Genomic DNA, 144,179 nt, shown 5'->3' on the forward strand with positions numbered 1-144,179 from the left:
AGGTACCGAGGTCAGCCTCTACACACCCACAGCCAGAACAATAGTCCAATCTTAATAACTGAAAAACGGGAGCAAAACAATACAGAAAGTTTAAGTCAATAATGAGAAAATAAATATGGTACAGTAATTTTTTTGTCATGTTTACTTACTGATTAATTAGTCAATCTTAGAATGCTCGTTGACCACAAAAGACCTTAAAGACCCTGAGGAAAGTTTCCTCTAGTCTGGTTATAAGGAGGACAGAACCACATCTTTAGTTAATAAAGAATGCTAATTATGCTTGTTGCGCTCTACTCAGTCCTGTGTATATTTGACTCCCTCCCTTTTTATAGGACTTGCTCTCTAATTTACCATTAGAGGCCATCATAGTACTTTGTCAGTGGGCTTTAGGAAGTGTTACTAACCATTGCTATTTTGATGTGCAGTTACAGATTTCTATGGTTGTGCTTTTTGTAAATGCATGGGTTTCAAGGACAGGAGTATTTTTATAAAATATATATATATTAGGGGTGTAACGGTTCACAAAATTCACGGTTCGGTTCGGTTCGATACAATACACTAGTGTCACGGTTCGGTTCGGTACGTTTTAGATACAGCAAAAAGAAAATATTGGCAGATAAATTTTCTTGATTTAAAATTTTTTTTTATTATTTATTAAAACTAACAAAGTATGTTTTTTTTTTTTTTTTTACATTGAACAATGATGGAGCTATTCTTTACCCATCTTCTATGGTGTTTTCTTAGCAGCATACTGTATAAAACAAAAACAGCCCCTTATAAAAAAAAATGAAATGTTATATTAGTTATGAACAAATACAAAGATGTTACTTTTTATATGGAACTCTATAACTCTTTATATTGAGTGTGTTTTTACTCAATTGGTTCTCTATAGGGCTTATGTTTTTTGGAACAAAGCAGGAATTACGGTCTGTCTGAAATGGGCTCGTGAAGGAATATTGTAACGGGGCTCAATTACATTAAGCATGTTCTTAAAACCTAGGCGCTCGCTCACTCAGTACGTGCTGAAGGCTCGTTGCAAAATGGCTAATGCGTTTAACAGACCAGAAATAGAAGATCCTCCAATAACCAACAGGTCTGGTGTTTGGGTGCACTTTGGATTCCCTGTAAGCTATAATGGTGATGATAGAATCAATGGTAAATAGTAAGGTCTCATATCCGCGGCTATAACGTAAATGTAGCCTCAATCGCCGTGGTGATGTCTTTTGCCCTGTTTGAATCCGTTGGAAATGTCTGTCTAAATGCTGCGGGCATAGTTTGTTGCGTGTATTTTTCTCCTTTTTTTCGTCTTTTCCCAGATACTGACACACTAAGGTGATGTCGGCGTAAATGAGTTGACATGTTTCAAGTATTCCCGCTGGTGTTTTTTTTTTTTTTTTTTTTATTCCCGCTGGTGTACCCTAGATGTGACATATCGTTGTTTTTTTATTCACCACTCTCTTGCCATCACCATTATAGCTTACAGTTAATCCAAAGTGCACCCAAACACCAGACCTGTTGGTTATTGGAGGATCTTCTATTTCTGGTCTGTTAAACGCATTGGCCATTTTGCAACGAGCCTTCAGCACGTACTGAGTGAGCGAGCGCCTGACTGAGTAGCCTAACATAAACATATAAGTTGGTGTTTTTTTCTTCTTCGGGGGTGTCAGGGGCGTTGCCTGTTACGTCGTTTGGGTTATTGGGTTACCTTGTTGAACGCATATCATTATATTTCACAATTTTTTTTATTTTCCAAATATAATTAATTAGTCCAACGAACCGTTCGGTCCATAATGCGTACCGCGTACCGAACCGAAAGCCTCGTACCGAAGGGTTCAATACGAATACGCGTATCGTTACACCCCTAATATATATATATATATATATATATATATATATATAAAAATAAAAATAAATGCTGCCACTTAACGGCGCGCAGTCACCTCACATTTATGCTGTGAAGAGAGCTAGAGAGAGTTGTGGTGACACTGTGCAAACATTCATATTTATTTCCTTTCCCTTTTCTGAACGTTTCACCGTCAAAATATGGACATTAACGGGTCTCTGCCTTGGGTTTGACCACGCCAGGAGCTGGTGAGTGTTCATGTAAACTGTTGGCCGAACAACAAAGCTTTCGTGGATTTAGTTTAAAGTCAGTCGTTTTTTTCCCGCTATTATCGCTTGCCGTTAACTGATTACCCCATATAAATGCACGTCATGCATGTAGTGCTAGAGTAAAACCAGCAATGTTCGTGTCGTGTGCAAACACTGGCGTCTCTGTGGAGACATTATATGCATTTGTTAATCATGCAAAGGGCATAAAAAAACACGGCGAACTTCAGATTTTCGTGTGCAGTTCCTGAATGCCCATGCACTTTCCAAAGCCTCTCCGCCATTCTGTTTCACATTTAACGTTACCGCAAACACAGATATCTAAAGATAAGGAAACTAAACAACCAAGAGAAAAATATGTCTACTTCAAATGTAACATTTGTTCTGTACATCAGCTTCGGGAGAATAACATTAAAATCTCGTTCGCGAAAATGCGCCGCAAATGGCACTTAACGCAATGGAAATGTTTTCAGGGGGACCCCAATAAGTGACGAACCCGGCTGTGTACAGCCAATGCACGATCAACGGCTGTCCGAATTCACTCACTCGTTTTAATTCACAGCTTCAAGTGAACTGTATTAGTGGACTAATGTAGAAATGAGCTAATGAGTGTTTAGGGGGCGATTTCGGATTTAGCCATCGTAATTTCCTCATTATTTTAACCTGGAATGTTCTCGTGACAAAGCAGCATGGTGTCTATCAGCTGAATAGCTGTTCTTAGTACATAAATGTCTTATTATTGCTGTTAACATAACTGTTGCAAATAAATACATTTTATACAAAAAAAGTTTTCGTAATATGCTTTATTTATCTGTGTGTGTCTCAACTTTAAAAATTACTGTTTCATCTTTGGACCCTACATTACCTTACATTTCTTACCTATGAAACTTATTTAAACATAACATTACCATTTTTTTTTACAATGTTACTAATGTATAGATTAATATCTTACCCTCATGTTCTTTTCACATTTTGTATATTGTATACAAAGTTGTATGTCAAAACATGTAATCTCTGTTTTGCAAGAAAAAAAAGTAGACATTGAGCACTAAACATGCCCCATCCGGGTTCGTCACTTATTGGGTGCCCTGGAAATATTTCCGTTGTGTTCTGTGCCATTTGCAGTGCATTTCTGTATTTGGTTGTGTTGTGAGTATTTGGTTTTTTTGTTAGACATTTTTCACATCAAATGATCTAACTTTTTTTTTCTGTTATGTAAAGGTTAAATGTTAACCCTGACAACAGCAAGTGGTCCTCAAAGTTCCAGGTCATCAAAAGAAGTGGGAAGATAGTGCAAAGGAAGAACTCTGGCCTGAACCCTCATGTATCCTCCTTTAGACGCGAACAGTTTAAAACAATTCAGTTCGATTTGGTGAACTGGTTCAAGAAGATCCGGTTACATCGAGTGATTCATTCGCGAACAGGATATCACAAACTGCTTTGTTTTGAACTCTCTCACAACAGACACGGAAGAGAAGACAATGCTGAATAAAGTCGTAGTTTTTGCTATTTTTAGACCAAAATGTATTTTCGATGCTTCAAAATATTCTAACTGATCCTGATGTCACATGGACTACTTTGATTATGTTTTTCTTACCTTTCTGGACATGGACAGTATACCATTCACACAGCTTCAATGGAGGGACTGAGAGCTCTCGAACTAAATCTAAAATATCTTAAACTGTGTCCCGAAGATGAACGGAGGTCTCACGGGTTTGGAACGACATGAGGGTGAGTCATTAATAACATAATTTTGATTTTTGGGTGAACTATCCCTTTAAGGAGTTTCTGGATTTCAGCTGACAAAACTATTAAGCTACTAAGAGCAAATACATTCTACACAGCAGTTTTCTGAATTTGTAAATTTTTAAGATTGTTCTTATGACTGGATCTGTTCATGTCTGTTTTTTTTTAAATGCTCTTAATATGAAACTTGTATATATAAATGAAATGTTTTCAAGAAAACTTAAAGTACAATCTGCAAGAATATTAAAATGTTATTTCAAGTATTACAATTTAACAATTAAACCAATAAAAGAAGTTAAACAGTCTTTTGTTTCTTTTTATAGTTTTTACTACTGAGACCTGAGACCTGTTGAAATACAATAATTTGTACAGTTTAACAATACATAATAAAGGTGGACAACAAATTACAGTAAATTTCACAGTGTAAAGTAATATTTTATTGTATTAAAATATATAAAAGGAGAAAAAACATAACTGTGTTTTACAGTAAAAAAAATATTATTGTAAATAAATTTACAGCAAGTTAAATGGTACTGTAAATATGAATACAGTATTTTTACTGTAAATTTAATTTACAGTAAGTTACTGGCAAACTGCTGCCAGTAAGTTACTGTAATTTCTACAGGAAATTTTTTACAGTGTATATAATTATTTATACAACTTGTAGTAACTCTTAATCTGTCTCCTTTGAATAAAAATGTACTGTAGATTTCAACAACCCCCTTTACAGATAAGTCTGCACTCTCGGACCAGCTCATTACAAGCTGAGCAAACTGCCAGGGAGAAATGGAAAGTAATGAAAAGCAGATAGACATGGAGACAAAGAAAGTATGAAAGAAACAGACTTATTCAACTAATCTCAGAGAGCAGAGTGGCAGAGAAATGATAGAAGCTTTGAAATGACATTCCTCTTCTCTTCTCTCCCTCTCTTTTTTTTCTTTGTCTCTTTTTGCCCATCCTCTGGTTGATGGGAGGCCAGTCAAGCAGAAAAAGAGAATCTATCAAAGCAACAAAAAGAATTAGCTACAACAACCGAGTACACTTCAATTTGTCACAGGACACAAACCTCACACCAGGGGTAGAGTGTGGATATTTTTTAAGTTATATACACATTTGTAGGTGCTAATTTTTCATCTTTAATACAAAAAAAAAAGTCATATACTGTATGTAACTTTATCTAAATTAATACTTCATTCAGCAATTAAATTGATAAAAGACATTTATAATGTTAGAAAGAATTTGTATGTCAAATAAATGTTCTTTTGAATTTTCTAAACATTAATGAATCCTTAAAGAGAAAAAAAAAAATGCATCACAGTTTCTACAAAAATATTAACAATAGAATTCCCCAGACAGTTTCCTCAGAAGTGTTAACCCTCACGTTACGAGGAAATTAGTGGACCGCAGTCATGCCCTCCATTTGTCTGATTGAGCTCATTCATAACCCATATTTACTCTTTCCTACACCTCTTTTCTCCTTCCTCTTTATTGTACCTCAGAACAGTCCCAGCATCCGCACCCCAGATGAAGAGAGAAGCATCTCTTTAGAGCACATTAGCCTTGCTCTTAGGGCATTAGGAACACAGCAGGAAAGCAATGCTGCACTGCATTTACCTACGCATCCATCGTGGCAGCACTGGGTTCCAATGTCTTATTTTCTCTCTTTGTCTCTCTCTTTTAGCTCCACATTTGTGTTGTGGTTCTTCAAACACTCCCTAGGATATCTGAACATATTCAGAGCTTTAGTTACCTACTCATCCATCATAACAGGAATGGTTCCTGATCTCTTATTTTCAGTCTTTCTCTGTCTTGTATTCTGGATGCCTGATGTCTTCCTCCTTATTTTTATTCATCTGCTTCATGCTCCTGGCTAGGGATTGTACACCAGAAACACCTTGAGAGATGCATGTGTATCTGATTTGAGCCTGGCTAAATGCTTTTTTGCAAATTGGATGAGCTGAGAAACTCTAGGGGTCTGTGGCAATCAGAAAATGTGTGCAGTGCGAATTGGGCTTGCATGATTTTGCCTGTAGCATGATTTTGCCTGCGTGTTGGATGAGTGTAACACGTTGACAGCAATAATGCTACTGCATGTCAAAAATAATTTATCCTGTGTTAAGTTGTATGTAACTGAAGCGCAATGCTGTGTAAAAGTCTAGTATATTTGCATAATAATGCTGCAATATGTATTATAATAAAATGTAATAATAATAATAACAACACTTTTTATAAATAGTGCGCAATACCACTTTTATATTTTGGATAATACATTTTTTTCTTTTTTTTGTTTACAGGTATGTTTTATTCACATACCATTATTTTTACAACTTTTGGGTGGTTTCTGTGTACAATAAAAATACAATAAAGATACAATAAAAACAGATGATAGATAGATGGATGGATGGATGGATGGATGGATGGATGGACAGACGGACGGACAGACAGACTGTCATAACCCGACTCGAAGGCCATGACAAATGCAAAGAGGACACGAAGAATTGCCAAAAATAAACATTTATTATAACAACTTAAACAATAAATTAACAATTAACAATATAGAGTGTGTTAGTCAGTAGCATCAGTGGTGTAAATGTGGATGAATGGCTAGAGTAACGTTTTGGTGTTGAGAAGCGGTAACAAAACAAAATATAACAAAACAAAACTGTGGTGCTGCTGCTAGCAGGAGTGGAACCGAATCAGAGCCCGCACGAAATCCAAAGAGCCGGAGTATTTATCCTTCCCACAGAGTCTAGCGCAGGTGTTCCCTTTCTGTCTATAGCGCAGGTGCTGCCAATCTGGATTACGGGCACTGATACCTTCAAAGACAAAAAGGAGACTGTAAACTGTCCAACACCACACAGTTAAAGACCTAACCCTGCCTGACCGTCACCCCCCCCCCCCCCCCCCCCACCTAAAGTCGGTGTTCCCAAGGACCACCGCCCCAGCAATAACACGTAACAAAACTACTCGATGTATCTAAATAACCTAATTACATCAATATGACACAAAGAAGATACATAACCTCCGTCTCAGCCACGTCACCTGGAAACTTCCTCACTTATCCTCAGTAACCCCGACACCTGAAAACCAGATTAAGAGAAATGCATACAGAAGAAACATATTTAGGACAGTACAAGAGACATCAACTTTGGAGCTCATACTAATCCCCATCAATGCAGAGGAGCACGAGAAAGCGCATCTGCAATAATATTCTCTGACCCCTTTATGTATCTAATATCCAGGTTATAAGCCTGGAGAAACAATGACCAACGAGTCAATCTCTGGTTAGGACATCTGAGTGACCGCAAAAAAGTTAGCGGATTGTGGTCAGTATAAACCACAATTGGCTCTCCTGCTGCTACATAGACCTCAAAATGTTGTAAGGCCCAAATAAGTGACAACGCCTCCTTCTCAATTACAGAATAGTTACTTTGGTAACTGTTAAACTTTTTAGAAAAAAAACTGACTGGCCTCACCAAACCCTGATCATCCCGCTGGAGCAAAACGGCACCTGCTCCCACCTGACTGGCATCCACTTGAAGCATAAAAGCTCGATCAAAACAAGGAGCTGCTAGGACGGGAGCAGAACACAACAACATTTTCACATTATTAAAGGCTTGTTGACAACAAGCCGACCATTCAAATTTCATCTTGGTCTTGAGCAGTTCGGTGAGGGGAAAAACCACAGTGGAGAAGTTTTCGCAAAAACCTCTATAATAACCCACTAAACCCAGGAACCTCTGAAGTTCCTTTTTTGTGGTGGGTTGTGGATATTCTGCTATTGCCACGACTTTGGCCTGGAGCCACACGGCCCTGACCTACCACAAACAAACAAAACAAAAAACGAATGTGCCAAAGATGCGAGTACCAGGTGTCACTATAAATGACCACATCATCTAGATAAACAGAACAGCCTGTCAAACCAGATACTACATGATTCATCAACCGCTGAAATGTTGGGGGGGCATTCTTTAACCCAAATGGCATCACCTTGTATGAATACAAACCCGAAGGTGTAGTAAACGCAGAAACTTCCTGTGCACGCTTTGACAAAGGCACCTGCCAATAACCTTTAAGCAAATCAAATTTGCTAAAGAATTTGGCAGATCCCACCTGATCTATGCAATCATCCATGCATGGAATCGGAAAAGAGTCTGATTTTGTGACAGCGTTTACTTTCCTAAAATCAGAACAAAATCTCGGTGAACCATCATGTTTTGGCACCAAAATACAAGGGGAGGCCCAACTGGATGCAGAAGGAACAGCAATATTATTTTGGAGCATGTAATTCACCTCAGCATCCAAATAACTCCGTTTAACTTGTGCCACACAATAAAAATGCTGTTTAATCGGCTGAGCATCTCCAACATCTATGTCATGTTCAATCAAACTAGTACGTGAAGGGACGTCACCAAACAAACATGAAAACTTGTGTACCAACTCAGCCAATTCGCTACGTTTAGACTCGGGCAGATGAGCTTACAACTTATCCAAATTACCAAGAGACTCCGAGTTCTTTAGTCTCCCACAGAGCAGACTTTCGTCTGGCTCTGGCACCCCATCTGACTCCTGCGTCAAAACGTCTGAAGATACCAAAAGCGCTGGGCACACAAAATTCTTCACATCTTGACCTGAATCAATCTCCCCTACGCGCTTGTAGTAAGGTTTAAGGAGATTAACATGATACAGTCGTCGAGTTTTCTTACGTCCTGGCGTCTCCACAATATAATTCAACTCTGACCTCTTCTCACTCACAGTATATGAACCAATATATTTAGCTTGAAATGGTGAGCCCATAATAGGCATCAGGGCAAGGACCTGGTCACCCGGACTGAACTCCTGTCTCTCGGTACGTCTGTCATAAAGCTTTTTCATTTTACTTTGAGATACACCCAATTTCTCTTGTGCCATACACCCAGCTTTAAACAAACGGTGTCTGAACCTATTCACAAAGTCAATCAGATTCTTCAGTGGCTCAGTATCAATACAGCCACTTTTTAAGACAGCTAAAGGACCCCCCACTGTATGCCCAAAAACCAGCTCATTCGGGCTAAAGCCTGTACTTTCCTGCACAGCCTCTCGCGCAGCCAACATTAGCCACAGGAGTCCATCTTCCCAGTCTCTATCTAACTCCGTACAATATGCCCGCAAAAGAGACTTAAGTGTCTGATGGAACCTCTCCAAAGCACCTTGGCTCTGCGCATGATATGCTGAAGAGTTATTTTGTTTAATGCGCAACAGCTTCAACACTTGACCAAACATGTGAGATGTAAAATTTGAACCCTGGTCGCTCTGGATCACCTTAGGAATGCCAAAAATGGAAATGAACTGTGTTAAGGCCCTAACCACTGACTTAGTTGTAATGGACCTCAAAGGGTAAGCAGCTGGATACCTCGTGCTCTGACACATAACGGTAAGTAAATATTTGCAACAAGATTTAGCACAAGGCAATGGACTGACACAGTCAACAATAAGGTGTGTAAAAGGTTCACTCACCACTGGAATAGGCTGCAACGGCTCAGGTTTAATACTCTGATTTGGCTTACCTGTAAGTTGGCAAACATGACAGGTCTTAATATATGTAGACACATCCTTTCTCAGAGTAGGCCAAAATAAATGTTTTAGGATATTAAGATATGTTTTACGGACCCCAAAGTGCCCACACTCATCATGTGCCATTTTCAAAACAAGGGGACGAAACGTCGCTGGTACAACTACCTGGAAAACATCACCTTTCACACCATCCTCACTCACTGGAACCCATTTTCTGAACAACAATTCCTTATGCAAAAAGTAGCCAGATGCCACATTACCAATTTCCAAGGCAGGTAAAACACATCGGAATATTTCCTTCAAAGACACGTCATTGCGCTGCTCCTGAACAACCTCACCACGAGACAGTGACAAGGGCAGCTCAGCTAGAGACGGAAACTCCAAAAGCCCATTAACATTGTTAGATTCAGATAACCCATTGAGTTGTAATTTGTGCATAGCGCGTGTAACCACACAGGCTGGAGAAACATCCGGCAATGCACCAGAACTCTTATTCGACACAAACTCAGATGGACATAATGTGACTATTGGTGAAGGCGGAGCACCCGCCCAAACTCTACTACCAGCCAAACCATTCCCCAAAATCAGGTGTATACCTTCAATAGGCAATGCCAATAATACACCCACATCAACCTCACCCTGAACCAGCTCACAGTCTAGAACCATCCTGTGCAAAGGTGCTGGAAACACACTCAATCCCATTCCACGACTGAGAACAGAGTTACCAGTATCTGTGTCCCCTGAAAAAGGCAACACAGAGCTCACAATGTAGGAGTTATAGGCCCCCGTATCCCTCAAGATCTTTAATGGGACTTTCACATCACTGCCTACCAGTGATACAGACCCCTCTCGAATGAAAGGAGCATAAGCTGCCAAAACATTCACTTCACAAATGGGTGCTGAACACACCTCATCAACAAAGTCAGTTTTTACAGTTGCCGCAAATGCTACAGGTCTAATATTAGTTTTCATTCCCTTTGTCTTAGCCTTTAATACAGCAGAATCCGCCTTCCAATGACCCTGTTCATGACAATAGTTACAAACATCATTATCATCAAATATACGACTTGTTTTACCATCAGGTTTCATATGACCGATTTTCCTTGAACGCACCATATCAGAAGGCGCATCAAAACCACCACGTCGTGCACCAAAATCAGAAGCTCCATAACGCTCCCTGAAACTGCTCTTATGAAGTAAGATATACTCATCAGCTGCAACAGCCGCGTCCCCAGCGGTAACAATTTTTCGTTCCGAAAATCTATTTTTGCTTTCTCTATGCTCTGACGAATTCTCTCCACTTCCAGCTGCTTTTTCACATCCAATTCATGTTTTACTTCCTCATAGTCCAACTGCAACAGCAACATCTCTTTCTGCTGCTCAAAAGTTAAACCATGTGTTGTTGGGCTCTGAGAAAAATCTGCTTTAGGTTCCAACATAATTCCAGCTACCAGTAACTTAGATTTAATAGTGGATTTAATTGTTTCTTTGACACGTTTGTCTCCAACAATCTCAACTGAATAATGCTCAACAATCTGAAGCAACTGCTCTTTTGTGCACTTATCCAGGGATTCCTGAGATGGAGCAGTAATAAATGCTTCGACTTCAGACATGTTAAATAGCCTATGCAAAAAAAAAAAAAAAAACACCTCACTTCGAGACCAGATAGACACTCGACGTTCAACTGTGTGCCCAAGAGGACTAATTCCAAACGTGGCTCGGAGTTCCCCCGCTATCTAAAACCAACATAATTAACTAAGCTCCCCCCTAATCTTCATGTGGTTAGTTTTGGTGGGTATTTATGCACTAGAGACCGCTGGATCAGTAAAGCGACTGGTGAACCAGCAACTCCCCTGAAACCACGGACATGCTCCCAAGCAAAGCTTTTGCCACGTTCACCACAACACTACCCCCAAACAGCTCAACGAACCCAAAGGGGAACGTTGCTACAACCTACCAGGGAAAGCTCCGCACCACCCCACAAAATTACACACAAGCAAAATGGAAAACGTCAACTGAATCAGCTGATCACCGTACGAACCACCGGCAAACAACAAGTGCGTATTAAAGCCAAACTTCAGGTAAGAGACAGTACACACATCTAGCATGTAGCTTACCTACAAAGTTATCTTCAAGTGCGTGTCCTTCCTGTTAATCCAAACAAAAGTTTACAAGTCCCGCACCAAATAATCGCGGTACCAACGGAGTAAATTTTAAAAAATAAAATAAAATAAAAATTCACGTACGGACGGGCCCCCAATTTGTCATAACCCGACTCGAAGGCCATGACAAATGCAAAGAGGACACGAAGAATTGCCAAAAATAAACATTTATTATAACAACTTAAACAAGAAACTAACAATTAACAATATAGAGTGTGTTAGTCAGTAGCATCAGTGGTGTAAATGTGGATGAATGGCTAGAGTAACGTTTTGGTGTTGAGAAGCGGTAACAAAACAAAATATAACAAAACAAAAGTGTGGTGCCGCTGCTAGCAGGAGTGGAATCGAATCAGAGCCCGCACGAAATCCAAAGCGCAGGTGTTCCCATTCTGGCTCTAGCGCAGGTGCTGCCAATCTGGATTACGGGCACTGATACCTTCAAAGACAAAAAAGAGACTGTAAACTGCCCAACACCACACAGTTAAAGACCTAACCATGCCTGACCATCACACAGACAGACAGATAGATAGAAACTTTTTTTATTCTACAAACCCTGAACTAGGTACCTCAGATTTTTGCAGTTAATGCATTTTCTTGGTAAATTCTCTCATGCAGATGTCAAGGACTATCTCCTTTATACAATGATTTTACCCTTGAACATCAAACTTCTGACTCATTCAACCAAGTGAGGTGGGCAGCTGAAGTTTATTAGTCTCTAAAGAAGAGCAGGCCGGATCAATAGGTAGAATTTTACTTCACAAGAACAGCAAATTTATTTAAAATTTATTCAAAGACTGCAAGGCTCTAAAGCTCTCTTCTCTGCTATTTACTTGAGTCTCAGTCTATGTAGTCAAGAGAAAAGAAGGTAATATGACACACAGAGAGAGAGAGAGAGAGAGAAGGAGAGAGAGAGCTGAAGAGACAGAATGAAGCCTTGGCAGTTGTCAAGGCTTAGAGTCCCAGGAGAGCCTCATCCATAATGTTATTCTGAACTGGAACTGAAAACAAAGTGGATCAGTCTGGTTAAGTAAACTTCAGAGTCTTATACATTAATGACAGTCAGGTATTGTGGGTACAAGCACAAGTGATGCAGAAACATTAAATTAATGTTTTGTTTAAATAATTGTTGCATTTCTGAATATTCACAGAACAAACCGATGATAACTACTCTTTCTGCAAGTTACATTTTTTCAACTGTAGTTGGTGGCAAGTGGCTGTGTTTGAACAAGTCAGTGACTCACTCAATACAAGCAATTAATTCAACAATGCTGATTCATTCATGAAATAAACAATGAACTATGAGTCATTGGCTTATTCAAGCAACAGATTTATTTAAAAACCCATTGATCCAACCAGGAACTAAACACCTATACTGTGTTGTTTCTGTGACTATACTGAAACACTTTGCACTGGCAAAGTAAGTCAAAAGATTAATTTGCTTATGAATCAGACTAAACTGATACTGTTCACTGGCCAAAGCCCTAGAGATCAATTCAAGTCTTAATTTGCCATTATTTCACAATACACTGCCATTTTATGGCATTATATTCAATACTGATTTTTTAAATTGTATATTATGATTATATACCATAATGTAATATGCATTTTTAAGCCTTACGGGATACTGTTTTAGAATTATGAAAAATGTTAATTGCAAGTTTAAAAAAGGTAATTTCGATTATGAGAAATAAAGTTGCAAATGTAAAATAAAGTTATTTTGTGAGATACACAGTATAGTTGTAATTGGAAAAATAATATAAGAAATAAAGTCACAGTTCAAAGATATAAAGTTGCATTTTATCATATAGAGAGAGAAATTAAATCATAATTGAGAGAAGTAAAGGAAGTTTTGAAAGCCAGATACAAAGTAAAAACTTTGTTTATATTTTATTTACTCTAAAGCGGAAATGGACTTCAATAATAATAATAATAATAATCTCTTATTAGGAATAATTAATCATTAATAAAATCTGGAGTGATTTACTTATTAAAACAGGGAAGCCACGTGTTTAAGAGCAACTTTTTAGTGAAAATTGTTTTAAAGTATAATCCTGCACTTTTTTTACCCCCCATTGTAAGTTACTATTAAGTGTTTTATGCTGGCTGCTTTCAGATGTTAAAGATGCGCCTGTTCATTTTTCATTTAGAAAGCTACATGACACTGAGAAACGCTCTGTGATTAAACTTTCTTTGAATACTGAAATGCATTTCTGTGCTGTTTTGAGCTGCTGTATGTCCTCAGGTTACATCTCCACTATTTCACCTACTCTTTCACACTTTTCTGAATTCTCTTAGTATTTGTCAGTGGCATTGACATTCAAAAGGTCAGTGTAAGCCCACCGGAAGAATTTCTTGCATTGATGTGTGTAAGCAAATAGCTTATTGAGCGATTTAAAAAGAGTCTGATTCAGTACTTATTAATGAAGCAGCAGAGGTCCCTGTCAAATTCTCTAGTTCTTCTAAATATCACCAGCACTGGCACTAGAGCAATATCTGCCTTTGTTTTACTCTGATTGTGCAGATTTTCTAAAAAGCACAATACAATGGGATGATTGAGTGTAGGAGAGCAGCAGAGGGACTATGAGGGACTTCATCGAGCCAGTTTACAGCACCTCCGGTTCGGCAATGACATTTTAGAGTGATGTTGCAGTAATTGTTTGTTCCACCTGAAAGCACATGTTTTATTGATTATGGTGTCCAAACTGTCCCTTGAACTCTAAGCATATACACACTTGGGCAATATTACACAACAGGTTTGGAGAGATGACTAATGTCTGTTGAGCATTAGGATTATGTTAAAAGACTAGTACACCTAAAATGAAAATTTTCTAAAAAGTTTATTACCCTCAGGCCATCCAAGATGTAGATGAATTTGTTTCTTCATCTGAACAGATTTAGAAAAAATAAGCATTACATCACTTGCTTGCCAATGGAGTCTTGCAGTGTATGGGTGCCATCAGAATAAGAGTTCAAATAGCTGATAAAATAACGCTGCTTCCATCCCTTGTTGTCCTTTCACATAAAATTTCGCCAGCATATTTGCTTAGAAAAGATCTGAACTGTTTTCATTTGTAAGCAGTGCTTTATCTATGCATATTTCTCTCCTGATTCAGACAAGATACCTCTTCACTGGAGAAAGATGTTAATGGACTGAAGTCCTGTGGATTATAGTGATGCTTTTATTAGCTGTTTGGACTCTCATTCTGATGGCACCCATTAAAAAGTTTGGGGCCTGTAAGAGTTTTAAATGTCTTTGAAAGAAGTATCTTATGCCGGCGAGCGTGATTTCACCAAGTACAACATGTTCCTGGATCAACATCCTTGTTGATCCTGGAACAACATTCTAATCAACCAATCAGAATTAAGATATAACTTTTCAGAAATATTACAATCAGAGTTAGGTGCTACTAAACCCTTTTTAATCAGCTATTATTTCTCACTGATTTTTGGAATAAATTATGGGTAAGGTTAGGTTTAGGGATAGGGATTGGGTTAAGTCTATATTTTTAGACAAAAATGTTGATCCAGGATCATCAGATTATGTTGATCCAGGAACATGTCTTACTTGGCCAAATCACAGTGACCATCTTATGCCCACCAAGGCTGCATTTATTAAAAAAAAAAAAAAACAACGTAAAAATAGTAATATTGTGAAATATTATTACAATTTAATATATATTGAAATGTAATTTATTCCCAATAAATTTTCAGCCATTACTCCAGTCTTTGGTGTCACCCACATCCCCAGGTCCTTCCACTCCCACCTTCCACTAACAAACTGTGACCTGCACCAGATACTTTGTGCATCATTGGTCTGCTCACTACCTCATTTAACTACCTCTTCAGTCAGTTTAAATAAAGAACAGCTCTTTGAGCTTTTTGTCACTTTAATCAGACTGTATAAACTCTTTTGCACTACAATCATTTTATCTGCACTGTTTGTTTACTTCACTGGCTTGTGTCTAGGATGTGCCTTGTGATGCTTTATTTATTTATTTTTTTACACACCCTTATTTGTATAGTTGTATTTATATTTAATCTGTATCTATCTGTATTTTTACTCTACTGTTAGTGTTATCTGTATTCACCAAGGGTCTGAGAGTAACGCAATTTAAATTCTCTGTATGTATGTGCTGTACATGTGGAAGAACTGACAATAAAGCTGACTTGACTTGACTTGAAAAAGAACAGCATTTATTTGAAATAGAAATCTTTTGAAACTTTATAAATATTACTGACCCTGATTAATTTGAAAGTTCAAACGTATATTTCAGAGCACATATAGCTATGCATACTTGCATAATTGTCTTGATGGCAACTTTGCTGAAATAACTAAATATCTCACTTTCCCCATAAAGACTTGGAATGGAAATTGAAAGCACTCTGGCAGTAAAATGTGGAGGGCCTGCATCATCTCTTTGATCAGGCACTCTCATTGAAGCTGTTGCCCTCAGGATTACATTCTGTTTTATGCTTTTGTAGTTTATTTGATCCATTAGTTCTTGTGTACTCCAATCATAACTGCAGTAGGTATTTTTTTTTTTTTTATCTCTGCCCGTTTTACGTTTTGCGTGTGTCTGTGTGTGTGTTTACTGTTTATTCGTATTAAGCTCTTTCTGACAAGACAGTTATTGATGGCCACAGAGCAAACTGTACAGCTGTAGGCAACAACTATTGCAGCAAATGCCTCCAGAGTGTTTTTAAACGTTTCCTATCTGGTACGCCACTCCATGATGATAAATGCAGAGTGCAGTTTGAGGGATTCATTCATAAGACTGAAGTGAACAACTGGTTTTTGTAATATAAGGGTACTTTCTGACATCCATGGACGTCTTTTTTTCAGTTTGAGAGTGAAAAATAAAGGTAACTGTGACTTTCTTGAAATTGTGACTTTAAATTTCACAATTCTGGCTTTAGTTCTCATAATTGCAACTTTACATCAGAATTGTAACTGAGTCTCTTCAGTGAGTGCTTAACAGCAACCTGCTGAAATTGTTTTTTTTACATTCCTTATTCCTTTCTCTGTTCTAGCTTGTACTATTCTGAACAAGGTCTGACACTTTGTTTTACTAGCACTTCTCATGTTTATTGCATTGTTAGGATGACTTGATTGTTGTATTCTTCATTTGTTTGCTAAATGAATAAATGCAAATGTATATACACTATATACTGCAAATGCACATGCAATTTAATGTACTGCACACATAACTGCAATTGCATATCTCACATTGTGACATTATTTCTTGTTTATTTCTTTATTTCTTTCTAAACTTTTCACATTTACCCGTTTTGTTTTTCCACTAAATGTGTGGAAATGCATTTGAGTGCAAAATGAATCACCAAAGTTAAATGTATGTACTGTATGTGCTAAAAGTTGCATTTGTGCTAATCAGCATGGATAATTAAACACTTTGTGTCACTCTCAACTACTAACTTGCAAAACTTTTCAAATACTATTTGATAAAGCATTGGATGTATCCCCAGTTTCTCTCAGTTAGACACTAAACAACCTCAGGCTTTGTTTAAAGCTCTGGCCTTCATTCAGATATAACTATTCCCCACATTTTCTCCAATTGGGTCAATCAGGCTTATATAGTTATTTGTCATTTCATTGTTAGTGCCAGTAGGTTTTTTTTTTTTTTTTTTTTTGGTGCCCTAAAGCAATATTCACCATGTCTAATCAGCTCACTTTTAATTTTCTTGGAAGGTGTGTGTTAATCATGACTTGGGTATTTGCTGAGCCTGCTTAACTGGTTTGTATTAAATACTTTTATAAAACCTATTTGATGTTTAGTCAATATGTTGTTATATAGTGAACCAGAGACAAATTATCACCATTTATTCTTTCTCCTCATGCTCATCAGTATTAAAGGGATAGTTCGCCGGTGACGTCGTTTCTTCAGTAGAACACAAACAAAGATTTTGAACACAAACAAGGATTTTAAACAAAAATCATTGCAGTCTGTCAATCGTATAATGTAAATGGATTGAATCATGGCTTTGAGAGTAAAAAAAAAACATACACAAACAAAATCATATTAAACCCCTCGGCTCATGAGTATACATTGATGTGTACGCGCTCAGGTTGCGCTCAGGACAGTTCGGACATTGGAGGGAAAATCTGAGGTAAAAAAAAAAAAACTATATAAATACTGTTCAGTTTCTTGCACGGACTGATCGCTTTGTGCTTTACACATCAATGTATCGTCACAAGCCACAGGGTTTAATTTGGTTTTGTTTGTTTATGTTTTTTGGACTCAAAGCTGTGTTTCCCATCCACTTAAATTACATGACTGACAGACTGCAAATGTTGGAGTTAAAAATCTTTGTTTGTGCTCTACTGAAGAAACAAAGTCAGCTACATCTTGGATGCCCTGGGGATAAGCAGATAACAATCTAATTTTCATTTAGGGGTGAACTATCTCTTCAATGAAGGGGTCAGTTTAAAAGGTTAGTTTATGGCGTTATTTTAATGACAAATGTCGAGAGTGCATTATTGTACCACGAAAGCACATTAATATAATACGCAAAGCTCGAATCTCTCGACTCACGTGTGGATTTCCTTTGATCTTGCACAAAACTGGACACTTAAAACGTGTCTCTCCTCTCGCTCAAACTGTGTCCTGTGCACTCTCAGATACCTCTGTGCTCATGCACTATAGATTTTAATTATTTTTGCAACTGAAGTAAACGTTTTCAAAGGTTATCATTACGCACTTTTAAAAAGGAGTCACAAAACAGATTTGCGCAGGTCTTTTCCTTGATTTTATTTTTGTTTTAACATAAACTGGTTAATGTAGCTACTTTGTTTTACTATATCTTTTTTATGTTTGTATTTTGATCTTTTCTGCAAATGCACATAAGCATCTCTCTGTAAAATAGGCTACTTTGTAAACACTGTTTTAAAAGGTACCATTGGTCTCAAACTCAATTCCTGGAGGGCCACAGCTCTACGCAGTTTAGCTCCAACCCTAATCATGCACACCTGATCCAGCTAATCAAGGTTTTCAGTATTATTAAAAACTTCCCAGCAATTGTGAGTTGGAGCTGGTTGGAGCTAAACTGTGCAGAGCTGTGGCTACTCTAGCACTGGAGATTTACAGAATTAAGAGAAGAAATTGCTTACAAACAGAGTTATTTGTGTACCTATATGGCCACAATCGCTTGAAAGTTATATGGCCACTTCAGCTGAAGTCGGTGTCAGCTGAAAATAGCATTTCACTTTAAGGAATATTACTGCTCAATAATGATGCTGGACAGATCACAAGATTAAGATTTTTATCATGAGCCATATTTGTTTTTATAGAGTCACCGGGATTTTTTTCTTTCTCCTCTATGGCTACACCAGAAATTGCATTAGGTTAAGAGCTTTCAGGGAAACACAGATGTTCCATTAGTCGTTGTTCAGATTTTCCATTAGTCTAAATCAAGTGATGCTATTTACCCCATTGAGTGATACAAGTGAAGGCTTAGGTTGTACTGTGGCACATCCTGGTCCGGAAATGGTCTTGAAAACATTTGAACATCCTAGTATAATTTACACAATATTTTACATGGAAAGCTTCAAAATGCACAAAATGTTTTGAAAATGAAAATGCTGTCATCATGTACTCACACTCATGTTAATCCAAACTTGTATGATTTGTATAAATCTCTTCTGTGACATTTTCTTCTTTAGTTTCATTGGGGTCTAATACAGTCAACAGTAGATGATGAATGTCCACAGTATATAAACAAATTTAAAAGAGCATAATTTAGATCAGTTAAAAATACAGCTGTTATGTAATTGACAGCACTATTAAGATGGATGTGTAAAAGTGTTTTCTGAGTTGTGGTCTTATGAGATGGCGGATACAAGAGGAATATTCTAGGAGATATCTCAGTAGACCCTCCTTGACGCTCAAAGAGCTTGCACCACTTTGTACAGCAACTGAAGATGAGCAAGTCCCAAAACACAGTTCCATTAAAACATTCTTTGGCTGCTGACAAGACTCCTGAAAAAAAGTGCATGACAACTGCCTTCATCTGGGACTAAGAAAGATTTAAGCCCTGTCACCTCCGTCTCCTCTCCAAAGCATTTTTCAAATGTCTGTGTCATTCTAAGGGAATATTATATAGAATCTTTCGATATACTTTGGAGAATCTGACATAAGCATAACATGCTGTTAACAAAAAAAAAACAAAAAAAAAAAACAGAACAGTGTCTGGCTGTTCTGTTCTAAACAATGAGGACTAAAAACACTTGACATATTTCACAGATTTAAGTACATTTAAGCATTTATTGGGAGGAAATGCTGTCATTATTCAAAAACAACCAAGATTTTATTTTAACATAACTTTTTTTTTCTTAATTAGCTTATGTTTTAGCATACTAGATTTGCACAGGCCTGCTGTTAGCCACTTAGCATGCTAGCCTTTACAAAATATATATTTAGGTGTGTTTCTTTTTTAACAGCTCTGCAAAGTATTCTGCCATCTTAAGTAAAATTTCAAGCCAAAGGGAACAATGTTCATTCTGAAGGGCATTGCACATTGCACATTAGAAATCAGACTACATTGTTAGCCTATTACTTCACAGGAAGTACAGAGGGAAATTTACCCACCAGTCACTGACTGCACATCACTCCTCTAAAGATGTTTGAATAAAATAAAGGCGGGAAAATGGAGATGAGGCTCTTTGTTATTAATAAGTTTACTTAATAATAATAGTAACAATAATTCATTACATTTATATAGCGCTTTTCTAGGCACTCAAATCGCTTACATTGTCAGGGGGTCTCTCCTCATCCACCACCAGTGTGCAGCATCCACCTGGATGATGCGACAGCAGCCATAGTGCACCAGAACACCCACGACACACCAGCTTACTGGTGGAGAGGAGACAGAGTGATGAAGCCAATCAGCGGATATGGGGATTGTTAGGAGGCCATGACGGTCAGAGGCCAATGGGCAAATTTAGCCAGGATGCCAAGGTCACACCTCTACTCTTTTCGAAAGACTTCCTGGGATTTTTACTGACCAAAGAGAGTCAGGACCTCGGTTTAACGTCTCATCCAAAGGACGGTGCTTGTTGACAGTATAGTGTCCCCATCACTACACTGGGGCACTAGGACCCACACAGACCACAGGGTGAGCACCCCCTACTGGCCTCACTAGCACCTCTTCCAGCAGCAACCTAGTTTTCTCAGGAGGTCTCCCATCCATGTACTGACCAGGCTCAGCCCTGCTTAGCTTCAGTGGGAAACCGGTCTTGGGCTCCAGGGTGATATGGCTGCCGGCATGTACTTAATGTTAAGAAAGGTAAACTATACATTTAATATAACATAATTTTATTTATTTATATAAAAATGTATTTAAAATAAACAAATAAATAAAAATCCAATTAAACTACTTGAATATAAAACAAAATACATTTATCATTTTGTAAGATCTCTGGCAGCCAGAATGGATTTTTCTTTTTCTGTTTCAACTGTTTTTTTGTTTGTTTTTTGCCCACTGACTTTTATTGTATGTACAAAACAGTTTTCAAAATATGAGTGATTTGACTGGTGGACTGAACTGAACTGCTTGTGACACCAGGATACTGTGTGTATGATCAATTTAGATTTAGCCAACCCCTAAACATTTATGGCGATAGAAAGTCTGACTATGTGAGACTAACCATTGCTAAATTGAGGAACAAAACCTACTAGCAATGTTCCTAGTCTTTCAAAGGTCAATGTAAAATGTCTTGCATTGACTAACTGCAGATTAAGGTGCTTTTCTCATGCCTGAAGGAAAGGAAATGTCTGAAAAGTTCATTTGACAGCCCATTCCTGTAGTACAGATGTCTTAGCATGTCCGTTTCAGTCTCATTAAGTGCTCGTGATGAGAAATGACTTTCAATGGCCATATAAGTGACTCAAGTCATAACATTATGAGTATGATTAAGAAGTGAACTCCTGGGTACACATCACACAGTAATGAAAATCAAGGGAAAATCGCTTGAAACAAATCGGCCAATACATCATGCAGGCTAGGTTAATTAGATGCTATTATGTAAACTAGCCATGTGCAAAAGAAATCATTATACATCAGTAAGACGGCCCCCTTTATCTAAATTTCGTAGGCACTGTTCTTACTTTGTTAGGATGTCAGGACAAACATTAGTCGAATCTGATAAAAGTGTCCTTCAGGGATCTCAAAACTTGTGCTGAAGAAAGTAAGCAAATTGGAGATTTGAAAGTATATCTTAGTTTAGTTAGTGAACAAATACACTTTGCAAACTGTTTGAATTCATTTTAGATGTTTCTTCAAACGCATTAGATCATGTCATGGCACTGCAGGGTTCCACTAGCCCATTTTGCTCTGTCTGTCCTCGACTGAACCGAGACATCACACAGAGAAATTAGTTTCACAGCCCTGAGACAGATTGCACCCCTCCCTCACACAACAAACAACTGTTGTATTATGTATGTACAGTATTATAGTCTAGAAGCAATATTAGCTTGTTGACAGTCTTCTAACTGGGGTACTGATCCTACACTCATAATCCAAAGATGCATACACTTTCTCATTTTTTCTTAGATTTATCAAGTTACAGCGTCAAGATAAAACTATTGAAAAGTTGTATTATTTATTTATTTTTTGTAATGCACACTTTGACTGCTATTACAGGCTGTATAAATGAACTAACTGGTCCTGACTGGCTTAAAAAATCCATGACGACTCAATGCACTGACTGTGTGAAAGCACTTATTTAAGTCATGGAGGATAAATAGGCTTCTTGGGTTTAGTCTCTTGGCCAAGTACAATGAGCACATTATCTGAAGGCCTTGTGAATGGCATAAAACTAAGGGTACATAAAACCTTTAGCACTTACTAGAATCCACCCAACATTAATCCTTGTGTGACTTTGGCCATGTCCAATTTAATTACTTCCAATCCTGGACAATTAATTTTCTGTGCACTTTTGTCTCCTCCATTTATTGAGAATGATTTCTTTTGGGTTTTCCCCATTATTTACATCCAATTATGTCCTTCTCTTATTTCAAATCCATGTTAATACCGGAAAGTACAGTGTCTTGCTAATTTGCATTACATGGAAGTCAAGGAAGGACTTGCACACACAATGTATTTTTTTCTTTTCTTTCTTTCTTCTTCTTTTTCCCCTTAAACTTAAACTTGTGACTTAAATAAACAACATTGTTATTTTTCCAAAAAAAAAAACGGCTGCAAGGGAAAGATTTTTTCACACTCTCCTCTTTTACATCTATCTATGAGTCATTAATCTGCTAGTCCTTTTTTTTGCTGAGGGTTCTTACAGAGAAATGTGAGTTACTTTGTCAGAGCAAACTCACTAATGAGGTAGTCTCTTGGAAGGGTTCAAAACCTCTGACTGCCTCTGAATCTAACCTTCAGTGCATGGCCATGTGAAACAGAACCTCTCAATCTGTGATGTCTTATGTTTGGTTCATTTGTGATGTTGAAGGTCCAAGGCGCAGTTTCTAAATTACACTTCACACAGATAGAAATCCTGTACGAACTGATGATCTTCTCTTGTGAAGGTCAGTCTGAAAATATGCCAAGCAGAAAGTAAATTTATCAAATTAATGTAAGAGACAAGTGCATTAAGATAAAAATGGATGGATTTTTCTTGTGACATTAAATGTTCCCTAACTGAGTACAGTGTTCAATGTGCCCTAAATACAAGTTTCAAACTCCAGATCAGTGTCAAAAAGGAAAGAGCTAATACCAACTTTCATTCTCAGTGTTCCTAGCCGTTAACCAACTTGGTCTTGCTGTTCATGCATGGTGGAGAGGCGAAAATTGCTAGGACTTGCAGAAACTAACTGCTGCTTGGGGTGTCCAATCTTGCTCCTGGAGGTCTTGCAGTTTTGCTCAAATCCCAATTAAAAATGCTTGTTCCATCTAATTAAGGTCTTAGATTACTAGAAACTCCCAGGCAGATGTTTTGGGGAAGGTTGAATCAAAACTATGCAGGACATTGGGATTGGACACCCTTGTGCTAAAGTAATAATAATTTATATGAAATGATGAAATACTACTTGAGCCAGGTTGCAATCTATAATACATTGCAATTTCACCATCTACAAAGTGTCAGTACTGTTTTGGCTTAGAACAAATGCAACATGAATCCCGGTACTGATTTGGTGCTGGTCTTGTTGGTGACATGCTTATATATATATATATATATATATATATATATATATATATATATTGTTATTTATTATTTTCTGCTATAATTCTAAGAGGTCCCCTGATATGGATCTGCTAAAACTCTTGAGGGGCCACTTCAAACTGAGGCTGGAGCTGTAGGGAGAGTATTGCTATCCACTCTCAGTCTGAGCATCCATCTCCTCCTATCAACTGGTTTTAGAGACAAGAGCTCAGGATCCCTGAGGTCCCCATTCACTCAAGACTATCTTTCATGACCACAGGTAACTGAAAAATCTGCCTGCTTTTTTGCTCTTGTAGAATATCTGTCATATCATCTGATAAGGTTGCACAGGTGTTGGTTTGTATTGCAGAGGAAGGGCCCATGACAGATTTAGACGGGAGCATCGCCGATGATAAGAAGCAATATTCTCTTGAAAGGCAGATTATAAACATCTGCTGAAGTTGTCCTGCAGGGGCCATTGAATTTTATGTCCTCTGATTTTTTTTCTGTGTCATTTTGAAAGGTGTGAGAGAGTAAGGAATGGATATTATGAGCACTGCTTTCTCACACTGATACTGAGTGGCACACTTATCACTGATTCTCTTCTCTTTTTTGTCCACTTTGAGAACCTGTGCCTTTAAAATGCCATGCCATGAGATTAAAAGGATGTCCGACACCTCATGTATTTAGATGTGTATTCACACTCTCTTGATAGTGAGTTCACTTTCTCTTGTAACAATTTTCAGAAATTTCAAGCATTATAAACGGCTGTGCTACTCAGGTAGGTTTTTAGAGGTCTATAAGAAACACAGATTGTGGGAATTGCAACATATTTAACTCCACCCATTCCCAGCAGGGCTCGAACCAGTGGAGGTCAGAATGTGTTGCAGGCCCACCAGTTGTGGACGAAGTACACAAAACAAAGTACTTGAGTAAAAGCACAGATATGTATAATAAAATATTACTCCAGTACTCCTTTTTCAATTTTACAAAAGTACAAAGTACACAATTCTTTATGTACTTAAGTAAAAAAGTACTGATAGATTTATTTTGCAATTTTATATAGGCTACTTAATTTAATTTTATATTAGCCTATTTTTTTTTTAATCATATTCCTCAAAATACCTGGGATTTTCCCATAATAACCACTATATGGAGTCAAGATATATTTTTGTTGTTGATATGGACTACATTGAAGAGAGTGAAGTAGTAATGTTCACTGTGAAGCTTACATTGCGATGTACCTGAGAGAACACAGATTTGATATATATAAATAAAAGATGTCACATAGGGCTACATGCATAGCATTTTAATAAAACTGTTAATGTTATGGCAGCGGGGAAACGCACATGAGTTATTTTATTTAATCTGTGTTATTTTTTTTAATTTTATTTATGTTTATTTTTTTCCTCCTGCTGTAACGAAACCATAACGAACCATGACACCAAAACCAAAGTATGTACCGAACCGTCATGTTTGCGAACCGTTACACCCTTTATATTGTATGTACTGTATATAATTGTATGTATAGGTTTATTTAGGGAGAGTTTTGTCATTGAGTCAGGGTTGCACTTGAGGATCTAAAAAATTATGAAATGCTTAAAGGACATTTCTATTCGGATTCACATTATGTGTGTCCCTTGATATTATGGCTCGAGTAATTCTTGCTCAGTGGACTATGACGTAATCAGTAATGCAGTTGCTGTCAGAGACAGTAATTAGTAAAGTAAACCAACTGCAATTAAGAAAATGTAGGCAGCAGTGTTGAAATAATTTTATTTATTACACAGCACTCTGGAATATGTGATTTACTCATATATACTCATCTATCTATATATCTATCTATCTAGCTAGCTAGCTATCTATTCATCAGTCTGTCTATCTGTCAATCCATCTTTTACATTTTGCCTTTCTGAAGGATATTGAATCCAAATTGATGTCACTGGAAGATTCATCAATGCTCTAGATTCAAAGGTCCCCGTGACTTTGCACATGTTCCTGGATAAACATCTTTTGATGATCCTGAATCAACATTGTTGTCCAAAAATATAGACTTAGCCCAATATTGTAAGCCTTACAGATATTTATTCTGTTTCAGATATATATTTGATCAGAAACAGATATTTCCTGAAAAATTACACTCACCTAAAGGATTATTAGGAACACCATACTAATACTGTGTTTGAGCCCCTTTTGCCTTCAGAACTGCCTTAATTCTATGTGGCATTGATTCAACAAAGTGCTGAAAGCTTTCCTTAGAAATGTTGGCCCATATTGATAGGATAGCATCTTGCAGTTTATGGAGATTTGTGGGATGCACATCCAGGGCACGAAGCTCCCGTTCAACCAAATCCCAAAAGATGCTCTATTGGGTTGAGATCTGGTGACTGTGGGGGCCATTTTAGTACAGTGAATTCATTGTCATGTTCAAGAAACCAATTTGAAATGATTTGAGCTTTGTGACATGGTGCATTATCAGCCTCAAGGTTGTGCGTGTTGTGGCTTCACAAATGCTTTGCTGCATACCTCGGTTGTAACGAGTAGTTATTTCAGTCAAAGTTGCTCATCTATCAGCTTGAGCTTGAGTTGGCCCATTCTCCTCTGACCTCTAGCATCAACAAGGCTTTTTCGCCTACATTTTCACACCATTCTTTGTAAACCCTAGAAATGGTTGTGCGTGAAAATCCCAGTAACTGAGCAGATTGTGAAATACTCAGACTGGCCCGTCTGGCACCAACAACCATGCCACGCTCAAAATTGCTTAAATCACCTTTCTTTCCCATTCTGACATTCAGTTTGGAGTTCAGGAGATTGTCTTGACCAGGACCACACCCCTACATGCATTGAAGCAACTGCCATGTGATTGGTTGATTAGACAATTGCATTAATGAGAAATTGAACTGGTGTTCCTAATAATCCTTTAGGTGAGTGTATATCTCAGTTCTTATTGGTTGATTGGAATGTTGTCCCATTATCAACAAATATTATGATCCAGGAACATGTTGTACTTGGTGAAATCACGCTCACCAGATTCAAAACAAGGATGGAGTCCAGTTTAAAATATAAAGCCGGCATTTCTTTCTCTTGCTCTGCTCTGCTCTGCTCTCTTTCTCTCTCTCTCTCTCTCTCTCTCGCTCTCTCTCCTTCTCTCTCTCTCTTTCTCATATCCCCTGTTCCATCTCCTTTCCTCCTTTTTTGGCTCTAAGCCCCAGATGATTGAAAACTCTCTTTTTATCTTGTATCTGAAGTGATGGACAAGCTCAATGTTAATGCTTCCCTGAATGTCCAGACGTTTGGCCTAGCAAAACCCTGCCATGTCATGTCTTATTAATATCCCCTTTTTTTTGTCATGGCCTTTGTACACAGATTAGAGAGTAATTAACCTTTAAAGTCAGCTGCTGGGCCAATATTAACTATTTACAGGCTTGTGGGTCTTACAAGCTGTAGCTCTCTCTCACAGTCATTTCTTCCTGTCCTCTCTGCTTTCTGCTTCTAAGCACTTTCCCTTTGTTCCTCTATTCACTTTTTCAGGTGAAGGACCACTGGAAAAGTAAAATGCAGAGCTCCTAGTACTCCAAATCTGGGAAAAACTACCATGCACTCTTAAACCATTACCTATAATATGATGTACAGTAGTGTAAAAGTGCCAAATATTAAGTCATACCTTTGCTTACTCACATTATCAACTCCTCTCTTCGCTCTGGAACATTTCCCTCAGCATTCAAGCAAGCTCGGGTAAGCCCACTGCTCAAGAAACCATCTCTAAATCCAGCGCTTCTTGAAAACTACAGACCAGTATCCCTTCTTCCATTCATTGCAAAGACACTTGAGCGAGCTGTGTTCAACCAGCTTTCTATGTTCCTTGTACAGAACAACCTCCTGGACAGCAACCAATCTGGCTTCAAAATTGGCCACTCAACTGAGACTGCTCTCCTCTCGGTTACTGAAGCCCTGCAACTAGCAAGAGCAGCTTCAAAATCCTCAGTACTCATCTTACTGGACCTGTCTGCTGCTTTTGACACCGTTAATCACCAGATTCTCCTGTCCACCCTCAGAAAGATGGGCATCTCTGGAACTGCACTCCTGTGGGTTAAGTCCTACCTCTCTGACAGATCCTTCAGTGTGTCTTAGAGGGGTGATGTTTCTAAGTCACAACACCTTACTACTGGGGTTCCTCAAGGCTCAGTACTTGGACCACTTCTCTTCTCCATCTACATGACGTCATTAGGATCTGTCATTCAGAAGCATGGCTTTTCTTACCACTGCTACGCTGATGACACCCAACTCTACTTCTCATTCCAACCAGATGACCCGACGGTAGCTGCTCACATTTCAGCCTGTCTGAGTGACATTTCTAGCTGGATGAATGACCATCACCTTCAGCTTAACCTTATGAAGAGAGAACTCCTGGTGATTCCAGCTAACCCATTGCTTCATCACAACTTCTCTATACAGCTGGGTTCGTCAACCATTACTCCTTCGAGGACAGCCATAAACCTAGGAGTTGTGATGGATCATCAGTTAAGCTTCACAGACCACATTGCTACAACGACCCGGTCCTGCAGGTTTGCCTTATACAACATTAGGAAGATTAGACCCTTCCTGTCAGAGCAAGCCACCCAACCTCTTGTCCAAGCTCTTGTTCTCTCCAGACTGGACTATTGTAATGCTCTCCTGGTGGGCCTTCCTGCATGTACTGTCAAGCCTCTGCAATTGATCCAGAATGCAGCAGCAAGGGTTGTCTTCAATGAGCCAAAAAAAGCTCACGTTACTCCTCTCCACATCAGCTTACACAGGCTACCAGTAGCCGCTCGCATCAAAATCAAGGTACTGATGCTAGCCTACAAGACGACCACTGGCACGGCACCAACATATCTAAACTCACTGGTTAAATCTTATGTGCCCTCCAGAAGTTTGCTCTCTGCAAGTGAACGACGCCTTGTGGTGCCATACCAAAGAAGTTCAAAATCACTCTCACTGACCTTTTTCTGGACTGTACCAAGCTGGTGGAATGACCTCCCAATCTCAATTCGTACAGCTGAATCTTTATTCATTTTCAAGAAACATCTAAAGACTCATCTTTTTCGACAGCACTTAACCAACTAATACTAGCACTTTTCCTTTTCTTGTCTTTTCATTTATAAAAAAAAAAAAAAAAAAAAAAAAAAACCTGGCTATGCATTCTATATTAGACTAACTGAGACTTGTCATGGCACTTGTATACTGTTGTTGTTCTCTTGTTGACCTGACTGCTTCTATTGTTCTCATTTGTAAGTCGCTATGGATAAAAGCGTCTGCTAAATGATTAAATGTAAATGTAAATATCTAGAAATGTCTGACATTAAACAATACAATTGTTCCACCCTTATTTTTATCTTATTCCAGTGCTCTGGAGGTCTCTAGGGACAGGATTTTATGGGACAGAAGGCCTCCAGGGCGGTACCCATTCTGGGACCCATGGCAGATCAGGCACTTCGGGGGCCATGGTGGAGCTGGCATTTCAGGAGGCCATGGTTGGAACAGGCAGTTAGGTCTCCATCCATTATGGTCGGAGACATATAGCTCCCCCCTTCACCCAATTTTCTTGGGGAAAGAAGCCCTATCTAGGTCGGACTCAGGAACTGGGGTCCTCCCTGGGCCCAATGTGGAAATGACAGCCCTCTCTGGCCTATACTCAGGATCTGAGGTCCTCTTTGGGCCTGACGTGGAATCAACAGCCTTCTCTGGACTGGATATGGAATCAACAGCTTTCTCTGGGCTAGACTTGGGAACAGAACCCCTCTCTGCGCAAGATTTGGGAACAGGAGTCCTCTCTGGGGCCGAATGTGGGAACAACAGCCCTCTCTGGGCTTGGAACACACTCTGAATTAGTTTGGGCTGTATTGGATTCAGGACAGAACTTCAAGAAAGGAGAGGACTCAGGGGCTGGAGCCAAAACTAGAGCAGACTTAGGGGTTTGAGCCGATACTGTAGTGGACTCAAGGGCTGGAGCTGACACTAGAGTGGATTCAGGAACTGGACCTAACACTGGAGCGGACTCAGGAGCTGGAGCCGACACTGTAGCGGACTCAAGGGCTGGAGCTGACACTAGAGTGGATTCAGGAACTGGACCTAACACTGGAGCGGACTCAGGGGCTGGAGTTGACACTGGAGCGGACTCAGGGGCTGGACCTGACACTGGAGCGGACTCTGGGGCTGGAGCCGACACTGGAGTGGACTCTCCTAACACTCCTACTTTGGTTTGATATTAAAGGGAATAAATAGAGGACAAGATTTATCAGCTCGATCAAGGGAAAATCACACATGGGGAGATCACAGTGGATCGTATCTTCATCTAGTCCCGACTGAAAACAGCTCACCCGGTTGGAGAGCTCAAGGAAATCCTCCACATACACCACAGCTGATCCTCAGACTCTGTTATCTTTGTATTCAGTCCGGTGTTCTGTCACGGTAGCTACTACGTAGGAACACAGGACTCACGGGCAGGAACACAAATGTAGCACAGGGTGTTGCTGTTTACCACTGGACAAGGAAACACAGGGCAGACAACTATTTAAGTACAAAACTAAATGAGGGGTAACAGATGAGACACACCCGAATCAAATAAGCCCAATCAGAATATGGGAGAAACTGGGTCACATGGAGCACATTGGGAACAAAACACAATACAAGAACACATGGACATTCCATCGGCATGACACAAAACTTGAGAGTTCATTAATTAAATGAGTCGATTATTTCAACTTTTCTATTTTGTGATAATTATAGTGATTTTATTTAATTATGTGTACTCTTTTAAAACCAAGAGATCAATTCATAAATCATTTATTTATTTATTTATTTATTTATATAATTGTATTTCATTTATTTCATTTTTTTATAGGTAAACCTGCATCCACACAGGCCAAGTTTTTTGATGAATTACATGGTACCTCGCATCATAAAGATGACCTTTCAGCACACCAGGAAAAATCTTCTTTCCCCTTCACACCCAAGTGCTACAGAGAAGCATGTTATTATCACTTTTACGACATTTGTAATGGACATGTAGATCACTGTCCAACACACTTACACCTGCATTGCATTTATAGACACCAGACATCCAGGAACATTCTGCTCAGATGAGTTATGCTTTTCATGGCAAAACTAATCCCATCCTGACCTCATGGTAACATGGAGCATGATAAGAGAACATCAGTATGGAAATAAGCAGAACGCACTTTGGTGCATCCTGCAATAAGTGTCGATGCAGGCACTGTACTACCAAGCACATCTGGTCTTCTGTGTGCCTGTGAGTCCATCATGTTTCATTTATAGCCTAATGAGATCCCCTTACAACACAGAAATAATACTCTGGGAGAGGGTTATTTAGAGAGATAAGAAGGAGAAATATGCAGTGTAAAAACAGCATTACATGGATAGACAACATATATGCTGTCCCACTATAACTGACCAGATATCTTAATAAACATGATGTTAAACACTGAACTCAGTCATGCATTGTCCTCCGACCTTTATATACTGTTCCTTATATTATTATTTATTTTTTTGCTCTTGATGACCATTTATTTATTTATTTGTTTGTTTGATTCTTGTTTTGCCTGTTTGCCTGTCAATTTAGCTATAATCATTACATTTAGTAAATTTTACTTCATTTATACACCTTTCAGTAAATTTTGAATCTCATTCACACTTCTGATGAAAATGTAATTAAAATTTAATGAAGTCTGTTTTGTCAAGTCATAGGCATTAATTTGAGACTTTTTACTCTGATTAGAATTAATCATAATCATGATTTCATGTAATCAATTAAATTTAGGTTCCTCTTCAGGAACTCAAGCTGCATCGAGAATGTTTGGGGAATGCCTCCAGCATGACATCTCCGAATAACGTGTGTAATCAGTCCAATGGATGGGCGAGACATCATAGGCGGGTCACGTCAGAGACCAGGAAGCATAAAAGCACGAGCGGCAAAGCGGATCTGTGTTCAGCAAGCGCTCTCTGTGTGTGTGAGTCGCTATCTGTTTGTGAGTCTTATTTAGTGTTGTTTGTCCACTGATAAACTCCATTTGTCAAAGCTTCAATCAACAGAAGTTTTGAGTGAGAGCAGGCAGCGTTCAGGCTGTGTGTTTTCCCTGCCAGCAAAAAAAACAAAATTAATAAGGGTAGGGACACACGCAGCTCATGTGTTGTCTGCTTGAGAGTGAAGCATGCAGTGTCAGCTTTCGAGAGAGTTGACGGCTGCGATGCGAACATTTTGCTTCACTCTCAGAAGGCTCTCTTTGAGGAGGAAGCCTTCACTGGCATTTCTCGTGGTGCCAGCCCCACTTTCGCCAAAGCAGAGCAGTGGTTGTGCTCGCGGGTTTCGCTTTCTGATCCACTGGAAGGAATGTAGACAGGCAAGTCCCTATCTTCTTCCTTAACCACCAGATCTGATGCCCGTGTTTGCGGTACTTTCTCCCCGGTGAGAGGGCGTGACGCGCTGCCTGTCTTTCTCTGAGGAGATTGATGTGGAATGCATCGATGAGCTCGCCAGTTGCACAAGCATCAGTTGCACAAGCACCAGTTACACAAGCATATTATGCCTAATATTATAATCATTATTAATGCATTAATATGAAGTGGAGCTCGCACAGTCAGCTCTCAGGGGGCAGACTGTGCTTTCTCGCTGTTAAGCGCTCTGCTCTCGCCGGACACGCTCTGAGGAGTGTGTCCGTGCATGCGATCTTGCGGTTGCAGTCACGCTGCTGCTGAGGCATGGTGGAGACCGCGATAGTGGGAATAGCACATGATCTGGCGAACGGGTTGGAGACGGCTCTTCCTATCTCCACCCGTGTTCACTAGATCTAGAGCTCGTTCTCGAGGCTTGGAAGCCTGCACTGCGGTTTCTTCGCCCTCTGAGGCAGAGCTTGCTGCAGCATTCATCTTTCTCTGAGTATTCAGAGAATTTCTCTGGTTAATGTTGTTTGTGTGACTGAGTGGCAAAAGAAAAGACAACAAAAGGCAACTCGTGTATTACATTGTTTCGTTTTGATGTGAGTTTTTCTACACCAGACTGTGTTGACTCGTCTGGTTGTTGACTACATTTAATTCTGAGTAATAAAATGACAGTTATCTGACTATGTGAATTTAGATATACAGGTGCTCTTGGGATATAATTTCTTGTGTGAGAACACGTGTTTACCTCTCTTCCTCTGAGGCGGTTAGGGGCTGCTGGGCGAAGCAGTCCCAACTGTGTTCCAGCCCCTCATGCTGGGGGTGTCACTTTTGTACTCCACACACGCTAGAGTCAGAGTGGCGCTCCCAGGCCGAAGGCTTCTAGTGGAAAGCGGTTCTGCGACCGTCGTTTTCACTGGATAGCCTTTGTCATGACGTCCTGATGCCTAAGGCCTAGGCCTTTTTGAGGGCCAGCTCCCTCTAGGGAAGAGTGGTGTACACCACATTACATTGTGCCCATCTCTCCTCAGTGCCCTCAGGAGATCGTTCTGCCAACCCTGCCGGTGTTCCAGGGTGCAGCGGTCTCCGGCAGGCACTTCTCTCAGTTACCACCCTGAAACGTAGCAGTGCTAAGAGGATCACTACCTCTACAGAGGTCTCTAGAGCAGCTAGTACAGTCGTCCCCTGCCGGTCCGCCGCTTCAGGGCACCGAGCAAGTGGCTCTAGGCGCACCAGAGGCCAGTCTCATGAAACTGGTTCCCTTAGGAGGTCACATGGCGGTGTGGGAGCCCCTGCCAAGTGTTCTAAATGGGGTCCGGCCCCGAGCAGGCTCTGGTATAGTCTTCCTAGCAGACAACGTGGGTCTGAGGACCGTCGTTTTTAGGAGACTTCAGCTACGAGAGTCCTGATGCTGTGGCTCATCAGGACTCTCTGATGAGCCCTGATGAGCTAGTTCGGCCGTCTCCAGCCGGTGTGCCGCTTTCAGGGCACCGAGCTAACTGCTCTGATGACACCAGAGATCAGTCTTGAAAGGCTGATTCCCTTAGTAAACTATTTTGCAGCATAAAAACTACTGCCAAATGTGTCTCAGTGGATCCTGCACACTGTAGTAAGAGGCCACAGAATCCAGTTCTGGTGGGCCCCAAGCCGGCTCTGTTAATGGAACAGAAGTTAGACTCTCTCTGAGGATGGAGGCCATTGAGGTAGTCCCTCCTCGGGTTGCAGAGTCCGGGTCCTACAGCCGGTACTTCACTGTTCCGAGGAAGGATGAGGTGTTGTGTCCTTTTTTAGATCCGCGCTTTTTGAACCCCTCAGTCAGGGGACTGAAGTTCAGCATGCTTGCACAGGCCAAGTCCAAGAACTGGTGTGTCACGATCTATCAAGAAGATGTACGTATCTCCATCCTTCTTCATCGGAAGTTCCTGAGGTTTGCTTTTGGGGGCAAAAGCCTACCAATACGGATCTTCCTCTGGCCTTGCACTCTCACCCGACACTTTCATGACTCAACCACATTGACTATTGGTTGATATTAGCTCAATCAGAGCAGCTGACGGTTCGGCATTGAGGTGTCATTCTCACTCACATGAAAGATCGGAGGTTAAGCACTACTTTACTTTCTCCCAGACCTAAGAGGTCACCATGTGTTGCTGCGCACCAACAACACAGCAGTGGTCTCTTACATCAACCACCAAGGAGTTGCGTTCACACCGTTTATACGAACTAGCATACCATATCCTTGTGTGGTCCCAGGTTGAACTCCTCTCGCTGAGAGCAGTCCACATTCCTGGGCATCTTAATATGGGAGCAGACATAATGTTGAGGCAGGGGCCGAGGCCCAGGGAATGGCAAAATTTACACCGAGGTGATGAAGCAGAGTTGGAGAGGTTGGCCAGACTCAGGTGGATCTGTTTGCGACTCGAGACTCATCGCACTGTCCCTTCTGGCTTCCTCTGACTCATGGTACAGATGTGGCCGAGGCTTCATCTGTATGTTTTTCCCCCGATTGCTCTGCTCCCGGGAGTTCTGGAGAGAGTGCGCTGGGACTGAGTCCGGCTGCTGTTAGTAGCCCCGTTCTGGCCGGGCCGGGTATGGTTCCTGGGCCTGATTTCTATTTTTGATGGCACTCCATGGGAGGTTCCCGTCAGGAGAGATCTCCTCTCACAGGCAGAGAGTGCACCCCCGCTGGAGCTTAGAGGCTGTAGGTGTGGTAGGTGAGGCACAACTCTTAGCTTCCGGCCTCTCAACCAAGGTTGTTGAGACCGTTCTCCAGTCCAGAGCTCCCTCAATGAGGAAACTGTATGCCTTGAAGTGGAAGCTTTCACTTCTTGGTGCAGAGACCGCCAGCTCGACCCAGTTAACTGCCCGGTTGGTACACTGCTGGAGATCCTGCAGGCTTTCTGCAGGGTTGACCCACTCCACCCTGAAGGTCTACATGGCGGCCATGGCGGCCTACCGCGCCCCTCTCAGTGGCCAGTCAGTGGGCAGAAACTCTCTGGTTACATGTTTCCTCCATGGTGCACTGAGGCTGAGGCCTCCGGCCAGAAGAAGCTTATGCTAAGCGGTGATCAGGATGCTATCCTAAGCCTTGAGTCCTCTGATCTCCCATCTCTTGGGGGTCAAAACTCACTCCTTCTGAAGTAGGCCATTGGACGAGTTGGCCCCAATTACTGTCAGGCTCCTGTCTCCTTCTCTTGCTTTAGCTGTACTCTTCCATACTAGACAGAGATTTGAAAGTCTGGCGGCGTGGACATTCTCATTCCCCAAACGTTCTCGACGCAGCTCGTGTTCCTGAAGAGGAACGTCTAAGGTTACATATGCAACCCTGGTTCCTCGAAGGAATGAGACGCTGCGTCGCAGTGCCACACTTCCGGCATTTGCTTCATCCTTTGAGGCTTGCTGCCGGCTTCGCCTCTCATGCTTTTATGCTTCCTGGTCTCTGACGTCACCCGCCTATGACGTCTCGACCATCCATTGGACTGATTACACACGTTATTCAGAGACGTCTCGCTGGAGGCGTTCACCAAACGTTCTCAACGCAGCGTCTCATTCCTTTGAGGAACCAGGGTTACATACATAACCTTAGATATTTTCATTTTTCATCAACACAAATGAAACTAAGCCATGTTTAATAATAATAATAATAAACTTAATTTATAAACTCTGAATTTTCTTTCTTTTTTTTACATTGTAGTTACAAAACTCATTCACATACATACATAAATATAAATGAACAAACTTCTTTTGTGCTTCGCAGAAAAAATAAAGAAATATAAAGCAGGACTCAAGGAAATCTCAGCCAAAGACTAAGCGAGAGTTCAAAACTCTCCTGTGAATTTCTCCCCTCTCCCTGGCCAGCATCACTACAAATAACCTGCAGTCTGACCTTCAACATGCAATCTATTAATTACACACTCGCTTAGTGATGTTCATCAGCTTCACTTTGCACAGAGACTTATTTCTTAATTAGAATAATAATGTAATTAATAACAACACTGGTAAGGTCACCACCTCTCATCATGAGATGGTCATTGAATGAGTAGGAAGTCAACATAAAATGACTACAAGAGATAATTTGTATCTCATTTCTGACCTGCGCTCTCTAACATCAGCACCCCTCACACCACCGGTCCTGAATGACATAATGTCCTTGCCGGGTAATTACATCAGGTTCAGTGGTGTGGGGTCATAAAACTTAAAGTAGTCTAATACCTGGAAATTGGCTTTCAGTTGCGCCGTGCATCTTGCTGTCATGTCTGACAGCATTCTAGCGGAGGCTCTCTCGGCCACGGCCTCATAAATACCGCTATCATGCAAAACAAATAGAAGCGGAAAACAAATAGCACTAAATCATTGGCCTTACTAATATGACAGGATGTTATTTACTGGGCTGTGTGGTCAGACTGATAATGCTGCCTTTATTGTCGCTATAAAACCCTTCCTCTCACCTATGCGTACTGTTCAGAGTGTCATCAGAGGAGTGGAGACAAAATAAAGGCAATCCTTTGCATAGTTTCAGGGTAAAATCAATAAGCATCCAAATGATCTCTGTGCTCTAAGCAGGCATTCACAGCAGAGCCCCTCCCTCCATTCTACATCAATCCACTCACTCCCATGTAATCAATGACCCGTCTCGCCCTTTTCAGTCTGGTGTGATGCTTGAATTATGAGTGGATGGATTAATTAATTTCTATACATAAGCGTGGTGCTTTCACAGAGGACGGAACCGATATTAACAAGATGTATGGATGAGGGGGAAGTCGAGGCGTCGCACTTCATTATGGCTGTTAAACTTCTTGTAAAGTTTTCCATTATGTGCCAAAACCAGTGGAGATTAAAGGCTATTAAAATGTTATCGCATGACACCATAATCCCTCTGGCAGTGTTTCTGCTTATCCAGTATTTTTTTTTTTCTTTTTTCTTGTCAAGTGATGGTTATACTTCACTGCATATGTCTGTTTTCAGCTTATTAAAGAGTTGCTTGTTTTTATCCATCGGAACTGATTGATATTGTTTGGTGAGACATTTCATTCCAATGACAGTCAAGTGGTTTGCATGCAATTAGTTACATTTGAAAGTAGGCTAATAGACACCACAGATTGCATGCTGTAAAATAATTTGTAACATAATATTAGATTACACTATGTAAGTGGCATACTGTTATTTACTTTTGGAATCTTTTGCAATATTGTTTTAAATGTTAAGTGGAGAAATTATATATATATACATTTATTGTGAAACATGATCTGATATGGATTTACCTTAATCAGAAAATATTCACTACCATTCAAAGATAAGATTTTGTTAAGTTTTTGAGACATCTTACTGTTTATTTGATCATAAAAACAGATATATTCTGAAACAATATTAGGTTTTCAGTCTGATTATACTTTACATTGTAGTTTATTACTGTGATGGCAACCATTATCCCAGTCTTCAGCGCCACATTATCCTTCAGAAATCTGTTTAATGTATACAGACTTTCTTATCATTGATGTTGAAAACAGTGCTACTTAATACTGTATCTGTGGAAACTGATTTTTTTTCTTTTCTCGGGGTTCTTTGATGAATAGAAAGTTCAAAAGAAGACCATTTATGTGAAACAGAAATGTTTTGTTACATTATAAATGTCTTCACTGTTAACTTCACTTTTGATCAGTTCAGTGCATCCTTTGAACGGTATAGTGCAATAATATATAAAACATAATTTGCAAAACTGTTTAACTTTTAATGAGTTATATTATTTATGCTGCTCAGTTTACTTAAAAAAAATACAAAAAAACACTGAGTATATAAACAGCTTCTTTTAGAAGCTAGATTATTTTCATTTATTATTCTTTTTTTTAATTCTCGTTTGTTTATATATGAGGCTGAAGACTAAAGCAATTCTTATGTAAATATATTTTAGGACTTGTAAAACAGGTGTTGTAAAACACCTGACACAACTTGTAGAACATATTGCCATGCCTCTGGACTGTCTGGATGTGTTTTTCTCTCCATGTACTCACTTTTTCCCAGTTTCTCCCTTGTTTGATTGCATTCATTTGGTTCAGGTGTGTCCTGTCAATTACCCTCTTTTAGGCTTGTATATAAGTGTTGTCTGTTCCTGGTTTCTTTAGTCTGGTGTTCCGTCAACCTTCGTGTGTCTCCTGCCTGCCGTGTGTTGCTCTTGTTTTGGACTATTAAAAATTGTTATCCTGAATTCTCTTATGTCTCTGTGCTCCTTGCCTCCTCACAGTAACACTTATGTTGTCGTAATCTTGAAACTGTTTCTAATCATTTTCTCTTAATAAAGTGCATCACTAAAAACATGCTATGACTCATCTTTTTTTAAACTTTTTCGTCATTTCACTCATAACAGTGCCCTGTAAGAATGTAGCTCAAAGCTTTTCTCTGCTTTTCAAATTGAACCTTTGATACATTTTTCATATGACAATAAAATCAAGTACTTGTTTACTGCTTAATGTTGCATGTATTCCGTCAGTCCCTGGCCCTGTTGTCAATCAAGAATGATAATAGAACTGGAGGTGTGTGGAAACAGACAGGAAGTAGTTTGCCTTTCTCGTTTCTGCTTGATAGACTGTCTGACTCATGGAGAGGTTTGTTAATCTTGAGATCCGGTCTGACTCGTCTTTCCGGCCATTCGGTACAACAGTGAGGCAAATTGAGTTAACAGAATCAATAGAGCACTTCGAAAAAAGGTACATCTGATGCAGTTATGGTGTCTGGTTCAGATGCAAATAGAGTTTGAGATTTGTTGGGGGCATCAGCGAGAAGTGGGTATCTTTCCAACTTATATTGGTGGGTAACAGGCTCAAAGTAAGAGGGCAAAAAGTAGCACTCCTTTCCCTTTTGTTCCAGTTTTCATGCTCTCTCTTAATGCCCTCAGGCTCTGTCTCTCAGGGTTGAGTGAGGATGGAGCAGTGGGGCATTTTTCCCTCTCTATTATTTCTTTACTTCTCCTAGGCACCGGTTCATGGGAACAGCCTGCAATTATAGTGACACCCTCTGCCACCAGCAAACTCAAAGCTTTTCTAGTATTAGTTCTTAGCTTGAGTTATCGATAGTGTTATTTGTGTGCTTTTCTCCAGCATACACACACATACACATACACAGGAGACACAGGTAACACTCAATGTCAAGGTTGCTGCTTTCAAGTTCTCTACTTCACAGGCTGTTGAGCTGATGATGCACAGGGCATTATATGAAATCTTGTCACACAGCATTGCTTGGAGTGAGGGAGCGAGTAGAGAAAAACAGACACAGAGGTTGTATTTTTTTCTGCATTGATTTTTGTGCAAGTTGTCCATTGTACACTGTAAACAAATGTAAAAATACAACAACAAAGAAATGTTAATACAATAAATAAAATGAATGCATTGCAATGTATATAATGTACATTCTACTACTAAAAGTAAAATGAAATAGAAATTAAAATAACTTATGAACCTTTACAATGTGGTAGCATTTTTTTTAATGCAAGGTTTATTTATTTACTTTTTTACAGAAACAATTTTTAGGCTGAAGTTGCAGTGTACATTTGAATTTTCACCTATGTTTAATATTTCACTGTTTAATATTCACTCATCTCTGTGGTGTCTACTGGGAGACAGGTGTCATGTTGAAGGTGTTAGCTAGAGCAGAATGTAAAATGTTCCTGTCCTATATGTAATTTTAATGCTGCAAATCACTTCTGATTTTCTCCAGCTTCCAGAGACATTCCCGGAAAGCCTCAGTGTATCATTCTTATGTGGAAATCTTTTTATAGTGCATAACGTTCAATTTACGTAACGTCAGTTTTTTTTAAGTATAATTTCTAATGAAGCAGTGAACATTTGCTGATATTTTTGGTATAAGTATTGTCATGCGAATATGATTGTTCACTTTATTTAAGAAATAATCATAATACATATATTTGTAATTTGTAATATTCTTGAATTTTTCCTGACATTTCATTTCTATTAAAGGGGTAGTTCACTTTCAAATTAAAATTTGGTATGTTTTAGCTTACCTCAAGGGCATCCAAGATGTAGGTGTCTTTGTTTCCGCATTAGTTTCCATTTTGATATTTTTAGGTCAAACTGTTCTTGTCTGTGACTCACATAATGCGGGTCTATTGTCACCACCTCAAAGAGCATGCACAGAGAAGTCCAAATTAAACAATTTCCCATCATAAGTACACACTTATGGTCTAAGACATGAAACGAGCGGTTTGTGTGAAGAAACGAACAGTATTTATATTGTTTTTACCTCTTGAACACAACCACGTCCAACTGATCTGAGGCAGCGCGTGCTTCATGGTGTGTGACGTGTGCGCGTATTCTTGCTTAGCCTGCGCAAGCCAGAAAGCACTGGAAGTGATCTCTCGCGCGTGTACATCACTCATTGTTTTCTGTTTACCACACGATATGCCACAAATCTACACGGTCTGAAATATAATGCAGTAATTGTAATGAATTAATTGGTTTATAATGCACCCTATAATCGTTGCGATAATATTACAAATACAACACATTACTCACTCTATTGACAGCGTGCCATTGGGTCCCTCTGCATTGGGCGTCGCCTCCAGTTTATACGTGGCAAACTAAACACAACGTGCAAAACGCTGCGGCTCAACAGCGGAGTAAACTCAGGATCTTTAGTCAGGCAGGTGTGCGATGCGATACTGTCAGTGTCCTCATCGTCGTCTTATAGTTGTGGCATTTCTATGTTCCATTCGTGACAACATATGCTCTCCACTTCTGTTGGCATCTCACAACACTTGGTACTAAAAAAACACAAATTTTGAAGAGATTTCTGTCTCTCTGAGGCCTGAAGATGGGCTGCTGCAGGGGATGCTTCCTCCATCGCTCCGAGTACTTGATCTGTGTATTCTGGTTCAAATAAATATGGTTGTGAAAAAAATTTACATTGTCTGTTAATATATCGAAATCATCTTCCATTGTGATTTCCTGTATGTCTAAATATGTTTAGATCTTCACAGAAAAAGGTAAAACTTCCGAAATCTGTGTAAACAATGAGTGACGTACATGCGCGAGAGATCACTTCCGGCACTTGCGCAGACTAAACCATAATGCACGCACACGTCACACACAGGGAAGCGCGCGCCCTCAGATCACTTGGACGTGGTTGTGTACAAGAGGTAAAAACGATATAAATACTGTTCGTTTTCTCACACAAACCGCTTGTTTCCTGTCTTAGGTCATCAATGTGTACTTACGATGGGGAATTGTTTAATTTGGACTTCTCTGTGCATGCTCTCTGAGGTGGTGACCATAGACCTGCATTATGTGAGTCGCAGACAAGAAAGGTTTGAACTAAAAATATCAAAATGGAAACTACTGCGGAAACAAAGACACCTACATCTTGGATGCCCTTGAGGTAAGCTAAAACATACCAAAATTTTCTTTGAAAGTGAACCATCCCTTTAATAACATTTCCAACTTACTAATTTATGATGAGTTAAATTTATACAAAAGTTAGATGTCTTCAGATAATTTAACAGATTAGACAATGATAATAACTAGAGGGCCTGTCCCAAATGGCACCTTACTGAAACCCTTGCGGTCTTCCTCTGAGTCCTCATTTTTGTAACGTAATGCTGCTTTGACTGTCGGATAGAAGTCTGTTGCGGACCGAGGGCACATAACAGTCACAGGGGGCACTCATGAGCACACTTCTGAATGCTAAAATGTCAAATGGGACACCCTACGTCTTGTGGACTTATCAGACATGCGCACATGGAGGCTATTGTAAGTCCCTAAGACCGCAAGTGCATATGACTTGTTCCATGTGGGAAAGGGCTTGAGTGTCTTAAATAAATCACTGAATTATTCACTCCACTGATTTGTTTCACAACCCTAATTCATTCAGGAATTAAACAACTGCGGTGTGTTGCTCAGCTGTCTATGCTTTTGGGAAAACAATTTCTTTGAGGCAGCAAACATTAACAAAGCAACTTGCAATATTACACCAATAAATGTTTTCGTTTAATGAACTGTTATACAGTATAAAAGCAGTATCACACACAATAGTGCCGTTGTAGCTTGAATTCAGAACAACAACATTCTTGACCATGTGATACTGCTTAATTATAGCTAATCGTAATTATAGCTAGGCTTTGTTTGAAAACCTTGCTATAAGGAATAGTAAACAAGTGGGAGATTCTGACCTTGTACATGGCTAAATCTAGTAGCACTGCAGTAACACAATCTGTCGACATGTTTCACGCTGATGTTGCATATGAGGACTCATAAACTCCATATCATCCCTCAGTGATTTGATCAGTTGTCTCACATTACGTTGAATGATCACTCACCACTCAGCCCCTGGGACATTTGTCTCCTCCAATATGAGTTCATTATATTCAGCTGCCATCTACGTGGTCAAATTGCCTTCTTATCCACGCTACACCAACCTCACCCCAAGGTCAAGTGTTGCACTGTCAGGCCGATTAAAGACTGTTACACAGGAATTATTAGCCTCATCTTAAAAGCTGCATCCAGCTCCTGAGAAACAAATAGAGTGAAATTGCATTAAGGGCTTGAATTATGGGCCAATGGCTATCATAGGTGTAAGGAACCTTCATGGATAATGATGTGCACACTATGAAATCAGAAAACGAGAGGTAGTGCTGTAAAGTCTTTACAGTCAGGCTCAAAGTCTGTTTATTTAGCTCTCTAAGAGTATCTCAGCATTGTTTATGGGGCAGCTGTGGCCTAATGGTTAGAGAGTCTGACTTGTAACCCAAAGGTTGCAGGTTTGAGTCTCAGGTCTGGCAGGGATTGTAGATTGGGGGAACGAATAACCGGTGCTCTCTTCCAATGCCACAGCTGAGGTTAGACCCTTAAGCAAGGCACCAAAACCCACAGTGCTCCCATGGGCTCTGCAGCATTGACTGCCTACTGCTCTGGCTGTACAGTATGTGTTTGTTCACTTCTCACTGCTATGTGTGTGCACTTGGATGAGTGAAATGCAGAGCACAAATTCTAAGTATGGGTCACCATACTTGGCCACACATCACATCCTTTCCTTGTTCTGTGAGTGCATTAGATTCTGATGGCTGTCTCATTCAACTTGCTCACCAGCTGTGTAGTCACCTTTTTATTATTATTATTTTTATTTTGTGTGGTGGAGTGGTTGTTTTGCTTTAAAAGCATATTTGAATAGCTCTTTAAACACAGCCTTTGATGGGCACAGTGCAACACCAGATAACTCTTTATCGCCAGTTGAATGGCAAATGCCCTTTCTTACTCTTTCCTCTGTAATAAGCAAAACGCAGTCACAATGAAACCATTTGGATATGGGAAAAGAAGATTTGTGTGCAGAGAGTTGTGGTGTATAATGGCAAACGTTTATGCAGTGAAGACAGTGAATTTGCAGAATGGCTTTATGCTGCGAAAAATGATAAGAACTGTAGAGTTTCGAATTTGTACAGTTACAGTTGTATCCAGGATACAATTATCAGCCATTCTATTAATATGCATGCTGGGTATTGCATTGCCACAGAGCCGTTTGATTTTAATGTGTTCAGATCTTCATTATATGCTTCAGTACATATGTTTATGCCATAACACATTTTAAAATATCAGAAAACATTTGATTAAAACACCATTTAACTTCTGTGATTTCTTTGGATTTAACTGAATTTATCAATGAAAATGAAACAAGAAGAAAGTCATTAGCTGACATAATCATCCAATACACTTTCATAATAAAATTCAAGATCAAAGAATTGGTTCCATTTCAATTCATAAGTGTGAAAATGAATTGTCCATCCATCCATCCTTCTATCTATGAACAGAAATGAGGAAAATTATTTATTATATCAAATTATTTTCGTTCTGCGTTCAATTTTGAATTGCAATGATGTATTCTGTTTGCTCCTTTCATTCAAATTCATTTCAGTTCACCTGTTTGGAATTTAAAAAAAAATCTAATTTAGTTCTGAAGGACACACAGCCCAGACAGCTGGTACTAATTCATAAATAATAGGAAAATCATCTCAGAATCTTTTATAATCATATGAGTGGAGTTTGTACGAAAATGTACAACTTTTTTATAGTTTTATGTAGAATTCAAAGTTAAGCCAAAGGCAGGTTCTAACTGCTCTTTGGTCCATTAGCCAAAGCAAACCAGAACATTAAGCAAACCTGATATGTGCCCCTCTGTATTTAATAGCTTGGACTTAAAGGGATACTCCACCCCAAAATTAATATGTCATCATTAATCACTTACCCCAATGTTGTTCCAAACCTGTAAAAGCTTTTTTTCATTCTCGGAACACAAATTAAGATAGTTTGGATGAAAACAGGGAGGCTTATGATTGTCCCATAGACTGGCAAGTAAAATACACCTGTCAAGGTCCGGAAAAGTATGAAAGACATAGTCAGAATAGTCCATCTGCATTCAGCGGTTCAACTGTAACATTATAAAGGTAGATTGACTATTCTGATGATGTCTTTCATAGGGTGGAGTATCCCTTAAAGTCAGTTGTACACAGATTCATTAATGCTGTTCTGTAATGTTCAGTCCTTTTAAAACACCTAGTTATAAGTGTTGAAAATGCAAAGGCATGTTGCAGTAGATCCTTCTCAAACTACTGGCAAGAATCTTGTCTCTTCGACTGAATGGGCAGCTTCCTGTTGCCCATTTCAATCACAGTCTGCTGGGTTTTTTATTTCATTATTGTTGTTCAGCTTTTGACAGATTTATGACTGAATATCTTAAATTGAAATGCAGAGTCTGAGTCAAGCAATGACTCGATTTACTGTCCCAGGGACATCCCAAGCACCTGACATCCCAGTCAGGCAGTTCGCCAGACTCTATTTCAGAGCTGAGAATGAATGGTGGGCAGAGATGAGTGTACCAGTGTATGTAGTAGCGCTGGACATTTGCCTTTATTTTCCACTCCAGCAAAGCGAACTCCTCGTAACCCTTTGTAATGAGGATGTGGGTCATCATTTTGGCCCGTGAGTCATAAAAAAACTTGACACTTATGCTAGGCCTCACCTCATGTCTATCAGTGGCCACCAGGTGATGACAGAAATGCTGGTCCTGCAGCTTTTTTTTTTATAACTTCACTTTCTCTATTACCCATTATCCGCCTTATGCCAGGCTGGAATTTTTATCACAACAGTTGTTTAGCTATTGTTATTCCACAGATGCAGGTCATCATTTTTAGCAACTATGGGTAGAGTTGCTCTCATTTAGCATAGCTTTAGATGGAAACAGGTCTATCTGACCTGAATGGATAGAGGAATTACCTGCAAATTTTCTTTCTATAATCAGAAAGTCTTGGCCAACAACCTCACATTTAACACATTTAAACCAGCTAGACAATTCATCTTTTTCTTTTCTCTTTATTTGACTTTTTTATTCTAGTGGGTGGCTTTTGCATGCATTGACGTAAATGGTTAATTAATCTTTGCAAATTAGGTAGATAATTACAATGTAAATATATTAAGGCACAAACACTTACAACCCCTCATGAGTCCTGGGTATTCGTTAGCACCATTATGTTGAATCAACTTCGTCTTATGCAATATTTGCAGGACATTAGAAAAGCATCCCTTACATATTTTATTTCTTTTTTCTTTTTATTATTTTTTTTTGTAAAAAAAATGATTAAAATAAATATGTGAGTGAGGCTATTATAAAAGGCCTACAATTTAACTTTAGTAAGAACATGACTCATATAGCAACATACAGTATAGAAGTGATTGTTACCTAGGAAGCTATTTTTACCTGATCTGAAGTTAAGTTTTGTTGGTGTAACTGAACTACTGTATATATATATATATATATATATATATATATATATATATATATATATATATTATTAACAGTTTAAAATCAAACCAAAATTATTTCAAATATTTTAAAAATTAGATAATATAAAAGTTATCGCTGACCCTAAACCGCAACTTACTACTTTATTAACTTTCTAAAGTGTGAAATTAAGTGGAAAAACGAGTCCAAAATGCTTATAATAGACTGGGTCTTGTGCTGTCGCTCACAACTCTCTGAAGACTCATTCACCTCAGAAGCGTCTCGCAGCGATTATTTTCATACCACGGATGCTAAACATTTTGAATTATACAAGCAGACATACATATGAGGAGTTTAGCAGCAAATCAGTCAATCAGAGAACAAATGTTATTTTTGAACATGAAAAATTTACACAGGTTCGGACCTCAGTGACCTCATAGCTGGCTATGGCCATGAGTCTACTCTATACTCTAACGTTTGATATGTTCAATCCTCAAACAAAACTAAACATTCTTACTGACACCTAACTTTTTCATAAGTGTAAATATAAACTGTATTGCTATGTTTTCAAAACTGTTAATTTCAGATTTTTTTAATCACTGATACTTAAATGCTGAACATTTCATGTATGCAATTTTAATTCCATCATAATGGCATGTTTGTGATTTGCATATTTTGTAGTATGCATTAAGATTGCTTGCTTTGTTTATTGATTTCTTCACAGTGTGTGTGCAAATACTTCCTCTGGACTGTTTACACAGGTGCACCAACCTATTTATGATTCATCTATGTGGAACACAAGTGCTTGCAGACATGCATACAGAGCAGAAACACCAGTCAAACCAGAATCATATAACATCATTACTTACTCAGAAAGGACCAATTATGTGCTTATGTTCTGTGGTCAGATAATCTTTTTAGACAATTGCCCAAATGAGTTGAATCTCCTCCAGCAAATGAGAATGAAGCAATCAGTGTGTCTGCATGCTACCAGATTCTTCCCAGAACACATTGCAGGTGTCCATTTCGGTTAGAAGGCAACATTGTTTGTTTACTACACTCTGTGAAAAGTGTAGAACAGTGTTCTTGAGGGTGCAATGTGTCCAAATCTGCAGATTTACAACTGTTAACTTTGGAGAGTGAAATGCATGATAGTGTTTGAAGTTGTAATTTCAGACATAATAGTGTGTACTCTCTAAATGTAATTGGTCTGAAGTGGGCACACTCAGACAAACAACAAAGGAACATTTTAATATTTCATTAGAACAGATGAACGGAAAATTGTTTAACGTTTATGATGACTCCATTTGACCATGACATGTATTATTAACAATATGAATATTTCTGATTACAGTTACAGTGCTTAAACCAGCTACCAAAGTAATTTAGTACACTGTTCAAACTCTTTTCCCTTGCTTTAGTAATATGGATATATAACCATCATTTTGTCTAGTTATTGCATTGTGAACTATTTATTGGAGAATAGAAGAGTTTGCCTTTAGCATGCAGCATTACACCTCAATCCATTTTAAGCATATAAAGGCAAGATTCTTCCAGCCACGCTATCCATTTTTAAACACGCGTAGATGTCATTTGTGATCAAGGAGGGACAAAATGCTATGTGAGTCAGTGATGAAAAGAGCAGATCTGGGCCTCTAATGCAAGATAAACAGGATGAGAAAGAAAGACATTGCAGCAGATTACTTTTGTTTTCCCAATCATCCTTTCATGGCAAACAGTATTGATTCAGATTCTATGGCCCTCTCTGTCTTTCTAACCCTCCATCTCTCTGGCTCGCTTTTCTTCTGCCCACCTGGCCCCAAGAGAAATGACTCCTCAGCGCTCTGTCTTGGTCTTAAAGAACCGCTGACAGGGAATCATTCTTCCTGATCTCTGAGTTTAGCCTTTAATTTTGTACAAAACCTATTAATCATGGCAGTGAGGGCAGAATAGTCTCAGTAATATTTCCAAGCTGCGATTAAAAGATATCACCTTACGACATACATCAATCTTCAGAATGTCATTCGTTGTCCTCCTCACACTGTAGAGTGCTGGCCTATTAAAGCAATAAGCCACAAGAGGCCATGCAAAAATCATTTTAATAATCTTTTTTCTTTTTTCTTTTCCTGTAGAAATATCTAGAGTACAGAGCCCCGCACATGACATGCAAGAAAAAAATAAATAAATTGTGCGCACGATTTACTAATTCGTTCCCTCAATTTACTAAAACGCTTGATTTACTATTGCGTTAGCTCGATTTGCTAAATCGTGCGCATGATTTGCCAAATCGAGGGAACGAATTAGTAAATCGTGCGCACACTTTATAAATCAAGTGAACGCAATAGTAAATCGAGGGAATGCTATAGTAATCGTGTGCATGTTTTAGTACATTGAGGCAATGAATTAGTAAATTGTGCACACGATTTATGAGGGAATGAATTAGTAAATCGTGCACACGATTTAGCCATATATTTTTTCCTGCATGTCATGTGCGGGGCTCCATAAAAGAGCCTTAAATCAAGTTAAATAAAACTTGATTTAAATATTTACGTATGATTTACGTATAATCTATAATTAATTTCATTAAAAAAACATTTTTAAATGATGTTGGAATTAAACAGAATATATTGTGAGTTATGATGAATTCTGTAAAGCATTATTTATAAAATAATAGTCGGAAAAGTGTGCATGCATGTGTGTGTGTGCATATATAATGTAGAAGATTACTAAATATCTAAATAAAAAAGGCTTTTATTTGCTATAAAAAAGTACAACAGTTGTGTACAGAAGACATCAGTTGTTCCAGCAAATATTTCATTACAATGGAAAAAAGCTTTGGTTAGAGTGGTGACCAAGAAGCTGCTGGTCACTCTCATTGAGCTCCATGATCATATGTAGAGATAGGAGAAACCTACAGAAGGACAAACATCACTGCAACACTCCACCAATCTGGGCTTTATGCTGATGTGGCCTGACTCAACCATTTCGTCAGTGAAGACATGAAAACACACTTGGAATTTGCGAAAATGCACCTAAAAGACCCTCAGACTTATTATTCATCAAACCAGATTATCTGGTTTGATGAACCTCAATTCCAAGCATCATGCTTGAAGAAGCAGAGTACCATCCCAAAAGTAAAGTGTGCTGGTAGTATCCTCATGCTGTGGGGCTGTTTTCAGCGGCGGGGACTGAGAGACTCAGGGTAGAAGAAAAGCTTAATGCACCAAAATATTGCGATAGCCTCAATAAAAACCCAGTTTAAGAGGTGAGGTGAAGAGTAGCAGATAATTGCCAGATGATGATGATCAAAGCTTGTCGCATCATACCCAAAACTACTTGAGGCTGTAAAGGTATATTATTATTATTATTATTATTATTATTATTATTATTATTATTATTATTATTATTATTATTATTATTATTATTTTACAAATGGTAACAAGTGTGTCACCCTTTATTTACCCAGGTAATATCAATTATAGAAAAAAAATTACATTTAAACTTATATTTATTCATAATAATAATTAAAGAGATATTTTGAACTCCACAAAGCTGTTCAGTAGTCTAACTGTTGTCTGTTTACAGTAACACATTTTGTCAGAATTTACAATATTGGGCTTATCCAGTCAGAAATTATTCTCACTATGCGTTTTATAATTCTTCTGATTGTAAATATGTATTGCTATTTGCTTGATGTGACGCCTGCATTGCTTTACAGCAAATTCATGCTGTAAAAGTGATATTTAAACATTAATGGCTCCTTAAAGTTTTATTAAGCTGAGCTTAACCTTGTTGCACTGTGTTACAAGTGGTACTAAGTCAAGCCGTCACTCCTTTGTTTGGTGTTGAACGAATCTCTACATATAATGACTGCAAACTAGCAGAATTCTCTCCTGTGGCATGCAGCAATGAAACTTACTTAAATACATACATGATGCATAACATAGCATGCATGGAGGTCAAATGTCCTCTGATAAACTTACAGGGAAAATGATGAGATCACTGCACTGCGCTCAAGCCTGGGCCCTTATGGATTCCCACTCTTTATCCCAGCTGCATGTTAACACACTGACCACGTACTGCCAATGTTTTACGTGTAGTGGGCACAGTGCCATAGAATCATGATGGATGATTAAAGCGGCACAAAAAGCTACTAAAGTGTTATAAGTATAGAAGATCTCAACCAGTGTCACTCAGCATGATTTCTGCTACTGAATACACAACAGACCCCTTTGTTTATACTTTCCATAGTGTATTAGACACCTTATTAGACATATTTGAATTTTAGTTAAGAGGAAATTAAATGCACAGCAGGGCAGAATTAAGGACTCACCAGCAGGTGAAGGGGAGGATGAGAATACTGATGGCTGTCCGCAGCTGCCCCCTTCCTTACTGGACCACTGCAGCTACAGAAACAACTAAACAACTCTACTGTATGTATGTGTGTGTGTGTGTGTGTGTGTGTGTGTGTGTGTGTGTGTGTGTATAGAACTAGTTATGACTGTCTGATTATAAGGTCAAACAAGGTTTTAAAGTAACTATGTAACAGTATGTTCTAACTTGCACTGAATACATGCTGCAACTCAACGCAGTGTAGATGCAGTGATAATAAACCCTAGAAATCCACTTGTTATGTTCTCTGCCTGAGAGGCTATTTGAAGGCACACTGTTGAGCTTGTGGATTTAGCTGCGACTTGTGCTATTCTGTTTTTAATGGGTAAAATTTTTGCAGCTTTGTTGTATTTGTTTCAGTACAAAAAGGTTGGAAATTTTAGCCCATAAGCCACAGTTGTAGAATAATGTAGATTTTCCACTATAATCAATCAGTGAATCAGTCATTCATTCATTTGTTCTCTATTAACTATTGTTATTAATTACTTGATATGCTGATTAACTAATCACTAATCTAAATATATGTGTGTGTTTAATTAAATGCAATTACTTATTAAATGAATTAAATAATAATGTTATAATTAATTACTTGATATGCTGATTAACTAATCATTAATCTAAATGTGTGTGTGTGTGTGTTTAATTAAAAGCATTTAATTATTCAATTAATTAAGTAATACTGGTAATTACGTATAATCTATAATTAATTTCATTAAATTATTTTGTTGTTTTGTTTTTGTTGGTATAATTTGTTCATTGCAATCATGCTGGAACATGTGAAATCTGGTACATTTTTGTGATGGACATCATTCCTCATGTTTGTATGTTCCTATTTAAAAATCAAATAAAATAATAAAGAAGTTAATAAAATCCATACATACATAAATGTGACCATATTGCATTTTTTGTGTACATGCTAATCTATCCTAATGGATCCTGGACAGCAATGTAAAAAAAAAAAAAAAAAAAAACTATTTATAGAGCAGTAGGTGATTGACAGTTTAGTAGGTATTCTGACAGTTATTCAGAGTTTTTGAAATAACCATATTTAAAAATGTATTTTAAAAAATATATATTTTAGAAATAGGCCTACTGTAAAGCATATCTACAGTTAGTTTAATGCATGTGTACCATTAACTGAAAATGCATAGGTTTTCTGCTTATTTTAAAATTAAAGTAATATATTATTATAAAGTAAAATATTTTGTGCATTTAATTGATTTTTTGCACTTGCTGTAACAGTGACATTGTGAGTGATATAGGCTACTGCATGCAATCATGAAATAATATCACAACCGTACTTTCTTGTGTAACACAGAAAGAGCCAGTGTAAAGAAACCCTTCAGTTTATCTGTGAGGAAGTGAAGTCTTGGGGGAGTGGAGTTGTTTGCCTGAGACGCTGTTGTGCCAGCTGCATTGTCTTATAAAGCACCAGTGGATCATAATATTGAGGTTTGACACTGTTTACTCATAAAGCTTTGATTATTTGCCTGATAGCTCTGGGATCTGCTGCTGTACCCTGAATTTCTTCTTCTAAAACATAAGGATTACATCAGAATTTTTTCTCATAGTGCAGCATTAGATGTGCCATGAAGAATTACATGTATATTGTAAAAGGTGACGCAGCAGGACCATATCACATTTCAGATTAATTGTGGATGTACTATGAAACCGTCAACAATTTTATAAAGCCGGTTAAACTGATTCATGTGCTAATAATGACATTCAAGAGAGGCCATTTTATTGATCATACAAAGAACAATTTAAGTAAGTGTTGGCTATTTGAATAGCAAGTAGCATTAAGAAGTTTAAGCTCAGCTCTGGCAATAAACACAATAGCCAAAGTGCCCCTCTCTGAATAGACGCCTACAGTCCACGAGAAGAATTTCACAACCTTTCATATAATTAATGAAGGTTTTCATCAATTGACAGAATCTTGCAGCTTTTGGCTCCCTCCAGCCAAGCCATTATTCCCACATCCATCAGGAATAGTGAATCCTTTTTCATCCATTTGGAAACCTCTCATACCGCTTTTCTGTCTTTCATCTGGGGACAGGGAGGAGAGTGGATGAGGAACAGTAGCATACTTTTACACTCTCTCACTCCTTTCTTTCTTTGGGACACTTAAATATGCCAATGGTTGTTGGCTCTCTTTTATTATTTCAGATTGGTGAAGCAGGTGATGGAGAAAGCAGCAGAGCAGAGAGGTACAATAAGGAAATTGGCTTGAGTCAAATAGCTTCAGATTAAGAACATGACTGAAACTGTGTCTTTTCTGCTGTTGTCAGCCCTAAACGAGGAACGGGAAATGAGGTTAGATGTGCAGAGAGCTTTTTAGGCGTTTATGCTGAGTTTGTCTTTAACCGGTGACAAAAAGAAAGCAACAATAAACAAGGTTCCCTTTCAAGGGAACTTCGAACTGCGTCCTCTGAGGGGACACTATGGGGAACACCTCGTCGTGACCCGTGTCTGAAGCATACTTTGAAAAACGCCAACGTGTTGGCCGGCGACAGCCTCTGACGTCACTACCAGCGCGACTATAAATACGCGCCCGTAGGACCCGTCACTATCTTCTTCGTCTTCAGTTGACTGTTTTGTTTGAAGCGTGCATCTGAGAAACGACCAAAACGGTAAGAGCGATCTATTACTGTTTTCATCATGGCTTCCACTAGCAAGGCGTTTAGACAGTGTGTGCATCCGTGTCAGCGTTATCTGACGCCCGATGACACGCACACTCTTTGCGTCTCTTGTTTGGGCGAAGAGCACGCGCGCGATGTCCTTGAGGGGGCGGTCTGCGTGCACTGCGAGCGTTTCTCTCTGAGAAAGCTCCACTCTCGTTTGTCTCTCTTTTCGAGGAAAGAGGGACAGCCATCTGGATCCCACGGCTCAGGTCCCGCCGTTGCCGAGGCACGGAGGAGAATGAGCTCGTGGGGATCACAAATGGATCTCGCTGAGGAGTGTAGAGAGGGACCTTCCTTTTCACACTCTCTGGCGGCAAACGAGAGCGAACTTCGGGAGGCAGATGTGGTATCATTAACCCATTCTGACACTGAAGTTAGTGCTCTGCTGGGTTCTACCCAGGAAGAGCAGGAGATGTCTGAGAGTGGTGAAGAAGCTGAGGCTGAGCCTTCTCAATCCTCCTGTCCCGCGTATGAGGAGCTGTTAGAAAAATTAGATTTGCCATGGAAGCGTGCCAGCAAGGTGGCGCCACGAGGTCGCCTCGCTGAGCGGTACTTGTCTGACCATAGCCCTCCAGCCCAGGTGAGCCTTCCATTCTTGCCTGACTTACATGCAGAAGTCGAAAAGGAATGGAAGAGGCAGTTTTCCTCTCGCATCCACCGGTTTCAGCATACGAGCTATGCTAATATCGAGGGCTTGCATGAGAACGGCTATGAGAGGATGCCCCCTGTAGAAGAGACGCTGGCTTGCTATCTCTCTGTGGGGCAAACATCCTCTCTTAAATCTCCCGCTTTGCCATCTAAGCCCCTCCAAGATACATCCCGCTTAAATGGCAGGTCATACGCGGCAGCCGGTCAGGCTGTGGCTTCACTGCACACGATGGCGGTGCTCCAGGCCTACCAGGCTGACCTGCTGAAGGACCTGGATACAGGTGAGGGCCTTTCACCTGACCAGGTAGCCGAGCTGCGCCGCACCACAGATCTCTCTCTCCGAGCTACCAAGCAGGCCGACTCCGCCATGGGCAGGTCTATGGCGGCCATGGTGGTGACGGAGAGACATCTGTGGGTGAACCTGGCTGACATCGGGAAGGAAGAAAGGGGGTTTCTTCTCGATGCTCCGGTCTCGCCTTCTGAGCTTTTTGGTACCTCCGTCGAGATGGTGGTCGGGAAGTTCAGGGAGGCAAGGGCGCGCTCAGCGGCCTTTAAATCCTTCATTCCACGAAGGTCCAGGTCCGAGCCCGAGTAACTCAGGGGTCCTGGCCCATCTCGATCTGAGGGTCGTAGAGGGGCGCAGAAGGCTAGTGTTGCGGCTCGCGCTCCTCCCCCACCTAAGGGCAGGGGCAAGAGGAACCGCGGGTCACGGAGCGGTAAGCAGGGTCTGAGGGACGTGATTCGGACGAGGCAGCGTCCTCGCCCGGGTCAGAGCGGTAGGATGACCTAGTAGCTCCGGATGTTTTTAACCTCTGTTTTTAACCTCCGTTTTTTGTCCCCCCCTGCCTAATTCCCCTGTAGCCACCAGCTTTCCACCTGATCGAGGTTAGGTGGACGGTCTCTCACATAACAGTCTCCTTTCTGGACCTATGATGTTTTGGTTGGTTCTATGTTCATAGCAACCGCCTTACTGACGGTCTGGACCAGAAGGGGGCGCCCCGCAGCGGGACTCCAGTACAGGAGGGTGGGTGAGTAGGTAACCCTTGCTCTACCTGTTTATGGACGTTATGTTGCTGGTGGTTATATGTCTACTAACAATCTCTGTGAGTTTCCTTTACAGTAGCTAGGTGGCCAAAGAATTGGCACAGCACTGCAGGGAATTCCATAGATGTCCGGCCAGGTCACCCTGAGGGGCCGCCTGGCGCATCCGGGGAGGTGGTGGTTACGGCAAGAAGCTCTGTATTTACTGCCTCAGGTGATGCTCCCCTCGCCTAGAAAAGAGGGTTGGAGCTCACCGCTCCCGTGCGATCCAGCGCCTCTGCGATGCTTGGGAACCTCTCTGTACACACGCTTGCCTGTGTACTTTCTCAAAGCCACATAGTGGTCAGTGTGCACGTTAACGCTTTGCGCACTGTCTGAAATCCACGTAAAGTGGTAAGTGTGCACGCAAGACTCTGCGCACTTTCTGAAATCCACATAAAGTGGTAAGTGTGCACGCAAGACTCTGCGCACTTTCTAAAATCCTGTATGGTAAGGGTTACGCGCTCCGCTTCGTTCCCTTTCTTGGGATGATTCGCCCCCGGTGTTCCTTGGGCTTCATCCAACCAGTGTGTATTTGTTATGCACCTCAAGCATCGCTTCCCTCAACATGAGGGGCTGGGTGGTCTCCCACATATTGTGGTTATCAGGTGGTCGGCTTAATCAGGCCTCCCTGATGGTGAGCTCCCATATACGGTGGTTGCCAGGTAGTAGGCCTCACCAGGCCTCCCTGGAGATTTAGCTCCCACATACTATGCGTTTCCACGGAATAGCATGTTGTGGCTTTTTCAGATAGTAGGCTTCACCAGGTCTCTCTCAAGGTGAGCTCCTACGTTCGGTGGTTGCCAGGTAGTAGGCCTCACCAGGCCTCCCTGGAGATTTAGCTCCCACATACTATGCGTTTCCACGGAATAGCATATTGTGGCTTTTTCAGATAGTAGGCTTCACCAGGTCTCTCTGAAGACGAGCTCCCACATACTGTGGTTGCCAGGTAGTAGGCCTCACCAGGCCTCCCTGGAGATTTAGCTCCCACATACTATGCGTTTCTACGGAATAGCACATTGTGGTTTTCAGATAGTAGGCTTCATCAGGTCTCTCTGAAGACGAGCTCCCACATACTGTGGTTGCCAGGTAGTAGGCCTCACCAGGCCTCCCTGGAGATTTAGCTCCCACATATTGTGCGTTCCACTAAATAGCACATTGTGGTTTTCAGATAGTAGGCTTCATCAGGTCTCTCTGAAGACGAGCTCCCACATACTGTGGTTGCCAGGTAGTAGGCCTCACCAGGCCTCCCTGGAGATTTAGCTCCCACATACTGTGCGTTTCCTAAAAAACGAGCTCCCGCGATTTGTGGTTGTCAGGTAGTAGGCCTCACCAGGCCTCCCTGGAGTTGAGTTCCATATTGCTTTCAGTTTCCACTGAGGTGGTTATCTGGTAACAGATAGTAGGCCTCTCTAGGCCTCTCTGTAGGTGAACTCCCACATATTGTGGTTATCAGGTAGCAGGCTTCACAGGCCTCTCTGAATGTGAGCTCCCACATACTGTGGTTGTCAGGTAACCTTTCAGTACACACGCTTGCCTGTGTACTTTCTCAAATCCACATGGTGGTCAGTGTGCACGTTAACGCTTTTTGCACTGTCTGAAACCCACGTAAAGTGGTAAGTGTGCACGCAAGACTCTGCGCACTTTCTGAAATCCACGTAAAGTGGTAAGTGTGCACGCAAGACTCTGCGCACTTTCTAAAATCCTGTATGGTAAGGGTTACGCGCTCCGCTTCGTTCCCTTTCTTGGGATGATTCGCCCCGGTGTTCCTTGGGCTTCATCCAACCAGTGTGTATTTGTTATACACCTCAAGCATCGCTTCCCTTATCATGAGGGGCTGGGTGGACTACCCACATATTGTGGTTGTCAGGTGGTAGGTTTCATCAGGCCTCCCTGATGGTGAGCTCCCACATACTGTGGTTGCCAGGTAGTAGGCCTCACCAGGCCTCCCTGGAGATTTAGCTCCCACACACTGTGCGTTTCCTAAAAAGCGAGCTCCCGCGATTTGTGGTTGTCAGGTAGTAGGCCTCACCAGGCCTCCCTGGAGTCGAGTTCCATATTGCTTTCAGTTTCCACTGAGGTGGTTATCTGGTAACAGATAGTAGGCCTCTCTAGGCCTCTCTGTAGGTGAACTCCCACATTTTGTGGTTATCAGGTAGCAGGCTTCACAGGCCTCTCTGAATGTGAGCTCCCACATACTGTGGTTGTCAGGTAACCTTTCAGTACACACGCTTGCCTGTGTACTTTCTCAAATCCACATGGTGGTCAGTGTGCACGTTAACGCTTTGCGCACTGTCTGAAATCCACGTAAAGTGGTAAGTGTGCACGCAAGACTCTGCGCACTTTCTGAAATCCACGTAAAGTGGTAAGTGTGCACGCAAGACTCTGCGCACTTTCTAAAATCCTGTATGGTAAGGGTTACGCGCTCCGCTTCGTTCCCTTTCTCGGATGATTCGCCCCGGTGTTCATCTTGGGCACCACTCCACCTAGGTATCCTCGGATACCTATCTAGAACAGGGCGCCGCTACTAGAGTGCTGTGGGGACAGCCCTTTCGGCAGGTTTTCGCGAAAGCTAGCAGTAGCCCCTGTGTGACAGGCAAAGACTTGGTAGAGGAAAGTGCCAGGCTCTTAGCCGTATCCCTTTAAAGGAATCTCTGTGATTCCAAGCCTTTAGCTCTACCCCGGGCCAGGGCCCTACAGGATAAGTTGGGTATGTAGCTTAGGCCTTTGGCCGTAAGGGATAATGTCATAAGGCAGCCGTCAGACCGTCCCAGGGGCGACTCCCGGTGAAGAGAAAAGCGGTAGAGTTGGTACTTAGTGTTTGCCATGATTCTGGTCTGCACTCCCCTCAGCATGGCGGCGTGGGTATACTGTTCCCCATAGTGTCCCCTCAGAGGACGCAGTTCGAAGTTCCCTTGAAAGGGAACGTCTCAGGTTACGAATGTAACCATGGTTCCCTGAGAGGGAACGAGACACTGCGTCCTCTAGCTCCCTGCCATGCTTCGGACGCAAGCTTCACGAAGAAGATAGTGACGGGTCCTACGGGCGCGTATTTATAGTCGCGCTGGTAGTGATGTCAGAGGCTGTCGCCGGCCAACACGTTGGCGTTTTTCAAAGTATGCTTCAGACACGGGTCACGACGAGGTGTTCCCCATAGTGTCCCCTCAGAGGACGCAGTGTCTCGTTCCCTCTCAGGGAACCATGGTTACATTCGTAACCTGAGACGTTCTCATATACATACCCACTGAGCAAGCGACGTCTGTGGACGTACAAAACAGGTTGATATCACGTCCGTCCGTCCAGGCCATGATTTGAACGTCCATTGACAGCCAGAATTAGTCGATTCATGACACTGTGAATTTATGTCCAATCTGGCCATAATTTAAACGTCCACTGACAGCCAGAAGTAGTTCAGAAAAGACGTTCATACTGACTATAATCTGGACGTCCGTTGACATCCAGAAACAGTCCATAAATGACGCAAATAAAGATGTCCAATCCGGCCATAATCTAAACGTCCACAGACAGCCAGAACTAGTTCAGAAAAGACGTTCATTCTGACTATAATCTGGACGTCCGTTGACATCCAGAAACAGTCCATAAATGACGCAAATAAAGATGTCCAATCCGGCCATAATCTAAACGTCCACTGACAGCCAGAACTAGTTCAGAAAAGACGTTCATTCTGACTATAATCTGGACGTCCGTTGACATCCAGAAACAGTCCATAAATGACGCAAATAAAGATGTCCAATCCGGCCATAATCTAAACGTCCACTGACAGCCAGAACTAGTTCAGAAAAGACGTTCATTCTGACTATAATCTGGACGTCCGTTGACATCCAGAAACAGTCCATAAATGACGCAAATAAAGATGTCCAATCCGGCCATAATCTAAACGTCCACTGACAGCCAGAACTAGTTCAGAAAAGACGTTCATTCTGACTATAATCTGGACGTCCGTTGACATCCAGAAACAGTCCATAAATGACGCAAATAAAGATGTCCAATCTGGCCATAATCTAAACGTCCACTGACAGCCAGAACTAGTTCAGAAAAGACGTTCATACTGGCTATAATCTGGACGTCCGTTGACATCCAGAAACAGTCCATAAATGACGTGAATAAAGATGTCCAATCCGGCCATAATCTAAACGTCCACTGAACAGACGTTCATAGGCTATAATCTGGACGTCCGTTGACAATGTTGAAGATTTTATTATTTAGAAAATAAGCAATTTACTTATAGGCCTACATTTGTACACTATTATTTATTCCCTTTGTGTGTATGACTTTGGTTGACTTTGGTAGCAAAGGCCTGAAAACCAAGGCCTGAGAATGTTATTTCAGTAAAGACACCTGGTACAAAGTCTCACCCAAAAATAATCTAAAGGAGGTGACCATATTTGGAAGGGATGTGGGTATATTATCTGTGAAACCCCACAGAACTGGAGTGTCCTTTCTGCAGGAGGCGCTCGGCTTTGTTTGTTCAAATAAAGTCTAATTGTTTCTGGCATCAAAGATCTCTGAAGTCATTTTGCCTGAAAGATTGATTGAAAGACTGAAACTACAACAAAATCCAGAAACGGTCCATAAATGTGAATAAAGATGTTCAATCTGGCCATAATCTAAACGTCCACTGACAGCCAGAACTAGTTGAGGAAATACGTTCATATGGTTATAATCTGTACGTTGACATCCAGAATTATTCGACAAATTATGTGAATAAAGATATCCAATTTTGCCACAATCTAAACATTCGTAAACATCCAGATTTAATGATTGAAAATATGTTAAAGGCCGGCCACTGTGGCCTGCCCACTATAATCAAAAGGCTGTTAAAAAAAACAACCATCATCATTGTTATAACATTTCCAGAGTCCCTCAGTCCAATTTCCTAAAGTCTTTCATTCCAGATTAAGGTCCTTAAACACTGCGCAGCCTGTATGGCTTTTAAGTTTTTCTTATAGAACTCAATACTCAAAATATATTTTCATTTCATGTTTAAATCTTTAAAAAAAAGGGCTGCATAAAATTTACATTTGTGAATACATTTAGCTAACAGAATTTTTTCAGATTTAAAAATTATCAATTTTCTTTTTACATTCATGAAAACATTTAAATTCAAAGTTAGGATTCACATAATATTTTATAAAAATTTACAAAATGTACCACCAAAATATCCACGTGAAAGACAGTTCCAAAATAAACAAGCTTCTCCTTTGGTGTGCACCTCCAAAAATGAGTAACCCTAATTCGTGTCAAGGTGACGGAGGCCAAGAACATGGTCAACTGGTCCTGTGTTGATCAGCTGTGTGGAGTAGTCACTGAATTTGCAAAAAAACACTACAATATGCAGTAACATTTTGAAATTAGATCTTCAAAATCAGACTTATCATATATCACTCCGAAACGGTCACAACACTGTAGGAGCGACGCCATAGTTGACGCTAGTTCCTTGTCAATATCACAATTGTATTGCATTCAACCCTCTACATAATTTTATTATTTTGGTCACCTTGCTCTTTTAAACTTAGGCAGGTCAGTCACAATGGGGAAAGCAGTGGCAGGATGACTAATGATTTTTTATGATCTGATCATCTCTGAGAGGTAGGCCTATAGGATACAGGCAGGTTGGCACAAATTGACAGATCTGGTCCCTCAAATTCAAGGCGAGGAATAAACCAAACAATAACTGATAATGTGAGTTATAACCACATGATTTTTGGGAAGTGGGAATGGTAGACGTTGACACAAATACTTCCAGTCCGACTATTATTCTAAAGTTTTTAAATTATTTATTCTAGAAAAAGTTATTTATTTATTGTATTTTTTCCATTTGTCATTGTCTTTGTTTGAGGGTGATGGGTAAATTTCCACATATTTGGCCTTAAGTTATTTTTAAAGGCCTGGGGTTCCAAAAGAGCGCTGTTCTGACCACCTTGACCCCTTCAGCAACATGGGCAAGCCCAAATATAAAATAAATTTCACCCATACTCCTACAAATGTCAATTTATTTTATAGTTTATTGTTTTGGTGTTTTTTTATGACGTGTATGCTAATTAGTAAAATTATAAATTTTTAAAAGTGATAAGCATAGATGTTTTTCGGATAAGAGTGTTTTTTTTTTCCTTTCGTTTTTGTTCTTAAAAGTGTGGTGGAAAAGGCGGTTTTATTGGGTACACCTTCCGGTTTCAAGAAGATTCCCTAGATCCCATGTGAAAAATAGTTCTACCTTTATAGTGATAATAAAAAATACAAACTGTGTCAATTACTTTGATTTTTTTTTTTTACTTTTATAACATGATTTATATAATGATCAAACATGCTCGGAATACAAGTTTATCAGTTCTGTGGCGGACGGATATATGTGACTGCAGTCCGCGCAGCATGCTCCGCCGCATTCTGCACCAAGGCTTTTAGCTGTATCGTGTTACACTTGACGTCCCCATCAAGAACTTTGTAAGTATGTTATACTATTGATAATACTAATAGTGAGCGATTCCCGAAATGTTATTATAATGTTTTTATTTCGTTAGTCCCAGTTGGTTCAGCTAAGTAATTCAAGTGTTTTTTTTCCCTCTAAATGGACGAACGTTTAAGAGCGCTTAACGTTAGTCTCCGTGCCGCTGTCTCACTGTGTTGCACTTGAGTCGACGTCCCCATCAAGGAATTTGTAAGTAACATTATGTTATAATATGGTAATACTAATAGTGAGTGTTTTTCGAAATGTTATCAAAGTTTTTTTTCGTTAGTCCCGGTTCAGCTAACGTTAAGTAATTCAATTTGTTTTCCCTATAAATGGACGCGCTAGCTACTTAAGCTAGCTCCTCGTGTCGCTGTCTCACAGTGTTGCACTTGAGTCTACGTCCCCATCAAGGACTTTGTAAGTATGTTAAAATATTGGTTATACTAATAGTGAGTGATTCCAGAAATGATATCATAAAGTTTTTTTCGTTAGTCCAAGTTGGTTCAGCTAAGTAATTCAAATGTTTTTTTCCCTCTAAAAGGACGTGCTAGCTACTTAAGCTAGCTTAGTTGCCAAGGAAGGCTCCTCGTGTCGCTGTTTGACGGTGTTGCACTTGAGTCAACGTCCCATCAAGGACTTTGTAAGTATAACATTGTTATAATAGGGTAATACCAATAGTGAGTGTTTTTCAAAATATCATAAAGTTTTTTTGGTTACACTTTATTTTGATAGTCCACTTTAGACAGTCTACTAACTAGTAACTTTTCAACTAGCAGCTACATGTCAACTAAGTTAAAGGAGAACTCCGGTCAATTCTAACATTGAGCTCATTTTTTTGTACATTTGGAGTGCTGTCAATACAGAGAACAATGACAAAAATCGGTGCTGCCTACACCAAGTTATTCTATTTTTAAAATTTGCACCCTGTTGACTTCAATGGGGCAAGTACTAAACCTGCTTTTAGCCTCTTAACATCCTTGATGTGTCATTACAAGTAGGGATGTCCCGATCAGGTTTTTTTGCCCTCGAGTCCGAGTCCGAGTCATTTGATTTTGAGTATCTGCCGATACCGAGTCCCGATCCGATACTTATTACATAAAAAAAGAATAAAGAAGAGCGAAAAAACAGATCCAGGATGTTCCTTATTTTTTATTTAATTCATTTGTCGATTGCCGAGTTCACACGCGTGATCATAGGTAACTAAAACTATGCGCGTGAACTCGGCAATCGACTACTTTGGACTTCAACCGAAAAACAGGATGTAAACACAGGTATTTGCGCTGGCTTAACATAATTTTTATACATATCTTTCACATCTACTGCAGTCAGATTCACTCGTGTTCACTCAGAAGGAATCACTCACATTTTCTGTGCACTTGTAATGACACATCAAGGATGTTAAGAGGCTAAAAGCAGGTTTAGTACTTGCCCCATTGAAGTCAACAGGGTGCAAATTTTAAAAATAGAATAACTCGGTGTAGGCAACACCGATTTTTGTCGTTGTTCTCTGTACTGACAGCACTCCAAATGTACAAAAAAATTAGCTCAATGTTAAAATTGACCGGAGTTCTCCTTTAACTCTCAGAGTATTAGTAAGCTGTAGTAGACCGGACGTTTTTTAATTCGATGATCGAGATTGTGATTTAATTTCGATCAATTTCGATTAAAAATCAAAATCGTGACACCCTTAATGTGTATGCATATGGTAGACATACACCCCTGTAGAAGAATAAAATAGAATAGCAGACATTTAGGCCAAAGTGGCAAAGATAAAAATCTTTGTTAGTGAGATTTTCTCTTGTGTTTTGTTGTTTTATTAACATTAAAGGGATAGTTCCCCCAAAAATTTTAATTGTCATAATTTACTCTCTCACGTTGTTTTAAACCCAAAAGTTATTTTTTTTTTGTCTGTTGAAAAAAAAAAAAAAAACGCCAAAGAGAGCCCGCAATCCAATACTATCTAACTTATTTGTAACTGAACACGTGATCCGTATTTATATATAAAAACCGGACAAGGCATCATCTCCAGTGTGTGTGTGTATGCACACGCAAAATATTTAATTTTACTGAATTTTGTTTTGACACTTTCAACTTAAGGGTTAAAGATGGCTTATTTAAGAATGTGGAGGAAACGTAGAGCAGACATCAATGAACTTCTCCAATCTGACGATGACACTGCGGTGACAATTGATGACGCAGTAACCACAAATGACAGAGAGGAAACAACCAATGATGATGGTGGAAGCAATACTGATGACCACAGCATCAGTGTGACCACTGATGGTTCAGACTTTGACACTGACATCGGAATGTGTGACTCAGATGTGGAGATTTTGAACCCCGAACCAGAGGTCCAAGTTAGAAACATCGGCGATGACTTGCGAGAGTGGAGTACAAGACATCAAATTACTAATAGGTCCCTAAATGAATTGTTGCAGATTCTAAGGGATCATGGACATGTACTCCCCAAAGATGCACGCACATTACTAGCCACTCCTCAAGTCATTGACAGCCATTCTAAATGCAATGGACAGTATATTTACTATGGCTTGGAGGGGGGCATTTCCCGTGTACTGTCTCAAAATGATGCTTTTAGACAACAACACAGTACAGTCAGTTTGGATGTGAACATTGATGGACTACCAATCTTCAAAAGTAGTAAAGTCCAGTTCTGGCCAATACTGGTTACATTTAGCAATTTCAGTCCATTTATTGTGGCATTATACTGTGGGGAAAGCAAGCCTGAGCCCCTTGATGCGTATCTCCATGACTTTTTGGAGGAGTTCAATAATCTCCAACAGAATGGCCTGGTGTTTCGTGAGAAAAAGTATGCCGTAAATGTTCGTACCTTTATCTGTGATGCACCGGCAAGAGCATATTTAAAATGCATTAAAGGTCATACTGCATATGACAGCTGTGAGAGGTGCCAAGTGAAAGGTCAGTATGTTGAAAGAAGAGTTGTCTTCAATCAGCTGACATCCACCTTGCGCACAGATGAAGGATTTAGTCAGTTAGAGTATTCCCGTCATCAAAATGGGTCTAGCCCTTTAATAGCTGCTGGGATTCCCTGTGTCAGTGCCTTTGTGTTGGATTATATGCATACGGTTTGCTTGGGTGTTGTTAGGCGGCTGTTGGTGTATCTGACTAGAGGCCCAAAACTGTGTAGGCTTTCTGTGAGACAGAAAAATGAAATCTCACAAAAACTAAACCTGCTACGAGGCCAGATGCCCAGTGAGTTTGCGCGACAGCCCCGTGGCCTTCAGGAGTTGGACAGGTGGAAAGCCACAGAGTTCCGTCAGTTTCTTCTGTACACGGGACCCATAGTACTCAAAAATACAGTCTCCTCACAGCTGTATGCTCATTTTGTGACATTGACCGTGGCAGTATCCATCATGCTGGACTCAGATGAGAGGAAAAGAGCTGCCTATTTGGATTTTTCTGCTGAACTGATGAGGCACTTTGTGTCTAGCTGCCCTGCACTCTATGGAAAAACATTTACGGTGTACAATGTGCATGCCCTGTTACACATCCATGAAGATGTCTCTCGTTTCAGGTGCTCTTTAAATGACATATGTTGTTTTCCATATGAGAACTATTTGCAGCAGATTAAAAGATTGGTCAGGACTGGCCAAAATCCCTTAACGCAGGTGTCCAAACGCCTGGTCGAAATTGAACATGCCCAGGGGAATTCCACTGCACAGCCTAAAGCAAAGCCCCAAATGTACATTTCATCAAAAAGGAGAGACAGCTGTTTCCTTCTGGAAGATGAGAGCTTTGCTTTTGTTCAAGAGAGGAGGGGAGATGGTACAGTTGTTTGCGATGTGGTAAAACAGAGACACACTGTCGACCTGTTTGACAAACCATGTCCGTCAAACCTCTTGAACATTGCCTACATAGGGAATGGCCGAAGACTTAGAAGAAAAGAAGTCAAGGAAAAAGACCTTGGTCGAAAAGTAGCCTGCCTTCCTTTCAACAATGGCTCTGTCATGATTCCTCTGCTGCATGGCATTGAACATTCATGATGAAGATTGGCAAGACATAAAGTACGTTGGGTATACTATGTATATGGGTGCATGATTTGCATGAAATGTGTATTGCTCAACTCAAATCTCGAAACAAGCAAAAACTAAATGCACTGTGCTTTCTAAAATAAAATATAATTAAACTAAATATTGACATATTAGCAATACTGCAAACTTGTTGTTTGTCTCAATAGTACAACAGTAAAGATGTCATATTTACCTATGCCCTTACTGTCTAACTGGTAGGCCTTGGACATATACCGAAATTTAATTATCAAACAACCTGCACTGCGTAAAATATGAATAAAAAATATAGACTTATCCTTATTAAAGCTTCAAAAGTTCTTTAGTCAAGAGCAGTGAGTAAATATACATATATTTAATAGTTCATTTATTTATTATATTCATTTTTGTTGCAGGTTATGCTTTTCGTCAGAGCCGTCTGGAACGAGAATGGGAAGGAAATGGAGGGGACCATCCCTGATGCCTGGGTTAATGTTGCCGAGAAAACCCTTCGATGGCCAAAAACAAGGGCAAAATATTGTTTCGACAATCATGTGGCTCCTAAGGAGGACTGGGAAACTTTCCCATTGCTGAAAGTTAAATTTACCTCAGGTAACCTCTTATATTTTGATACAATGGTAAAAAAAATTGGAGAAGTTATGTGGACTATACATTGATATAAGCTTTGATGACATGCATGCTGTCTTTGCAGAAAGTTTCCATGAGTGTGAAGACTACGATCAAACCAGCCATGCTGAACTATGTGAAGAAGATGAAGACGAAGAGGTTGTTGTTAAAAAGAGGATAAAAAAAACAAAAAATTTTGACGATTTTGTTGAAGGTATGTCCCCATCATTTGTTAAATAGTGAAAACATGCTAACTCATGTTACAATTGAACGTGTTTTAATATTAAAAGGATCTGACCTGTCTGAGGCGACTGCTGAGGAGGATGATAAAGAAAAGAGGAAAGGAGGTACCGAAATGTTTATTGTGGCATTCATTTAATGTGTATTGAAACGTTGCCTGTTCTCAGTACAAAATCAAGTAAACTGTATGTTAATTTTGCTATACCCCTTATTTGCTGTTAAGATTCCAGTCCAATAATTCCAGTATTTCCCACCCCACCAATCAAGTTAAAGAATGGTGAGTTGTTACTAAGATGACCATGTGCATTTTAACCAGATTCAAATTTTAAGTTAAGTATTTGTATTAAACCATGTCTATCTTTGTTGTCAGTGGGCCTCGACAGATCAAATAGTGGTGAGTAGAGCTGTCAATCTTCCCATTTAATACTATTCAAATTTCATTTTTCTTTTAATATTCAAATATTGAATGCTCAAATGAAGCCTGTACTTCACTATTATGCATTATCAACACTGTAATGAAACATTAGAATAATTTGAAACAAACATAATTAGCCGTCTAATGATAATGATAACATAAGCATTTTGGCTTGGTGGATGACAATTTTAAACTTAATGTTAAATCTATTACCCATCCTTCCGAATCCCAGCTGCAGCCTGTCACTAACATTACATGATACATAACATTAGCTCAGTAATCTAAAAACCTCACATTGCCTTGTGTTTCGCACTCTCGCTAACTTGAATTTACTTGAATTGGCTTTATGCACAGTTGAACGACTTCCTGAGCTTCAGCCTGCTCTTTTGTTTCCTGTCTGACATTATTCAGGGATGCAAACAGCGCGCATCCCTGATTATTAATGTGCAGCCCTACTACTTATCATGACTGACTGACATTTTCGATTTGGTTTGTTTAGGTTCACCCAGTTCTGCGTACCGTGACAGGTCAACTGGTCGTGAGTATAACTTTTCATTTTTAAATTATTGAATCAGCATGCAGGTTACTAACACTTGATAATGACTGACTGATGTTTCTGTTCTGCATTGCTTAGGTTCACCCAGGTCTGCGGGCCGTGACAGGTCAACTAGTCGTGAGTATAGCCTTTCATTGCTGAATATTGCAGGCTGGTCACTAGGACTAATGATAATGAATCACTGATGTTTCTGCTCTGCATTGCTTAGGTACAGCCAGGTCTACAGGCCGTGACAGGTCAACTAGTCGTGAGTATAACTTTTCATTTTTAAATTATCGAAGCAGCATGCAGGTAACTAACAATGTTGATCATGACTGACTGATGTTTCTGTTCTGCATTGCTTAGGTTCACCCAGGTCTGTGGGCCGTGACAGGACAACTAGTCGTGAGTATAGCCTTTTTTTATTGCTGAATATTGCAGGCTGGTCACTTGGACTGTTGATAAAGAATCACTGATGTTTGTTTCTGCTCTGCATTGCTTAGGTACAGCCAGGTCTACAGGCCGTGACAGGTCAACTAGTCGTGAGTATAACTTTTCATTTTTAAATTATTGAATCAGCATGCAGGTTACTAACACTTGATATTGACTGACTGATGTTTCTGTTCTGCATTGCTTAGGTTCACCCAGGTCTGTGGGCCGTGACAGGTCAACTAGTCGTGAGTATAGCCTTTCATTGCTGAATATTGCAGGCTGGTCACTAGGACTAATGATAATGAATCACTGATGTTTCTGCTCTGCATTGCTTAGGCACACCCAGGTCTTTGGACTGCGACAGGTCAACTAGTGGTGAGTTAAACTTTTCATTTTTAAATTTTCAAATCAGCATGCAGGTTACTAACAATGTTGATCATGACTGACTGATGTTTCTGTTCTGCATTGCTTAGGTACAGCCAGGTCTGCGGGCCGTGACAGGACAACTAGTCGTGAGTATAGCCTTTCATTGCTGAATATTGCAGGCTGGTCACTTGGACTGTTGATAAAGAATCACTAATGTTTGTTTCTGCTCTGCATTGCTTAGGTACAGCCAGGTCTACAGGCCGTGACAGGTCAACTAGTCGTGAGTATAACTTTTCATTTTTAAATTATCGAAGCAGCATGCAGGTAACTAACAATGTTGATCATGACTGACTGATGTTTCTGTTCTGCATTGCTTAGGTTCACCCAGGTCTGTGGGCCGTGACAGGACAACTAGTCGTGAGTATAGCCTTTCATTGCTGAATATTGCAGGCTGGTCACTAGGACTAATGATAATGAATCACTGATGTTTCTGCTCTGCATTGCTTAGGCACACCCAGGTCTTTGGACTTCGACAGGTCAACTAGTGGTGAGTTAAACTTTTCATTTTTAAATTTTCAAATCAGCATGCAGGTTACTAATTGGTCATGACAAAATGATGTTTCAGTTTTGGGTTCCACAGATTCGTCCAGATCCAGGTCCAGGTCTGTGGGCCGGGACAGTTCAATTAGTTGTAAGTATAGCCAGGCACAGTTGTGTTTTATTGAATATTAAATTAGCATGGGTAATTTGCACTATTGATAATGGCTACATTTGGGTTGCACAGGTTCATCCAGGTCTGTGGGCCGGGACAATTCAAGCAGTCGTGAGTATTGCCAGTTACATTTGGCTTGTCTTATTGAATATCAAATTAGCATGAATAATACTATTCATACTGAATAACTAATGTTGGTGGTTTGGGTTTCTCAGGTGTACCCAGGTCCCAGGCTGTGGAAAGTAGGTCCATAGATGGTGAATGTCATTGGTTGTATCACTTAATGAGGCACATTGTACAAGTGTTCTAAATATATTGATCGCTTCACACACTTTTTTCTTTCCTGCTTAGGTCTTTCACATGAAAAGTCCAGTTATAATAGGGATGTGCCAACCACATTCCCCCTGTCAGAAGCGAGTAAGTACAAGAATATTTTCATGTAACACCCAGACTAATTACTTATGTATTAACATTACATTCTCTTTGTAACTGGTGAATCAGACTTCAGGTTTTCATCTTATTGCTTTGGCATTTATGACATTTAGTCTAGAACCATCTCTTAATAAAATTGTTATTTAATACAACTGATTTGTCAAATACAGGGTTAAAGTTTACCTGTTAAATAGTGTTATGTAACAAATTGAATAGTTATTCATTTTTCTAGGATTGCTAGAGAGCACACTTTTACTGAAATGCCTTGCTGTTACCAGAGAACCATGATTATAGTGAGTAATTATTATTATTTTTCTTAATTTCTCATTATTGCCAGAATTCCAAAAAATAGTGCTGACAAAGCTGGTGACTCTCACTGATGAGGTCAAAAAACTCCAGAGGAGCATGCCTAAATCTAGCATTGAGATCAGAAAGATTAACACCTTGGAAGAGTTCGAGAGGGAGGAGGCTTCTCTTCTGGATAAAAACAAATTTGAAACCTTGGTAAGAAGTTTTCAACCTCTAATGAGCTTACAATCCTATTGATTATCCTTAATAAACATAGACATTATCACATTGTGTTTTTCCACTAGAAATAAACCTTGTTACATTATTACCTTTAATTTGGTACTGTGAAGCTGCTTTGGGGCAATACGTATTGTGAAAAGCGCTATATAAATAAACCTGACTTGACTTGACTTAGTGCTGGGCGGTAAACCAGTTCATACCGAAAGCCGCTGTATATTTTCGTTACGATGTTAATTTTTAATAAACCGCCAAACTGATGTATTCAAGTACACAACGTTCGGAAGTCGGAACGTTGCACTGCGCCACACGACACTGTTTCAGACGGACCCTTTAAAATGTTGCACTTCAGCGATTGCAAGCAGTGGTGAGGGTAAACAAACGGCAGTGTTCTGGTGTTACGGATGTACACGCTGCAAGTTCGGACACTTGGGAGGTCGTGAGATATTGCACACATTCGCATCAATGCAGCCGGTACACGGCACGACTGTCCTGCACAAATTTTATCCCGAGTTGGTGGCAATCACGTGAGCTTTCACGCTAAACACAGAAACAATGTAAAATGACAGAGAACAGTAGCCATTCGGAATCCATTCCTCTCAACATAAACACTTATTAAAAGAGCGAGATTGTATGTGTGATAGTGTATGTAATATTAATGCAAATTGTAACTTCACTAAGTCACTTGTTTTATATTTCCTTTTTAGATTTACTTGAATACTGTGTAATGTACCTGTATTGCAAGTTGTTCTATTTTTTTGTATTGGTTTTTTATAAAAAATAAAAAAGAAGTGAAATTTGAAAAGTTAAAGTTCTGAATTTTGACTACAATTGTCTTTGCATTCTGATTCCTCACTTCATTAGAAGCATGACTGGCTCTTATTTGTAAGCAACAGCATAATTTTCTGGGGCCATGCAAACCTGTTTTACTAGTGTGGAAATATTCTACAATATTCACTAATGACAGTAAAATAGACCATCCTAAATCAATTTACTGCAGTAATTCCTCTCTCAATGAGTAGAAAATGCATTGAACACCTGACTATGCATGAAAATAAAATAAAAAAACGTCATAAACCGGAAAACCGTCATCATAAAAAAAAAAATAAAAAAAAAACGTGATATAAATTTTTGGTCAAACCGCCCAGCACTAACTTGACTAATTAGGACTTGACTAATGCCAATAGGGGGCTATGCGGAACACCGAACGTTCTAACCGGAAAACAGGTCTTATTTCCACTTTTCACTTCAGTACAGAACACATCTGCAGTGGTAGGTGATGTCTTAGGTAACTGAAGTTTTGCTTATTATAATAAAATTTGTATAAACTGTAGTGTATTTCTTTTAATTAAAATGTTGGAAGTTTTTGTTTTGCCAAGCTGCAAGTCAGTCAGGGTGATATGCTTCCGAAAGATTATGCGTGCTAATTTTGTTGTAAGGAGACACACCCTGAGTCGCATTTTATGCCAGAAAATATATGCAACAGAGTAATACAGCAGAGATCTTATATATTGATACATTTCAATATCGATCCAGCAAATTCTTTCAGCTTTTTGTATTTACCTGCTGATAAAATGTTTTGGGATTTTTTTTATATTTGAGTTAAAATCTTTCAATTATTTCATGATTATACATATGATTTTTGTATGGTTTACATGTGATGTTTTTTAGGGCAGCAAACAACTGGACCCTGTTCTCAATTTTTTACCATTAATATATTTTCATGTGTTTTTTTAATTATAGGTTTGTCAGCTGGCAAGAGTGGGTGGGAAAGATGTGAAGGACTGCACGCACAAAGTGATGGACAGGTATTTATTTACATATTAACTTAACAGACACAGATCCCCAATCTGTTTTCATTTGGTAGTTTGGTTTAGTTGTTGGTTTAAGTAAAGAGCAGGACTGTGCACTAGGGCTTGGCAATATGGATAGTTTTATATCTTGGTGTTTTTTGGCTAAATGGTGCTAAAAGATAAACTGTATATCATATATTTTATGAAAATGGCTAAATTTGTAAGTCAAATCCACCTTAGAGATGACATATGCACTTTTATTTAAACGGATGGTCATTAAAATAAAATGCAGTGGTTTACTTCCCTGTTTTATTCCCTACGTTGAATAAAAAAGCATTATTTCTGGTTTCCAACAACAATAACAGGAGGATTAAGAGAGGGAGAAGGAGAGACAGACAGGGGCTCACGGACAAAAGAGGGCATGAGAGGAAATTCCACCAGATTTCACTCTTTTCGGCCAGATGTCTGTTATCTTTCTTTAAAGGGACACTCCACCCATTTGCATTAAGCTTTGCATTGTTAGAAACCCAGTCATACTATTGAATGGTCGTGCAACACTCTTTCTTTTTCCCCTGAAACGGGAGAAATCCGTTATTTACCTCTTACACTTCCTCCTAAAAATGACGCAAAAATCGTCATTTTGCGTCATTGTAGGAGGAAGTGTAAGAGGTAAATAACGGATTTCTCCCCTAATTTCAAGCTCTGGTGGTAGCTAGCCTTGTAGACGGAAGAGTGATTTCTCTTATAGGCAGATATGCGCTTTCTGGATTAGTGGGAGTGGCTTGCGGAGCTGTGCAATGTGGTGCATTGTGGGAGTTGTTGTCTTTCATACAAATGCGTCCTGAAGTTATTTTTTGTCTTTCCTCGATCACGAAGGCACCAAATTAAAAATTTATTTTACATTTAGACTACATATATGACCCACTTTAAATAAAAAACAATGTTCAAATGGGTGGAATGCCCCTTTAAAATAAATTTAAGCTCTGTCGATTTATGTAAATTGCTCCTCAGATCTCTGCAGGGTAAATCCATACAGCTAGCTAGACTATCTGTCCAATCTGAGTTTTCTGTTGTACGACTAAAACAACTTTTGAACATGTATGTTACACCAAAAGAAATTTCTTCCTAAGGCTAATTTGCAGTGGCACCGTGGCTTTGCCTGGCTCCAATCCCAGAATGCCGCACCGAAAACGCATGCATACTAGAAATAGAACCGACGCTTATTTTTCACGCGATTACATGTTGTTTGAAAGTGTCTAGGTTTTGACATAAAAATGCAATACTTTTATTAAATACTTGAATAAAAGTCAGTACTTCCAAAGTTGTCTTCAAATCAAATCAGTATATTTTTATGTTTAACATGAAGTGTGCTACTGCAGTAAATCAATTGGAAACATGCGTGTGTACAGACAAGGCTAGCAGCGCAGCGTCAGACATGTTTCTGGTGTGCAAAGACATAGAAAATGCAACGCAGCCGCCACACAACAGAAACGCCAGGCTCATGCGACGCAGCCAATTTGTGTAGCCAGCCTAAGGCTGACACTGGCTAATTTATGAATCCCTATGTGCTTCTCAGCTAAGAGGTCTAATGTATGTAAAGATCTGTATGGTTATATTGTATAGTGTCTTTTCAGGCGATTTGATGAAGGTAAAAATAGTGTGGCTGTGTATAATGCCAATGCTCTATCAAAATCAATTTAATTTGAAGACAATTCTGCGTGTGGTGGAATAATTGCATATTATTTTTGTCTTGGATTGGATTAGGCTCTTCACCAACCACCTAATGACACTATTTAATTTGAAGGGGAAGGGCAAAAAAGAGAAAATTGGTCTCGAAGACAAGAAATTGTTTTCAGCAATAAAAGGTAAGAATTTATATTATGGTAATTTTAAAAAAATTTGTGTGGAATGCTTAATATCAGGCTTGATGTAATTTTACTTAATTTGTTATCTATTTCATTTAATTGATTTGTTACTCAAATTTTCATCTAAGCATAATATGTATCTCTGCTGCAAGCTAAACCACAACAGTGGCGTTTGAATTGATTTATTTTACACAGGATTTCTTTGCTTTGATTGTAGATGCTGTCATGAAATGGGATGCAGCTGCCACAGAGGCCCAGATAAAGTCGGCTGCATCGGACCACCTTAAACATGCCCCTGGGAGAGTCGGGGGTGGTGCTTATAAATAAATAAATACACTGTGCTAATAGTACAAAATTTTATAGCACTTTTATTTATTACTTTACTGTTCTGACTTTTAAGTTTTATTATGTTATTGTGTTAATTTATACTTTCTGTTCTCGTTTTAAGTATTAGTGTGTTATTGTTTTAATTTATACTGCTGTTCTGGTTTTAAGTTTTACTAAATATTAGTAATAAAAATATATTTTGAAATTTAGATGATTTCTTGGAGTGATCAGTTTGGTTTACAGGAAAATGGTAAGCAGTTTATTACAATTATATTGATAAGATACAAAAATGCAAGACTAGTATATAAACTAAACAATTATTCAATTGAATATTCAATTTAATCCATATTCTTTCAAATAATTTAGGTCTATGGTCTGTCTGCAGTTTCATGACACGACAACCATTAACAATGAGTAACTGGGTTTTTCTCAGTGAGAACTAACTCACTCAATGCCACTGTTTGAAGCAAACATTTTTTTGAATTTTGATCCTTGCAAATATGTCCAGATAGGATTTCCATGTTAATACGAGTCTTTAACAGTCATCTTTGACATTTCTACAGAAAACGCATCTAATACAACTTTTATTCTGGCTGTCTAAAGATTACATATTTAGCACGTTTTTGACATCTAAATAATGTCCTAAAAAGACATCAAAAAAACTATCTTTCTGGCTCTTGTGAGGACGTCTTATGGATGTCGAAAAACTACGTCCGTGGAACGTCTTTAATTTACGTCTAAACAACGTCCAGAAAAGACGTCAAAAAAACTTTCATTCTGGCTCATGTAAGGACGTCTTCTGGATGTCTAACAACTTCGTCTGTACAACGTCTTTAATTTACGTCTAAACAACGTCCAGAAAAGACGTCAAAAAACCTTTCATTCTGGCTCCTGTGAGGACGTCTTCTGGATGTCTAAGAATGACGTCGTTAGCACGTCTTTAATTGACGTCTATACAATGTCCAGAAAAGACGTCTAGTGGATATCTAAAAATGACGTCATTATCACGTCTTTAATTGACGTCTATACAATATCCAGAAAAGACGTCAAAAAAACTTTCATTCTGGCTCCTGTGAGGACGTTTTCTGGATGTCTAAGAATGACGTCTTTTAGACGTCTACTAGACCAGGGGTTTTCAAACTGTGGGTCGCGACCCACTCGTGGGTCACGGAATGGAACAAGGTGGGTCGCACAAAGTCACTTGGCTGCAGCTAATTTTGCGTTTCAATGACACACAGACACTAACACAGTTCAGTCTAGGGCTGCACGAATGTGACGAGTGGGGCGGGGCCTAGTGCCATGGGAACAGAGCTAGGCCGGTGGAGTGATTGGGAAATGAGCAACACTCACCGGTCTCAAGAACCACGGAGGAGATCGGAAAGATACAAAAGAGGAGCGATGACAGTGAAGGACGAGAGAGGACCAGGCCTGGGTTTTATTTTGTGTTTGTTTTTTATTTGTGCACGGCAGTCATCCGAGAGGGGCTGTCGCGCTGTTTTGTGTTTATTTGGTTATTAAAACTTTGTTTGATTGTCCGCCGGTTCCCACCTCTTTCCACGAAGGAGTCATCGAGGCGGTGGGCTGGAGTGAGTTCGCCCCCCCCCCCCCCCCCCCCCCGGCAACTCACTCCAGCCCACCACATCGAGCACCCTCGGCGGCAGACTCCTTCGCCCTGCTCGATGGCACTGCGGATTCACCCCAGCGGCGAAGGATCTTCGGCAGCGCGCCCCTCCTTCCTCCCTGGCTTCGGCACCAGTGTAAAACATTAAAATCTTCACAATCACAGGAAGAAGGAGGCGGGAACTGGGAACCCACTCATCACAACGATATAGCCCACCAACATTAATAATGAACTGCAATATCCTTAGTGTGATTTTCAAATTGCAATTAAGTCCGTGTGCGTTGCGTGTTTTGAAGGTCTCAGAGCAATGTCATTAAAAGGTTCAATCGGTCTTTTTTTACCTATTTCACAATTATTTTAATCTCCAAACTGTTTTAGATAGTTCTGCTTTGCTTCTTATGCTTTTCTAAAAAAGTGTTGGATTGTGCTCCGTTCTCGCCGACACACACGGAAGGATCATGAATGCAACAAAACACAGCAGCGCAGATCACACTTCACTGGAGTGAGCCTGCTTCACGTTTTTATGGACACTACATATTTTAACGCCAGTAAACAAAAATTAAAACTTGTAAATTTGTAGTGAAATTTTCAGTTGTACTCTAAAATAAAATGGTTATTTTTCTTAAATACTTAATTTCTGTCATAAAAATTTTAAGTAAGATTAGGTTTAAAGTAATTTCACTCGTTGTTTTTTTTTTTTTTTAATATTTTGGTGGGTCGTGAAATATATTACACTTGTCTAGGTGGGTCGTGGAATGGAAAAGTTTGGGAACCACTGTACTAGACTACTTCTTGCTCGCTGGGTAAACTCAATTTCTGTATTTTTAAAACTCAATTTCTGTACTTTAAGTATGTGCCATAAAGTACTGCCTACAAAAAAAAAAAAAAAAAATATATATATATATATATATATATATATATATATATATATATATATATATATATATATATAAATCTACTGCTACCAACTTCTCTTAAGAAATGACAAAAGGGTGATTAAATGATGACACAATTTTCAGTTTTGGTTGAATTAACCCCTTAATTTCACCAAGGTTAGAATATGAAAACAGCAATTTTTTTTGTTTTTTGTTTTTTTTAGAATTAAAATCTTTCTCACCCAGCTCTTACAAAATATAATTGTTTTATTTATTAAATTTTTATGGGGTGGATACCAAGAGATGAGTTCAGAGAAGCAATGATGCATGAAAAATAACATTTCGTGCTTAGATTCCTGCCGCTTGGATCACAAAACTAGTTGTCACTTTTGAACATTAGTGTAACACTCAGGCTGCTCCGATGCCGTATCGAGACAGCAGCCCTCCATAATCACTGTTATATAACAAGGAAATATGCTGAAGAAGGATTGGAAAGTGTAACTTGCCGTTCCAAATTCGTGCATGGTTATGTTTCTTAACAGCTCCTGTCACCCTGGGGAGAAATCCTAATCAAGACACATAGCAATTCTCACATAACCTCATTGTACACCTCATTCTTTAAATGTCTGGATGGTTCTCTTTGTCTAAATAGCTGTCGGCATTGCTTTTCGGCTGGCTACCTATAGACGTGCTTAATTACCATCTGAGGGGCCTTGAGATAATTGTTTGTTAATCCTGGCTATCATTTAAACAGTGCATGTCTCTTTAGGATTCGTCTTTTAAAAAATCAAAAAAAAGAGTATGTGCCAACTAGATTTTTAATTATAAGAATCTGTCCCAGCCTGGATGAAGTGGAACTGATTTACAATTGGGTGATGGTAAGAGAAAGAAAGAGGTTAAAAAAGATACAAAAACAAGTTGGGAGGGAGGTTAAATGGAGGAACATCCCATATATTACTCTTATTAGAAGTGTGAAATTGCTGAAATTATCTTAGTTACTCCATCAAAAGTGAACGTATTTATGTTCTTTATTTTCTGTTTGCAGTGTAGGATCATGAAAGTGGTAAATCAACAAGCACAACGTTGTATTAATAATTTGAATTACACAAAATACACCTCATATATCTGGCTGTCAAACTCTCTTGGTTCTTCTGCCTTGACAACACACAAAGTTTAAACTGGTTGATTTGTTTTTAGGATATATGTATGGAGTCAATTTAATGCCGTATATATACGCAAAAAAAATTACGTTTTGCAAAAGAAAATAAAGTTTTGCAAACGAAAATTAAAGTATTGAGGAAAATAAATTTGCTTTTTGCAAACAAAAATTATGAAAAAAAAAAAAAACATAAATGAAACAGCGTGAAAGCAAAGATTTTGCAATGCATATTTTCCATGGTCATATCTATTAATTTATTTGCACCGCTGCTTTTATTTTGCGTGTTAGTCTAGTTTGAGCTTGCGATACCATTTTTCCTTATCACTTCACTTTTCCTCGCGCTTCTCTTTGTGGCACTGTTTTGGCGTGGGGGCGGAGTCAAGGGACGGGGGCGTGTATGTTCATTAAGATTTTATTTTTCATCAAGAGAGTATTTATGGACCGTTTGTCAACATTTTACTAAATTTTTAATCACCTCTTTACTTTAAGTGGTCCTACAACTTTTCTGTGTTGTCTCAATTCAGTATTTCAGGTATTTTGTGTAATTTTTACACATACAGTTTGTTTGAATATGAACTGAAACCTAAAAATTGGTGTATTTACATGTGCACAACTTTAGGAAATTTTAAATATTTGCAGTGGAGTAAAGTAACGGATTATTAACATATGCATGACAGAAATGATTGCACTGAACTGTGGGTTCTTAGGGCGTTCCTGTTCTTAAGGTTTCCGCAGATCCTCAGTTAAATCATTTAAATTTAAGGCAATGAAAACTCTTAGATTGTACAAAAAGTTTTAATTATAAATGGTCTTAAATTTGGGGACGTAAAGACAAGAATTGCTATGCAGCATAGCTGCACAATTCTGGATAAATTGAGATTCACATTTTTTATTTTATTTTTTGTCTCAAATACAGATCACAATTCTCCCACGATTCTGAACGAAACAAAATAATGTGTGACAAAATATTGCTTCAGTCTATTTAAAAGTGTTTAATTAATTTGAATTAATTATGACACATTTGAAGATACACTACCAGTCCAAAAGTTTTTGAATAGTATGATTTTTTAGTATGACATTTATTTGATCCAAAATACAGCAAAAGTAGTAATATTGTGAAATATATTTTAAAATGTAATTTATTCCTGTGATCAAAGCTGAATTTTCAGCATCATCAAATCATTCTAATATGCTTTTTGCTGACATTTATTAAATATATAATACACTTAATACACCAATTTTTTCTATTCAAATTAAGAAAAATGTGTTTGAATCAACGATTCAACGACTCATAAACCTAGTTAACTTGTTTCATTACTGGATGAATCAGCGTTTTTGAACAATTCTCTTGAATGAATAATTCATTCATTGACAAATACATTTTTAAGTCACTTTTCAATGTTTTAACGATTAATCGTGTAGCTCTACTATGTAGATTAATTAATTAAACTTCATTAACAATTAATCTTCAAAAGTCTATGATTTCACTGAATAAATTTTATGAGTGCTGCACGTTTCAAAATCTGGGGCTGCTCTGCTTTCTGTATTGTACTGTCATTGGAAACCGATTTTCCGAATTGCCTTTCCGAAAGTGAAACCCGCTGGCAGAGAACAAATTTGTACATTTTGTAAACCAGTGGATCGACCAGCTAATGCATTATAAAACTCTAAACAATTAGACGATAATGTGAAGTTTATGTCTTAAAAATGTATTTAAAGGTCTTAAATTTAAATTTTTTAACTTAATTTAAATATATTTAATTTGATTTTAAAGATACCCGGTTATACTATAATACTATGTGGAGTAATTTTTTTTTTTTTTAATAAGCCCTTCTTAACTTTCCTCCTAGGTTGTTTTGAGAATGTTGTGTAAGACACTAATAAAAAGTTAGACCTCTGTTCATTTGTTTCAAATTTACAGACAATGCAATTAAGATGTTTACATTGGCTTGTTGGAGAAATGCTGTCAACTGACAACAAAGTTTCCCTTCTGAATTAGCATAACTGCACAAGTTTTATATTTCATAATATCTTTAAAAACAAACTACATTTAGTATACTTTGATTTCCTTCAATTAAAAGGAAACTGAGTAAGACGATGTAAAAGTTTTATAGACGTGGATTACTACTCTGGGCCCTTGGCATACAATTGTCTGTTTCACTTGCATGGAGCGCTTTTTTGACCGCATGATGTGGGTTCCTTGAAAAAAGGGGAAAGTGCATTAAAGAGCTGTAATTCCGTAATTCCTCCGATTTTGATGAGATATTAATCCTCAAATTAAAGATCTGATTGTACACTATAAGCCAAAATGTATTACATAACTGTAACTTATGAATATGTTACAGTCAAAAGCTAAAATAATAAAAAATTGTGCCTGTGTCCAAATATATATGGACCTAACTGTATATATATATATATATATATATATATATATATATATCTTAAGGTGTTCATATATAAATTATGTATGTCTTATAAGCTGCCAGTACATAAAAATGTGTGTTTCAGTCTGTACTGTACAAAAGTATGTGTATATAGGCTACTATGTTTAAATACAATTACCGATGAGATCAAAACGCTCATTTACATGATTAATAATAAAAAGTGTGCTATTCTGTTAGATAGAGTATAGCATGTCAACGCATAGGACATTTCAATGTCCCAGAAGTATATAATGTCAACCACTCATGTTTATTACGCCGCTTCCCTCATGGGGACTGTTGGCTGTTCCTTACAATGTAGGTCATTTCAGCTTTACTATCCTTGTGGGGACATTTGGTCCCTGTAATGTAGGCAAAACCTGATCCACACACATTCACACAAACACAGCGAGCTATATAAAAGGGACATTGAGGTTAAAATGGAGACGAAAATGATGGATATAAGCTTGACTCTCAATATGTGCATAAGATATTTAAAAGGCAGTACGATGCAGTCTGCACATCCTGTACTACAACAAACTAAAGTGGAACAGTGCCCTTGCCTATTTCGCTCATAAAATAATGCTTTGGTTTTGAATATTTCCTTCAAATCCAGGATTTGTGAAACTATTGTTCCAGATCAGGACCATGTGGAATCCGTCAAACTGTCATCTCATATTCTATAATAACTCGCTCTCTTTCTCTAGCTGGTATTTATTGACATGTATTTTCTTTTGTTACAAGCAGTTCCGTCTGAAAAAGACACAAGAACTTGACAGACATGAGAACTGAGCCAGAAAAAAAAAAAACCTTTGCCAAGGATTCAAAGACAACTGCACAATAAGGAACAAAACTCTATTGGTGCCCTCACAGTATTGTTGAAGATCCTGTTTTATTCACCAGAAATTAAATGGGCATTCCTCTGTCTGCCTCCCTCTCTCCCTGTCTCTCAGTCTCTGATCCCCTTTCCCAGCACTTGCACTGTGACTCATCAGCAAAGCATCCTGGGAGTGTTGAATAATGTATGTCCCACCGTACAGGTGGAGACACAATGCAATCTCACAGAGAGAAACTGTAGCCCATGTGCTTGTTGGACAATCAGACCACTGCTGTGTGCACTTTTCTGTTTAAAACCAAGCACAAGCTTTTCATTCACCTAGGCTCAAGCCCCTTGCTTCACCCCTCAGCCCGTTCTGGAGATCCTGTCGGTGCTTCTGTCTGCGAGTTGCCTGTTAGCTGTGCTCAGAAGAACGCAAACAGTCTCCAGCATGGTGCCTGGCGTCAGAAACTAATCTGGGCCGTCAGATACTAAATCTGAATTTGAAACGGTGTTTGAAAATGTAAACAAAGGCTTGCTATTTTTTGGAGAAATTTTATTTATTGTGTGCACACAGACCTAGGTATTTTTATCTTGCCGTCACACCTCCTATCATCTCACACAGACCAGAAGATGGGTTTAAAGCACAGGGCAATTACACAAACCTCCAGAGTATCCAGAGGGTCAAGTGCCTTTCTCAAGGACACAGTGACAGTCCATGCTGGAGATGGTTACTTTTAAGAAAATGTTTTAAGATATTGTGTTACTCCGTCGCAGTAACACTTTACAATAAGATTTGAGCTATGAACAAGTTTATAGCATATATAATTTTATGTTAATGTTAAATTTCTACATATTCTACAGTCTTAACATTTCAAGTTGTATAAATAATATGAAATGTATTTTGACAAAACATGATTTTTTTAAGTGAAGTGAAGTGACATTCAGCCAGGTATGGTGACCCATACTCGGAATTTGTGCTCTGCATTTAACCCATCCGAAGTGCACACACACAGAGCAGTGAACACACACACACACTGTGAGCACACACCCAGAGCAGTGGGCAGCCATTTATGCTGCGGCGCCCAGGGAGCAGTTGGGGGTTCAATGCCTTGCTCAAGGGCATCTAAGTCGTGGTATTGAAGGTGGAGAGAGAACTGTACATGCACTCCCCCCACCCACAATTCCTGCCGGCCCGGGACTCGAACCCACAACCTTTCGATTGGGAGTCCGACTCTCTAACCATTAGGCCACGACTTCCCCGTAATTAAATTTATTTACATGTGTCCAAACTTTTGGTCTGTACTGTATATACATATATATACAGTACAGACCAAAAGTTTGGACACACCTTCTCATTCAAAGAGTTTTCTTTATTTTCATGACTATGAAAATTGTAGAGTCACACTGAAGGCATCAAGAGCTGTTCGACCAAGAAGGAGAGTGATGGGGTGCTGCGCCAGATGACCTGGCCTCCACAGTCACCGGACCTGAAGCCAATCGAGATGGTTTAGGGGTGAGCAGGACCGCAGACAGAAGGCAAAAGGGCCAACAAGTGCTAAGCATTTCTCGGGGAACTCCTTCAAGACTGTTGGAAGACCATTTCAGGTGACTACCTCTTGAAGCTCATCAAGAGAATGCCAAGAGTGTGCAAAGCAGTAATCAAAGCAAAAGGTGGCTACTTTGAAGAACCTAGAATATGACATATTTTCAGTTGTTTCACACTTTTTTGTTATGTATATAATTCCATATATAATTCCACATGTGTCAATTTATAGTTTTGATGCCTTCAGTGTGAATCTACAATTTTCATAGTCATGAAAATAAAGAAAACTCTTTGAATGAGAAGGTGTGTCAAAACTTCAAAACTTTTGGTCTGTATTGGATATATATATATATATATATATATATATATATATATATATATATATATATATATATATATATATATATATATATATATATATATACATATATATATTATAAAATGATTTATTTATTTATTTATCATCTTTCAAGTTTTGCGAACAAGAAAAATAATATTCCATATAAAATATTTTAAAAAGAGGAAAAAAAACAACATTTGTGTAAATATGTGAAAACAAAAGGTATAAAATATAATTTGCCTTGTTTTAAGAGGTTGACACACAAAGGCATTCAAATCCACATTCTTACATTTTAGGCTAAAATTATTGCCTTTTACAGCTAATTTATTAACTGACAGCCATGATCTAAAAATATTTTTATTTACAATAATCCATACCAAAATTTGGCAACATTAACAATTAATTTTTCTTGCAATCAGTCGAACTCACATTGAAACAACATCACAGACCTGAATCTTTTTCACTGAATCACTGAATCTGTCAGTTGTTGATTCTGTTGTTGACATTGTCTGATTCGTGAAGGAACTTTTAAGTATGATTCATGAACGAATTTGAACACCTTGGCACCTTGTGTGCAAATCTGACATTGTTATCACCTCTTGGATCAGGCTGCTGAAAAAATAAAATAAATACAAAATAAAATACTTTGTTACTTTCCACCATTGAAGTACTATATATGAGCAAGTGAATTTGTGAATTTCTCATTACAAAAATGGAGTACTTGGCTTTAATTTTGTTTAGTTTGAGTAGGTTTAAAAATGTAAATCAGGTGGGCTGAAGGAAAACTTTATTTGCAGTCTATCTGTCACTGATAAGTGTGTGAGATGCACTCTTTAGAACTACTGTATAACATCATCCTCACACATACACCACCAATAACTCCTACAATTTTTACACACATTAATCACACTCCTATTTCTCCCAACACAGGCGAGGGGGAGATTTTCAATTGTAGTTGCTGGTAAATACACGTTTAGAAAAGCAATGCTTGTTTTACTGATGAAATATTACACTAAACAAGCATTGTTAAGAAAAAGAGTAAGCCTACGTGATAGTTCAGCAAAAAAAATGGTCATTTTACATCAGTTACTTACCCTCATGTTGTTTCAAACCTGTATCACTTACCTTATTCAGTGTTTAATTTTATTCAGTTTAAATAAAAATTAATGGAGTTCACTGTTGTTTTGGACCTCAATTACTTATATTATATGGACTCAGTTATTTTGTGTTTTACAGAATAATATTTTTTCCCTCTCTATCTGTTCTATCCATTTAAACATGTACTTCACCCACTAACACATGCATATGAAATCTGTGCATAAATGTGATCCCACATGTAATCTCCTGCAGAGACTTTAAGAATGTGTGCAACAGAGTATGAAAGGGAAAGCGAATCTCTGCTGTGTAGTGTTCATCTACTGAAGCTCCTGAGTTTATATTCAGAGCCTTTTGTATGTTCGCCTGCAATCCCAGCAGCCCCTGTGAACCGTATCCACTCCCGTTACCACTGACTGTAATTCACCCCAGAGCTCCGTGCACCTTTGCAGCAGGGGTCAGAGCTATACTGCAGCACACAGCTCCTGCATCTCCACCTCATTCCTACACTGCAAAGCCCTGGCTTCAATTTACTCCGCCTGTAATCAGCCATGGCTCCGGCACACAGCAGCAGATCAGTTATTTTCATTTAACCCCACCTCCATCCCAAACCGCCACACACACATACCACACACATTCTCACTGCAGAAATCCCAGACACTGCAATATTCCCATCTTCCCAACCTTGATAAAATGAAAAAATTCATTCTCTAGATATGACACTCTTGGGATTAGGGATTTCAGAAAGATTTGATTCACATGACTCTCCTCTCTGTGGCAGTCTCTTTAATCAGCCAACACAAACCCTTTCATTGCACTTTAACTGGACTTAACCTTCAGCTCTCTCTAGATCAGTGTTTTACTCTGTATGTTCATCTGTATTGCTGTGCAGATACAGTTTAATAACCCTCAGCCTTTAATTATACAGAACTGAGACAGTCGATAGAAAGATTTAGGAAATTGCTGGATGAATATAACACATTTTCTTTTGTTAATTCTAATCTAGGAGATCTGCTACAAATGTTTCATTGGGGTTTTATGAATGGGTTCAGTGTCTAACATCAGCAGTATTCTTTGCTACTAGAACAAGTCTAGCAGAATCATACAGTATGTTAGCTATGCAAAAATAATAATCATAATAATAATTATTATTATTATTGCATGTCATTTGGCCAGCCATCTGATATATGACATAATTATCACATGGCACAGCTGATAGGTTCTTTCTGTATCAGCGGCCAAGGAGCTCACTGTTCAACATTCAAATGCTTGGCTAGTGTTTGCTGTAGTAGTTGCTGTCACGGTTCGCGAATGCACCGTCTCCAGCTGTAGTCATGTTATGTCATGTTGATTGGTTCATGTGGGTGTTGCCACTGATCGCCTGATCAGCGGCAGGTGCATCTCATTCCACCGCCTATTTAACGCCCTGTCTTTCGTCTCCTGTTTGTCAGATCGTTGTTTGAGGTCCTCGTGTCGATGTCTGTTCGTGCTCCTGTGTTCCTGTCTTTGCTCTGTGTCCTGCTTCAGTCTTCATCGGATATTCACAGTCATTCACGGATTATCACCGCCGATCACCGATCTACCATCACCGCCATCGCTACCAACGCACTCCAACCACCTACCCACCTGTCTGTGCTGCCATCGTGGTTCCTGCGTCACTCACCAGCATTCATCCATCATACTTCTGTCAATAAACTACCTTTACTTGCATCTGCCTCCTGTCCTCCATTGTTAGCGTTACAGAACGATCTGACCAACATGGAGGCAGCGAGTAATCAACCCTCCTCTCTCGAAGCTTTCCTCAGCGCCAGTGTTCGGAGGATGGACTCCCAGGAGCGGGCTCTTAACGACACTGGTCGCGCGGTTCAGGCTTTAGTGACGCAGGTGTCCGAGCTCACCCAACAGTTCCAGCTATTACGAGCTCCCACTGCGCCACTCACACCGCCTGTTCCACCAGCACCATCGGAGGCCCCCTCCCAGCCGGAACCACGCCTCCCGATTCCGGAGGCTTACTCAGGTGAACCCGATTATTGTAGAGCTTTCCTTAACCGTTGTGATATGCATTTTGCCCTCCAGCCTAGAACGTTCGCCACTGAGAGGGCCAAGGTGGTGTTCGTCCTGACCCTGTTCTCTGGGAGGGCGGCATTGTGGGGAACAGCGGTGTGGGAGAACCAGGACCCATGCTGCGCCTCGTTCCAGGTCCTCTCCGCCGAGATGAGACAGGTCTTTGATCGGGCCGCCGCAGGACGGGAGGCGGCCAGGAGGCTGGCGGAGTTGCGCCAGCACGAGAGATCCGTCTCGGACTACTCCATCGAGTTCCGGACCCTGGCGGCGGAGGAGGCGCAGTGGGACATGTTCCTGCATGGGCTGGCTGACCGCGTCCAGAGGGAGATCTACGCCCTGGACCTTCCCCCGTCGTTCAATGGACTCATTGAGCTGGCCCTTCGGGTCGACGCACGTCTGGCATGGATGGAGAGGAGGGGGCTACTCAACACCCCATCCAGGGGACCGGCAGACGTGCGGTTCAGCAGCGGGGACGTGGCCAGCCCCGTCTACGATCACGAGCCCATGCAGGTAGGGCGAGCTCGGCTTTCCCGGGAGGAGAAGGAGAGGCGGAGGTCCCTGGGCCTTTGCCTTTACTGCGGGGGAGCCGGACATCAAGCCCACGCCTGTCCGGTAAAAGGCCAGGCCCGGTAGTACGTATGAGGCTACTATCGGGTGGGATCTCCACCGAGAAGACCTCATCATCATCATCATCACCATCATCTTCTACGCTCCTCCCGGTATGGCTGCGGTGGTCAGCACAGACACATCACTGTCAGGCACTACTGGATTCCGGGGCAGAAGGTAACTTCATGGACAGCACATTAGCCCACAAGCTCCACATCCCCCTCAGACCTCTTCCGCACCACATCACGGTTCACGCCCTCACTGGTCAGCAACTTCCCACCATATCATACATCACTGAAGACATTACACTCATCACCTCTGGCAATCACTCCGAAACCATCTCTTTTCACATCCTTGACTCTCCCCTGGCACCCATTGTCCTCGGACACCCTTGGCTCCTCCTCCACAACCCTAGCATTGACTGGCTCTCTAACTCCGTTTTGTCTTGGTGTAAAAGGTGTCATGAGTCTTGTCTAGTGTCTGCCTGTCCGTCTGTGTCTGTGTCTGTGTCTGTGTTGCAGGAGGAGGCGGTGGATTTGTCTAACGTGCCCGCTGAGTACCTCCATCTGAAGGAAGTGTTCAGTAAGTCTCGGGCTGCTTCTCTTCCTCCGCATCGTCCTTACGACTGTGCCATAGATTTACTATCAGGTAAGTCTCCGCCTAAGGGCAAACTCTATTCACTTTCTGTTCCAGAGAGGGAGGCTATGGAGAAATATATTTCTGATTCTCTAGCTTCCAAATTCATCCGCCCTTCCTCTTCTCCTGCGGGGGCGGGGTTCTTTTTTGTGGGAAAGAAGGACGGATCTCTGCGACCTTGTATTGATTACCGGGGACTGAACAACATCACGGTAAAGAATACTTATCCTTTGCCGTTGATGTCTTCGGCCTTCGAGAGGTTGCAGGGAGCGTCAATTTTCACAAAACTGGACTTACGCAATGCGTATCATTTGGTTCGGATCAGGGAGGGGGATGAATGGAAGACCGCTTTTAACACCCCCAGAGGGCACTTTGAATACTTGGTTATGCCCTTTGGGCTCTCCAACTCCCCAGCGGTCTTCCAGGCACTCGTCAACGACGTGCTGCGAGATATGATCGATCAGTTCATTTATGTCTACCTGGACGACATATTGATTTTTTCCTCTTCTCTCCAGGAACATGTGCAGCACGTCCAACGAGTGCTTCAGAGGTTGCTAGAGAATGGGCTTTTTGTCAAGGCGGAGAAATGCGAATTTCATGCACAGTCAATTCCATTTTTGGGGTATATCGTGTCGACTGAGGGAATACGCATGGATCCCGAGAAGGTTAAGGCTGTGGTAGAATGGCCAAGCCCAGATTCCCGTAAGGCCCTACAGAGATTTCTGGGGTTCGCTAACTTCTACCGGCGTTTTATTCGCAACTTCAGCCAACTAGCCGCACCTCTGACCGCCTTGACCTCCGCCAGAACTGCGTTCAGGTGGTCGGACACAGCTCAGGCTGTGTTCGCTAAACTGAAGAGCCGTTTCATTTCAGCCCCTATTCTGATTACCCCTGACCCTACACGTCAGTTCGTGGTGGAGGTCGACGCATCAGAGGTGGGGGTAGGAGCGGTGTTATCGCAACGTTCTCCCTTAGACGACAAGGTCCACCCTTGCGCGTATTTCTCATATCGTTTATCTCCGGCAGAACGAAATTACGATATTGGTAACCGAAAATTGTTGGCAGTCAAGATGGCATTGGAGGAATGGCGTCACTGGTTAGAGGGATCGGGGGTTCCCTTTATAGTATGGACTGACCACAAGAATTTAGAGTACATTAGCACCGCCAAGAGGTTGAACTCCAGGCAGGCTCGGTGGGCACTTTTTTTCGGACGTTTTGACTTTACTATCTCGTACCGCCCGGGTTCCAAGAATATCAAACCCGATTCTTTGTCGCGTATTTTTGACCATTCCGAACGCCCGTCCACTCCCGAGTGTATTTTTCCTGAGACATTAGTGGTCTCCACTCTCACATGGGAGATCGAATCGAAGGTCAGAACGGCCTTAGAAGGGGTAACGCCTCCGCCCGGGTGTCCACCGAACCGTTTATTTGTGCCGGAGGGATTAAGGTCCAACGTTATCCAGTGGGGACATTGCTCGAATGTAGCTTGCCATCCAGGGGTTAACCGTACTAGATTTTTAGTCAAGCAACGATTCTGGTGGCCACTTATGGCTCGCGACATTCACAGTTTTGTTTTGGCTTGCTCGGTTTGTGCCACTGGTAAGACTTCCAATCGGCCCCCTGATGGGTTACTCCAACCGCTGCCGGTTCCTTCGAGACCCTGGTCCCACATCGCTCTAGATTTTATTACCGCCCTCCCAGGGCAACACGGTAGTTTTAACCGTGGTGGACCGGTTCTCGAAGGCAGCCCACTTTATTCCCTTGCCCAAATTACCTTCAGCCAAGGAGACAGCGTTGACTGTCGTAGACCACATCTTTCGTTTACATGGCCTCCCGATAGATGTGGTTTCCGACAGGGGACCCCAATTTGTGGCTAAATTTTGGCAAGAATTCTGTAGACTACTGGGAGCGACTGTAAGTCTGTCCTCAGGGTTTCACCCCCAGAGCAATGGTCAAACCGAGAGAGCCAACCAAGATTTGGAAAGGGTGTTGCGATGTTTGGTCTCCAAGAATCCTTCCTCCTGGAGCCAACAATTGTCTATGGTGGAGTACGCCCACAATACCTTACCAGTATCAGCTACGGGCCTATCTCCTTTTGAGTGTAGTGTAGGTTACCAGCCACCTATTTTTCCTAGTATGGAATCCGAAGTTGCGGTCCCCTCCGCTCACGCCTTCGTCCAGAGGTGCCACCGCACTTGGACCAGAGCCCGTGAGACTCTACTCCAAGTGGGGGCGCGCACCAAGGCCAAGGCCGATCGCCACCGGTCTAGGCCTCCCGTATACGTCGTGGGTCAAAAGGTGTGGCTTTCAACCAAGAATATTCCTCTCCGGTCCGTATCTAATAAGTTGGCTCCCAAATTTATTGGCCCGTTTACTGTCACCAAGATCATTAGTCCGGTGGCAGTCCGCCTTAAACTCCCTCCTACGTACAGGAGAATTCATCCCGCCTTTCATGTGTCCAAAATCAAGCCCGTATTTCATTCTCCCATTAATCCGCCTACCCCGGTCCCTCCCCCGCCGCGTCTCGTAGATGGGGAGACCACCTATTTGGTAAATCGTATTCTGGACTCTAGAAGGAGGGGACGCGGATTTCAGTACTTGGTGGACTGGGAGGGTTACGGTCCGGAGGAGAGAAGTTGGGTACCTGCTAGGGACATCCTGGATCACTCCCTTATCGATGATTACAATCGACAGGTAAGAGATTCTGGGGACGCCAGGAGGCGTCCTTAGGAGGAGGGGTACTGTCACGGTTCGCGAATGCACCGTCTCCAGCTGTAGTCATGTTATGTCATGTTGATTGGTTCATGTGGGTGTTGCCACTGATCGCCTGATCAGCGGCAGGTGCATCTCATTCCACCGCCTATTTAACGCCCTGTCTTTCGTCTCCTGTTTGTCAGATCGTTGTTTGAGGTCCTCGTGTCGATGTCTGTTCGTGCTCCTGTGTTCCTGTCTTTGCTCTGTGTCCTGCTTCAGTCTTCATCGGATATTCACAGTCATTCACGGATTATCACCGCCGATCACCGATCTACCATCACCGCCATCGCTACCAACGCACTCCAACCACCTACCCACCTGTCTGTGCTGCCATCGTGGTTCCTGCGTCACTCACCAGCATTCATCCATCATACTTCTGTCAATAAACTACCTTTACTTGCATCTGCCTCCTGTCCTCCATTGTTAGCGTTACAGTTGCAGCGCACTTTAGAAACCCTACACCTTCCCCAGCTCCACCTGTATAGATATGTTAGGGTGATTAATGTATGCTATACTGTATATGGGGGTAATTACACATATATTATAGGTGCAGCAGTAGTATTTCTTAAATGCTCAAAGCAGCATGTTGTGGATGTATTGGCAGTAGCAAGGTACTTGCTCTGCCACAGCATTGAAGCAGACCTATTCCACCAAGACCAAACAAATCAATATGGTTTGTTGTTGGCGTTTGTACTGCGTTTGAGCTCCATCACTATTCTTTTTATCGACTATTTTTTATCTTAAAAACCAACTTTATACACCATCGTTTCCATTTCTATAATGTGTGAATATATCCTCTATCGTATTCTACAACAAAAACAATCAGAGCGCTAATATTAAATATTAGCTTATAGCAACGCGAAACGTTAGCATCAGCAACGTGGTTGCTGCTAACCGCGCTTGCATTGCTAATACTCTATTCACACACATTACTATTGCTTTACTCACTGTTACTTGCTTTAATGGCGGATTAATGTCTACCTTTGATTTGAAGGTGAGGACACGTTCGTGCTGCATTTGGTGCAGCTCGAGCTGGAGGCCGTGGAGAAGCAGATTCACGACCTGGAGGTGAGGCAGGCCCAGCTGAGAGAGTGGAGAGCCGTGCTGGAATCCTCCCGGGCTGAAGCTCACAAGTCCGGGGTAAGTATACAGCGCGCTGCTAACAGTCCCACCACCTCTACTCCGTGTGTTTCTCTGCACAGGCCCGGTGCACCCAGGACACGATCTTCCCAGATGTCCTTCACTCCGGCGCCGGGACACCACGGACCCTGGGTGCATCCACAGCGGAGGACGCGAGCCAGGCCCTGGGCGACGACTTCTTTCCCTCCGGTCTTCAAGATTTCCACCCAGAACTGCTTCGCTCCCCTCCGCGAGATGGGACACGACACTGTGATCATCGGAGACTCCATCGTCTGACATGTCCATGCTACGTTAGCCGAAGGTAAAGTGCACACTCATTGTTTCCCTGGTGCTCGTGTTCTCGATGTTTCTGCACAGATACCCGCGATCCTGAAGGCCGACGACTGCCCCAGAGCGGTCGTGCTTCATGCAGGGGGTTAACGACACCACACTGCAGTAGACGGAGACGCTGAAGAGGGACTTCAGGAGCCTGATCGAGACGGTTCACAGCATGACGCCCACGGCGACAATCATCGTGTCAGGACCGCTGCCCACGTATCGACGAGGACACGAAAGGTTCAGTAGACTTATTGCTTTAAATTAATGGTTGTTGTCATGGTGTAAAGAACAGAAACTGCTCTTTGTTAATAATTGGAATATTTTCTGGGAGCATCCTAGGCTTTTTCGCGCTGATGGCCTGCAGAGTCGGAGCAGAGCTGCTCTCTGACAGCATCTCCAGGACACTTCGCTCCATATGAAACTATTATGATGACTTTTGTTCCATCCGCTTAAATGATAAAAGTACTTGCGCTGTACAATCTATTAAGACTGTGTCTGTTCCCCGAATAGTAAGGTCAAAATATAAATTTAATGTACTGTAGGATCTATAAAAGATCTTATCGTGATTAAACCAGAAAAATGTAAAGTAAATGAACAAAAAACATTTTTTTAAGTTTGGGCTCATAAATATTAGATCACTCACACTCAAAGCAGTTATTGTAAATGAAATGATCACAGATAAATTTTTGATGTACTCTGCTTGACTGAAACCTGGCTAAAACCAAATTATTATATTGGTCTAAATGAGTCAACAATATATAGTGATATTCTCAATGTTACCCAGAAAACAGGATACAGGTTTAATTCATTCGAAATACTTCTGCTTAATGTTACACTGTCAGATATGCAAAAGAAATCTATTGTATCTCTTGCTCTGGCTACTGTGTATAGACCACCAGGGCCGTGTACAGAGTTCTTAAAAGAATTCCTTTCAGACCTTCTGGTTGCAGTTGATAAAGCGCTAATCATGGGAGATTTTAATATTCACATTGATAATACAAATTATGCATTAGGACTTGCGTTTCCTGGCCTAATAAACTCTTTTGGAGTCAAGCAAAATGTCACCAGGCCCACCCATCATTTTAATCATACACTAGATTTAATTATATCGCATGGAATCGATCTTAATGATATAGATATCGTACCTCAAAGTGATGATGTTAACGACCATTTCCTTGAATCGTACATGCTGCGTATCACTGATATTAACTATATGGCTCAGCGTTACCGTCTGGGCAGAACTGTGCCTATATTCTTTTTCATATCAGGATTCAAAACTCAATTAGAATTTTTTATTAGAATTTTCAGAATTCAAATCTCTTTTACATTTCAAAATTATTCCTGAATTTGAATTGTAATAGCAATCTGAAATTGAAAGAAAAGCAGTTTTTCAAAGACAAACTGACAAATAGAAAGATTCTAAATTCAAATTCACATCAATTTGCCATTTCTGAACTTAGTCTAGTGATGAGGCCCCACCCACTGTGACATGTGATTGGCCAAACAAATCCTGCTCTTCATAGCATAAAAATACTTTCTGATTGGCTGTGATTGTGTCGCATTGGCAGTTTTGCTTTCAGTAAGAAACATTGCATTGTGTCTTATTGGGAAACAGTGTTGTTTCAGTCGGCCTGAATTTGTGGGCTACATATATAATTGAAAAGTATTGTAAAGAAAATCTTTATTTCTATTGTTATGGTGTCCTTCTCAGTTATTAGATTATCTCTACACCCTAAGATTTTTCAAACTTTCACAAAACAGTTAGCAGATATACTCATGGGTTTCTAACTTAACTGTCAGCACCACCTTGGAAAGCCAGATTTCGGCTGTAGATAAGGGGATGTTTATTTCATGTGCTCGGCACTATCAGAATATGTCATCAGCTGTGCCTCGGGACATGTCGAAAGATACAGAATGGTAAGACACAAGTTCTTAAATTTAACCAGCCGACATTTCACAAGACTTGTTGTACAACACAACATTGGTGGCAGTTTTACAGTAGGAAGCGATGCGGCTGTCACATCGCTCCTCCTGGTGATTCTCACTGATGCATTCCATGTGTGCAGGTGATGAAGGCTAAGGTTTGCAAATCTGGATGAGGGTGGGGGGGGGGGGGGGGGAATCATTGTGACAGTAGAGCAGCGTGGGACCTTAAAGCCTGAGCTACGGTCCCTGGGCCGGTGCGCTGATGTAGAATGACACATACACAGGCACACAGCCCCAGGCCTCTGATTACTGAACACACACGGACAGGTGACACATTTAACAGTCAACAGCCCAGAGGTCAACTTTAGAAAGAAATCCTGCTGTGGTCATTGAAAATGTGTCTTTTTATCTCTCTTTCTCCTGCTCCAAATGTTTTCTGACCAACATTTTCTATAATGTAAACCTTATTATTATTATTATTATTAACTTTTTATATGAATGCATTAATTTGGCATTTGTTTTAATGGAATTCGTTGGCTCTATTAATCTATAGATTAAGATAAATAAATTTAAAAACTATAATAATTAATTATTTTCCTCTTAATGTATAAAAAAGATTTTATTTTCAGTACTAAATCAATACAATATATTCATTACAATTTATTCCAATATTCCATTTATATTTGTAATTGATAAACTGGAAGCCCTACTACTTTGTGAGTTGTTATGCTATTTCTTTAAAAACGATATGAATAAATCTAATATTTTATGTACTATCTTATTTTTTATTATTTTTATTTTTATTTTTTTAGAAAAGAATCAAGAAAGCTGTACTCTGTGTCTATATTTGTAGAATGAAAGAGAAATAAACTGACCAGCTCACCTCAACCAGTCCATTATAGAGCTCTAGGATCTGATCTCATTAAGAGCCAAGGAGTCTTTATTTGTCTTTTCCTCTATCAGAGGCAGTTTATCCTTTATCCCTTGAACTGTTGGTCAGGCTCTCTCTTTTTTCTCTCTCAATTATTCTTTCCCTCTTTTTTTTCCTTTCCTCTCTCATTGGTTTTCATGGTCTATCCATAGAAGCATCTCACTGGAGCAAAAGGAGGAGCACAAATCAATTAACTTTTCAGGCCTGCGAGGCTGGTGGGAGGACAAGTCAAACTGGCAGCGTGGGGCTGTGTTTCGTATAGCAAGGTTACTCGTTGTCATCTTATCCAAGAAGCTCATCACTACACTGCCAGCTTCACACTTGAGAGCTGCCCCAGCAAGCAAACTGGTGTTTACCATCAGTATGACCCAGAAGGAAAATACAACTGCAATGTCAACTGCAAGTGAGCTGAATAAACGGTTACAGTGACATACAGCGTATGTGGCAATCAGGTGGTGATTTCTGAGAGACAAGGCATGCCATTTAGTGCTAAAAAAAGAATTGCAGAGGAGTGAAGGTGTCCTAGTAGTTTAAGCTTCACATAATCACTTTTGTATAACTCTAAAGTGCTCTTTTTTCTTGTGCTTTTACTGTACAGTTAGTCAATCATATACAGGAAAGGAACTGAATGCTTATTCACCTCAGCTCCGGTATCAGAGTCGGCCCTGATGTCATGTTGATTCTATCAAAATCATTTGCAAATTAGTTTTACCTTCAACTATGTCATTGTCATGACAACCAGAGCACATCTATTTTTCAGTCTGATCATTAGGCTGGGTGTGAGAAGCAACCATAGAAGCCAAAACTCACCACTTACCACTTGTTTTAGGCTAATTAAGAAATTGTCTACCAATTTCTGTTCTGTTCTGAAGTTCAGAATTCATTCTAAAGTTAGGATTCCATTCTTATCTGAAGTTTAGATTCTTTCCTATTCTGTTATGAATTAAAATTATTTTCTGTTCTGTTGTAAAGATTTGGTTCTGTTCTGAACTTAAGATTCTGTTCTATCCAGAAGTTTCTGTTCTATCCAGAAGTTAAAATTATTTTCAGTTCCCTTTTAGTCGGTCACTCTCGACGCCACGTCGGTGACCAACGAATATGGGATATCGCTTCGATAGACCAATCTACTTCGGAGTGTAAACTAAACGAGCCAATGCACATTGCAGGTTACTGCAGGTGCACCAGGCTAAGGCACTGAAGGACCTGCACGAGGGTGGTCACGATCCAGCACTTCTGGAAGAACTCCGAACCGCCACTGACCTTCCGCTTCGAGCGAAGAAGGTCACCGCGAGTTCGCTGGGTCGTGCGATGTCCACATTAGTGGTCCAGGAGCGCCATCTCTAGCTGGGTCTGGCAGACATGAGGGACACCGACAAGGTCCGGTTTCTCGATGCCCCGGTGTCCCAGACCGGCCTCTTCGGCGACGAAGTCAAAAACTTGGCCCAGCAAGTCTCGGCTGCCCAGAAGCAGACTGAGGCGATCAGACACATCCTGCCCCGGCGGGCAGCTGCTGCCTCCACCCGCCGCAGTGCCCCAGCCTGCTCGTCGCCGAGGGCAGCCCCCTGCATCCGCCCCCGCTCATGCGCCGCATCTGCAGCAGCCTCCAAGTGGTGCCGTGGAGCTGGGTGCAGGCAGGCTGCCCCTCCCGACCCGGCCCCCGTCAAACTTGGCGGTGAGCAGAAGAGCAAGAAGCCCCAGGATGGGTGACCCAGAGAGAGGTAGCTGCTTTCTGGGGGATGGTGAAGGCACCTCTCCCTCCCCTGGAGGAGGGCCAGGCGGAGAATCTGGAAATCTCGACAGGAGAGCAGTTTTCTCCCTCTCTGGGTCCCGGTATGGCATGGAGAGTTGCGGACGGCCAAGCTCCGGACCTCACTCATCTTCCTCCTTCGCCAGATGGCAGCGGGCGGTTCGAGAGCGTCAACAAAGGCCCTACTCACGCACCCTCTGCCAACCCGTGGAACCAGGTGAGCCTTGCACCCCACACTCGCACCACACTCCGGCCTGCTCACAAGCCGCCCGAGTTGGGTCCCTGTGTTCCACCTCGCTGCCCCACTGCGGGTAAGGCTGTGGTTCAGCTGGTCCTGCTTGTACGGTTTTTAAGCGCCTGGTCAGCGCTACCCAGCCCGTCTGGGTGGCTTCTGCGAACCATCAGCCTCGGCTATGTGATTCAGGTCGCCCGGCATACACCCAAGCTCTGCGGTGTCCGCTTCACTACAGTGAAAGCGTCCGATGCCCCTGTCTTGCAGGAAGAGATCGTAGTCCTACTGGCGAAGGACGCAATAGAGCCGGTCCCTCCAGACGATATGAGGACGGGGTTTTACAGCCCGTACTTCATTGTACCCAAGAAAGACGGTGGGTTACGACCGATCTTGGATCTGCAAGTTTTGAATCGGGCCCTCCATCGGCTACCGTTCAAAATGTTGACACAGAAACGCATTTTCGGGGGAGTCCGTCCCCAAGATTGGTTTGCAGCGATCGACCTGAAGGATGTGTACTTTCATGTGTCCATCCTTCCGCGCCACAGACCTTTTCTGCGGTTTGCATTCGAAGGACTGGCATATCAGTACAAGGTCCTGCCCTGCGGGCTGTCTCGGTCTCCCCGTGTCCTCACGAAAGTCACGGAGGTAGCTCTCGTTCCCCTCAGAGAGCAGGGTGTTCGCATTCTCAACTACTTAAATGATTGGCTGATACTAACACAGTCTCGAGATCAGTTGTGCGAGCACAGGACATGTGGTGCTCCGGCACCTGAGCCTGTTGGGCCTTCAGGTCAGCTGGGAAAAGAGCAAACTCTTGCCGTGGCAGAGGATCTCTTTTCTCGATATGGAGTTGGATTCGGTCAAATAGACAGCATGCCTCACAGAGGAACGTGCGGTTGGTGCTAGCCTGCTTGAATACGTTCAAGAGCAGGACAGCGGTCCCACTGAAACTCTTTCAGAGGCTCCTGGGGCATATGGCGGCCGCGGCGGCACTTACACCGCTCGGCCTATTACATATTAGACCGCTCCAGCACTGGCTTTATGGCCGAGTCCCGAGGTGGGCGTGGAAGTGCGGCACTCACCGGATCTGTGCAAAGTCCGGGAGGACGAGGAGCAAGTCTTGCTAGTAGCGCCGTATTGGCCCACGTGGACCTGGTTCCCCGAACTAGTGCTCCTTGCGACAGCCCCTCCTTGGCCAATTCCTCTGACGAAGGATCTACTGACTCAGAGATGGGGCACCATTTGGCACCCGCGTCCAGACCTTTGGAAACTCCATGTCTGGTCCCTGGACGGGACGCGGAGGTTCTAGGTGACCTACCCCAAGAGGTAGCAAACACCATCACTTCGGCAAGAGCACCATCTACGAGACATGCTTACGCCTTGAAGTGGAAACTGTTCGTCGAGTGGTGTTCTTCTCGCCGAGAAGACCCCCCGAAGATGTCCGATTGCAGTCGTGCTGTCCTCTCTGCAGCAAGGGTTGGAGTAAAGGCTGTCTCCCTCCACCCTCAAAGTCCAGGTTGCTGCTATTGCTGCGCACCATGACCCCGTGAATGGGAAGTCTTTGGGTAAGCATGACCTCATCGTCAGGTTCCTTAGAGGGGCCAGGAGGTTAAATCCATCCCGCCCCCCCCCCCCTGTATACCCTCTTGGGACCTGTCTCTAGTGCTTAAATCACTACAGCAGGGCCCATTCGAGCCTTTGCATTCAGTTGAGCTAAAGTTTCTTTCATTGAAAACTCTGCTCCTGCTTGCACTGGCCTCCATCAAGAGGGTAGGGGACCTGCATGCATTTTCGGTCGACGATTCGTGCCTAGAGTTCGGGCCGGCTGACTCCCAGGTAATCCTGAGGCCCCGGCCTGGCTACGTGCCCAAGGTTCCAACTACATCCTTCAAAGACCAAGTGGTGAACCTGCAAGCGCTGCCCCTGGAGGAGGCAGACCCCGCCCTGGCTTTGCTTTGTCCCGTCCGAGCATTAAGGTGCTACGTAGACCGGACACAAAGCTTCAGGACCTCAGACCAGCTCTTTGTCTGTTACGGAGGCCGGCAGAAGGGGAGTGCCGTCTCTAAGCAGAGGATGGCCCACTGGATTGTGAATGCCATAACCCTGGCTTATCAGGCTCAGGATGTGCCCTGCCCGTTCAGGTTGCGAGCTCACTCAACTAGAAGTTTTGCATCCTCCTGGGCGCTGGCTCGTGGCGCCTCGCTGACAGATATTTGTAGAGCTGCGGGCTGGGCGACCCCTAACACGTTCGCTAGGTTCTATAGCCTTCGTGTAGAGCCGGTATCCTCCTGTGTTCTCACCTCAAACGGGTAGTGGCACTGAGAGGCCCCAGTTAGTGTCGGCTTGCTTAAACTGCTCCAGAGTGTCCGTACTGTAGACCCTGTTGAGATCCTCCATCACCATAAGCAGCTGGACGTGGCGGAACGTCCGGCGCCAGGCCTTCATGATGTATCCGTGAGAACCATGGAAGGGTGGGTTTCATATTGAGACCTAAGCGGTACTCGTATGTGTATAGTCCACGGTATAGCCTTAGAGCCCGTGTTTCCCCGGCAGACTTCTGCCTTTCCAAGAGGGTTTTTAATCACCTCAAATTACTCTGTATACTCCTAAACAGATGCTATATGTGTATTTGCCTCCGAGACCTCCTTCCGGAAGGATGGGGCTTCTGCAACGTCCCGGTTCCAAGCGGGTCTTGAAGCTTATCAAGAGAATGCCAAAAGTGTGCAAAGCAGTAATCAAAGCAAAACGTGGATACTTTGAAGAACCTAGAATATGACATATTTTCAGGTGTTTCACACTTTTTTGTTCTGTATATAATTCCATATATAATTCCACATGTGTTAATTCATATTTTTGATGCCTTAATATTTTTGATGTTTGAATCTACAATTTTCATAGTCATGAAAATAAAGAAAACTCTTTGAATGAGAAGGTGTGTCCAAACTTTTGGTCTGTACTATATATATATATATATATATATATATATGAAGAGTTCAGATGCAAAAGCCTCTAAGTGCCATCTGAAATTTTCATCTAAAAATTAGATTTTTATCAGGCTCCTATATTTATGTTCAGTTATTTCACTTTAATAACCTGGAAAAGGACCTGCACATTGCCATTAAAGTAAAATGACTCAACCTAAGCATAGGACATTTAACATTTATTCATTTAGCTGACACTTTTATCCAAAGCGACTTACAATTACTATATATGTCAGAGGTCACACGCCTCTGGAGCAACTAGGGGTTAAGTGTCTTGCTCAGGGACACATTGGTGTCTCACAGTGGATTTGAACCCGGGTCTCTCAAACCAAAGGCATGTGTCTTATCCACTGCGCCAACACCACCCCATAGGAGCTTGGTAAAAATCCTAATTTTAGATGAAAATTTCAAATGGCACTTCCATTTGAACTCTTCATATATATTACAGAATATACACACTTTATTAGGTACACCTGTTCAATTGCTTGGTAACACAAATTGCTAATCAGCCAATCACATGCATTTAGGCATCTAGATGTGGAGAAGATGACCGTTCAAACCAAGCATCAGAAAGGGGAAGAAAGGGGATTTAAATGAATTTGAACGTGGAATGATTGTTGGTGCCAGACGGGCTGGTCTGTTCCACCTTGGTTCCATTGCAGGTTGCACTCTTTACTGGTTTAAATCCTATCTTGAAGACAGAATGTTGTCTGTTTATCTTGATGGTTTTTCTTCATCTAGCTCCATCTTGCATTTTGGAGTTCCTCAGGGCTCCATTTTGGCTCCTGTTCTGTTCTCATTGTATAGATTGTAATGCATTTCAAATAATTTGCATTCAAATGATGTTTAAAAAAACTGCCCAAACGGCAAAAGTGGGCACAAAAAAAGTAGTGCTCAGTAGTGCACAATGCAACGAAATCTCCACAGCACAGAAACAACACAACAAAATTAGCAGAACACAACGTGTTAGTCGCAACATACCGAAAGTCACAACACATTAGAATTAACACAACACAATAGAAAGAATTCGCAACAACGGAATTAGCACAACACAATGGAAACAAGCCACAACGGAAACAACCCACAACAAAATAAGTACAACAACAGGAACAAGCCACAATGAAATTAGCACAACAATACAGAAACAAGCCGCAACACAATGAAATTAGCACAAAACAATGAAATTAGTCCTATGCGATTTTATTGTGTTGTACACTACTAGGCCACATTATGGTGCAGAATCATTGCAGTTCCTCTTCAGGAACTCGAGCTGTGTCAAATGCGCTTTAGGGAACGCGCCCAGCGTGAGCGACTCTGAATATTGTGTGTAATCAGTCCAATGGAAGAGCGTGACATCACAGGCGGGGTGACGTAAGCGACCAGGAAGCTATAAAAGCACGTGCCGCGCAGCTGGCGTCAGCTCCACGTCTTTCAGCAAGCGCTCTATGTGTGAATGTCACTTGTTTGTCTTGTGAGTCTTATTTACTGTTGTCTGTCCAGTTAAAGCTCCTAGACATGCCAAAGAGCAAGGCGAAAGTAAAGCATTCTGATGGCGATTCCAAATCACGTTATAGGTTATGTGTTCCTCCCTGCCCGCGATATATAACGGGTGGGGATACACACAACTTATGCGTGGTTTGCCTGGGAGCGAAGCATGCTGAGTCGGCTCTCTGTCCGCACTGTGAGCGAATGTCGGTGCGGCTGCTTCGTTCCCGGAGGGCCCTCTTCGAGGAAGGGGCCTTCACCAGCGTTCCCCGCGGTGCTGGTCCCGCTTCTGCTGAGGCAGAACGGCGGCTGCATTTGCATTTCAAATAATTTGCATTCAAATGATGTTTAAAAAAAACTGCCCAAACGTCAAAAGTGGGCACAAAAAAAGTAGTGCTCAGTAGTGCACAATGCAACGAAATCTCCACAGCACAGAAACAAGCCGCAACACAACAAAATTAGCAGAACACAATGTGTAAGTCGCAACATACCGAAAGTCACAACACAATAGAATTAACACAACACAATAGAAAGAATTCGCAACAACGGAATTAGCACAACACAATGGAAACAAGCCACAACGGAAACAACCCACAACAAAATAAGCACAACAACAGGAACAAGCCACAAAGAAATTAGCACAACAATACAGAAACAAGCCGCAACACAATGAAATTAGCACAAAACAATGAACTTAGTCCTATGCGATTTTATTGTGTTGTACACTACTAGGCCACACTATGGTGCAGAATCATTGCAGTTCCTCTTCAGGAACTTGAGCTGCGTCAAATGCGCTTTGGGGAACGCGCCCAGCGTGAGCGACTTGGGGTTCGCAAGTGGATTTGGTGGAGGGAATGGAGACGGGCCAGTCCCTATCTCCTTCCGCTTCCGCCAGATCCGGCACCCAATCCCTAGAGTCGGAAGCACGCTCTGCGGTTCCTTCCACTCAGGGAGAGGGGTCGACGCTCTGCCTCTCTTCCTCTGAGGAGGTTGATGTGGAGTTGGTCGACAGGGATTCGCCACCCCACTCGCCACAATATGAGGAGCTCTTGGAGGTGGTTACTCGAGCGGTGGCCAAGTTTAGTATTGATTGGCCTGCCAAAAAGACAACCGAACCGCAGCGAAGCAAGCTCGATGAACGCTTCCTGTGCGTGAGTCAGCCACCTCCCAGCCGGGGCCTTCCATTCTTTCCCGACCTGCATGAAGAGATGGCCAGGTCGTGGAAACGCCCATTCTCGGCCCGCCTCTAAATCCCCTCATCTGATTATTGGGATGGGAGAGCACGGTTATAGAGCGATGCCCCGGGTGGAACAGACGCTCGCGAGCTATCTGTCCCCTGGCGTGGCATCGTCTCTGAAGGCCCCGGCATTGCCCTCAAAGCCACTCAGAACAACATCGGCTTTGGTGGGCAAAGGGTATGCGGCTGCAGGTCAGGAAGGTGCGTGTCTGCACACCATGGCGGTGTTACAGGCGTACCAAGCCGACCTGCTTAAAGAGCTAGACGAGGGAGAGGAGATCAAGTCCCATGATATTTCAGAACTAAGAAGGACCGCTGATCTCTCCCTCCGCGCCACCAAGGAGACCGCCAGAGCGATTGGGCGGTCCATGGCAGCTATGGTGGCTGCGGAGAGGCACTTATGGTTGGCCCTGTCCGATATGAAAGAGCGGGACAGGGTCTGCCTCATGGACGCCCCGATTCAGCCTACTGGCCTGTACAGTGACACAGTCAATTCTGTCGTCGACAGGTTTCAGGAGTCCCGCAAACAAGCGGTGGCGTTCCATAAGTTCCTCCCTCGTCGCTCCCTCGGGGCATCTGGGCGGGAGATGCCCCAGCCGCACCCTAGCTCCTCATATCGCGAGGCCCAAAAACAGAGCATCGCCTCTTGCTCTCGGCCGAGGTCTTCCAAGCCTAAACAAGATCTGAGGGCAGTTATTGAAGCTAAGAAGTCCTCGGCCAAGAAACCCTAACGCCAAAAGCCCAGGGTTTCAGAGGGCAGCCTCTGCTGGGGTAGAGCGGTACACACTGCAGTACACGGTGCCCGTCTCGCCTCAGCGCCCTCTGGGGGTCAGTCTGCCAACCATGCCAGTGATCCAGGGCGCAGCGGTCCCCAGCGAGCATCGCTCTCAGTATCCTCTGCCCATGCGCGTAGCAGGGCTGAGATGCTTGCCGCCCCTGCGGGGGCCTCTTACACCAGAAGTCAGTCTCAAGAGACTGATTCCCTTAGTAGATTATTTAGCAGCATGGAAACTACTGCCAAATGTATCTCGATGGGTCCTGCACACAGTAGAAAAAGGCTACCGTATTCAGTTCGGCTCCGCGCCGCCAATATTCAACGGGGTCATCCCGACGATAGTCGGCCCCAGGCAGGGTCTGGTTATGGAACAGGAAGTGAAAACCCTATTAGAGAAGGAGGCCATCGAGGTGGTCCCTCCTCAGGACAGGTAGTCTGGATTTTACAGCCGGTATTTCATTGTTCCAAAGAAGGATGGGGGGTTGCGTCCGATTATAGACTTGAGAGTCTTAAATCGTTCAGTTATGAGATTGAAGTTCAGAATGCTCACAATCAAGCATGTTGTAGCTCAGATCAGGTCCGAGGAATGGACTCTCTCTTTTCTAGCACTTTAAATAAAGTTGCTCCTTTACGCTTAAGGAAGGTTAAGGAAAACAGTTTGACACCATGGTATAATGAGCATACTCGCACCCTAAAGAGAGCAGCCCGAAAAATGGAGCGCAGCTGGAGGAAAACAAAACTAGAGGAATTTCGTATTGCTTGGTGGGAAAGTAACATATCCTACAGAAAAGCATTAAAAACTGCTATATCCGATTACTTTTCTTCTCTTTTAGAAGAAAACAAACATAACCCCAGGTATTTATTCAATACAGTGGCTAAATTAACGAAAAATAAAGCCTCAACAAGTGTTGACATTTCCCAACACCACAGCAGTAATGACTTTATGAACTACTTTACTTCTAAAATTGATACTATTAAGGATAAAATTGTAACCATTCAGCCGTCAGCTACAGTATCATATCAGACAGTGCACTATAGACCCCCTGAGGAACAGTTCCACTCATTCTCTACCATAGGAGAGGAAGAATTGTATAAACTTGTTAAATCATCTAAACCAACAACATGTATGTTAGACCCTATACCATCTAAGCTCCTAAAAGAGGTGCTTCCAGAAGTCATAGAACCTCTTCTGACTATTATTAATTCCTCATTGTCATTAGGATATGTCCCCAAAACCTTCAAACTGGCTGTTATTAAGCCTCTCATCAAAAAACCACATCTTGACCCCAAAGAACTAGTTAATTATAGACCAATCTCGAATCTCCCTTTTCTGTCCAAGATACTAGAAAAGGTGGTATCCACACAATTATATTCCTTCTTAGAGAAAAATGGTATATGTGAGGATTTCCAGTCAGGATTTAGACCGTATCATAGTACTGAGACTGCTCTCCTTAGAGTTACAAATGATCTGCTCTTATCATCTGATCGTGGGTGTATCTCTCTATTAGTTTTATTGGATCTTAGTGCTGCGTTTGACACAATTGACCACAACATTCTTTTGCATAGACTTGAACACTTTGTTGGCATCAGTGGAAGTGCATTAGCATGGTTTAAATCGTACTTATATGACCGCCATCAGTTCGTAGCAGTGAATGAAGATGTATCCTATCGATCACAAGTGCAGTATGGAGTACCTCAAGGCTCAGTACTAGGGCCGCTACTCTTCACGCTTTATATGTTACCCTTGGGAGATATCATCAGGAAACATGGTGTTAGCTTTCACTGTTATGCTGATGATACTCAGCTCTATATTTCTTCGCAGCCCGGTGAAACACACCAATTTGAAAAACTAATGGATTGCATAGTCGATATAAAAAACTGGATGACGAGTAATTTCTTACTGCTAAATTCTGAAAAAAACAGAGGTGTTAATTATAGGACCTAAAAACTCTGCTTGTAATAACCTAGAACACTGTCTAAGACTTGATGGTTGCTCTGTCAATTCTTCGTCATCAGTTAGGAACCTAGGTGTGCTATTTGATCGCAATCTTTCCTTAGAAAGCCACGTTTCTAGCATTTGTAAAACTGCATTTTTCCATTTCAAAAATATATCTAAATTACGGCCTATGCTCTCAATGTCAAATGCAGAAATGTTAATCCATGCATTTATGACCTCAAGGTTAGATTATTGTAATGCTTTATTGGGTGGTTGTTCTGCACGCTTAGTAAACAAACTACAGCTAGTCCAAAATGCAGCAGCAAGAGTTCTTACTAGAACCAGGAAGTATGACCATATTAGCCCGGTCCTGTCAACACTGCACTGGCTCCCTATCAAGCATCGCATAGATTTTAAAATATTGCTTATTACTTATAAAGCCCAGAATGGTTTAGCCCCTCAGTATTTGAATGAGCTCCTTTTACATTATAATCCTCTACGTCCGCTACGTTCTCAAAACTCAGGCAATTTGATAATACCTAGAATATCAAAATCAACTGCAGGCGGCAGATCCTTTTCCTATTTGGCGCCCAAACTCTGGAATAACCTACCTAACATTGTTCGGGAGGCAGACACACTCTTGCAGTTTAAATCTAGATTAAAGACCTATCTCTTTAACCTGGCATACACATAACATAGTAATATGTTTTATTATCCAAATCTGTTAAAGGATTTTTAGGCTGCATTAATTAGGTAAACCGGAACCGGAAACACTTCCCATAACACCCTATGTACTTGCTACATCATTAGAAGAATGGCATCTACGCTAATATTTGTCTGTTTCTCTCTTGTTCCGAGGTCACCATGGCCACCAGATCCAGTCTGTATCCAGATCAGAGGGTCACTGCAGTCACCCGGATCCAGTACGTATCCAGACCAGATGCTGGATCAGCACCTAGAAAGGACCTCTACATCCCTGAAAGACAGCGGAGACCAGGACAACTAGAGCCCCAGATACAGATCCCCTGTAAAGACCTTGTCTCAGAGGAGCACCAGGACAAGACCACAGGAAACAGATGATTCTTCTGCACAATCTGACTTTGCTGCAGCCTGGAATTGAACTACTGGTTTCGTCTGGTCAGAGGAGAACTGGCCCCCCAACTGAGCCTGGTTTCTCCCAAGGGTTTTTTCTCCATTCTGTCACCAATGGAGTTTCGGTTCCTTGCCGCTGTCGCCTCTGGCTTGCTTAGTTGGGGACACTTCATCTACAGCGATATCGTTGACTTGATTGCAAATAAATGCACAGACACTATTTAACTGAACAGAGATGACATAACTGAATCCAATGATGAACTGCCTTTAACTATCATTTTTGCATTATTGACACTGTTTTCCTAATGAATGTTGTTCAGTTGCTTTGACGCAATGTATTTTGTTTAAAGCGCTATATAAATAAAGGTGACTTTGACTTTGACTTTACTTCCCTTCGGCCTTGCACTCTCACCCCGCACGTTCACAAAATGTGTAGACGCGGCTCTGGTCCTCCTGCGCATGCAGGGCATCCGCATTCTCAACTATATCGACGATTGGTTGATTTTAGCTCAGTCAGAGCAGGTTGCGGCTCGGCATCGAGATGTCATTCTCGCACATATGGGGGAGCTGGGTTTGAGACTGAACACCACGAAGAGTGCACTTTTTCCGGTTCAGAGAACCACCTATCTAGGCGTAGTATGGGATTCGACCGCGATGCAGGCACGATTGTCCCCTGCTCGTATCGAGTCGATCCTCATCTCAGTCGAGAGAGTCAGAGTAGGCCAGTCACTCACTGTCAAACAATTTCAGAGATTTTTGGGTCTGATGGCAGCTGCGTCCAACGTGATACCTATTGGCCTGCTGTACATGAGACCCCTACAGTGGTGGCTCAAGACCAAGGGATTTTCCCCGAGGGGCAATCTACTTCGCACTATCAAGGTCACGCGGCGCTGCCTCCGTGCCTTAGACATGTGGAAGAGACATCTCACTGGCTGGGGTGCAGTCATGAGTGGCCACCCTGCCCGTGGTCTGTGGAGTGGTCACCATCTAACATGGCATATCAATTGTCTAGAAATGCTAGCAGTTTATCGTGCACTGAAGCACTTCCTCCCAGACCTAAGGAGTCACCATGTGTTGGTGTGCACCGACAACACATCGGTGGTCTCTTACATCAACCACCAGGGAGGTCTGCGTTCACGCCCTTTGTACAAGCTGGCGCACCAGATCCTGTTGTGGTCCCAGAGCAAACTCCTCTCATTAAGAGCAGTATATATTCCTGGGAAACTAAATGTGGGAGTAGACATACTGTCGAGGCAGGGGCCGAGGCCCGGGGAATGGTGAAGAGGTGGTAAAGCAGATATGGAGAGTATTTGGCAGGGCTCAAGTAGACCTATTTGCGACTCAAGAGACATCACAATGTCCCCTTTGGTTCTCTCTAGTTCATCCAGCTCCTATGGGACTGGACGCTATGGTACAGACCTGGCCGAGGCTTCGTCTGTACGCTTTTCCCCCTATTGCTCTGCTCCCGGGAGTTCTGGCGAGAGTACGTCGGGACGGGGTCCGTCTGTTGTTAGTAGCCCCGCTCTGGCCGGGCCGAGTATGGTTCGCAGATCTAGTCTCACTCCTCGACAGCTCTCCGTGGGAGATACCGATCAGGACAGACCTACTCTCACAGGCGCAGGGTACGATGATTCACCCTCGCCCGGAGTTGTGGAAGCTATGGGTGTGGCCCCTGGGGCACAACTGTTAGCAGCTGGTCTCTCAACTGAGGTTGTTGAGACCCTCCTCCAATCCAGAGCTCCCTCAACGAGGGAACTGTACGCCCTGAGGTGGAAAATCTTCACCTCATGGTGCAGAGACCGCCAGTTAGACCCAGCAAACTGCCCAGTTGGTACAATTCTGGAGTTTCTACACGCTAGGCTCTCTGCAGGTTTGACCCACTCCATGCTAAAGGTCTACGTGGCGGCCATTGCGGCCTACCACGCCCTTCTCGATGGCCAGTCTTTGGGAAGACACCCCCTAGTTACACGTTTCCTACGCGGTGCACTGAGGCTGAGACCTCCAGTACGGTCCCGTATTCCCCCGTGGGACTTGGTTGTGGTGTTAGAGGCAATGTGCAAACCCCCATTTGAACCTATTCAAGATATTTCAGACAGACATCTTACACTTAAAACCTCCTTTCTTTGCACCTGTTTGCACCTGGCATGACCAAAGCGTTCATATACCCTTGAGCGGGATATGTTCCTAAGGTTCCCTCTGTTACACCATGACCTGTAGTGCTGCAGGCCTTCTGTCCTCCTCCCTTTCGGGAGCCCGACCAAGTGAAGCTAAATTTTATGTGTCCAGTTCGAGCGCTGGACACATACGTCCACAGAGCTGCCCTGTGGAGAAAAACTGACCAATTGCTTGTATGCTACAGTCCCCCCAAGAGGGGTTCTCCTGCTTCTAAGCAGACTATTAGTCGTTGGATAGTCGAGGCTATCAACGCTACCTATGAGTCCTCTGGTTGTCCCCCGCTGTCTGGAGCCAAGGCTCACTCTATTCGGGGTATGGCGGCCTCCAAGGCCTTCCTAGCAGGTGTATTCATGCTGGACATCTGCAATGCTGCGGGGTGGTCCACGCCTTCTACATTTGTTAAATTCTATGGCCTAGACATGCCAGTCACTCCAGGCGCTTCTGTCCTCTCGTCCTAAGCTGTGCTCTTTGGATACACACTAGGCAGGGGTTTGGTAGTCTGGCGCCGTTGGTACTCGTTCCCCAAAGCGCATTTGACGCAGCTCGAGTTCCGGAAGAGGAACGTCTCTAGGTTACGTATGTAACCCTAGTTCCTCGAGGGAACGAGACGCTGCGTCTCGGAGCCATACCCCCGGCACCCCTGCCGGCGCTTGCTGGTACTTGAAGCTGATGCCAGCTGCGCGGCACTTGCTTTTATAGCTTCCTGGTCACAATATTCAGAGTCGCTCACGCTGGGCGCGTTCCCCAAAGCGCATTTGACGCAGCGTCTCGTTCCCTCGAGGAACTAGGGTTACATACGTAACCAAGAGACGTTTTTGCTGTATAAAAACATTTTTGTTTTTACGAACTTGAAATATGCTATGGTGTCAATATTTAACATTTTAAAGAAGCCCACGAAGCAGACCAGTGTAGCATTATGTATTGATCAATAGAGTTAAAATAGTCATTAAAATCGATACAAACATAAAGTGTAAGTGGTAAAATGTATAAAACTAGTTAATCACTGCAAAGAAGAGTAAAAACATTCATATATATATAGTCAACATATATTCAATCATATAAGCTGAGGAGAGGACAGTTTATTGTGAAAGAGAACTACTTGTTTGTAAAGTAAGAGCTTTTACGTAAGAGAAACATTCAACACGTATAGCAACTGATCTCTCTTTCTTTAGCTTGGTCCAATCTTTTGCTTTTCATCTTTCTCTTTCTCCTCTACCTTATCATTTTTCTCACATTTTTAGTCTCTGCCTGTTGTATTTGTGGTGCAAGGCTGTGTATTCCCCATTAGAGTGATAAACCAGTAGGCATGGGCTTGTCCTTATTAAGCAGTGGAAAGGCTCCTGGTTTTGAAGTTCACTCTCACTTCCCTCTGGCCCCTAGGCCTGCGGGCCAGGCCCACCAGAACAGGCCGACATTTTCACAGCAGCCATTGATGTATATCTGACCTTTGATGCAGTCGTTCTGTGTTCCCTAGCCTGGGGCCTAATTAAAACTAACAGGCCTGTGATACGCCACAACAACATGGCCCCCCACTTCCACCTCATACAACCCCATAGAGTTTGGCCGACTCCAGAACATTATGTTCCTCTTCTAGTCCTGAAGTCAGAGTGGATGGGGAAGCATAGAATGGAAATATGAATGTAATGTCCACTGTATGGTCTCATACTTTCTCTCTTTGAGGTCAATAACAAAGCAAGAGTATAAAAAAGTTTTTGTAGCTATGAATTGTTCACATTTTGCTTCCTTAAGCTCTTTTTGTTGTCCTTCCTTGACATTGCTTGTGATACACTTTGCTGCCACTAGAGGGCATTTACACTTTCACAGACATGTTTCAGCAAGAAATTGAAAATCAGTAGATCAGATTTTGAATATCTGTAGATATGCTGTACAGGTAAATAAATTCACTAATATTACACTTTCTCTTTTAAGGGTAATGGCACATATAACAGCAGCTGAATTCATGTTTTTAATACTTAAATATACTTAAAAATATAACACTGTTTTCACAAAAATTATTAAGCAGCACAACTGATTTCAAAAGTGATAATAATAAGCAATGTTTCTTCATAACCAAATTAGCATATAAGAATGATTTCTGGAGGATCATGTGACACTGAAGACTGGAGTAATGTCTGCTGAAAATTCAGCTTTACCATCAAAGGAATTAATTACATTTTAATATATATATTAAGATGTTTTACATTGTAACAATATTTCACAATATCATTTTTTAATAGTATATAAGTATTTTTAATGCCGCCTTGTTAAGCAAAAGAGACTCACACACACACACACACACACAACACACACATAATCTTACTGACCCTAAATTTTTGAAGGGCATTGTGCATTTTCACATTTGCACAGACACTGAAACATGTTTTGACTGCATTTGAAATGTGAGCATTTTACATTTTATAACAGTAACGATAAATGTTTTGAATACTTTCAGGTCAATTCCATGTGGAATTTATGAGATTTATAGTTTGATTTTACTATACCCATGGCATGAAATATATGTATAATTTACACAATATGAATTCATAATGGTTTCATTTTGTTCTTTGTGATTTCTGGTTCCATATTCAACTCATTTGCAGTTTTAATTTAAAAGGTTTTTTATTTTTTGTTTTATTTATTTTTTTTATACGTGAGAAGTGAGAAGTTTTATGGAGAAAAACACATGTATAACTATACATAATTATAATATTAATATAATAAAATATAAAGGAGTTCTAACGATGATTAATGCAGTACAGAATCAGTTAAATTGCTGGTTTTGGCAGGAGAACAATGGAAAAGGAAGGGCACAAAATACAGAGAAACTTTTGAAATTAGTGTCACAGGGCAAGGTGATGGCTCATAGTGAGTACATCTAGACCTCTTTCTGGTGCCCTGACAGAGCCTCGTTTATCTTGCTGAGGTGCAGTGTGGGAAGGTGTGGGTGTGTGCCTGGGGGTTGTGAAGGGGCTGATTTATGGCATCGAGCCCCAGAGGTGGCAGGAGCGAGCTGTGACAATCTGGTCTTTTGGGAAAATGGCGTGTGCCCAGAAAGCCCCAGCGAACAGGGGACATGCCAGTGTCCTCAAAGAATGGCACATCTGCCCTGCTTGCTCTACTATGGCTCGTAATGGCAGCTGTCCTGATGCAGACACATCCAGTTCAACCCAGTGGCCATCCAGTTCAACTGTTTTTTTTTTTTGTTTTGTAAAAAGTCTAGTGTTTACCAAGGCTGTATTTATTTAATAAAAAATACATTCAACAGTGTTTTTGTGAAATATTATTTCAAATTTAAAATGTAAGTTATAACAAAGCTGAAATTTCAGCAGTCATTATTCCAGTCTTCATTGGCACATGATCCTCCAGAAATCATTTGATTTACTGCTTAAGAAGTTATTTTATTTTATTTTATTTTATTTTATTTTAGCAATGTTGAAAATAGTGTTGCTTATTATTTTGTAGAAACCATTATAATTTTTCAGGATTATTCGATGAATAGAAAGTTAAAAAGAAAAGCATTTTTTGAAATCTTGAAAACTTTTGTAACGTTAAAAATGTCTTAACTGTCACATTTGATTCATTGATAAATATGAGTATTAATTTGTAAACTGAATAGAGTTACCTGTACATCTAATAATAGACTTTCACTTAGTTTAGGATGTATTTCCGGCTACAGACCCAAGCTAAATAAAACAAGACCCAGCTAACCAATTCCTAACATTCTAGGAAAATGTATACATTTTAAACCAACATTCCCAAATATTTAGCTACTGTAAACTACTTGCAAGTGTGATTTTCAACATGTGATTAAGAATTTAAATTGGACAGCATACATGACTGAGATCATTTTGTGATGAACAAAAGTAACAAAATTCTTACCTCTCTTTTGCCAATTTGTACAATTCTAAACTAAAGAAATCATTCAGTTAGTCTGGTTATTCAACGTGATCTCATGAGAATACGTGTGTATTTTTACGTTAAATGTGGTTCTACCACACGTACATTTACTTACGTTTTCATGCACATAAAAACGTACAACATAGACGTATTTATAGCAGTAAAACGTACAAATACGTACGTGTTAGCAGCTAATAAAAACATAAATAATCTAACGTAAAGTGTGAATTTATATGAATTCCCATGTATTAATATTAAAATCGTGGCTTTAATGATTTAAATCTGTTGTATTTAATTGTCATATCAATAAATGTTTTTATTGAACTTATTGAAAGCAGTTTACTCATCTACTTAATAGGAAATAACATTTCTGTGCATGCTGCAAACCATAGATACACAAAAGCACAGCATAAAATTACAAATCACATCCATTTTATTTGTTTGCTGTACTCCATATCTTTAGAATCCAGATGTTTGCAAGGAACATATCCATATCAATCATCTTCATTCTCAGCAACAGCGTCCATCACAGTCAAAGCCCGCGCTCGTTATGATTCAAAATTTGAAAATAGCGCCAGTGCACCACAGGAACGTTACGACATGGTTTACGGCACTATTATCGAACTCTCATTGGTTCTCACATAATTCGTCACAGATTGCACATGTCGTGTTTCAGTTGATAGACATTTGAAATCAGTACTGCTACCAGAGCCCGTCTACGGAGAGCCTTGGCACTCCCTATTCAGCCCCATTGTATTGATTTTGGTTGCAGTTCCATTAGAATTCCACTGGGGGTGATCGCGAGCGAGTGCAGACTGAATGGGAGTCAATGGGGCTATACGGCTAAATGTGTCTCTTTCACCCGACTGCCGTTGAGAAATCTCAGATTTTATTGTAGGCTTTGCAAGTTCAACATAGGTTATAGATCGAATGTTGAATGAACCAGTACTTATGTCCTTTCGATTTCTTACAGGTGGGGCCTTTGTTGGCCGGAACAAGCTAGCATTCTGCTAATGAATGCTGATTGGTCAGTGACGGACTTGCGACTGATTACGACCACAGACCCCGCTTGATGGCACCTGAAGCTAAAGCAGAATCAGAAGAAAGAGCTCGAGCCCATCTGAGAATGTCCAGAGAATGTCTAATGTAGACGGGCTCTGGAATGTCTGACATTATCTTAAGGAGGACTTTCTGTCGAAGTTAATTTTTGTGTACTGTATTTATATTTTGCTGCGGGCAATTTTATTTTCATATCGTTATAAATGTATTGTAAAAAGTACATGGGAATAAATGTAATTTGAGTGTTTTTTCTATTCTTGTGTTCAATGTGTTTATATACATGGTAAGGTTATGGTATGACAACCTTAAATAATCCAGTCAATATCCCGCTCAAAAACATTTCAATGATCATAGCATAAATTAGAAATAAAGAAAATGCCTCGTAGATGTGCAGCAATGCATTGTTCCAACAGTGGGAATGGACTGTCATTCTTTTCATTCCCCAAGGACAAAAAAAGGTAATGTTCTTTCTTGCTCCTGTATAAATGGTCATAGGATACCGGCACCTGGGCGGGAATGTTGGCAAAAACTGGAGCGTGGGTAAAATCGTGCATGACCAGAGAATGTCTAATAGGAGTCCGCGCTGCCAGAGCCTGTCTATTAGACTTTCTCTGGCGCTTCCAAGTGGTTGGGTGTCGAACACTTAACGTACCTTAACCAATTGTTCCATACAGATCGTTTGTTTACGATTTAACAACTTCAGCATCTGCTTAGACTGTAGCAGCTGGTGTTATCGTCGATGCCACGAGTAAGGAAGCCATGAAGCGGAAGTCAGAAATTGCCGTAAAGCAGACCCTCTGGCAGTGTGAAAATATGTGACGTCATCACATTTTTGAACGCTTTTTTAGAGCAGATAAGTGAACTTAAAAATGCAATTTTCAGCTGAGTGTATTATCTTAGCCCCCCCTTTCGAATACAACATTTAAATTACTAGACAAAAAATTATATCCTGAGAAAAGTGGGTTTTGAGGGGTATTTCGCCATAGACCTCCATTCATTCTGCACTCGCTCGCGAGCGCCCCCGCATGGATAGAGACGTGTTACTGCAACCAATCCAGAACCCGGAAGTAAGCAGAGAGTGCCAATTCTCTTCCTATTAGACATTCTCTGCTGCTACTGCGCCAGTGCGCCTTCACGGAGAGAAGACAGATTCATAATTTCACGGATTAATAAATTAAATTCTGCTCTGTACCCTATAAAAACTATTACCTCCAGAGAGGACTGCGACTAGAACTCATTATCATTTGAACTACTTTTGGTACCACTTTTGATATTTTTTCGCAAAAAATAAATGATTAACATTATGTTTGTTTGTCTGTTATTTGTTTATTTATAACAGTAACGTTATGTAGTTTTAAGAAATGGTTATGGGTTTAGGGGTAGGTGTAAGATTAACGTTAGTGGCTCAAAATAACGTTTTAATGTTATATTTTTTACTAAAATTGTGTTTTATTATGTTTTATTCTTTTAACATTCTGTATAAAATGGGTAGGTTTAGGTTCGGGTGAGGTATAGGGATCTTACATTTATCAAAAAAAAATTATAAAAAGGGAAAATATACATAAATATTTAAAAAAGTAATCTGATACGCATTGAAAAGCAGCTTCATGAGCAAATTTCTATGGATAACTGACTGGTCAGAGAACACGTTCTATCTGTACGTATTTGAGGTTGTTTTTACGTAAATTTCGATACGTATCGAACCTGTAATTACGTCCAGATAATACGTAAATGACACTGTAAATACGTAAAGGCACATACGTATTGGACAGTTTTAATTTACGTCTAAATATGTACGTTTTGATTGTGAGATCAGGCTGGGTTATTTATAAAACCTCTTCAATTTTGCACCTGTAATCTCTGAGCTAAACTTTTGATAGAATGTTTTTTTTTTCAAGGTCTCACTTAAAAGTTCTCAAAACAGCAGGTTTCTCTTCACTGATACAGGTCACATTCCATCAGTAACTGAATTACAGATCACACAGAGGGTAGCTGGTATCACTTATGCACATAAATTCAGTATCTAACTGGGTTTTCCCAAAGTCCACAGAGACATGGACGGATTTCCACACTCCCACATGTGCTCACTCGCAGACAGGCAAATTGTTTGATATGTGTGACCTTTGACAGCAAAAGCAGAGCCTTCATTGGTATTCTTAACGGCATGTTGGGGTGAGACCAAACCTCTCCGTACCCCTCGTACCAGTGAGATCTGCTCCAGATTTGGTATTCGCGGCATTGGAACCTTCCTAAACCACTTACCCCTATTTGCAATGCAAATATCCCAAGACAGATTTATCCAATGGCATTGGGAATCACAGATAAACAGCACACTGGCAATGACTTTGCTTGTCATTCTTCTTAGATGAGGTAAACATCATTATGATTTATAGTGCTCGTTGACATTGCGGGAGTGCAAAATATAAATATTCCAGCTGACATACTCATAGACTGACTTCCAGTTGAACCTGAAGAAAACAGTCTGATTTGTAACATCATTAATACATTTAGATCAATCGCTCTGCTTCTACATCAATGTCAGGCAGTAGAGGCACATCTGGTCTCAATTCAGAGCAAGTGTTGCAGTCTCACTAATACAATGCTGTTGATGGCGAGGTGCTCAACCTGTCTAAGAAACACAAGTGGACAGATGCCTCACAATTGGATAATCCACAGGAGCTTATAAGTAGAATGAACCCATTATGGTCTGATGGAGTTTGTAATAACATTAACATATGGAGAGGATTCAGTCTGTGACAGTGAATCTTTTTGATCGTTTTCATCCAATCAGCAACCGGTGAACTTTTCCCATTGCTTAGGGCACCTGCTGGTCTGGCAGCAATTGTTTATTTGATGGTTTGAATAATGCCAAATGATTCTTCAGGCTCTATGATTCGTTTCTTTTCTTTTCTGACCTATATTGTCTTTTTATTTTTGTTTTTTACAAAATGAACCACTATAGTGCAGTGATCCTCACTTACAGTAAGTGTTCTTAAGATCCAATATGCAGTAATCAGTACATACATGGCTGTGCTAGAATCTTTTTTAAAGTTAATGTATTTGATCTATTCATGTTTTACCATGTTCTAGTGTTAATCTAATGATTATAAATCAATTTATTGACAAAGAAAATGTAACTAAGTTTTCACTCATTCATTCTTAATCTTGTCTCAAATATGTTGTTTGCATTACTGTATATGACTTTTGGTTGTTTAACATTGCTATCATAACACAGATGTAAAATATTAAATGTTTAGCTATTTACTGTACATGTCCTTTTTGATCATTAAAACTAAAAGCGTTGTTATGAAATTCACACTCTGCTTCTGTAAACAGAAGCCTACTTTGAAATACAGCTACTTGGCAATTATTATTCACAACTTTTATTATACACCTCAGAAAAAATACAGAGGTCCAGACCTCGGGGACATCAGTGGTGGGTAGACCTTATAAATACAGCCCTACATGAGCACCTGTCCTCATTCTTCTGTATAAAGACATTAGAAAAGTATATTCTCCATGTGTGTATGTGGACACACGTGTTTGTTTGTGTATATGCTCATTCATGCACATTCCTAATGTGCGTTCAGGCAGTCCGGATAAATCGTAGCTGAAGAGCCCGGGGGACTGACTGAGACCGAGAGGGCAGGGAGGAGCCACGAGAGTGAATCTCACTGCAGATGCAGAAAGAAGCACTTGATAAAACACCCAAAATGTTTATCTATGATCGTGGGTCAGCCCAGTGTCAGTTGACACAGAGCTGGATCTCCCTATTCCACTATGTACTTATTACAAGTACAGTAGCAAGTACAAGTAGCTGAACCAAGAAAGTGGTAGTTTAGAAAACAGGTTGGAGTATATATATATATATATATATATATATATATATATATACCGTATATGTGTGTGTGCACATTCTTCATATATATAAACACAATTACTCCAGGCTGAGAATAACACATTTTTCACTCTTTTATTGTTGTAACGTTCAGTTCAATCTTTAGTGGGTCAATGAGCTGAAAATGCCAAGTAACGCATCTTAAGCTCAGTAAATACTATGTTTTCAAAAGAGTATTTACTTTTGATTAAAAGCTTTTGGTCTGTAATACCCTACTGCTCGCCCAATAAAATGAATTTAAGAAGATATATTAATTTGTAAAAAAAAAAAACACACCCACATAGCTGATCTGAAAGAAAGCAAGCCTCATGAAGAACAATTAATGTTAGACTCTTTTTAAATATCTTACAAGAGAAATAACGTCTGTCAAACTACGCTGCCAAAAAGAACACCAAGAATAATCAGAATAGTCTTTACTAATCCAGCACAGGCGTAACATCAACAGCGAGACCATGAGAAAAAAAACACACGTACAGAACTGGTAGACCCGACAAAATTATATTGCTTATAAAGGAATGATAACGAGGAACAGACAGGTGCAGGGAATCAATTAGAATCAAACTAAACAAGAGCAGGAAACAGACCGAATAAGGAAAAACAGGAACTGACACACATGGCAACAGGTCCAATCATGACAGCGCCATTATGTCTGATCATAAATATGCATTTATGTATTGTATAATGTAATTCTAACTACAATTATTATTTTGAATAACTTCAAAAGTTATATAAAAAACTTCAAGCGTTTAAAAAAGTTAAACCAGATTATTATAAAATGTACAACATTTACAGTGAGTGCTATAACTCTCTATTCAGCTTAACATTTTGTTTTGATATAGGCTTGTGGTAACCTGCACTTTTGTTTTAAATTGCATTACTGCTGGTGTGTGTGTATGTGTGTGTGTGTGTGTGTGTGTGTGTGTGTGTGTGTGTGTGTGTGTGTGTGTGTGTGTGTGTGTGTGTGTGTGTGTGTGTATGTGTGTGTGTGTGTGTGTGTGTGTATGTGTGTGTTCGCAAGTGCAATATAATGCTGTATTGCATTAAGCTACAACGGTACAGTTTATAGTAATGAAGGAAAGCCATTTTGTCAGTAACACCATGTGGGTCGTCATGGTAGATTGGGCTCTACTAAAAATTTAATTGCATTTAGTGTGCGACCTAAACTATTGGCTCATTGGCTTTAGTACACGACTAAATTCTTGAGTGCTGTGAGTTTGAATCTCACTGAAGCAGAGCAGCACTATAACAAGGAAAAATTTAACTAGGTCCTAATTATAAAATTTGTGCAGAAACTTCATTCATTGGAAAGAGATAAGCTCTTCATGCTAGACTTCAACCGATTAATACCCCCATGATAAAAGATAAAGCTACTACCTGCTTTCACGCTTGAACACACAGACAAAAGCGATGGAGAAATGCATTTCTGCAAATCGAAACAAATAGCAGCACCAGTGTCCAGGGGATATTTTTAGTTTTGAATGAGAACATTGCAAGAAAAAATATAACAAGTATGATATGCTTTTAGTGTTGGAGGAGATTTCTAGTTTATCTGATTATTTTTCAGTTTTAAACATTCTTCATATAGCTGTTCTCTTTGGGAGAGGAAGCTGCAGCATTCATATGTGTTTGACTCAAGGCACTGGCATTTACACCAGCATGTAGGCAGTTTATCAGAGGAATAACACCACAGCGTTATTGGAGGTGAAAACCACTCAGATGTCTGGATTAACAAACTGTTTCTAATTTGCTGTATATGGTCGGCATACATAACCGAGAGGGTGTGTGTTTGTACTTGTTTATGCTACATTGTGGGGACCAAATGTACCCACAAGGATAGTAAAAGCTGAAATGCTTGACATTGTGGGGACAAGGAAGGGGAAAAAAAGGAAAATAAATTAGTAAAAGATGTTTATCTCAAAGTGTAACAATGCAAAGAGGTATTCTGTAAGGGGTAGGTTTAGGGTTAGGGTATAGAAAATATTATTTGGTCAATATAAAAGAAGTCTATGGAAAGTCCCCACAATTCACATAAACAAATGTGTGTGTGTGTGTGTGTGTGTGTGTGTGTGTGTGTGTGTGTGTGTGTGTGTGTGTGTGTGTGTGTGTGTGTTAAGGCTTTATTCAATATTTTCTTATTTTCTTTATTAAATACATTCTGCACCCCACAGACTAATAAGCAATTTTCCAAAGGTCATGAATTTAAATCTCCCTCAGTGCTCAGGTGAAAACTATCATGCTGACCTATTCCCAATGTAGCACAATTCCACGGGCAAACTGTTTCCCCCCATAATACAGTGACATCTTGATGCAATTCCTTCTGATTAAAAACAGGGACTGTGAAACCAAAATATTACAGCATGAAATTTTAATGCATAAAGATGGAAATGCGCTTTGATTGTGTTAGATTAAAAAACAGAAGCAGATCTTAATTTTATTACATTACTATTTTACTTAGAGCAAAATTGTGAGGTTTAATCTAAGTCAAGCACTAAAACAAAACCATGAAGGCTTATCAGTTTTCTTAGACGATTTTTGATATCCATCTAAAGAATGTGCTGGAAATAATTCATTTCTATTTATTTATATATATAAAATAACGAATATCAGAGGTCAAATTCCAGAATGTGAATCCAGTATAAATAACTTGGTATAATACATTGTTTTTCTTCATAGAAAGTCATAGTCAAGGTTTTAGTTCGCTGAATGAAAAACACCCTATGCTGTCACTGTCTTGCTGATGAATCTGAATTTGTGTTGATTGAGCTTCTTCTGGTTAGCTTAGGTTGCATACTGAGAGAGAATTTAAACACAAAAGAACCTGATTAAAAAGTGTATTCAAACAAACATAAACAAAATGTAATGAAAAGGCCTTGTGACTAAATCGTTCTGCCTCTGTCTGTGTGCATTTAGATAGCAGTCAGTGGAAAGCTCTCTCATTTCGTCTCCTGCAATTACCCTCTCCATCTTACCTAGCAATCAAAAACTTGTCATGCTGTACAAGGCTAAATGCCACCATAATAGAATCTTTCTGTAATCTTTTGTAGTAGAACTAACCCTGCGGTGCTGCCAGGCTCTGTGTGTGTGTGAGAGAGTGTTTGTACCAGAACCTTTTGTAGCTGAGCATAGTTCCCCACAAATAATGGAAGTGCAAGCAAACCATGACACAATTAAATAAATGGTTTATTCTTTCATTATTTACTCACATGTAATTCTTTCTTTTGTGGAACACAAGATGTCCTTTTGATATAATAATAAAAGTAAATGCCAACTGGGCCTGTCAAGCACTGAAATTATAAAATAAAATAAAATAACATAAAAATGAATATCATGCAAATTAAATTAAATTAAATTAAATTAAATTAAATTAAATTAAATTAAATTAAATTAAATTAAATTAAATTAAATTAAATTCATATATTTCACATATAATAAAGTAGCTAACTGGTAATCATCCCTTTTAAGATGACAATTTTATTATTATTATTATTTATTTATTTATTTATTTATTTATTTATTTATTTATTTATTTATTTATATAATATTTTATTTTGGATAAACTATCAATTTAATAACCAAATACAGAAGAACTTAAAAATTTCCAAAGATCCCTTGCACTAGGAGAACTGTGTCCTGTTTGTGAAATATAAAGTCATTGTAAACTGAGGCCCTGCACTCTATAAATAGACCAGCATCATTTCTTTTAAGGGCTGTTTTCTCCTCTCTCCGTCCTTTTCTCAGGATGGCAAGGTTGCCTCCCATCAACTTAGTTCCATAACAAATAGATGACAAACACAATGATCTTTCCCCATATGGTCATTATTCTCAAAGGAATCACCCCTCCTCTTCTCTTGATTTCAGCTCGTGTTGACACTTTGTTCTGTTTGCAGTTCTCTGTTAAGTGTTTCATCAAATTCCCCCTGAGATACTCACCACTGACCATTACACCCCATTTTTCCTACTGTACTTTCCAATTTTAGCTCTTTTATTAAACTTTACTGCTCAAGTGTCAAACCTACCGCTGCTTTGGGGTTGAACAAAGAGTGTAGTATTCCCCAAACAGCGAAAATCTAGACTCTCACACTTCGTTATCAATTTAATAATATGTAACTCGACTGGTTTTGCTAGAATCCCTTGAAAACATTAAGGAAACATGTATTCTTTCCACATTAGAGTTATTTCATGCACATTTTTTATTTTAATTTCATCTCCACAAATGACCCTTCCTCCAACTCAGAAGAGAAAAACAGGAGCATCCTTCCCAAGGGAAGACGTAGGAGGTGTGAGAAGTCACCGATTCTCACAGTCTGGTTACAGGTCTTTTTGAAAGTAAACAGTGTGAGTGGAAGAAAGGTAAAGTGTGTTGGTATCTAGAATGCAGTAAAAATTGTAATCTCTTTAATCTTGTGTCTGGGAAAAGCCTGGCTTTAGTCCTGAGAGATAGGTGTGTAGGGAGAGATCAGACCCAGACACCAGAGGGATTAATGTCTAACCCCAAAAAGGCCCAAACACCATAAAAGATAAGGAGCAGTTGGTGGGGGGGGGGGGTGCATGAAAGAGACATGAAAGAGATTCCAAATGTAATCCAGAAAATTCATTTCTTAAATATTTAAATATTGTTAATTAAATTGGGTGAGCAAATTGCCACTGTGATGTCCAGTGAGTGGTGCTGAAAGTGAAAGGTTGGTCAGTTTTATCCAAAACATATGTGAATGTGAATCTAGTAACGTTTTATTAAGTTAAGGTTGTTTTTATAGCTGTAGTTTGGTAATGATATGTCCGGCAAATGCCACTAAAAGGCTATACCAGGTGAGCTCCCGAGCAAGTTTATTATGTTGAAAAAAAAAATAAAAATATAGCCATAAATATGGAGCAGGTTATATAATGACGATGTCTCAGTGTAAGTTTACAAATCATACACTCTGGTACAATGTTTTGCGGTCATCACATAGTATTGTGGAACCACACAAAAATAAGTCTTAATTAATCAATAATTAGCCTATGTGATAATAATTTGTGTGAAAAATGAATTGTGTATTACTGCCACTAGTGTTCATTTCAACTCCAGTGAATTTAGACTATGTCTATATTAATTCGGATACATTTGAAAACGGCGTTTTGTTTTAAAACAATCTCCGTCCACACTAGCATTTTCAAACGTTTTCCAAAAGTGTCTCATCCACACTTAACATGTTAAATTCGCTTTCTGCGCATGCTTAAAGCCTTAAAGAAGCTCACTGCAGATTATACACACGGAACAGACATGAGACTTGTTCATGCAGTTTTTCTGACAGGACAAGTTTTCTCCGAAAATAACTTACCACTTAACGCAACTGCACTCATGTTTTGCCGCAAATAGTGATCGCGAGAAAATTTGCTGTCATCTTTGCAGGACTGTGATATGAAGAGTGTACAACGTAACACATCTATAACAATAGTGTGAAAATGTATAGCACATAACGTGCACAATACCAGTATAAACACGGTATATATATTGGTATAATATGCGTCACATAACTAAACTTACATCATCGTTTTCAAAAGCCTCCGTTTTCACAGTCCACACTACAACACAAAAACGGTTTTCATATTTATTCACTTTGGAGAACGTTTTCAAAAAGCTCAAATTTGCCTTGATTAAAAACGCCATCTCAGTGTGGACGGAATGCCATAACGGAGAGAAAGATATGTGTATTCAAACGAAAAAGTATTAGTTTGGACAAGGCCTTAATGTGTAGGTGCATTTTTGGAGAACATTTTGAGTCAAGTTTTTACACTGATCCCTCTACATTCTATACTTTTAAGATAAGTTCTGGCAGAACAAATAATAAATATTATGGCTTTTTCATCATTTATATGCATATATTGCATAAAAAAATACCTATTACATCAGAATAAACGAAAACTTTGAAATTGCTTTTAACGGAGAAGAATTTTTGGTCCAGATGGTGTAGTTACGTCATCTGCCAGCAGGGGCTAACTGGGTCATTATAACCACCAAAACCTTGACACTTTTGTCAAAACACATCCATTGGTTACTTGACAAGACTATAAGAAATGTTCAAGGTCTATTCGCAACTTAGACTTTGCCATTGCCAAAGATAATTTCAAAAATACACATTCTCCTTCAACACAGGTGCTGCCCAACCCTCTTTCCTCTCTTTGACAAAACAATGCATGTTTATTACCACTCTGGAGGGTTGTCATTTTTTGTTGTTATTTTAAAAACTTGTTTAATGAGCCCCTGGATTAAAATATTAAAAAGATGAAAGGGAGCATGTGGCCTGTTGACTCTCTCCCTCCTGGTTAAGATTGTAAATTAGGCCTCAAAAACAAATGCTGACTCTGAGCGGTGATGGTTATGATAGCTATCAGCATTACCATCACTATATCAAAAGCTCTTAATGTCATGCTGCCAGTACAAGTAGAAATTGCCCTTGATTTACACAGTCAAATGAGTAACCCATCACCTACCATAAATGAGAGTTGTAAATACATTACTGAATGTACTTTGCATTCACCGAGATTTTTATTTTAATGTTGAACATACTGTGTATAAATAAACTGTCATTTAAAATGTTTGGCTCAATTAAGAGTTTAGTATATCACACTTGCAACTAAATCTATTAAAGTAAATAAGAGTTCAAGTAAATAAGCCAATTATTTGGAGCTTCTGCTATAGGGGGCAACTCTTGTGGATTTTCTTAAATTGCTACCCATTTATGTAAGTAACTTAAGACAGAGCCAGTGAGAGCATGCAAAATAACAGAGAGTGAGAAAGATGAGTGAGAGAAAGAGAGATGAACAGCCTAAGCAAGCAACAAAACCAGCACACATTATCAAGCCTGACAAGGCTCATTTAGACACAACCGTGATGAAAGGCGCTCTCAGCCTCGTCTAATGCAGTGTTGTGAAAACGTTGTGACAATGCATAGCATCTCACTTAAGAAACTCATCAGGGGTCCCCAAGGGGGCAGTAACAGGCTCTCTGAGTGAAAAAATGCTGAAATTGGTATGAGCACCACTGAACACAAAATACACTGCTCTCACATCGGACCTATAATAATAACAATGTCAGTGCTGCAAAATCAAATGGGACATTTGTGAAAGAGAGAGTGTATCCAGTTTACAGAAAATGTCTCCAGGTTACATATGTAAGCATGGTTCCCCGAAGGGAACGAAGCACTGCGTCGGAAATGCTATGGGAACGCCCCCAGCATGACCACGCTCTGAATCACATGTGTAATCAGTCCAATGGAAGGGCGAGACATCAGAGGTGGGTGACGGAGCAACCATGAAGCTATAAAAGCACATGAGGCAAAACTGAGTTGTGTAATTAAATGTGAGATAGTATGACTATTTATAGATGTTGGATTTTGTTAATTTTTCTTACTTCAGTTGCAAACATCTTTTTCTTGTTTAAAGCCTAAATCAATTCACAGTTCAATTTACACTCAACAATAAAATGCCAATGGATAAGAAGAATAAACTGCAAAATATTTAATCATTTTAGCAACAGTATTTTGAATGAATCACCTGAATGAACATTTAAATGAGTCACTCATAAAACCTACTGGCGTAAAAGTGTTACTTGCAGAAAGAGTTACTTAAAGGGATAGTTCACCCAAAAAGGGAAATTATGTTATTAATTTCTCACCCTCATGTCATTACAAACCTGTAAGACCTTAGTTCATCGTCAAAAAAAAAAAAAAAAGATGAATTCCGAGAGCTCTCTGACTCTCTTATAGACAGCAAGAATCCTAACGATCAAGGTCCAGAAACATCGTAAGGACATCGTCCATGTGTCAAAAATAATCGTCCATGTGGAAAATAATCCATGTGACATCAGTGATTCAACCATAATTTTATGAAGCAACAAGAATACTTGTTGTGAGCAAAGAATATAAAAATACAAATGTTATTCAGCAATTCGCCTCCTTCGCATCACCCTGGTGCCATTTTGGAGAGTATCACATACGTAAACAATGTATGCAACCTATGTACACGGATACATTGTTTACATTTAGATCAAAGCATAAACAACGTAAAGCCTTGTGCTTAGCCAATCGAATATGAAGGCTAGAACTTAAAATAAAAAATAAAAAAACTTTTAGTCCTCTAGAAAATGTATCTTGTTTTAAAGGTGTCTTGATTAGGTATTTTTACTGGTAACGACAATAAAAACATTATGGTTACATCATATTTTATATTCTGTAAATAAAATGTAATTTGGAATTAAAATTAAATTATGTTCTATAGAGATATGTTCATCCAGTGCTTTCCAGTGGCAGGTGGCATAATGCGTGCAGCGGGCCGGGTGGCACAGATGGCATCACAGGTATTGCACTGCCTTCATATCAAGCCCAGTGATCTCAACACAGACTGTGTCACCCCAACCCAGCTTTACAGATCTCGGGCCAAGACATCATACACAAAGTTTCTCTGTAACTAATTCACCCCTGCTGGCCCAGTGGTTTTGCCTACACTTTCATAAACACAGCAGGACTGCACAGAACTTCAGGAAAAGGCAGAGAGGGACAAGGAGAAAACAGGTCGAATTCCATGACTCACAAGAACAAAAGAAAAAAAAAAAAATTTTCTGGTTCTCAGTCATTACTGTTGCTCTGTGAGCCGAAACTCCACACAAAACAATTTTAGATTATTTGAAACGGTTGTGACAGTTTTTTCAGTGGAAAAGGCTTCATCACAAGCCAGCAGCAATAAAGTTTAAATGGGTACTAAATGTGCTTTATTTAAATGCATATTTAAATTAAGTAATTAACTTAGAATAATTTATTTAAAGATCTTTTTTTGTTAGTTTTTTTTTTAAGAAATCAGTATACTCCGCAAGGATGCACTTATCAGAAGTGACAGTAAAGACATTTATAATGTTACGAAATATTTCTGTTTAAAATAAATGCTTTTCTTTTGTTCAGAGAATCCTGAAAATTTCCGAGCTGGTCTTTTTTAAACAGATGTTTGTAACGGAAAAACTTTATTGAAAAACTTTTATCTTTGGACCAAGCCGCACTGAAATTACTAAACAGATTTTTGATATTCACTACTGTTCCTGAGGAATACCTCTCCAAAGTTAACTGTGCCTGTGCTTATTGATTTATGCTTATTAGCTTAGAATGTTAACCAGTTGCCATTCTTTCTAATGAGGCTCTTCAGCTATCAGGTCAACCATGAACTACACTAGTATTAAGTTAGTTTAGCATGCTAATCTGTCTAACATGCTAAGTCATGCTTTTGTTAGCTCATTCTCACACCTAATTGTCTCCTCTGCAGATTGTTGAATGTATGTTAGCTGAGTGGTGGGCTCTGCTAAGTCACTTGTCCTGAATCTTTCATGTTGTGGATTTGAGTCTCGCATGGTGCAAACTTATATAATTGTGCTGTTTTAATTACTTTATTATCCAGATCTGCATTGTGCAAATCTTTATTGCTCCTGGGTTAGAAATAAATGTTTTATTAAATGTTTTCTCAGCTATACTTCTGAACCAGATTATTTTTATGTTCATTCAATTTCTGCTGTTTTTGATTTTTGCTCTTCCTGCTCTGCACTGCGCTACAGCCCCTTCAGGGGCTTGGCCTCGTATCGCTGCTGTCAGCTATGTTTTATAATAAGATTGAATCTCAGTGTCTTGTGACATGGAACAATCCTGTGTCAATCTAGCAAAAACAGCTTCCTCTCATTGTGTGTCTCTGTTTGATATGAGCTGTGATCGCCACCTGATTATTTAAGATTTTTTGTGGTGAGTTGTTTGAAGAAGTCAAATTCAATGTCAGATTCAACTGTCTGTGAAAAAGCTTTGAAGCATTTCTTCCACCCAGGGCCTTGAAAAATTCCAAACATTTTTCTTCCCTGCTTAATAGTCAATGTAATTATGACTCATTATGGTGACAAAACAATTACTGTGAATGTGAATGGCTTAAAGGGATAGTTCACTCAAAATTAATATTCTGTCATTTGTTTGCCCTCATTACAACCTATTTTTATTTTTTTCCCCAAATGAAGTGAACTGATCAAGTTCTCAAGTTCTGGCAACCTGAAATTCAATCTGTTTTACAACACAAATTTATCATATGGATTTAGAAGTTTTTTATAAAGTTATATGGACAATTTTATGATTTTAAGGTGCTTTTAGGTCCTTTTTGAAAGCTTCATCCTTCAGATTTCTAAAGGTTCTGTCAGTTATTAACAAGAATATGGACTCCCGGAGAAGGTCATATTCTTTTACTGGATTTTTCTTCTTAGGTTTCTCCTCATTTCACCTCATTGATATGTGAATAAGCCAGTATGTGCCCTGAATGTGTTCACTGATCATGTGTCACTTTACTGTAGGCTTGGTGTGCTTGATGCTTAATGTTGAAGTTAGATTAATTGAATAGCTGAACCATCTTCATGCTAAATCATAAAAGCAGAGCCATTTCGGTGAATGCGAAACAAGTTAATAATGAGCCACACTCATTTTCATGACACCTGCCTTCCGGCTCATCAGGCCCAGCTTATGGAAAGGCAAAGCCTTCCTCACATAGTTTAAACCTCTAGGCTCACAAAACAAAGAGCCTGTAACACCTACTTCCATGCCCTGTGACTGTGTAGCAGACTGCGTAAGTGAATTATCATAATATTATCATAAGATTTTTTTTACACGTTTTTGTTTTCACTTTCGACAAAATATAGTTTAGATAATATTCATGTCATGTTCATTATTTTTTGTCATTTGTACTCAGTTTGGCATCTATCGGTTGAGTTTTTGTAGTGTCCTTTTCACCAGTCAGTCCCCGTTGGTGGCTTTTTGGCCAATTGATCATCTTAAATCGTGATCAGTCGACCAGACAGATTATTAACACCAATAATTTTCTGCCAGTACATTATCCATTAATAGCACAATGGAAGGAAGTGACAAACACCTTTTAAAAAAATGCTAAAAAAAATCCTTAATTCTAATACAATACAGTACATTGTCTATTTTTTGCCATTTTTTTACACTATACTCTGATTGGCTATTAAGCTTAGCAAAGCAGTGCATGAGAAGAATGATGAAAGTGAGCAAATGATGAAGTAAAGAGGACACACACAGAAGGACATTTGAATTTTACTTCACCTTACCAAAATATTCCATTATAAGCAATATTTTCATAATAAAATGGCCATCTGGAATGAAGTCATGTTTTTGTCAACAGCATTGCATTCTTGTGGAAGGAGCATAACTTGCACATGCAGAGCAGTGTTTAGTGTTTAGACATGCATTAGAAGGCAGTTTAGCCAATAACAACACACTGGACTAGCTAACCAATCAGAGTCCACGTGTATTTCTGAGGGCGGGGAACACATGTTAGACTGCACCCCATGAACACAATCAAGCCTAGATAAAAACCAGTCATCCACCCCTTTAAAAACAACAGATCTGCATCTATGGTTCCATGGAGAACATTTAAAGTAGTTCTATGGCATTGCTGCAAAAACACTTATTTGGAATCTTTATTTTTAAAAGTGTTGGTCTATTTATTTCTCTTTGAAAAACCACATGAAATGCAACTGTTTAGTGAATTTCTATCATCTTATGTTTTAGTAGTCACCCTTGCAGGTGGTGTGGCTGTGAATGCATGGAGAGGACTCAGAGTCTCATCACAGGACCAATGATGAAGCAATTATCTCACGGCAAACAGTACTCTGCCATCATTTGCGACGGTCAATGAAATCAATACCACATAGAGGAGGGTGAAACCAAATGAGTTGCTCCGTTAAGAGAAAGAGAGGATTGAATGCAATAAGATGACATGTTCATCACTGTAATGAAATGGCTCTTGAATTGAGGTTAGAGGTAAGAAACGTACCAAAAAGAACTGATCAGTGAGCGAGCGATGTAATAATGAGGGACCAAACAGTTGCTTTTCCAATCATTATCAGTTATCAGAATTTTTTTTTTTTTGTGTGTGTGTGAGTTTTACTCAAATTACATAATCCTCACTTTAAATGCACGTAATTTAATAGCCATCATAATTATGTGGTATTCTTATTGTTCTCATTTAGGCATTGAAACACATGCACACCTTTTGATGGGTGCATAGTGAGGTTCGACAGGGGCAGATTAGCCTTTGTGAAGAACTCTCTTGTTCGACAGGATGTTTTCAAAAATGACTAGACAATCAGCTTTGTAAAAGCCTGCATAATGACTTCATTAAAAATAGAAAGCATGTTTAATTCTGAGATTTTTAATTTCAGAAGTCTACAAACTTACCAATTTGTGCACTTTAACTTTCAGCAGACAGTGAAAGAAGGTGTAAGGAATTCCAATTAAGAATAGCCTGCAGAATGCAATGTTACAGTACCCTTGTCATTATAAGTAGGCTAACTCTAAATTAAGGAAGCAGGGGAAGAAAGGGATAAGCCTACACATATTGTAAACAAAAGTATTAAAGTTTTTATGTTTTTGGCTTCCCATCCGCACGCAAACACTGTTTTATCTCATTGAAAACAGAGGTTTTTTTAAACTGTTTCCAACATGAGATGTTTTTTGCAAGTTAAATTATACACCAGAATGTGTCAACAAGTGATTGTTTTATGAGTGATTCATTTATTATTCACTCAAACCGTTCATTCAAACGTGCTGATTCATGCAGGAACTTAAAAAATGACTAGCGCTAGAGTGATTAATTGAGTCATTGATTCAGCGATTCTTCAAAAAGACTCATTCATCAGGAACCAATATATGAGACTTTAATTAGGACTGTTGTCATTGGCGGCACAAAATAATCAAAGTAAATGGTAATATTGTTTATATTATGTAAGTTTCTCAATATTAATGTCTTGTTTACTAAACCTTTGTATGAAAGCAATATCATTTATTGTTTACTGATTTGATGTATGAAACCAGTATCATGTACACAGTTTAGTAGGCTGTAATATGTTTTGCATCTCCTTTTTACCAAGAACTAAACAGAAATTCATCAGTTTATCCTTCAGTGGGCTCAGAATCCATTCATGTGGTGCAGAACGTGACCTGCTATATAAGCTCCCAATTACAGTACTGACACTTTGCCTGCTACCCTAATTTCAGCCAATAGGGAGAATCCCGAGATGATGTCATTTAGCAACTCATGACCACAGGTGAGCTGGTACAAATACTAATGCCTCAGCAAACTAGAAGAAAGAGCAACATGGGGATGAATACTAACATGGCATGTTCTTTGGCCCCACATGCCATGTATACCAATTTAAATCTAATAAGAGGACATTACGTGTGGGAATGGCTGATAAACGCTGTGATCTGCCTAGTACATTGCAGCTGAGAACCACAGTGCAGTTCAGCGGGATGGGGATGGAAAGGGGATCATTTTTGAGGTAATCCTTGTGGTATTAACTTATTTAAGGTCTAAATGTAACTCAAGGTAACTTGGTGTCTGAGTGAATGAATACTAATATTGTTAGATTTGCCTCAGCGATGCCTCATGGGTTTTAACCTCATCATTATTTTTCTTTCTTTTTGTTTGAATTTTTTTTTTATATATTGACAGCACTTATCATCTAAGTGATTGATTTAGTGAAAGTTAGTTTGTAATATTACTGCGATTGTTGGACTGCATGTTACTGCTGTCTGTTCATACTAATAAATGTCTTTTCATTATGATGCCATCAATGTCCTTCCCTCAACCTGCTGCCTTCAAAAAATAACTCTACAGAACAAAGTCTGGATGATGCAATGGTGAAGGTGGTTGAAGGGTCCATCCATGTACATGGTGGCCAACAGATTTTCCTTTTTTTTCATTTAGAGGTAGAAAAATATGTGATATTCTTGATATTTCTACACGTGGGTGAGAATTAAATGCCCTATCTGCTGATTGGTCAGCCATAGACCAAACCTTGAAGTCATCAGTTCTTCTGCAGTTACACGAGGCAGAATAATAGTCCTCCACTGCTGCAGGTGTACGATTTCTTAATGTGTTTATTGCAACTACATTTCATATTTTTCTCATCAAATAACCAGACAAATGAATAGCTCGATACAATCCGTTCCGGGGCAGAGTCTAGACAGGGTTTTCTTCTGTTTTGACCAGTGGTTCTTAAAGTGACAGAGGGTCCGCAAAAAAAAATTCTTATATCCTACTTTATTTTCCAGACTGTAAAGTCATGTTTTTGATACATGCTGCGATTTATTTCATTTATTTATTATTTATTCAAAAATTATCTGCTTACCCCCAGGGCATCCAAGATTTAGGTGACGTTGTTTATTCAGTAAAACACAAACTGAGTTATTTAACTCACACTGTTGCAGTCTGTTGCAGTCAAGTGGATGGGAATCACGGCTAAAACATAAAAAAGCAGCAGGGTTTAATTTGGTTTTGTTTGTATATGTTTTGTTGTTGTTGTTGTTTTATTGTATGTTTTAGCCGTGATTCCCATCCACTTGCATTATATGACTGACAGACTGCAACGGTTTGAGTTAAATATCTCAGTTTGTGTTCTACTGAAGAAACAATGTCACCTACATCTTAGATGCCCTGGGGGTAAGCAGATAAACATCAAATGTAATTTTTGAATGAACTATCTTTAATTATGCAGAACTTTAAGGCTTAATATAATTTAAACGGATGAGTTATAAAAAAATAAATGTTGTTTTATGGAGAGCTTAAACAGGCCAGTAAGATACTACAACTCATCCTTTCAATTACACAAATGTCTACAAATTGATAAAACTGATCCAAGATCAGAGATGATCAATAGTTCGCCACTGGGAGGTGTGCTCAATGAACTCGCATGATTCACGGATCGACAGAGATCGCTGCATGGGACATATCATTATTAGGTTAAGTATAAGAGGACATACAAAGAGACATGTTTGTTTAGTTCAATTTATTTATCATAATTATTATATACTTCCTAAACATTAAAAAAAAAAAAATAATAATAAATAAATAAAAAATAATAATAATAATAGATATAATATATAAAATACAATATTATTAAAAATATTTGTATTTATTTGTTTGTTTGTTTGAATTGAGAATGCCACTGGACATCTCCAAAGGTTTTGTCGGGTTCAGATACTTAACAATTCAGACATACTGATATAGTGTAAATGCACTTGGAAATAAACAATGATTATTTATTTACTAGGAAACAGAAACACCAGATTGGAGAAGGGTGATGTATTGCAGTAACCAGAAAGGCATCCTGTGCAGCAGATCTGAAAGGCCAGTTTTTTCTTCTATTTACCCAGTTTGTCCTCTGAATGTGTTCCTTCCTCTTTATTTATGTCTTTATTTATTTATTTTTTACACATGATTATGCATTATTCAGATTTACAGATGCATCTTCTTACTACTTTTTATTTTATTTTATTTTATTATTTTTTTTCAGTAAGATGCAACTGTGACATGGTGACTGCATTGGTTCCTGTGATGGCAACCCTGAATTTTCAGCAGCCATTTGAGTTAGCCACAAGAGCCACAAATTTTGGACCCTGGTTAAAGGTAAACAGATGATAAGAAGAAGAGGAGACAGATGGGTAGTAGACAGTAAGACGATATCATGTGTGTGTTTAGAGCAGGATCAGTGTTGGCACACCAAAGCGGAAGGGTGACAGCAAATCATTGGGTTCATCAGACAGACTCCTATTCAGGACTGATGGGTCACACTGATAGCTGATGGAGGTGCACACTTCCAGTGCAGTGATGGATAGAGCTCCCCTGCCTCCTGAGGAATGAGGGTGGGACATTGACAAGGGGGCAGGAGCCCTTTAGATATGCATTGTATTGAGCCTGATGTGACAACCGGAAGAACCAGATCAACATGAGACAGAGCTGCATGAAAAAGCCTTTATTCCACAACGAAATCAGCCATTTATCCAAATTATTTACCTTTTCTGCAAAAGATGTCCGTTATCTGCCTGAATGTTGTGTTCCCTTCCCTTATTTATTTTTAAGACCTTATCATAGGCTCACAAACAGAATCCTTTACACACAGACTTAATAATTTAACTTATCAATTTACATAGATGGTTTATTTGGAAAATTTGTATTCAAAAATGACGAACTTTATGAAAGTCCTCCTATTTCTTTTTGTTTTGTTTTTTGTCAGGTTTTTAAATTTAAATTATTATTTTTTTTTGTGTGTGTGTGCTATTGAGATGTCAAACTAAACAGCAATCCCTCACTCAATTATGCAATCTTTCAGCTATAAGTGAGTCGACCGTTTCAGATTTCACAGCCCTGTGTAAAACGCATTTAGAGGATATCCGTGCAGCTCTGGAAAGTAATTCCTGTCTGAATCACTGCTGAGGGCACAAGGACAGCCGGTATTAAAATGGAAGAGGTGTACATATGTGTACAGAGTGTCTTTTGGGGTGGAACATCAAGTCTGCGAGCAGTTGCCCCGGTGTATGTTATATTAACCTGCACAGGTAGCCTTTTTTTGAAGGCATGGGAAGATGAAGAGAGGGCAGTGGGCTCAGATTGATGGCATTCCCATGAGGCAAGCACTCGCAGGGAAATCCTTATCATAAAGAGTGAGTCATTCAAACTAGGCCAGACTGAGAGGATGGCAACCCAAATAAGGAGGGGCCGACCAGACGGTGATGATGATGACATGGCATTAAAATGAGTTAAAGAGGGAAAGGAGACATTGCGCTTACTTTTGTATGTTTTATGCCTTCATCTGCTCTCATTTTATATGTTTAATGTCAGGCAGTTTAGTGATCCTTTAAGTCAGCATTACCACGGCCTGTATATAAAATATATGCCTGCACCTCATGTTCAGAAGTTAAGAGCTCCTCACAGGGCATCATCTGACACTTTCTTAACACACTTCGGCAGCCACCAGCTGAAAAGGTCTCTCCGTGTTTACTGAATCATGCTGGAAAGTCAGCCAGGTACATCAAATAATAATGATTTCCCCCGAAAGATGCTTTCTGAAGAGGAATAGTTAATGTTTTATTTTGCAAGAGCTTAACTAATGTTTACAAAATGAAGGCAGGAAAAAAGTTATAAAATATATTTAGTAAAGGTATGTAATTTGAATCTATCTGAATTTGTAATCTATCTGACTGCTTTTTTGTATTAAATAAAACAGCAATAGTGTTTTGTTTTAGTACAATTGAGAAACGTCTCAATGGCTCTGCGACGCAGCGTCTCGTTCCTTTAAGGAACCAGGGTTACATTCGTAACCTTGAGACATTCCTTTTCAGGAACTCAAGCTGCGTCAAGCGCTTTGGGGAACGATGTGCCCACGCTGCCAGACTTCCAAATCCCTGCCTAGTGTGTATCCGAACAGCTAGAAGAGAGAACAGAAGAGCCCGGAGTGGCTCGCATATCAAGGTCATAAAATCTGACAAATGTAGAGGGCGTGGACAACCCCGCAGCGTTGCAGATGTCCAAGAGGGACATACCTGCTGAGAAGGCCCTAGAGGCCGCAATACCCCGAGTGGAGTGAGCCTTGGATCCCAAAGGAAGGGGAAGACCAGAGGACTCATAGGAGACGTTGATATCCTCGACTATCCAACGACTTAGGGTCTGCTTGGAGGCAGGAGACCCCTTTCCAGTGCTCGCATTGGACACATACAATTTAGCTTTTCCTGGTCTGGCTCCCGAAAGGGAGGAGGGCAGAAGGCCTGCAGTACGATAGGTCGGGGTGTAACAGAGGGAACCTTAGGAACATAACCCGCTCGAGGGTATAGGAATGCTTTGGCCATACCAGGGGCAAAGTCTAGGTAAGTATAGTCTAGGTATCTTGTATTGGCTCGAATGGAGCTTTACTGAGAGCCTCTAACACCACAACCAAGTCCCATGGGGGAATACGGGACAGTACTGTAGGTCTCAGCCTCAGCGCACCGCGGAGGAAACGTGTAACTAGGGAGTGTCTACCCACTGACTGATCATTGAAAGGGACATGGTAAGCAGCTATGGCCGCCACGTACACCTTTAAGGTGGAGTGGGTTAATCCCGCCGCAGAGAGCCTAGCTTGTAGAAACTCCAGAACTGTAACAACTGGGCAGGTAACAGGGTCAAGCTGGCAGTCTCTGCACCATGAGGTGAAGAGTTTCAACCTCAGGGCGTACAGTCTCCTCGTAGAGGGAGCTCTGGACTGGAGGAGGGTCTCAACAACCTCAGTTGAGAGACCGGATTCTATGAGCTGTGCCCCCTCAGGGGCCACACCCACAGTTTCCACAACTCCGGGCGAGGGTGAATTATTGTGCCCTGTGCCTGTGAGAGTAGGTCTGTCCTGATCGGTATCTCCCACGGAGAGCCGTCGAGGAGCGAGAGTAGATCTGCGAACCATACTCGGCCCGGCCAGAACGGGGCTACTAATAACAGACGGACCCCGTCCCGGCGTACTCTCGCCAGAACTCCTGGGAGCAGAGCGATAAGGGGAAATGCGTACAGACGAAGCCTGGGCCAAGTCTGTACCATAGCGTTCAGTCCCAGAGGAGCTGGATGAACTAGAGTGAACCAGAGGGGACATTGCGATGTCTCCTGAGTTGCAAAGAGGTCCACCTGGGCTGTGCCAAACACTCTCCATATCTGCTTCACCACCTCTGGGTGAAGTTTCCATTCCCCGGGCCTCGGCCCCTGTCTCGTCAGTATGTCTGCTCCCACATTCAATCTCACAGGAATATACACTGCTCTGAGCTAGAGGAGTCCTGGGACCACAGAAGGATCTGGTGTGCCAGCTTGTACAAGGGGCGTGAACGCAGACCCCCCTGGTGATTTATATAAGAGACCACCGTTGTGTTGTCAGTGCGCGCCAACACATGGTGACCTCTCAGGTCTGGGAGGAAATGTTTCAATGCTCGATAGACCGCTAGCATCTCTAGGCAATTGATGTGCCCTGTCAGATCGCGGGCAGGGTGGCCACTCATGACCACACCCCAACCAGTGAGGGACGCGTCTGTCGCTAGCGTTACACGGCGACAAAGAGCTTCCAGCACCGGGCCCTGATTCAAGAACCAAGGTTTATTCCACATGTCTAAGGCACGAAGGCATCGCCGCGTGACCTTGATAACTCGAATTGGATTCCCCCTCGGGGGAAAAGCCTTTGGACTTGAGCCACCACTGCAGGGGTCTCATGTACAGCAGGCCAAAAGGTATCACGTTGGACGCAGCTGCCATCAGACCTAACAATCTCTGAAATTGTTTGACAGTGAGTGACTGGCCTTCTTTGACTCTCTCGACTGATGTGAGGATCGACACGATCCGAGCAGGAGACAGACGTGCCTGCATCGTGGTCGAATTCCACACTACGCCTAGATAGGTGGTTCTCTGAACTGGAGAAAGTACACTCTTCTTGGCGTTTAGTCTCAAACCCAGCTCCCCCATATGTGCGAGAACGACATCTCGATGTCGAACCGCCATCTGCTCTGATTGAGCTAAAATCAACCAATCGTCGATGTAATTTAGAATGCAGATGCCCTGCATACGGATAGACCACCGTTGTGTTGTCAGTGCGCACCAACACATGGTGACCTCTCAGGTCTGGGAGGAAATGTTTCAATGCTCGATAGACCGCTAGCATCTCTAGGCAATTGATGTGCCTTGTCAGATGGCGACTGCTCCACAGACCGCGGGCAGGGTGGCCACTCATGACCACACCCCAACCGGTGAGGGCTCGTCTGTCGCTAGCGTTACACGGCGACAAAGAGCTTCCAGCACCGGGCCCTGATTCAAGAACCAAGGTTATTTCCACATGTCTAAGGCACGAAGGCATCGCCGCGTGACCTTGATAACTCGAATTGGATTCCCCCTCGGGGGAAACGCCTTTGGACTTGAGCCACCACTGCAGGGGTCTCACGTACAGCAGGCCAAAAGGTATCACGTTGGACGCAGCTGCCATCAGACCTAACTATCTCTGAAATTGTTTGACAGTGAGTGACTGGCCTTCTTTGACTCTCTCGACTGATGTGAGGATCGACACGATCCGAGCAGGAGACAGACGTGCCTGCATCGTGGTCGAATTCCACACTACGCCTAGATAGGTGGTTCTCTGAACTGGAGAAAGTACACTCTTCTTGGCGTTTATTCTCAAACCCAGCTCCCCCATATGTGCGAGAACGACATCTCGATGTCGAACCGCCATCTGCTCTGATTGAGCTAAAATCAACCAATCGTCTATGTAATTTAGAATGCGGATGCCCTGCATACGGAGGGATACCAGAGCCGCATCTACACATTTCGTGAACGTGCGGGGTGAGAGTGCAAGGCCGAAGAGAAGTACTCGATATTGATAAGCTTTGCCCCCGAAAGCGAACCTCAGAAACTTCCTGTGTTGTGGAAGGATGGATATATGGAAGTATGAGTCTTTTAAATCTATTGTGACAAACCAGTCCTCGGATCTGATTTGAGCTATGACCTGTTTGACAGTGAGCATTTTGAACTTCAGTGGCATAACTGAGCGGTTCAGGTGACGTAAGTCTAAGATCGGACGCAACCCCCCATCCTTCTTTGGAACTATGAAATACCGGCTGTAAAACCCGGAATTCCTGTCTAGAGGAGGGACCACCTTGATGGCCTCCTTCCTTTATAGGCTATTCACTTCTTGTTCCATAACCAGAGCCTGCCGGGGGCCGACTATTGTCGGTGTAACCCTGTTGAACTTCGGCGGTGGATGACCGAACTGAATGCAGTAGCCTTTTTCTATTGTACCACAGGCGTCAGGATCTCTTTGTCGAGGACTTCCGAGCCTCGATAATTGTTCTTAGATCAGGCTTAGACTTGGAAGTCCCCGACTCAGAGCGTCAATGAGACCCTCGGTCCCTGCGTGGGGGTGTCGCCAAACAGGCCAGAAGGCTGAAGCAGGGCGTCCAGGAGGCAGACCCTGTTCCTCTCTTTAATTTCTGACAGGGTCAGCCATAAATGCCTCTCCGTGGCCACTAAGGCTGCCATAGACCGCCCAATCACGCGAGCGGTCTCTTTAGTGGCGCAGAGGGAGAGATCAGCGGTCCTTCTAAGCTCTTGAATATCATCAGACTTGATCCCCTCCCCCTCGTCGATATCTCCCAGCAGGTCGGCCTGATATGCTTGTAGGACCGCCATGGTGTGAAAGCAAGCCCCAGCCTGACCTGCTGCCACATATCTTTTGCCAACCAGCGAAGATGTAACTCTGAGAGGCTTGGTGGGCAACGTCAGAGCCTTTAGAGACAATGCCGACCCGGGCGACAGATAGCCCGCGAGCATCTGTTCGACCCGTGGCACCGCTCTATAACCCCACTCTCCCAGCCCCATCACGTTGCCATAGTATAGTGAATCGGGGCCAAAGAGGTGGGTCGAATACGGATGACTCCACAATCTCGCGATTTCGTCGTGGAGATCGGGAAAGAATGGAAGGCTCCGATGTGGAGGTGGTTGCCTCGGCCGCAGAAAGCGTTCATCTAGCTTGCTTTTCTGTGGCTCAGTATGTTTCTCAGCGGGCCATTCGATTTTTAATTTATCAACTGCGTGAGTAACCACCTCCAAAAGCTCCTCATATTGGGGCGACAGGGGTGGCGAATCCCCAGCAACAGTCTCCACATCGACCTCCTCGGAGGAAGAGAGGTGAAGAGCTGATCCCTCACCCTGGGGGGAAGAAACCGACGAGCGTGCTTCCGAACCCAGGGTTTGGGCGCCGGATCTGGCAGATGAGGAAGGAGATAAGGACTGGCCCATCTCCATTCCCTCTGACAGATCCACCTGCAAACCCCACGAGTGCAGCAGCCGCAGTATTGATACTGTTGCCATTTTTAAAATGTAAATTTAAACAATTATTTGTTCCCCAAAAGCATCGTAAGCTAAAGTATATCGTTGACCCATTGAAATCCATGCAGCTACTATCAATTTAGGCTCAATTCTTTTGGGAAATGCAGCCCAGAATAGGATTACCATTTTCAATAAAACTTGTTTTCTTTTCTTTTTCAATAACTCATTGTCAATAATGCATCTATTAAAATTAAATTACAAACAAGAGCAGCAAGGAGACTCCAGACCTTTACCCCAGTCTTACAATGTTCAAGAAAGTCATGATATTGGTCTGGTTTCAGATGATCACAGAAAGGCCAAGATTTGATCATCTTCCTTGCCTAATAATCAGAATCAGAATCAGAATCAGAAAGAGCTTTATTGCCAAGTATGCTTGCGCATACAAGGAATTTGTTTTAGTGACATAAGCTTCCAGTACACAGAGACAACAACACACAGACAAAAAAAAAAAAAAAGGAGAATTACAAATTGGCAAATAAATAAGTGTATAAACAATTGTGCTATAAATGATAATGGAATAGGACTGAGTGAGATGCAGGAATGTTCTAGGGTGGAGGGGTAACAAATAAATATAAGGATATTGCACATTTTTTGCATAAGTTTAAGTGGGAAACATTTAACTGTTCATGAGGTAGATTGCCTGGGGGAAGAAACTATTCTTGTGCCTTACTGTTCTGGTATTTGCGGCTCTGAGGCGCCGGCCAGATGGCAAAAGTTCAAAGATGGGGTGACTTGGATGTGAGGGATCCAGAGTGATTTTCTGAGCCCTTTTCCTCACTCTGGATGTGTACAGTTCTTGGAGGGTGGGCAGGGGAGCACCAATAATCCTTTCAGCAGTCCGAACAGTTCTCTGTAGTCTTCTGATATCTGATTTTGTAGCTGAACCAAACCAGACAGTAATTGAAGTACACAGGACTGACTCAATGACGGCTGAGTAGAACTGTTTCAGCAGCTCCTGTGGCAGGTTAAACTTCCTCAGCTGGCGAAGGAAGTACAACCTTTGTTGGGCTTTTTTCACAATGGAGTCAATGTTATTGTCCCACTTCAGGTCCTGAGAGATGGTGGTTCCCAGGAATCTGAATGACTCCACTGCAGCCACAGTGCTGTTCATGATGGTGAGTGGGGAAAGTGCAGGGGGGTTTCTCCTAAAGTCCACAATCATCTCCACTGTTTTGAACGTGTTCAGCTCCAGGTTGTTAAGACTGCACCAGACAGCCAGCTGCTCAACCTCTTGTCTGTAAGCAGACTCATCACCATCCTGGATGAGGCCGATGACTGTAGTGTCGTCTGCAAACTTCAGGAGCTTGACAGAGGGGTCTTTAGAGGTGCAGTCGTTGGTGTACAGGGAGAAGAGCAGAGGGGAGAGAACACATCCCTGAGGGGCACCAGTGTTGGTGGAGCAGCTGTTTGACATGAATTTCCCCAGTCTCACTAACTGTTGCCTATCTGTCAGAAAGCTGGTGATCCACTGACAGATAGAGCTAGGAACAGAGAGCTGCGTCAGTTTGGTCTGGAGGGTTGTTGGGATGATGGTGTTGAAAGCCGAACTAAAGTCCACAAACAGGATCCTCACATAAGTCCCTGTAATAATCGAACCAGATCAATATATTTGAAGCTCTGTGAGGGGACACAGACAAACAGGTGGCCACATTATCTAAGTACAATACCCTACATCTCTTAGAAATATATGGGCTAAATCAACAAAGAACTGACTTAAACTGAACAACAGACTGTTTACTATTGTCATAAAACTATGCTAAATAAGTGTGAAACAATATCATTTTAACTGTACAGTATTATGTAAACAAATATGTGCAGTGTGCTGAAGAATGTGTGTCCTGTCATCCCTGTTACTCGGGTTAGTCCTGTGACTATGACGTCAGTTATGTTACTCTCATTAATTTCATTATTGAGAGGGAGAAGAAACAGCAAGGTTGAAAGCTTCATTTTCCTCCTGCTCAGAAAACAATCTATGTTAATAGGAGCAAAAAGACATTAAAATGTCATTCGTCTATCTGTTTAAACAGGTGAAAAGATTAACAGACCGATTCCTTCTCGCATACACACCAAAGCGTAACATATTGTCTGAAAAGATAAATTATTTGAATATCTCACTCGTGGCAGATGAAAGATAAGAACACTTTTCTATTCTCATTTCTATAAAGCAACTGTCTGAATGAACAGTAGGAAAGACATTTGTGTATGCAAATGTAATGAAGGCCAGCGAGTAGTGCTGTGCAGGTCCGCCTCCCATGCCGGAGACCCGGGTTCGAGCCCCGCTCAGAGCGAGTGTGAGGAGCGGCGGAGAGGACCCGGGAGAGAGGGGTTACATTGGTGCCGTGACCCGGATGGGAGTGAGGTTTAGGGGGGTGAGTGTAACGGAGGCCAGCGAGTAGTGCTTTGCAGGTAAACCTCACTCACAGTAGCCATTTAGCCTCCTTGTTAGTGCGTTCCCTCCCATGCCGGAGACCCGGGTTCGAGCCCTGCTCAGAGCGAGTGTGAGGAGTGGCGGAGAGGACCCGGGAGAGAGGGGTTACACAAATGCACTAAAAAAGTTTATAGAATAGAGAATTTGTAATAATATTCAATCTATCAGCCAGAGTTGAGGATGCATTGCGAAACCCCCACCCCCCAATGAATGTAATTTTGCGATCATGACCCCCACCCCCCAAACGTGATCTTGATCCTGAACATAAATATGTAAATGCATTAGAAGTATACTTAGCACAAAACAATTTATTTCAAATACATTTTGTATTTTTTTTACTAGGGTAATATTTGCTAATAAAACCACAAAAAAACATGTTTAACATGGTATATCATATAAACTATTTACTATAAAGTTAAAAGCCAGTAAATCATTATCATCTGCCACATGTTTTGTGCGTTTTGCATTCTGACCTGTCTGCATGAGAGGTCACATTCTAACATAGGCTGCGGTTTGAGGTGTGCAAGTGTGTAGGTCTTTCATTATTCATCCAGAATGCAGCATGCACTCAAATGCTCACAGGGGCCATGTGAAACACGCACTATTTCTCCCATAAACGTGTGCAACTCTAAAAACAAACCCCAAAAGATTGTTCCTGGATTTACAGCTTCCCTCCAATTGGCAGTGGAGATTATAAACAAGCTACTTGGGCTGTGCCAGCGAATAGTCCCATTTTAGCTTTACTCAGGTGAATACGTTTGTGAGGACAACATGGATAACTGAATATATTTTGAAGCAAGTCAATGTAAATCCTGTCAAACAAGTATTACTCAGATAAATCTGGCGAAAAAAAAAATCCTCTGAAGGCGTTGATTGACAGAGCTGGCTGTGGGAGAGTCGCGCAACGAGCGTTTCATAAGAACAACACCTGTGTTCCTCTTCACTTCGCACACAACGACAGCATGGCAAACAGATTGCTGTGTGTGGCGAGTGCAGAAGAGTAAACGGAAAGCATCAGTAAGTGAAAACAGATTCTTTGGACTCATTTATCTAAACCAAACCTACTCATAGACACTGTAATGTGCACCTGGATCAGGCTGAAATGGACATAATGTGAAATTGAGTTTGTTTGTCATCAGAGTTCAGTTAATTTCATTTGTTTGGTGTGAAACCATTTGTTTGACTAAGCAATCGAAGTAGGAAAACTCGTGACCCTCAGGTCAGATACTTTACTTATTTGGCTCCGTCACACAAGGGTCAACCTTACCCGTGGGAACCCGCAGGGCTTTATCTGTGTGGGGTTTATTGATCTAAATGGTTTGATTGTTGATGGTACTCTGTCTAGTTTTGGAAATCTATATCACATCCATGGAAGAAGAAAGGTCTGCTATATTTGGATAGCCTGTTTATTTACTAAGAAGCAGCAAGGGACAATAGGTCAAGTAAGGTTGTTTAAATGTATTATAATGCCAACAAACTGTATTATAAAATAAAATATAAAATAAATATTCAGTGAAAGACATACACTACTGTGCATTTTTTAAAGAAGGAAATTTGATTTATTTTATTCAGCAAAGGCAAAAAAATCTGATACATTAAATACATTTATAATGTTATAAAGTTTCAAATAAATGTTGGTTTCTTAAACTTTCTATTCATCAAAGAATCCTGAATAGAATGCATCCTTATATCCATAAAAAATATTAAGCAGAAAAACTGTTGATGATAATAATATGATGATAATAAAAACGTTTTTTTCTTAATTTTAACTTAATTTCGTGAGCAGAAAATCAGCATATAAGAATGTTTTCCCTAAAAAAAGGAATACATTCTGTTAAAATTTTTTAAAATAATAACAGTTATTCTAATCATAGTTTATTGCTGTTTTCACTGTATTTTTGAACAGATGAATGCACTCTTGGTGAGACTTCTTTCAAAAACATTCAAAAATCTTACTGGCCCTCAATGGAATGGAAAAATGGAAAATGGAATACACTTGCAATTTATTTCTAAAAAAATGTGTGTTATGCATTATATTGATGATGCATTTAATGAGCTATATTTATTTCTTGAAAAGTAGATCAAATATTTGTATGCTTTTATAAAATACTTAATATCTGTGAGCTGTTGTGAACATAATGCTTAACCACTTCAAAATACCATGAAATTATATGAGATTAGAACGTGCAGGCATCCTGAAAAGCATAAACTTCAGAACTATGGAGATATCCATCACATGTGGATATGATGGCAATTATGTACATCTGCTTGAAAGCTACTGCTGTGCTGTGCTGTGAAATTTTAATTACTTTGTGACACTAAAATGTGCTGGTCTGAATGAGATATGTGGATGCATAATCAGTTATTTACTCTTCAGCATCAAGAACTCGTCTGCTGTCTTCTTTGTTGAAAAACTTAAAAAAGCAGTTACTGTATGATTAACTCTTATATTATGACCGAAGTCAGTTTGACCCCACTGCAATATTAAAATAAAAAAGCACATTAGTTTTATTTTTCATGCCTGTTCCCTTCTGGCACTGGTGACCTTAACCTTACTTTCTTTAAGTGATTATGGAGTGAGCTATCTAATATAGCTTTGCAAATAAAGGCAGTATTTGGAGTCATTTTGAACTAAAGATCTGCCAACAAAATATATGTATATCAGAAGTCAATATTTCTTCTCACTTTTGTTTTTAACCTTTTTGGTCTTTTAATAAAGGCTAACTTCACTATCAGGCAAAATATTGCCTACATCTGGTTGTAGTGAATGCCCTTGGTGCCTTGGGCAACCACAACGATGTTATGGGTATACAAAGTTAAAATTCGTTCTCCTATCTCATTGTATCTTTTTGCAAACATTATTGAAACATTTTGAAAAAAAAAAAATAATAATAATATGTAAAAACCAACCCGATCTCACGGCAATTCGTACATATTTTACAAAGTGGCACACTCGATGAACATCCAACTATAATATTTCAGAAAAAAAATGTCCCAAGAACGATATATGAATACTTTTTGATCTAACATTATTAAAGACCAGATAACTTTGAACAAGCATCTATTAATGTTACTGGAAGAACATTTGTCCATAACTTTTTAAGAACCTCATTAGAACGTTTTAAGAACATTTCCTGTTAGAAAGGAAGTTGCAATCTCATTAGTGACATTTCAAGTCCAAAAAAGTCCTAATTGTCTATTGTCAAGTTGTATGGCCCTGTCTCATGAAAATGTGTATAAATAGTATGCCAAATACAAACAAAAATTGTGTTAATGAAGAGCAGAAATTGCGAGCTTAATGTCTCGTATTTGACGTGCATATAATATGCAGTTTATGTGTACACATGATACGCTATTTGTTGGTGTGCATATAATTAACAGTTTTCGTGTGCATATGATATGCATCTACCCCACAACCCTAATACCAATTGCCTATCACAGTGCTTTCCAATCCTAGTCCTGGAGAACCCCCAACACTGCACATTTTAGATGTCTCTCTTTTCAAGCACACCTGAACAAGCTCATCAGCTCATTAGTGAAGACTCCAAGACCTCAGATGTGTGTGTCAGATAAGAGAGAGACCAAAAATGTGCAGTGTTGGGGGTTCTCCAGGACCATGATTGGAAACCACTGGCCTATCATATGCACAAGTCAACAAGTCAGTTCCTGCCTGTAAATAGTATATGCCAGGGGTTTGGTCATAACCAAAGTTCAGCTACAACCCTGAAAAAACCCTCACCTTGACTGTTGTTTTAGTAAT

Source organism: Carassius carassius, chromosome 8 (assembly GCF_963082965.1).
Source record: "Carassius carassius chromosome 8, fCarCar2.1, whole genome shotgun sequence".
In the NCBI taxonomy this organism is placed as follows: domain Eukaryota; kingdom Metazoa; phylum Chordata; class Actinopteri; order Cypriniformes; family Cyprinidae; genus Carassius; species Carassius carassius.